The sequence below is a fragment of the Adelges cooleyi genome, unplaced genomic scaffold (genome assembly GCF_023614345.1).
Source record: "Adelges cooleyi isolate 19-005CV unplaced genomic scaffold, UGA_ACOO_1.1 ACOO_flye_CR_arks_rails_tigmint_CR_PRNA_38, whole genome shotgun sequence".
Classification (NCBI taxonomy): Eukaryota; Metazoa; Arthropoda; class Insecta; order Hemiptera; family Adelgidae; genus Adelges; species Adelges cooleyi.
Window position 1 is genome coordinate 883,650 of NW_026096056.1, and position 104,599 is coordinate 988,248.

The window sequence follows — 104,599 nt, forward strand, 5'->3', positions numbered from 1 at the left end:
ACACGTGTCAATTCTTACAGTCCCATATGCTCCGTTGTCCTGGCAACCGGTAAGTATACTGAATATGACCTATGTGCACATACTATCACAAATCGGACGTCAAGTCTAATGGTCTGTAAGTGAACATTTGTTTACTCAAATCGGTTTTTTCGTTGTAGAACCCGCAACCGTTTATGCCATTTATTGACACTCCGGTTCAACCGCCATCGGTGGCAGATGTTTCAAAGCCGCCACCAGCGGTGTTATCGAGTAAGTCAACGACGGCAACAACGGTTAGCGAATCGTCAAGCCAGGCGACGGCGCTGGCGGACAAGCGGACACAGGCCACAGCGACTGCAGAGGCGTGGACCCAGACTGCAGCGACTGCCCAGGCGTGGACCCAGGCCACAACGACTGCGGACGCGTGGAACCAGACTTGTCCGTCCATAACCACACAAACTGAAGGCAAGGCAACACAGCCTTCCATGCCGACCAAGGATGCATGTTTCACCGGTCAGCGACCTTCGGTGTTGACAACAACAGCAGGCGTAAGCGTTCTTAATTTTTTTATTGATATAAATTATTCCTAATCCGTTTAGGTTAGGTTAATTAATCCGTCCACCAATATAATCGGATTATATTTAATCCTAAATAAGAGACAATATTTTTGTACAGCTGTGTTAAATATACTTTATCAGGCACGTCTTCGTTCCAGCCTATTTTTTCTAAACAAAATTATTGCATTATTATTTTAGCCTACAACTATTGGTGCTGTAAAGCCTAACCACAGATATATATAACAAGCTGGATTGCTTACTGTATATGCCGCCAACAGAAAAAAATGAAGTTGCCACTTTCTGCCATTTTTTAGAAATTAGTCCCTTACCAATTACAACAATTAAATAAGCCGTCAATATACATATATATACTTAAGTTTTACTATGAAATTTTATATGGTAACCATTGATTACATTATCATATTATACGACGTTTTTTGTTATTTTTATACCACCTATGAAGTGGTTATATTCATCATCTGATGCTATTAAATGGCGTTCTTACTTCTAATTCGACTGGTGTTATAGTAAAGGATAGATTATATTTATTTTAACTTTATACTTGTGTTTTCGTTCAATTACCTGGACTAACTACACAGAACTTGAAAATTACTTTTTATGTCCGCAGGTGTCAAAAGTCGTGGAATATCGGAACGTCTGTCTGCATAAGTACTTTGAAAACTGCTCCTGTCCGGATAGGTGGACGGTCTATACGGTCGAACAAAAGGCGCCCATACTGCCGGACAGACCGATTAAAATACTTGAACGGCCAAAATCCACGCCCCCCGTAAGTATACTAGGAATTTGCTAAGGCAAAAGTTTTGATGGCTGCTAAGATAAAATATGCGAATAACTTTCTATTTTAAAACTGGCCAAAAAAGACAACACATTTAAACAATTTTTCTCTACAGCTGGCACCTATTGTCGAAGAAGACACACGCCTGTCCGGCCAATTACCATCCTTCGTCGAGTTGCACGACCTCCGTAAGTAGCCCTCGACGACTCCTACGTCTACTCCTATTGTCGTAGACGAGGTATAAATTTGAGGTGTGACCAAAAATGATGTAAGAAAGTGAGTATTAAACATTAAAAACTTGGAAACTTGTTTATCGAACGAAGGTTGCAACAAATTTCCACACAAGCTTCGTACAAATTGGTACTATATATTAGTTTGAATTTTCAGTATTAAAACCGTGAACCATTTGCGGTAATCGTCGGGTATAATCAATGATGTAAAAATACGGTGTTTTATTTTTTGGTTGTATAATGCATGTAGTATTATGACTACTTGTATACCTTTCTTTAATATTTATATATTTTTTTTAATTTGTGATGAATTGTAAATACTGGCTATATAATTTAAGGTTTTCCAATGATAAGCCGACTATGATAGCTTTGGGTACTTATTTGACAAATAAATCCTGGCAAGCGACGATAATAGGAGTTTGATATTTACTAAATTTTTGAAAAATTGTGGGTTAACTTCTTAAATTAATTATTGTATTTTTTATTAACACTATTTATAAGTTGTATTCCCAATCCCCATATATGAAAAAAGTGATTTGTAAAAATATAAATAGGTTTTAATAATATTAGTTAATACTCAATTGTCTAAAAAGGATCTTTTTCACTACTACCTCTTAGTAAATAATTTTAATAAGAAATAAACAAATAAGTAACACGTAAAAACATTTTATTTTGGTTATAAACTGGTAATAATCAGTAGGAAAACTTGTTTAACTTGTTTAATTTAAGTCGACCACAATCAGCGTACATCAGGCAGGTAGCAATTTACGGTACAGTAATATGGTAATATATGGTAATATGGTTTTTGTACTATACAATTTACATTACTGGGTATAATTGTGTGCTGTACCACAGCGGCGTTTGACCCCTTTTAGAATTTTTATGCAATACGCTTTACTCCTATAGCACAGAAATATAAAAAAAAACTCCCCGCCTAATTCTTCATTTATCCCTTAGAGTTGTTTTTTATTCACCAAAGGCATACTGTAAGGATTATCGGCCGGAAAATTGCTAGTGTCGAATCTATTAATGTTTTCTTTCATGTCAGCCTAATCGTCATCGCACTAAATTTGATAATAACGGGAATCTGTGTCAGTATAGAACCGTAATGGAAGTCGATATAAGCATTGAACAAGTTCCAGAACAATATTATACGTTTTATGGTTAAAATTAACTATTTGTGTACCCATCATACATAGTAAAATAACATTTTGCACTTTCGACAAGTTGTGTCGTAATTATGTTGAAATTTGAAGAAAAAAAACACATTCAATTTTTTTATAAGGGTTTTCCGATATGGAACAAATGAACTTTTTACCTCAGTTAAATACACACTAGTATTTACAATAATTATTGGTTTGTGGCTTTTTCAGAAACTCGTTTCGGGTAATTTACTTCGATTAAAAGAATTTATCAAGACAATTATAGTGTTATTAAAGTTATTGTTGTGTTTCTTTTTTTTATACTTGATCCGGTCCACGCTTTGACTAAGCACGTTTTAAAACCGCGTACCGACAGCATGTCTGTTAACATACTTAATCGAGGACAGATTTGCTCGGTTCGCTTTAAATCATAATTAAACAAAAATTGTGTATTAGCGCGTACTGGTTGGTATATCTTCCAATATATCTGGCCAAGAACTACGCGATTTTTTTATTTTTTAAATTTGAAAAACAATAAAAATGATATAGCACTATATGTGTCAATATTTATTTATGTACTATTATTTTTTTTATTTTTATATATTTTAATGTATAATATTTTGTCTAGTCTCAGAATTATTCAACATAAACATTCAAAGTTACTTTTAATCAAAATTGGCTGGACCGCAGCTCGCAAGTAGTCCTGCGTGAAAGTCAGCCAGTGCTTTTTACGAGTCTTCCGCGCTAATTTAAGCTAAAATATTATGAATGCCCGGTATTATAAATTTTATTTTTTATTTTGGGGGTAATACTTATGTCTGGGTAAGGACTTTTTTTTACCGCCGAACCCGCCGTCGTCGGCTCCCGATCGCACAATCATCGTTTGACTTTTCATCAGCCAAGTTTCGTTTTTTTTTTGTTTAATGCATCACACACTTATAAAAAAAAAATTAAAATGTTCTTTTTTTTATTTTAGCGCCTTTTTTTTTGGTAGTTTCGGATCGAAAAATTACCAAAAAAAAAAAACTAGCTATAAATAAAAATATTAAGTCAACCGTTTTTTTGGAGAGGCGTAATTTCACAGAATGACTAATAAAAATATTAGTCTTGTATTGGGACGCGGCAACGGATACGTGGCAATACAAGGTAAACAATTCAAATTATACGGCCCAATTACCCATAACCAAACGCGATATTGGCCGCTTATACTATACGCTGGGTTTGATAGGACACAGTTTAGGAGCACATGCAGCCGGTTTTGCTGGTAAAAAACTCCAAGGGCAAGTTGGTCGCATCACTGGGCTTGACCCGGCCGGACCTAAGTTCGAAGATGTGGCTCCCACAGGTAGGCTTAATCATACGGGTGCACAATTTGTAGACGCCATACACACAGGTGCAACCATGGGTTGTGTTTCTTCTACGAATAATGATATTATTGGCACTTGAGAGTCCAAGAACTATTCACTGAATCTATTAACTCAAATTCTATGTTTGTTGCAAACAAATGCGATTCATATGATGAATACCTACAATTGTTTTGACATTTTTATGTCTTTGCTATGGCACACACACGGAAAATCGACACCGACACCGGTTATCATAGCGAAAAATAACAGCTGATTTATCTGATAAGATAAGAGAGATAATAGATTAAGAGGTAGGGGGTGAGAGTTAGGGGTGAGAGTTAGGGGGTTAGAGTTAGAGATGAAGGATGGGGTGGAAATGGGGTAGGGTGTGGGGGTGGTTATAAGGATGAAGGTGGAAATGGGGATGAGGATGAGGATGAGGTCAAAGTCGAGGTCGAGGATGAGGTCGAGGATGAGGATGGGGAGGGGATGTTAAATTTTTTTATTATGTGTTGTTTTCACAACGAACAAACTTGAATAAATGGTTAACGAATTGATTTAAAATAACTAGTTAGGTGAACGTTTTGCCAATAAATCGATTAAGGCCAATTAATTAAAAAACTACTCAAAAACTTTTGGCCACAACATAAAATTAATCATCACCTACCATTCGAGTACCGTGGTTACCATTGTCATTAACCAAGTGTTTATTTTTGGTTAGCAACGAAAAATATTTCGAATGGTATCAGGGCTTCAGAATCGAGGCGGAAAAATAGGAGCGGACGAGACATAAAAATGTATCCCGTGGTGTTGCGGACTCGTACGCAAGCTGTTAAAGTATAATATGTAAATACCTTCCTTAGAAAGATAACTTTAAACCATGCCTTTTTTTTTTTTAATATTATGGAACGAATCACTGTAAATAAAAACACCTTGCTCTAAGACGTTTCAGAAATGTTAACGAATAAACAAACATAGGTCAGTTTAGAGCCCTGCAGGAAAGAAATGATAAGCGTTTTTAGGAGAGTTAGCAAGCATTGAAAACAATATTGCCATTTTCGCTAAACCTTAAGGTTTTACCCTAAACGACAACGATTCACTTAGCAATTCAGAGGAAACAAACCTCGTGATCAGACTACCTGTCAATCAAGGAGAAACGGAGAAGTCCTACAGGAGGGAGTGCATGCACGGCGTGGACAATATTAACAGCATTTTGTAAAAACGAAGCGACAGAAACTGAAGAATATGGTTCTATGGATATATAAAACATTTATTTAATACAAATTTTATTAATATAGTATTGTGTAACAAAGTAATTTATTCACAACAAAAAAAAATGTTAATTTATTTGTTTCATTAATAGTTTGTTGAAAATTATTTCAAGGCGGGCGGCATTTTGCGTTTTGTGTATTATTAGTGTATGAATATTATGATGGTATAATATACAATTGGTTATTTTATTTTTAAAAGTGTATATATGTTATATATATTAGCATGAGTCCATAACTTGGTGAACAGGGGAAAAAAACGGAAGTACGGTTTTTTTCTTTGTATAAAATAACTATAATGTATGAACAATATTATATTATAATACATTTTTATAAAATCTTTTTATTTCCACGTAAACAGAATTCAATCATTTCTAGAGAAATTTCTTTTGAATTTTTATTTACTGCCACTTTTCAAATGGATAACAGTGATCGAAAGGATTATATTTGTATAACTCACAAATAAAACTGAAAAAAAAATCACTTCCATAATGGCTTTAAACACAAATTTATGTCTTGTGAGTTAATTAAGTAGTTAGGCAGTTACTAAATTTACACCATTAGGGTGACACAATATCCCTTTTGACCTTTTTTTTCCTTCTAACATCGCACACCTGATGTCATTAATAGTGTTTACCTATTGAAAGAATCAAAAAAGCTAAAACAAATGCAGTCCGACTATGCCAAGAGGAAGGCTGACTACGATAAGTTGGACACTGAATACGATGAGTTGAAGACAGATTTAAGGCATCATGGAATCATGGAGGCCTCAAAAATCGACAAAAAATACAATAGAATAGAATACGGAACTATTTATAAACTAATGAAATAATTATTTATTTTATTATTTATTAGGGATATTATTTAGTAAGTATAAATAGAAACATATGACTGGCATACACAAAATGTGGACATAATTAACGAAGGAGTAAGTAAGTGCCTACCTAACAAATTAATTCGACTATCCTTATATATATATATATCGTTAGATCATTATATCCCTTTTGACATGTATTTACAATAGTATAACTAGCAATAATTTAAAAAAGTTGCTTTTACCGTTTTATTTAGGTGCAATAAGCCTACTGTTTTTTTGTAAATGACTAAAACATATCTAGAAAAAACTTAAGCACTTATGGTTATGTGTAATAAAATAATAATAAAAACCCTAACCATTCGTGTATTAAACTGTAAGTGTTAATCATTTCTTGTTGAAGCTTTATGTTAAAGAAAACTAGAATAAATTCTAGGCACTTCAGTGTTCTACATTTAAGACTATTCTATATTAAAAATTATTGAAAAATGTTTTTTATACTTTGGTGAATTATCATTACACTGCGTAAAAGTGCATTTTGCTTACAATAATGGGCTTAAAATAGTATTTTTAGAATTAGACCGGTGAAGATTATGGTCGGTGGTCTGTCTATTGCAGTTTGTCGCCGTGTTGGGTTTAACCCCTTCGAAAATCATCATTTAGCTGATCGGCCTTGATTTAATGTAGTTTTTCAAAAATATAAAAACATTACGTTGTTTTAAATGTGTATGGACTTAATAAACTTTGTATTTATTTCCAACCAAACCTCATAAAACGTTTGAATATAATATGTAGGTGTTTTACCGCAACATAATAAATAGTTTAAAGGTAAAAAGTGTTTTTAATTTTTTTAAGATTACTGTTAAAACTATTAATAATATTAAAAGAATATAAAAAAGTTGTATGTTGTTTGAATATTTTCTTAATTTATACTAAATTATAAATACTATTTGAGTAACATTCATTTAAACACATACCTGTATTGGATTGGTCGACAAATGCTTATCCAACAGTCGCCGGACGGTTTTCAAAAATTCTTCGTCTCAGTAAACACAATCGGGCACTCCTTTCGAGTTTCGATCATTGTTATCCATGTAAAAAGTCACTAAAAACAAACAATCAAAAAAAAATTACCATTGAAATAATTGAGTTCCATCGGGGAAAAAATTGCTCGAGTTGATGCAAAAGTAAAAATCATAGATAATGTTTATTGTTTATTTATCGGTATGGCGATTTGGCTTTTGTCCGTCGCTAAGCACATTATTAGTCGTGTATAATGACCAAATATTAATATATCAACTATAGTGATGGAAATCCACAAAAAAAAAAACACTATTTAAGCCACTTAAAAATCATACAAGTAATAAATATTATTACAATTTTTAGCTGTGTACGTTAAGACGTATAATGGATAAAATTACAAAAATAAAACACAACACTAAAAAGATAAATTGCTTTTGGGTTTCGGATTTTACTTAGGTAGGTACACAGATTTTTTTTTTTTTATTGAAATATCAACATAAACTATAGGTACACAGCTTTATACTGTAATGTTATTTAACAATTTATACGATTTTGTAAAGTGGCTGAAATAACGTTTTTTTGTGGAAATCCGGACTCCCGATTTCTCATCACCACTTCAAGCATATTTTAAACTAATTTGAGTGTATTTAAATAAAATGTTGATAATAACCGGTAAAGAATATTAGATAGTCGTATACATTTATGTTTAAATTATCCTGTTTGGTACTAAAAAAAATACTAGATATAAATGAAAATAATAATAATAATATAAACCACAAACATACGTTCAAATAATTGGTCGACAAATGGAATTTTTCGTCAGCAGCCGTTTGCGAAAATTCTGTCGTCTTAGTAAACATAATCCTATTTCGGTCGCTTTTATTCATTTGAAAAGTCACTAAAAAAACAAAATAAAAATACATTTCTAAAGAAATCATTAAACTTTATTAAGAAAAAAAAACGTTTGGGTCGACGTTAAAATAATGATTATACTTTGTTTATCGGCATGGCGATTTTGCATTTGTCAGTTGCTACGCACATTATATTAGTCGCGTATAACGATCGAATAATAATATATTTTTAGTAAGCTATAATTTGTCTTTAGCCAGTACAAACATTAAACGTAAAAACTATATTAAATAAAAATTGTAATTAAAAATTTAAATCAAAAAACCAACTGTAAAAAAACGCTAAAACTAAAAAAGTTGATCATCACCCTTAAATTTCTTTGAAATATTATATAAGAACGTTGCAATCCTTGGTTGTCTTCATTACTGCCAGTTATTTTTAAAATGTTCTCTCTTGTATACTTTTAAAATTGTTTAACAGAAAATACAAATCAAAATAGCCGACGACTGCAACATTCAATTTCGACAACATTCTATCTAATAATGGCAATCCGAAAATACGTATTTTCACAAATAAACGCTATTTAAGCCACTTAAAAATTATGTAAGTGTTCAATATTATCACAATATATATATATAGCTGTGTACTCAATTATTTTAGTGATAATTTTACTTTCTATTTAAACTAAATTGATCGAATGGTCTAAAATTTGATAATAACCGGTCGAAAAAAATATCTTATTCCTACTATGTATAAAACACGTTTAAATATTACATAAAATTTTAGATTTTAAATCAGTAGTTGTATTAATAAAAAATACAAATTTGTTATGTTAGTCAAACACTTTAGAACAGTTTGCATGCGGTTGGTTTTTAAGGAGTTTTGTATAGGCATTATTTAAGAAAAAAGTGGTTTTAATAAATTTCGATCATGGTATATGTATAAGCTTCATGGTATTATTTTTAATTTAAATTATTTTGTCTATGAGTAAAAACCATTTTAGTTAATAAAACATACATTTTTTGTTCCATCGCACAGGCTGAACCGGTGATTCGATAAGTAGTCTGAAAACAGATTTGAATTCGTCATGAAGTTTACTTATGATCGGTCAGAGTACTTTTTTGATATCTTATTCCTACTATGTATAAAACATGTATAAATATTATATAAAATTTCAGATTTTAAAATCAAATTTGGAAAGGGTTAAAATTAAAAATTGAAAAAAGTACCCTGACCGATCATAAGTAAACTTCATGGCGAATTCAAATCTGTTTTTAGATTGCTTATCGGATCACCGGTTCAGTCTGTGCAATGGAAAAAAAATGATGTGTTTTGACTGAAAAAACCGACCGCATGCAATCCCCTTAATACTAAAAAAAGAATATTAGATGGTCGTATAAAGTTATGTTTGAATTTTTCTGTTTAGTACTAAATAAATAATATAAACATACATTGAAATTGGTCGATAAATGGAATCTTGGTTAACATCATCCCTTCGATTTCTTTTATTCATTTGAAAAGTCGTAGTAAATACAAAATAAAAATACATTTTTATAAAAAAATGACTGAACTTTATTAAGAAAAAATAATCGCTTCGGTCGACGTTAAAGTAATGATTATAGTTTATTTATTGTCCAGGCGATTTTGATTTTTCCGTTGCTAAGCAAGTTCAATAAAAAAAATCAGAAAATAAATTCAAATATATCGTTACCATAAATTAAAAATCATACCGATTGTATCATTTATGTTACTATAGAAGGCTTAAAAATAAATTATTACATAAATAAACTATTCGTATGTATTATTTGTTTATTTCTCCGATATAAAAAATAACCGTTTTATTTACTTAAAATTGAATACAATCTTTCCAAAAAACAGATCACCGGTTTCCATTCCCTTTGGTAATTAAATCTTTCTATAGCATGCGATTTTGGGGTCGGTTTAATTTCATTCAAAATCATACTTGAACGCACAAAAACTTTAGACATATTTTAGACGTATTTGCAATGCCTTTATTGTGAGTGAAATGGCGATAGTGTTCTTTAGGATTGATCACAAAGAGATAAACACTAATTGTTAGTTCGCATGGAAAATTTTTATACAAAATACATTATATATACGAGTATTTATTTAATCTTTGCCTTTTGTTGTGAAAAGGGGGGGGGGTATAATAAGTGGTTTCTCAACTTTGTACTTAACGAATATTGTACAAATAATAATAACTTAAACGTATACTTACAGTTTGGTCGACAAATGCTCTTTCGACTTCTGAAAATTTCTTACGTTTCGGTAAGGGTAAACATAATCCTTTCGATCACTGTTATCCATTTGAAAAGTGGCAGTAAACAATAATATTCAAAAGAATATTCTCAAGAAATGATTGAATTATTTTATTAAGACAAAAATTGTTAATATAATGATTATTGTCTATTTCCGTTGCTTAACAAATTATTAGTCGTGTATGGCGAACAAAAATTGTTATTATAATCATTCGTACATTAAAGTTATTTTTAGCCAATACAAAGAAAAAAAAACTGTATTCCCGATTTTTTCCCTGTTCATCAAGTTATGTACCCACGCTCATTTATAATATACCTAATGTATTATACACGTTTAAAAATAAAGTAACCGTAGTAGATCGCAGTAGAATGAATATAACTTTTTTTGTCGACCATTAATAATAAGCGGTGATATAATACAAATACAATTGATAAGCCCCATTTATTATAAAAATATTGTGCAAATGAAATAATAATTAAAGAAAGTGAAGAAGCGCCATTGTAATTGGGGCTAATGTGATACACCCTGTAGATTCATACGGTCAGTGTCAGTTTAGATTCCGTAGAAGTAGAAAACAAAGGCGCTAAAATAGAAAAAAAGAACTTTTTAATTTTTTTTTATAAGCGTGTAATGCAATAAAAAAAAAAAAAAAACGAAACTCGGCTGATGAGCAGTCAACAAAATGATAGAAAACAATGATTGTGCGATCAGGGGGGCGATGGCGGCAGATTCGGCGGTAAAAAAAAAAAAACGATAGGTATGTCCATAGCGATTCGCGATGACCGCGACACGGCCATCGGCGTTGTCGGACGGCCGTGTGTTCTTGCGGCACAACCGGGGCCGCCATGACGGTTAACCGACGACGCCATTAATCGTCGACATACCTCTTCGGTTGGCCGTGCTATAAACAAAGCCACGCCGCCATTGGCCGAATCAAAGCTGTCTTGGCAGAAAAACGTGCGTACTCTTGACAATCCAAACCGTATATTATTACGGTTGTCGGTTTTTTTTTTCGTAACGTTATTATAGGTATTATTATTATTCTGCGCGTTGACTGTTATTGTTAATTAATTCGTATAGTACAATATATTCGTAATGTAATTTTTGTGTTGTACATTCATGTTTTACAGCCGTAGTGCGATTTGCACGCGAAAATGGAACCGTCCAACGATTCGATATGCGTGCGTTCGATGCGCCTAGATTCAATGCTAAACGGGCCCACCATTATGTCCAGTAGGGCTTTGGACAAGGAATTGCTTTTCGATTCTATTACACTGATGTTCGACGAGTGCAACAACGATGTGATGAAACGCGATCCGTCCATTGCCAGTTTCTTGGACAAATGTGAGATTTTTTTAAATTTATTTATTTAATTTTTAGCAGGTACCGTACTACCAAAATTGGTAGTAGGTACGTACCACCAATCAGCTATCTCCTATTGCAATGTGTTGTTATTGTTATGCATATTCAGTTAAAATGGTCGTTCCCGAATTGAAGTCGCTACGCGTCAATCGATTGGATTTCGAATCCAAGCAAGTCATCGGCAAGGGAAACTTTGGAGAAGTCGAACTCGTCGTTGAAAAACATACCAACGATATATTCGCCATGAAAGTGTTGAAAAAAGACAATTTCGACAATCACAATGTAATATAATATAACCTGTATTTTTCACTTAACGATCGTCTGATTATTATTTTTAACAACTGCCGTAAATGAGTATGTTTGTAATTTTTTTTTTTTTTTTAATTGCCCTTAGATCGCTTCCTTTGAACACGAGAGAGACATAATGGCATCGTCAAGTTCTCCGTTTTTAACACGGTTACATTATGCTTTCCACGACTTTCAAAATTTGTACCTTGTAATGGAATACCACCCAGGCGGCGATTTTGCTCATTTAATAGACAAATTTAACGGCACTCTACCAGAAGACACTGCTAAGTAATTTAGTTGGTAACAATTGTAGAAAAATAACGGCTAATTCATTGGCGAACATTTTTTTTTTTTTTTATATAGATTTTATATAGCCGAGTTATTATTGGCTGTAAAACACTTACATGCTATGGGTTATGCTCATCGTGATATTAAACCAGAAAACATGATGTTAGATCGTACTGGACATTTGAAGTTGGTAGATTTTGGTTCTTCGGCTAAACTTGATCGTGACAATATAGTCAAAACTAGAATGGCCATTGGTGCTTCGGAATATATAGCCCCTGAAGTCTTACAAGTAAATAGTAGAGATAAATTAAAAAAAAAAAAACTTTATTGTTTTAATTTTTACACAGTTTATGGAGTCGAGTTCAATAGACGGTTATAGTGCTCTATGTGACTTGTGGTCAGCTGGGATTGTGGCGTACAAAATGGCAACGGGAGACACTCCGTTTAACGCTGAACAACAAGCGGTGATTTATTCCAACATTTTAAGTTTTGATAATTCATTGAAGTACCCGTCTTTTTCCAATATATCTCCAGGTTAGTTAAATTTTAATACAGTTTGTAAGTAATTAATTTGTATTTACTAATGCAACGAACAAACATTTTCAGCCTACAAGCAGATGATAGAATGTTTGGTATGTCACGTAGAAAAAAGATTCACAGTGGACATGATGATTAACTTGGAAATATTTTCTAAAATAAATTTTGACTCTATACATGAACAAGTTCCTCCATGTGTGCCGTCGTTGTCTTCCGATAAAGACGTTACAAACTTCCCGATACATGAGCGAGCTCGTCCGACACTAAATATGCAAAATTTCAAAGTAAGCACAATATTAATATTTTTAATGGATCTAACTTATTGATTTTAATTTGTGTTTTTAGAAGCAAAAACAATTCTCCGGTCGAGATTTGCCATTCATAGGTTTTACGTATAGTTCGTCGATGTTGGAACGAAATCAACAACATTCCATAAGCATTCCAGAGTTAGAAACAACAATAAAAATTAAACAGAAAGAGCTAGAAGATGCACATGTTTTGATACATGCTTATGAAGAGAAAGTAACGGAATACGATCGAATGATGATTGTATACGAAGAAAAGATTAAAAAAATGGAAGAAGAAAATGTTTTATTACACAAAGAAGTGTTGTCTCTCGGCAGTGAATTAAGCCGGCTAACTAGAATAAGCGAAGAAACCACTTTAACTAGAAATGATGATAATGACATGGTGCAAAAAAAACAAGCTGAAATGGTCAAAGTAAGCATATTGCATTTTGTTTGTTCGATACACCATTTATTTATTGTGATTCATTTATATGTGTTGGCTAGAATGAAATTGATAAGTGGGAAAATAAAACAATTAAACAACTATGCAATTTGGAAGAATTAAAATCGCAGAATGAATATATTCGAGCAAATAATACCGAACTGCAAACACGGTATTTATATTTACATAGTTAATTTTAAAAAATTCAAATGCTGATAATAAATGTTACCTTATTTTTTAGATTAGTCAAGAATTTGTCGGACATAAAAGTGTATCAAGAGAACGAGGAACAGCTTAATAAAACAATTGCTAAACTTAAATCAAAATTAAAACATATAGTTCGCCGTTCAAAACAAATGACTGAAGAAAATATTGACAACCACGTGGCTTCATTGACGGCTGAAATGAAAACCAAAGAAGATGCGTTTGACTTGAAAATTAATAAGTTGAACGAAGAAAAACATGCACTCCAAAAGGAAATGGTAGTTATGCAAAAGGATTTAGATAGTTTAAATTCCAAAGTAAGATGTTATGTTTTTTAAATAATACCTATTTGGAATCGTCGACGTTATCTGTTTTATTTATTCTTAATATATATGTATAGTTATCACAAAACGTTGCAAAAGAAACGACAGTGCAAAATGAACATAAGGCAACTTGTTTAAAAATGGTTTCGGATTTTGAGGCTAAATTAAGTTCTGTGCGTAAAGAAAAAGATAATGAAATCGAACAGTTACATACTAAGATAACGCAGTTACAACAACAGTTTAGCGAATCGCTGATTTCGTTTGAAAAACATGAAAATACAATTTTCACAAAAGAAACTGAGAAAGAGGTAAATTTAAACATTTAGTGAGGTATATATTATTTTATAGAAAGCCCGTGCAATAATGTTCGCATTGTTTATAGACGTGAATGATGCAAACTTAAATTAATTAATTATTGAAACAAATTTATATATATATATATTAATTCTTTTATTTTTACATTTAAAGTTAAAGTTTACAAAGGTATTTTTTTTTTAGTAATAAAATAATATTTTACAGTTTGAATCTGAACTAAAAACACGCGAACAACAAATCAAAGAATTAGAATTGAATTTTAAAATTTTAGACCGCAAACACAAAACTTGTGATGAAACTATCAGTGGACTTAAAGTAAAACAATTGTTACTATTTTTTTATTTCTTTTAAATAAATCATCCAGCCTTGACATCTGTTGTTATGTATTTTATTGCTACAGGAATATCATAAAGACGCTAGAGCCAATTATAAACAGGAAATAACCAAAATAAAAGAAGAAACTAGTTTGCAAATAAAAATTAAAGAAGACCAAGTAGAAGATTTGAACAACAAAATCAAATGTCTCAACAATACTATCGATTCGTTACAATTGAAGCTCGAAAAAGAAGTAGCTGAATCGAATAGACTGAGCAATGAATTAGCCAAAATTGTCACAGATTCAAAAAGGTGGACGAGTGAAAAATCGTGTCTAGAAAGAAGTGTAAGATATAAAAATTTAAAACATACTTTTCAAGTAATTAATATTCTTCAAAATGTAATTTACAGATTTTGGAAATGAGAATAAAACTCAATAACAGTGAATCAAATGTCAAGACTTTACAAGTATTAGTTACCGTGCAAAGCGACCAAATGGAAGGTCTTGAAGTAGCTGTTCAGTCCATGATGGCAAAAGAAAAACAGTTACTTGAAAACATAAAAAGCAAAACTGTAATTATGGCTATTTTCAAATTAACATGTTCAAGTTATTAAATAATAATAAAAGTAATGACTATAAAACAAAAATATTTCTTGTAGGATGAGATTGAAAAACTGAAAAACGATGTGCGTGAAGTAAAAAAACTGTCTAATGAAGAAAAGTCATTGCGCATTTTAGCTGAGAATAAAGCAAAGATGATGAATAGTGTTAATGACAATATGAAAGAAGAATTAAATCTACTTACCGATCAAAATGTAAAAATAAATGTAGAAATTGATTCGTTAAAAAAACAGGTATTTATCGTATGATTTATAGTAGTTTTTTTTTTTTTATAATATTTAAACGTTAACTGTTTGTGTCTATAAAAAAAAAAAAAAAACAATTAATTTAATAATTTGATAATTTATAGTTGGAAGAGTCGGATTCCAGTGTTAGAGAAAAGAGTACGTTGGTTTTTACATTACAAGATGAATTTGAAAAGGTCGTTAACGAGTTGGACAGGGTAAAATCCGATCTGTCTGCGACCATTAGTCAAAAGCAGTTATTAAAAGAAGCCAATATTCGGTTGACACAACGACTAGAAGAAACAGTAGAAGACACAAAAGTAAGTGAGAAAAATCACGCTCACAACTTTTATCGATTTCAAATTTTTCAAAATATATTTTAGGTAATGCAAAACATTATCGAAAAGTATAAAAATTCCTTGTTTGAACAAAAAACGTATTACGACAAGCGTTTAATCAAAGCCGACGTCACTATTTCACAGCAGACAAAACTTATAGATTATTTGCAAACCAAATTTAAAGAATCTACAACGAAAAAAAGGACACTCGTTGACTTGTTGTTTAGCGGCAAAAATAAAGTGAACGTTGAACAAAAGGTAAAATATATATATTTACCGTAAACGCAAAGCCACCGATAAGTATACTTGTGATTAAAATAAATAAATTTTTTTTTTTTTTTAAGGAAATTGAATTGTTATTGAATTCGGAGAGGTCCAAATCCAAGCACTTGGCGACTATATTAAATCAAGCGCAAGCCGAATTAGAAGTAGCCAAAGCTCAATGTCCGCTCCAGTCGCATTTGGTTCCGACCCGCCTTGACTTTGATTTCGATTCGCCCGTTTCTTCCAAGTCGACTCCAATTGCAAACCCTGTGTCTACGTCTCTTCATAAGTAAAAAAAATTGGTGTAAAAAAAAAAATAAATAACAAAAACTCTGATTAAATATAATACGATTTTTGTTAGGTTCGATGTAAAAATATGCAAGCGTGGAGGACTGCTGTGTTCGCATTGTCAATTGGAAGTGACGGTAGGACAACAGTTGAGCGACTGTCAAGAATGTAGAGTGTCGACGCACGTTACTTGCTCTCATGAGCTGTTGGCCGATTGCACTGGCGCACGTAAAAAAGATAACGACGGAAATCAAGCCGAAATCGAGTCGTGGATCACAGTGTGGGAGTGAGTAACGCCGCTTGTGGATGACGATAAAAAATCAATACCTATTCTATGTGTTTTAACGTTATTATTTTTTTAGTAATACTATACACGTTTGGGACCGTAAGTATGCGAAAATCGAAAACGGCGGCGTTCTGTGTATTCTCAACGATAAGCACGATTGCGAACAAGAGCCATTCTTTACACTGTCGTTGTCGCAATCGTCGGACATGGTGAAAGTTGTAGATGTCGCCCAATCGAACGATAAGACGTTCGACAAAGACACCGACGAAGACTACGAACAATTATTCAAAGTAGAAGTGTACAACTCGTACACTGGCCACATGACGATATTTTTATACATAATAGCGCCGAGCGTACAAGAAAAACAACAGTGGCTGAGTGTTATTCGACAACATTCGGCCAACAACGACGACCGTACCAATCGACCGCAACACGATCAATGTTACAAAGATATTATATTCACGTTCCAGAAAGATAAAATGATAAACGTCAACTGTGTTCATCAGATAACGCAAAGTGTATGTTATGTATACCTCCTAATATATAATTTTTGTTAGTACAAACTGTGTATGGTTATTACACGGTTTTCACTTTTTTTTGTTGATTTATTTATCATAGGTGCATTTGTTGGGTGCCGATGAAGGATTGTTTTCGGTTCACTTGAAAACCCAAAACGGAGAGGTAAAACGTGACATCGTCTCCATAGTTGGACCAAAACAAGTGATAAATTTTGTCTTCTTGCCAAAGATTCAAATAGTCTTGATGGTTGCCGGTGAGTTTGTGTTCTACTCGTTTATTGCGCTGTCTCATTATTTTAATGTCTACGCACGGTTGGTTCGAAGGGCCCACAAGAGAACTATTGAAATGCGATATGAGAAATGTTGTTCTGAACTCTGAACTCAGTGTTATGTCGAGGCCGAATATTGAAAGCGCTCGAGTAATCGACGAGATAGGCAATAGTCGAGAATCCGATAACGAATTGATCAATGAACTAAACGAAATCAATTGTCTTGCTGTGTCGCACTGTAACGAATTGGTTGTCGTCGGGTCGGAGCACAACATTACGTGAGTAATAAACTGCTTACAAAATTATATATTTTCAATTGCTTTTGTTGACAAATAGTGTATTGAAATGGCAAGACATTGGATTTTTCGTGACGAAAATAATTAAAACTAACGTACCGACCAAATGTATTTGTTTTACGCCCACTGGCATAATTTTCACAACGAACAGCTTCTATAAAATAGACACTGAAGATTTTAGCTGTAAAAGTGAGTATATGTTTTAGATACATATTTTTTTTAAAACTCAATTCGGGTACTAAAGTAATAAATTTATTTTTAGGATTTTATACAGATGCGATTGCCAAGGCGTACGATTACTGCCCAATATATGTATGCGAACTATCGAAAAACAAAGAGTATCTTCTGTGTTACGGCATTTACGGTATATTTGTCGATAGCAACGGCAAGAAAACACGAGGCGGAGAAATGAAATGGCCGTACAGTCCCAAGAGTTTCGGTATACAATAATAAAAGCTCAGCATTAACAAGACGTGTTTCGTTAATTTATATTGGTTTTAAATTTCGATTTTAGCATTCCAAAAGCCTTATTTAGTAATTTTATCTGAATCGGAAATTACCATAATTAAGATAACCCAATCGTGTTGTGTCGAAGAAGATAGGTGGAGTATTACTTCTACGAAACAGCCTAACGATCAAATCGTCCTCAACATAAACTGTCCAAAACTCCTAGGTATAAACAATTAAGTTACATTATTGTTTATAATGTTTAAACTTGGTAATATAATTATTTAATTACTTGTTTTCAGAAGGAAATAATTTTTATTTAAAAGACACAAATAATTATCAAGGTACATGTAGTGTATTTCAATTGAATCCATCAAAAATCCTTAAAAGTTCGACGACCGACAGTAGTTCTACATTAGATACACACTATACTGCGTTAGTAAATTGTTCTTTTATTAACTATAATAATATTAACCATTTTTTAATAATCTGAGTAACGATAGTTTTTGTTTTTCGACAGTGGCAGTTTTTTCGAGTTTAGTTTGTTGGATAACTTGGACAAAGAAGAACAGACAGATGACCAATAATGTTTTAACACTTAAATGTTAAATTTATATTTCTGTTAATTTTTATGTATTTTTTTATATTTTTTTATAATGTCAAGAAAAATTTAGCAAGGTTATTCACAAAGAATTGTTTTTATATTATGACTAAGTATTGCATGTTTCTTATTACGTTTTGTCAGTTTATTAATTAAAAAAATAAAAAATTTAAGTAATGTTGTTAAAATTAATAATAAGTCTTTAACAGAAATATTTTTTATTTATTAATTAATAAACAACTATATATTTGTTTGTTTCTGCCACAAAGGCTTTTTCAAATAATCTTAGGCATAATGTTTCACGTTTTGTGCAATTATTTTGATGTCAGTCGACAATCGTCAATCGATTGTAAAATTTGTTTCGCACATACTTTGTGTACTTGTCAATATTATCACCCGAGTGGCAAACCACGTTAATATGAGCAAATTGCATTTGAATTGTAAAATACTCTGTGGTTTTCAGTATGCCGGACGGTTTTTTCAAAAAAGAAATACATGGGAGTTTGAGCTGTTTAGGGTTGTCTGAAGTCTTAAATAGTGCGATTTTAAATATTCTCCAAGTATTGTAATGTAATTTTAATTTAGATTGTCACACGAAAAAGAAAACTCGAGAACCGTAAGACTATTATTAAGAGTAAGTACAGCTGCCGTCTTAGATTGCTGATAACGGGTAACTGATAACAATATGTATGCGGTGAGATAGATAAGAATATTGTTATCTATTACGTCGTGGCGGAAAAAATTGCGTGTGTCGTCATGGCAGAAACAATAAAAGCGTTATCGCGCGGTGACTTCATAACGTTGTTATCAGCGTTACACTTCCTCGTTAGCTGTCGTCCCGACGGTGATGATACATTCGATTGCGTTCAGCCGCGTTATACATAATAATATTATTACATTGTGTAGTGTGTACTCGGCGTCGACGCCCGACCGGTCTAGTTTCCATTTGATTTGGATCTGTCGGTTTGTTAGTCATCAGAGGAGCGAAAAAGAAAAATAACAAAGTGTCCGGTCATAAATTCTACTTACTACAAAAATAAACATGGACAGCCACGGCAAAAAAGTTGTTGTATGCGATAACGGCACCGGAGTAAGTAATATTTGTTTATTTATTGTACGAATAATATACGGGCTCAGCCCTTTTGGTACGATATTAACGGGTAAACAACAGGTGTACACTTGAATTAAAATATTATCCAGAAACAAAGATATAAGCATATAAAGAAAGTATTATATTATAACAAGCAAACAATTTACAAACGAAAAGATCACTAAATGCTGGTTAAATAAAAAAGGTGGGGTCTGTATTGGCGTTAGACATCATTCGTCTTGTAGGCTCATTTAACCCTTTCGTTCCTGGGATTTTTTTTTTCGAGGAAAAAAAATCAACAATTTTCTTTATGTTGATTGATATTGATAATCAATATAGCTGGGTCAATTTTTCATCATCAATCTATATTAGAACTTGTGTTTAAAGACATTTTTAATAGTAACGATGATAGCACGTTGTTAATATTTTATTCGATTTTTATCGTACGAGGATGTCAGTAACGAAAGGGTTAACAAGTAATTGGATATGAAAATTCATAGCAGTTTGAAATTTTAAATGAGGAAGTAAGCTTAAAATCCTTCTGATGAGGCTATCAGAAGGGTATAATGCCCAAAACTCTTAGGGCTTTACGACAATCATCTCGATATGGAGACCAGAGTGAAGTTACTGGAAAGCTTGAAACCAAGATCCATCACGAATCCATGATAAGAGGAGAACAAAATATAATAAATATCATGACGTTATAATATTCTTGTAAGGCCCGTTTCCATTCAACACTGTGGTTAGCCAACTCAATTTCCATAAAATATTGAAAAATTACTGTAATCATTAAGTCATTTTTACTGATTAGAGTTAATTAACTTGGGACAAGGGACTTTGTAGTGTGATTTTGCCAGTTCGTACTACACCATTCTAAATATGGGTCGAAACGTCAAATACGAACAAACGTTTGGAGTAAGCTCTATCGGCGGGGTAGTGTAGTCTCGTAGCAGTAATTAAACGCCTTACCTTGGATGACTCATTAGTCAAGTCCAAGGAGGCCGAGTGGGTAAGACAGTAGGTTGGCACTCACTGTCATCTGATCAACTCTCGGCTACGGGTGGTCTCTCTCTTTGGGCAGACAATTCTCTAAGAGAGAGAGAGAGAGACACTACCGTTCTCCCCATAACTTAAAAGCTTATTGGTCAGACCTATTGTTAAGCAACCCAAACTCCTCCTCGTGTTATGTTGTCAACAAACAAACTAAATCCATCGAGTAGAAGCAGACAATAACAGTTGTCGAAGAAAATATTCTACTTGCATGTTAAATAGTGTGTACTATTTGTTTGCAGTTTGTTAAATGTGGCTACGCTGGATCAAACTTTCCCGCTCATATATTTCCATCGATGGTTGGCCGACCGATAATCCGTGCACACAATAAAATCGGCGACATAGAAGTGAAAGTAAGTAGTAACACGCGACATTATATACTGTTACGATAGTTTTGATTACTGTCATTGTTTTTTTTCTTTATTAGGATTTAATGATAGGCGACGAAGCTAGTCAGCTACGATCCATGCTAGACGTTACGTATCCCATGGAAAACGGTATTGTTAGGTAAGGCAGTAGTTACACTCGTGTTAGTGTTTGTTGGTTAAGCACATAGTGTAACGGGCTTGATTTTTATTATTGAAAATTAATGGACTTGTTAATTTTTTTTTCAGGAATTGGGACGATATGTGTCATGTATGGGATTATACATTTGGACCAAAGAAAATGAACATCGACCCTAAAGAATGTAAAATTATGTTGACCGAACCGCCCATGAATCCAATCAAAAACCGAGAAAAAATGATCGAAGTACTATTTTAGGGGTTTATCAATTTATCACGTTGACACGTGTGCATTAGACAATTTTATTATGCATTTTTTTTCTCTCTATATAATAGGTGATGTTTGAAAAATATGAATTTGACGCCGTTTACGTAGCTGTACAAGCTATCCTAACGTTGTACGCTCAAGGCTTACTCAGCGGTGTGGTCGTCGATTCCGGCGATGGCGTCACGCACATATGTCCAGTTTACGAAGAATACGTTCTACCTCACTTAACGCGACGATTAGACATTGCCGGTCGCGATGTCACTAGATATTTAATAAAGGTATCTATTTTTTTCAATTTTAAAAGTGTGCAAAACTTGAGCTAACTAATTATGTGTGTGTGTTTTTCAGTTGTTACTGTTAAGAGGATACGCTTTCAATCATTCGGCAGATTTCGAAACCGTCAGAATGATGAAGGAGAAACTGTGCTACGTCGCATACAACATTGAGACTGAACAAAAATTAGCGTTGGAAACTACTGTTCTCGTACAATCGTACACGGTAAGACCAATTCCAACAGTTTAATTATTATTGTACTTACCAAATGTACTTTCCACCAGTTGCCCGACGGCCGTGTGATCAAAGTGGGCGGTGAAAGATTCGAAGCCGCCGAAGTGTTATTCCAACCGCACTTAATCAATGTCGAAGGACAAGGTCGGTAGTTTTGTTTTGGCGAGATGAATTAGGTAAATAACAATACAATAAACGTTACAGGAATCGCCGAACTGGTTTTCAACACGATTCAGACGGCCGACATCGATATGAGAACAGAACTGTATAAACACATTGTACTTTCGGGGGGTTCGACAATGTATCCGGGTCTGCCGTCCAGACTGGAACGGGAAATCAAACAGCTGTACGTGGAGCGTGTGCTGAAAAACGATACGACAACGTTATCGGTTAGTAAAATGAACGGGTTCATTGTTGTTGATTCAACAAAAGCAGCGCTCTTGTTAAGATTATTGGTTGTAAATGGCTTCTGTCTGTTTCTTTAGAAACTCAAGATTCGTATCGAGGACCCGCCGTTACGCAAGGACATGGTGTTCATCGGCGGTGCCGTCTTGGGAGAAGTCACAAAAGACAGAGAATCGTTTTGGCTGTCTCGCGAAGAATACCTGGACCGAGGTATATCTATTTTGGACAAACTGGGACCGAGAGCCGGATAACCGTGAATCAGTAGAATTAACATTTTTTGTTTTTTTTTATGAGCAATAATTTATTGGAAAAACAAAAGTTTATTATGTATAAACGTCATGATAATTATTACCTAAAATAAAAAAGTAACATGACTGCGCCGAAGAATTGCGTAAGATTTATATATATTCGTCGTAAAAATTGTTAAAATTAAAACAAAATAATTATTACTCAAAACTATTGTATGAAAATGTTTGCTTCCAAATTTAATAAACACCCAAGTGTGAGTTTCATGCATTTATCGGAAGCGTAAAATTGTGGTAATTCTTTTATATTATTATTATTGTTTTCAACAAGATATCGTATTTATATAATATATTTTTGTTATATTATTTTTACTTTTAATATTAATTTAGTTAATGTGAAACCATATTATATAAATTATATAGTAAGTTAATATAAACGAGTATAACATTTTTATTACTTGCACTAATTATTATTAATAGCGAATTTAGTTCAATAAGGTAAACTAATAAAGATACATTTTTTCTACTACAAAAATTATGTATGTTTTTGTTTTTTTTAAAACATAAACTTTAAACACAAATTTAAAAAAAGAAAAAAGTAGAACGAAACATAAAATCTTTGTGTACATATATTGTAAATTTATTTGCCGACACGCTGAATACGGTGGTAATCGTCTAAATCCTCTTCAAGTGGTTCCACAGCAGTGCTCGAATTGGGGGGGGGGGCGCAGGCGGACGGAGTCCGCTTTCATTTTTTCATAGATTTCAGCGTTCCCCTTCATTTAATTAAGCGAGGAACGCTAGAAACGCGACCCCCCCCCCCGACGGATATCTACTTTTAAACGGTGTATTTGGATTTTACTTCTTTTATTTCTAGCATTGTAATGGTTATTATTTCCCAGAAAACGGTACCAATAATATTAAAGCTACATACATATTACACATAGGTGTACATAGTTATGGCTACAGCAATCTTTTTTTTTTATCTTTGACATTTTTTTGCCAGTATTAAGGGCGGCTCCACGCAGACCATTTTTTCAGTCAAAACACATCATTGTCATTCCATCGCACAGGCCTAACCAGTGATCCGATAAGCAATCTAAAAACGGATTTGAATTCGTCATGGAGTTTACTCAGGATCGGTCGAGGTACTTTTTTCAATTTTAACCCTTTCCAAATTTGATTTTAAAATGTTGAAATTTTATAAAATGTTCAAACGTGTTTTATACATAGTAGGAATAAGATATCAAAAAAGTACGTCGACCGATCTCAAGTAAATTTCATGACGAACTCAAATCTGTTTTCATATTACTTATCCGGATCACTGGTTGAGCCTGTGCGATGGAACAAAAAATGTATGTCATATTAACTAAAATGGCTTTTACTCATAGACAAAATTACTTAAATTAAAAATAATACCTCGAAGCTTACACAAATTAACCGGTAAATTTATTGACACGGTCGAAATTTATTTAAACCGATTTTTTCTTAAATATTGCCTATACAAAACTCCTTAAAAATGGTCTGTATGGAGCCCCCTTAAGTGTACCATCGATATTTAATTGTTTGTATTTATTGATATACTTAGCTTTACAATAGTAGTGTACACTGTATCGCTGGAGGATAAAGCAAAATATTATGACAATGATAACTCCTCTTCCGGCTTCCCGCCCTTTCAATAGACCTTACCCCAAGACGGCACTCAATTTTTAGTAATAATCGTGTCAGTTTTACCAACCTTTACTTGTTACAACTGTTTGCAGTAGGCAGTGGCGTACTTACGGGGGGGGGGGGGGTTCAAACCCCTCCAAGAGCAAAAAAAAAATTGTCAATAAGTAATATATTTATTGTATAATTTTTACAATGTTACTATCTGAAGTCATTTAGAACTTGAAGTAAATGAATGTAATAAATAATAGTTTAACAATTTAATTATTAAGTGTCATATGACTAGCTATTTTATGGTAAACTGTTTAAGGCTATTTGGTACCGGCCAATTTTCAAGGAGTTTTGTACAGGTAATATATAAGAAAAAATTGGTGGCTTTAATAAATTTCGACCATGACATTATATTTAACGGGTAATTTGTATAAGCTCCAAGGGATTATATTTAATTTAAATAATTTTGCCTACGAGTAAAAGCCATTTTAGTTAATTTTTCGGTCAAAAACTACCCATTTAACTTCAATCGGTCCGATTATTGTGTTAAAGCGATAAGATTTCTTCGAATTTTATTCAAATTTTCCTAAAAGGATAAAGTTAAATGAAGAAACTGCGTACAAGTCTTTGTGGAATTTAATTAAAGAATACTATTTTTTTTTTTTTAAATAATTTTATATCCGTAAAGTAAGTATCACTCTTAAATAATAAAATAAGTGTCTAACTATTGTAATATTGTTATCTGCTATGGAACGGTGTTCTCTGTACTAAAACCAGCGTCCGTCCTCAATTTTTGTTCCAATGTCCTATCGCGAAACAAGGCACAACGTTACGTTCTCAAAAAATTTGTGAAATACACAAAATGTAATAATAAAAGTTTTACCTAAGAATTTGGAAAATAAATTATAGAGAAATGTATATAATACGATATGTGAGAAACGAAATCAACTATGTGATGAGATTTACACGGACAGTTCGGGCAGAGCGTCTTCGGGGTCTTCGTTGGACGTTTTGTCGGGCGGCCGGGTCCATTTGATGAGGGTTTCCGGAGACCGATACAGGAACACCAGTTTGGCGAACAGATCCTCTTCCAGGTCCAGCTCGCAGCTCTCCCGCACCAGGTAGATGTCCAAGCACAGCTGTAAGATCCGGTCCACGTAAGGCATATCGTCGAACATGATCTTGGCCGATATGCCGGTGAAGAAGCCGCGAACGAACGTGTGCACCACGATGACAAACGTCGTGTACAATCCGATAATTCTGCGAACAAATAAAATGTAAACGGTCAGCATCGAAGTGTTCGAGTACAGGCCGCCCCCTGTTTGGCGTACCCTTTGCCGCTTAGTATGTTCAAAGTCTCCGGGAACGCCTTGTCGTTGAACGTGTAGATGGTGAAGAAATCTCTGTTGCCGCCGTGCGGATTACAAGAACTCTTGGGCAGATCGTACAGGTATTTGGCGGTGTTCTCGTTGGGGCATTCTTCGTACAAGTCCCACCATTTCTCGTCGCTGTGGTTGAGCAAGTTGTACAGCACGCTCACGTTCATGTACGGTTCGGCTGCAAAATGTTTTGTTTGTAATTAAATGTATAAAAAAAAAAAATAGCCAGTACAGTGGGGCATAGTGGGGACAGAGATCACATGTCTACAGACTATATTATAACCGAAAGTGATAAAATCGCTTTTAAATAAACGCTTCGATGCGAATCTGTGGATAGTATGTTCAAACCAGTTATAGCGGTTTAGAAGATATCACAATAATGTACTTAAAATTTAATATTTAGTCTTGTGCAGGGTGGATACGATAAGGGTTGATCGTCTGTCTATAAAAATGTTCTGTCATAGTTACCCATACATCGTAAATAACAATATAATGAAAATGTTTTCATTACCTATTGACTGTTGATTCATTCACACAAAGCAGCCTAGAAACTGACTGCGGCCAAAGTGTAAACTTACCATATTTTTGGAGTTTTTCATAGAAAAAAAAAAATTTGACTACAGATTTTTGAGAAAATTGTATATGTTATAGTTCCATTTTAGATCTACTTTCGGTCTAATTTTCAGAACTAAATCTCAAAAACTTTGCTTGAAAAAGTGAAATAAAGAAAACATTTTATCACTTCTAGGGGAAAGGGTTTATGATATTTTTTTCTCTCACTATGACCATTACAATGTATTTTCATATAGTAACAAGACGCACCTTTGTTAGATGTATAAAGGAGCGATTGTTTTAATAGTAAGGAACTATTGATTAAATGTAAATTTATAATCGTATCGCATGTTTAATTTGATATTTGGAACAAAAAAAATGTTTTAAATGACGTTATCTCTAGGTTTAACGTAAGGTACTTGATTTTATCGTAAAATAATGACAATATTATGTAGTTTTCCTTCTTGGAAACATTATAGTAAAGATATTTTACAGTAATAAACAATATTAAATGTTGTTTTTTTGTTTGGTAAATTCCAAAAAAACAAACTCTATACGCTTACTCTTAAAATTAAAGTAACCAAAAATATTTAAAAAAGTAAAACATTCAAGAGTAATACCAAACCATGGTGTTTATATCGCAAATGAGTATAAATTACAATATCCACTTGAACAAAAGTTACTTTATTTGCCCCGTCTTTGTGGGACACCCTGTATTTGATTAAACAATTTTCGGACGGTAAAGGTTGTTGTTCAGAAAAGTAATTTATAAAGAAAAATGCCACTGGCCGCATGTTTGAGAAAGAAGTTTTTTTAATATTGGTTTTTGAAATCAAGTGAGCGGCCGTACACGCATGTAGGAAATTTTGATTTATAATTCTATGAATTACATATTATATATTATATCATGTTTATCAAACTGCAAAAAAAATTAGTGTATTAAAAATGTATAATAGGTTTTTAATAATAAAAAAAAAAACAATACAATTTACAGGTACTGAAATTATTTTATTGTTTGTAATTTTTAATTAATAGAAATCAGATAATAATTTTGTTTTTTTTATTAGACACCGAGGGGCGTAATATTTCAATAATTATTGACGAATGCGTACAAATATTTAAATTATTATTATTATTATTATTATTATGGTTATTGAACAATTCCGATTAATATGGTTTAACGTTGTTAGTTAAAATTAAGTGGCTTAGGTACAGAAGATAGCCGCAGGGTTTCCGCCTGATAAGTATCTTCGTCGTCGGAATTTGTATCATTGTCCTGGCGTAGGCTTTAATACCAGATGGTCTGTGAGGCACATTGCGATGTGTATAAATTCCGCCAAGTTTAAAGATGTAACACCTAAAAAGGGAAAATATATTTTTTTTTTTCAAACGATTACCAACAAATGACTTTAGTCAAAATAATGGAATTGACTTTACCATCGAATTTGTTTAAAACTTCCTTTGCTTGTCTGGTTTTTTCTGCCCTCTCTGGATGATGAATTTCCTGGACAGCAACTAAGGTTTTAAGCGCCTTCACATAGTCGGCATACTCATCAGGGGTAATTAGACCAGTGCCGCCAGGGTCCATTGTTCCGAATACGTGTAAGGATTGTTCGACCTCGGCTCGATCAAACCGCATCCTTGATTCCTAGACGAATGTCAATGTAAAAATGTACAACAATTATTATTTAGTAGGCCAGATAATATTTTTGGAATACATAACAGCGAAGAAATTTGAATTTAACAAGAACAATTTGTTATTGGGCTGGATATAGGACATTTTTTTTTTAAATATTTTAAATTAAAGTGATAAGATATTAGATATTAGAAATAAGAGATAAAAGACAAAAGATAAGTACTAAGATCTAAGAGAGAAACACGGATATATGTATAAATTTATATGATAAACTAGAATGCTAACTAGTGATAAGAATGAAAGTCGACGTCAACCATTTTTGTGGGATTTGTGTGTGTATAGAATAATGTATATATATACACCTGTGATTCTGTGTTATCAGCTTAACTTATAATTTGTATAAGCAGTGGTAGCAGTTATAAATATGTGATAAGGTTCTAAGGGCCCACAAAGATGGTGGAAAATGCTAACTACAATTTATCTCTGTTGGCGTGTACGCTTAGATAGTTGTTATAGTGGAGATAACGATAAGTGTTAAGAGATAACATATTATCCATGATTTAATAAACTGGTATTTTATAAATTAAAATTATTAATGATATTACATTTTCCTCGAACTTCGTATCCTGTACCGCGACTAGTATTGAAGCCATCAGCAATTCTCGAGCGGGTTCTGTGCGAGTTTTAATAACTATCACTCATTATACCTAATACAATATGAAAATAATTGTTCATTCTTACTTTTATCTATGAATTTCGCTTTCAAACTATCTCTCATGGTATTTATACCAAGCTGTTGGAACAATTCTTCGCCCTCCTCAAGACTAAAGGTGTTGATATTTTCACGAAAATGTGCTTTGTAAAAAGTAACAAACGTTTCTATTTGCTCTAGGGTCAGACCTTCACCCTAAAATGTATGAAAAAAGTATTAATACCAGCTTTGTGTAAGACTATGTTTAAAAAAAATGTAAATGTTTATTTACTCCCCTCTCTACCCCTCCCACCCAAGAATGATAATGGTCTACTCAAACAATACATCCCCAAAATCCTACATCGCTAGACTGATCAACATTTTTACAATTAAAAAAAAAAATCTGAAAGCTGAAATATAACGCTTCAAATGTATTTGCATAATAGTTTGCGGTTAAAATTGTTGTAATTTTTTTTAGAATTTTCAAGTGTCATATTATAGCTGTATGAATCAGCTAAGCCAGTAAGCTTAAAAAGCTGCAATGCTCGCTTTTTGGTAATATTATCCAAATCAGATTCCAACAAAATATCATTAAACACTTCATTTTATATATTATACAAAATGATGAATGAGTTTTGGCTTTTTGTTCAATAAAAACTTCACAATATAATTTTTTTTTTTTTACTTTGCTTGTGATAGCCTGACAAAACAAAATAATAGGCAATAAAGGAACATCGTTACTGTATTAACAAGTATACACTATAGTTGAAGCTCTAAATTACAACATAACATATTACAAATAATTTCAAAAGAAATAAAAAAAATAATAGGATATCTTCTGTTTCGATTACTAAGTATGACGACGTAACAGTCGTACCGTAATTTCTTGTCATTTGTAAATGGGGCTATATTGTTTTTCTCGGTTGGCTACACTGTCAATTCAAACAAAGTCCGTTATGAAGACGTGTCATTATTGGTCAGCTCGAATTTAAGCATATTCGAAGCATATGTGAAATCGAAGCAAAAAAATTTAAAAGCTAGTATTATTTACACTACATTAAACTTTTATAAGAAAAATTGTTTAGAATTTTAGTGTACAAAACTTCTAACGACCAAACTGCTGTGGTTTTAATTTTTCGACATCGGTTTTCTTATGATTAACATTAACTTGTGTACTGTTATTAATAATTTACAGTTGAAATCGAAACAATACCCCTAACCTAAAACATTTTATTCCTATGAGGTTTTATCATTGAAAATACGTCCGAAAAAACATGTCTGTCCAAAGTCACGCGGATTTGCTGGTGATTTCCAGTAATAGTCGTTCATTGCCAAATTTGAATTGGCAGATTTATTTACACATTTATACTGTATCATATTCATAATGTTAATTCATATAAATAATAAATATATAGTATCCATACTCTTACCCAGGCCGACGATAGGAAGAACACCGCGCAGACAATAAGGGCGCTCTTGAGATGCATAATTTAAAATCGATAATCAAAATTCAATCGAATACTTGTTACAATATAGCTGTACTGTGACTAAATTGGCACGACAGTAGTAAAGACGAGTGAACAGTAAGTCTTGAGTATTTTCTCCACGGTGTTGCGTTGACTAGTGTTAATATTTGCCAAACCCCGTTGTGTTCTTGGATTTGTTATTCGATTTCACCGTATCGCAAATTCGACTCTGTAAGACGTGTAGGCTTTTTTGCTAAACAAATACAAAACCGTGGTTTTTTTAGCACTGATGTTTGCACAAATGTGTGTTTTCCTTTTTTTCGCCATGGACGAGTACGTTTTGTTTTAACAATAATATGTGTTTTTCTCATGTTTTTACCCGAGTTGACAAAAATTAACGGATGTGGAGAAAATCATTTCTTATTTTGCCGCCGGCCTATTGCCTGTAGTGCTTACATGAAATATAGTTTTTACCGTACTCAGTTACAAAACAATTCACGAAAACCCGCCACTTCCCCGATCGCCCGATATGGCCCACTCTTCTGATTTTTATATTTATTTGGAAAACAATAATAATATTAGAAAGTCTACAATAATTTAATATTATCAACCGGGTGGCTTCGCGATGGGGGAGCAGATATTTATATTATTATCAACTATTCAGTCCAGTGTTTACCGATAAAAGTACAAATATCGATTTAAGAATTGTACCTAATGGCACGATTATATTGTGCTTAAAAAATCATTTTTAGTAATAAGGCGGATACGATTAGGGTTGATCGTCCCATATATCGTAATCAACAGTATAATTAAAATAGGTTTTCATTAGGTACCTATTGACTACGGTCAAAGTATAAAAATCCCCTTTTTTTTTTAAATGTTGCTCGATAAAAAAAGAACAAATTTCTATCTGTTCCAAGGGAAAGGGTTTATCGGTAGTACTATGTCTCAAGAACAGTCTATACGAATTTGAAACTTATCGGACTATTTTTAAAAAAGTTATGGAGCTCCGCGCCGTATAAATATGTAGATTTTGTTTGTTGTATTTCTCGATTTTGATAATGTCCCTTACAAGTAAGACTTTTTATCTATATAGTTGCTACACAAAGAAATCGGTTCAGTGGCTTAAAAGATATAGTAGATAAATCCACACAAAAAAAAAAAAGAATGAATTAAAACACATCATTGTACAAACAATACCTTCTCAGCTACGCATCAAAGCTTAAATATGACTATGATAAATTTGATAATACTTGAAGTTTGTTTGATGAAGATTTATGACATGAGTTATAATAATTCTGAAAGACTTGTGATCTCCTCCCCACCCTAATATATTCCGCCCTTACTATGCTAGGTCATTTATAAAATGTATATCTATATTTTATAAATTTGATTTTGATAATAACTAAGTGCTGACATATATCGGTATTGCATTGAATCGACTTTTAAATTAAGCATGTTTGTTTTGAAAAAAAGTGGAATTAACTAAATCGTTTTTTCGAACATTTTAACTAGAATTATTATAAAAATATTAGTTGAATACATGTAAAAACTGATTAGGCTAAAGCTCCTTCTTGCCCCTCTCCCCCTTCCCCAAATAATTTTATTGTAGGTAAGAACGTGATAAATGTAGAATATTGGGATATACAAATTTTACTTGTATGTTACATTTCTATTTTGGTACAATTTAGTAAAATTTAGGTAATACTATATAATAGTAATAATAATAATAAAAATATTTCATTTATGATAAATTTGTGAAAATTTTAAACTATTGTCTATGAAATGTTATAAAATGTATTTATCGAATGTTCAGATAAATCAAGTTTTTTCATTATACTGTAACGTGTCTGTTTGGCTAGTTGGCTAGGCTAGGCCGAAACGACAGTCGATAGGGTTAAATTAGTGGACCCGAGAGACCCTCAGGCCTAAGTTATATAAATAAAAACGGGGTACTAAGAAAAATAAATAAGATATTAACAAATACCCTGAAAGTAAAGGTTCCTAGATTGGTTTAAAATAATTATGATTTAAAGGAGGGACCACTGTACTCTTATTTTGACCTTTGTTTATTTTCCACGACCATCCATCCCTTATCTTGTGGTTTTTATTGAAAAACTTCAAAGGGAAATCTCTCGACGAAAACATCCAACCTAGCTTCTCGTCTTTCTCGAAAAGACTCGTAGGTCAACCCTCTATAAAATGACTAGTGGTGTTCTCAAGGTCTTAATAAGTTATTAATGGTTGTCATATTCGTATTCCACATAAAAACGTAATATGGAAAAAGCATGGGCTACATTGTATTGCTATTGTTTAAAATATTTTGAATTAAGTTGGCTAAGCTACGCATACTAGAAAACTCAAAACAACTATAAAAGAAAAATTCATTGTCTGTTTTTCTCACAATATATATGTGTAATTACGTTAATCTTGCAATCATTAGTTATTAAAACATGTGCCGTAGAGCAATAACATATACATATAAATAAGGTATGTTTATGAAATATCAAAAAAAAATATTACTTTCCATTCTTAATATTAATTTTATTTTTAAAAGTATATCCCTTAGATTTTATTATTATACAATGAGTATTCATTATTAATATAAGTTCTATCGCAAATAAATTTCAATATTGCTTCATACGTTAATAATATATTAAATTACTATTCGCTAAAATTACCACGATGGATAATTATTATTTATTTTTTTATATATATAAAAAAATAAATTTTATATAATAGAATATAACATCAACCTACTTAAAACGGGTATACCGTACAGCTAATTTGTTGAATATCATATTCATTTAAATTCAACGCGGGATAAATGAAGTAAAACTATGTAGTAAATAAGTTAAAACGTGTCACTAAAATTGCATAATAAATGCGATAAAGTAAAAATACAAATTCCATATTGTATAAATAAATCAAACATGAAAAAACTTCTGTTATCAAATGATAAATATATTCACTTCATAGATGGTGTAAAATTAACTAAAATTTCGTATAATATGACAATGTAATCAATGGTTAATTATATAAAATATAGTTATCAAGTCTTAAAATTCATATAGGACAATTTAATGATCATAATTGTAAAAATATAATTATCAATTGGTAAAAATGTATGCGAGATAGTAAAATAAAATATGAAAATAGGCAAACAGGTGTAGCAGGAAATAATTCTGCATAATAGTAGTTAAATATTCAACAGTAAATATATTGAAAATAATAAATAATCGGTTTTAAATCACCACGGCATAAATAATAACGCCATAAAGATTGATAAATATATCTAAAAATATAATACTCAATCGATAACTAACCGTTTCAACTCTCAATCACTAATAATTGACAAATGCAAATTATCAATAAACAAAATGAATATAAAATACACGGTGTAACAACCTTTTAAAGTGCCACTTTATTAACCAAAATAAATATTGGTGATCATCCGAGAAAACAATAATGCCAAATAGATAAAGTAAAAGTGGACAGAGTTATTCCGAACTGGCCAAAAAAAGAAATAACACATAGCAGTTAGTAGCCTAACAGATGTAGTGCACTATTTCTTTTTTCGAGAATTGATCGGCTCTAATAGAAACAAAATTAGCTACTTTTGCTCTAGACAATCGTTATAATCAATTCCGAATTCTAACTTGTCTTGTATAAATGTGGCGTCAATTTGGCAAACATGTGGCAACTGGCAAATAAAATGTGGCGTCTTAATCCTCTTCAAGTGGTTTAAAAGCTGTTATAGTGTGAATGAAAAAAATTATAATAAAGGCCATCATTATGTCAAATCTTCTCAACAAAACTGCCAATAAAGATTTGTTATGTATTTTAAGTTTCAATTTCTGCTATGTTGGTTTCTAGGGCGCTTAGAAAAGATGATCGCAAGATGTTAACGAGACGCACAAACGCTGTAGTAGGTAAGAAAAAAAAAATAGTAATTAAAAAGCAAAAAAAACTTCAAGTATATTTGATTTAGTACTGTAGTCAGTTATATACAGTGAACAAATACCTGATTATGCCTGATAATTAATGATGAATATAATATGAGATTGTTGACTTAAAAATAATATGTTGGTGAACAATTTTAAAAAAAAGTGGAGTGACGAGTGAATGGCAAGTAAAAAACAATAATTGATACGTTTGTTTTTCTAACAAAATTATTAGAAAAAAAAAAATAAAACAATAATAATAATAACTTAGCACACATTGATAAAACTATTGAACAACAATAAAAATAAAAATATTAACAATAGTGATGAATAAAAAAAAAAACAAAAGTAATTAAACCTAACCGAAACGAATGAGAAATACGATCAACGAGTGAATAATAAATATGATGATGTCCTATCGCGAAACAAGGCACAACGTTACGTGCCTTTTTTTAAGTGCTCAAAAAATTTGTGAAATACACAAAATGTAATAATAAAAGTTTTACCTAAGAATTTGGAAAATAAATTATAGAGAAATGTATATAATACGATATGTGAGAAACGAAATCAACTATGTGATGAGATTTACACGGACAGTTCGGGCAGAGCGTCTTCGGGGTCTTCGTTGGACGTTTTGTCGGGCGGCCGGGTCCATTTGATGAGGGTTTCCGGAGACCGATACAGGAACACCAGTTTGGCGAACAGATCCTCTTCCAGGTCCAGCTCGCAGCTCTCCCGCACCAGGTAGATGTCCAAGCACAGCTGTAAGATCCGGTCCACGTAAGGCATATCGTCGAACATGATCTTGGCCGATATGCCGGTGAAGAAGCCGCGAACGAACGTGTGCACCACGATGACAAACGTCGTGTACAATCCGATAATTCTGCAAACAAATAAAATGTAAATGGTCAGCATTGAAGTGTTCGAGTACAGGCCGCCCCCTGTTTGGCGTACCCTTTGCCGCTTAGTATGTTCAAAGTCTCCGGGAACGCCTTGTCGTTGAACGTGTAGATGGTGAAGAAATCTCTGTTGCCGCCGTGCGGATTACAAGAACTCTTGGGCAGATCGTACAGGTATTTGGCGGTGTTCTCGTTGGGGCATTCTTCGTACAAATCCCACCATTTCTCGTCGCTGTGGTTGAGCAAGTTGTACAGCACGCTCACGTTCATGTACGGTTCGGCTGCAAAATGTTTTGTTTGTAATTAAATGTATAAGAAAAGAAAGTGCAGTACAGTGGGGCATAGTGGGGACGGAGAGGTCACAGGTGTACAGACTATGTTATAACCGAAAGTGATAAAATCGCTTTTAAATAGACGCTTCGATGCGAATCTGTGGATGATAGTATGGATAGTATGACCAGCAAATAATGTACTTAAAATTTAATATATTTTAGTCTTGTGCAGGGTGGATTGATCGTCTGTCTATACAAATTCACTGTCATGGTTACACCCGTACATCGTGATTAACAATATAATGAAAATATTTTCATTACCTGTTGATTCACACACACACATAGCAACCTAGAAACTGACTGCGGCCAAAGTGTAAATTTACCCTATTTTTGGGGGTTTTTCCTTAATAAAAAAAATTTTTTACTACAGATTTTTGAGAAAATTGTACATGTTATAGTTTTTCGGTTTGTTAATGTTTATCGATAGATATAATGTATATAATGTATTGTAATTATAAAAAGAAGGAACCAAAACCGGGGGCGGGGAGGGGGGGGAGGGTCTACGTACTTTCGTTGCTTATCATCAGCTGGGACACGGCCGACGCACCGCCGAAACCGGTGACTTTGATGAACTTGGGAATGAGCCCGAACAACATTACCGGAGTGGTGTCGTTGCCTTTGGTCAGTAGAAGATTGGCCAGCTCTGCACAGGTGGTGCCGTTGATGGTGATTTCGCGGCTGTCCGATACCGTTTTGGGTTGCTCACCGTAAGAGTTCTTGCGGTCGATCACCCAGTGGGTTTTCACGGTGTACGTGGCGTCTGTAAGTTCAGTTAAACGTGTGTTTACATGTGACTAGAGGGAATGTTTTGAAAACAACAAAAAATAAACTTTTCACTACTATATAACCATTAGGGCAGAGGACTTCAGAGCGTTTTCATATATGCACAAGCGCGGCCGTATAATAAAAGGGCCAACCATAAAGAAATTTGTTTTAGGTCATGACAAAGCCAAATCTGTAATTTTATGTTGCGTATTTAGTGTCTGTTTTGCTTTTTAAGTTGTATACGATTTCAAGGGGGATTTTTTTTTGAACATTTTCTTTAAAAATAATTTATCAAAACAATAATCAGTAAAAAAAAAAAATGATAAAATATTGGACATTTTTTTTAGAGAGAAGAATATCAATATCAAATTATTAAAATAAAAAAAATCAATTATTCAATATACCTATCTTTAATAAATTATACATTAACTACAGTACAATCAAGTCAATAAACAGTAAAAGTTTCATTAAGGCCCCTGGATACCGACCATTTTTAAGGAGTTTTGTATAGGCAATATTTAAGAAAAAAAGTGGTTTTATTAAATTTCGACCGTGTTAATTAATTTACCGGTTACTTTATATGAGCTTTATGGTATTATTTTTAATATAAATAATTTTGTGTAAAGCCATTTTAGTTAATATAATAGTACATTTTTTGTCCATCGCACAGGCTGAACCAGTAATCCGATAAGTAATCTAAAAACAGATTTGAATTCGTCATGAAGTTTACTTGAGATCGGTCAGCGTACTTTTTTGATATCTTATTCCTACTATGTATAAAACACGTTTGAACATTTGATAAAATTTCAACATTTTAAAATCAAATTTGGAAAGGGTTAAAATAAAAAATTGAAAATTAGTGCTCTGACCGATCTCAAGTAAACTTCATGACAAATTCGTATCCGTTTTTAGATTGCTTATCGGATCAATGGTTCACCCTGTGCGATGGACGAAAAATGATTTGTGTTTTGGCTGAAAAAAACAGTCGGTATCCGGGGGCCTTAAGCCAAAGTTTTTATTAATTTATTGGTCGTGAACTCATAGTGTAGCGTATAATGAAATATATATAGTTTAATTTCGGCAGTAATTGTTTTTTTAAATGTTTCAATTAAAGTAATTAATTTGTTTAATTAAATCGCCAAAAAATGTTTAAAGCATATAAACGGTGCGTATTATAGGGTTTTTAAGTGCTTGCATATTTAGTGTTTTTTTTTTTTAGAGCTACAAGTCCTCTGCCCTAATAATCATATTATAATCTCTCTTACTGGTCGCGTTCAGGTGTGCAGTCATGCTCTCCAACTCGGGCGGACTGATCGACCAAGTATCCGCCGAATGAGTGGTGATGCGAAAGACGCCGACGTCTTCGTAATCATAGTTTGACAAAAAAGTCTGAGCCGAACGCGATTTCTTGTACACGTTGATCATTGCGTACCAGTCGGATTCGTCGAACCTACAAAAAAAAAAAATCCCCATCGACATTGAGAGGGCTTTTTAAGGAGTAAAGTATAGGCAATTTTTCACAAAATCTTAACTTAAAGGTTAAACTGTGATGCGTAATTATTGGTTCAACAATTAGGAATCTATTTTGGCAGTTAATTTATTTTTCGGACTATCGCAGCATCCTTGAAAGCGATTTAAAAATGTTTTTTCATCTCAACTCGTTTCAGCAGACTGAAAATGACTCGCTTAATTTTGGTTTTAGAGTAAAAGCACCCGTTACAAAATTAAAAGAAAACAATAGGCCAAGACGGTGCGTTTTTTTCATTATTCCAAGTATTGCGCTCAATACATAGTTTAGAAATAACGACTTTTTTTAACATTTTTGAATGACTGTAACTTTCCAAAAAAAATTTTTTTTTTTTTAAACGCACCGTCTTGCCCTCCGGAATATTGTTCTCTTTTAATTTTATAATGGGCGCTTTTACTCTAAGACCAAAATTAAGCGAGTTGTTTTCAGTCTGCTTAAACATGTTTTTACCACTGAAAATCACCGGTGCGACGCCCTCTTAAATCGGCTTAACAGTGTCTCAGTCTGGCCCACCCGGATACCCATTTTTTTTTTTTAATAATGTTATTTTAATCGTAATCTTTAAATATTGTTGACGTGATATAAATTATAATAAAAATTACCCCTATGACCTATAGTTTATACATTTTCTTTCTCTTGATTGAAAATCAAACAATACAAATATAAATAATTGGAAAAATTCATAAAAACGTTGGTCACGATTACCAAGGCGCAAACACAATGATAATTCGATAATAATTGGCCTTAGAAAAACAAGTTGTTAATCGACATTGCTTGGTTGGATCTAGCTTTTCAGCCCCAAAAAGATCTGTACATCGTGAATATAATATAGAAGAAATAATAGCTACAGACAATTATGTACCTGTTATAGAAAAACCAAAATGTGATGACTGCTTACCTTAAGTCTTTCAGAAATTGTATGAAATAACTTCGAAATATGATTTATTTAATACGCTTTATTTAGCTATGAAATATGTATTAATTCTTAAGTGTATACAAGTTTCCTACGAACGTGCGTTTTCAAAACTAAAAGTTTTAAAACAAAACTTAGTCCTTATATATATAGAAGACGATTTAAAAAAAATGAAATAATTCATCAATTACAGAGGTTATAATTTTAACTTGTTGAAACTTGAGTATATCAATTTCTTCATTGCTCCATATTATTTGTATTCTGTTAACTATTATATTATTCTGTTTAGTTTATATAATTATTATTATAAAAAGTCTATTTTATACAGTTAATAAAGTTGAAAAACAATTTCACCTAATAGTTAACATATTGTTGCGATTTGACTCAGAAAAAAAAACCTATTCATGATATTTGTTCATTGGAAACTAAATTAACTTGATCTCTATATGACGTATATTATGAACATTGATGTGATGTATACACCTCGTTCAGCATTTTAACCGAATTTATTAAATCAACACGACATGTGCTTAATACACATATGTATGGGTTCACTACAGAATGTAAAACAATGTAATCCATGTATTAATTCTAATTAATATTATTAAAATTTCTAGCAAAGAAAGAACATTTCCTTTTAGTTGGTAGTTATTGAATCTGACTTCTATATTTTGTTGTTTAGGGGCCCAACCATGAGCCAGACCTACACTGCGGCTTAACAAATTTTCACATGACGGCACAACAACAACGTATGAGCTCTAAACGCCTTCTGCTCACTTTTCAATCGTTCCTTCGATGTTCATCGTGTAAATCGGTTGGTTCGATCCGAGCGTTACTCTCAGATTGATGCTGTTTGGTAGATTAGGTTCGCCGACAGTGTTGCCAAGAGCGAACAACACCAGTGGAAACGATATGGCCGCTACCAACCCGATGAGGCATCCTCCTCCGAACAGGTATTTCTTGAACGGTTGAACTTTAACGCCCCGGGGATTCGGATAGTCATTTTCTACACGTCTCGAGCACTGCACAAACAAAAACATTTAAATAAATACACAGATAGTACGGTTTTATTTATTTTTCAATAAATCACCTTCAACTGAAAGATGTGCGCAAAAATATCTTCCATTTTCAGCCAATCGGGCAACGTCATCGAAGTCTCCGTCCACACCCAGTCCATGATTGTTCGCAGTTCAAACACAAACGGACACAACATGAATCTGGCAAAATATATAACATCACATTAGAAATTCAAAACTCAAGAAACATGTGCGGTGTAGACTGGAGGAAATCTTCTTACAGTTTGAATAAAATCATATTTATGTAATTGTAATTTTTGCATAACACGTTGCCCAGGATTCTGGTCGGATATCCACTTCTTATTTGATACGCAGACAACAGTAGATAAAAACATTTTACCATGTACCAAACTTGAGGTGGAATGACAGCGTTGAATTGTCTACACAAAACACATCATATCATAATATATAGGTATGATAAGATAATAATAAAGTGCACGTGCAAAATTAGAGACTATCGTTGGCAAACCTTTCTGTAACGCCCGGAAGTATGAAAAACATCCAAATGTGTGATCCGATTATCAGGACAAATTGAAATAGAATTTTCCCCAATATATATTTCCTCAAGTAAAGCAAACGGTCAACGGTGATCAAAGCAAACTGAAGGGCCAACATGATTAAGAACGGCACGGGAACCTTGTTCTCTTCGAAATACTGCGAAACACCGCCGTCGCTTTGAGACTGGTAAAAAAAAAGAAAAACAAAAGCTTATTAAGTTCTTTAGTAAATGGTTTAATAATAAAAAAAATTATTTAATAAATTGAACCACATACTCCGAAGGCGGAAAATCCAAACACCACAACGAATATATTGATAAAGTCACATAAAAACATGTACGTGTAGACATCGGCATTGACACGAGAGCTTGAATCGACAAGCTGTTCGAAAAAGTATATCAGCGGACTGCAATGCTTCTTGAGACTAGAAATAAATTACATAAAATAAATATTTCAATAAAATATCTACAACCTAATATATAATATCTCACGATAAGGGCATCGTTTCCAGCAGGTTATCGGTTTCGGCAGAGTTTGATTTGTCGAACGAATGTTCGTTGGACTTGAGTAACAAACGGTCGTCTTTGTAGTTTGAGCTCAGCAATTCGGGATCCATCACGACGGTGGTCTGCTCGGTCTTGGGTTCGTGGTCCAGCGACCCTTGATTGCCTTCCGAACTGATGGAACAACGCGTGTCTATCGTGTCGAACAACGACACCTGGTTAATGGGCGTTCCTTTGAACGACAACGAGCTCTTCCATAGACCCAACGACTTAAGCATGGTCCTAAGAGCGACATTAAAGCGGTTAGTTATTAGGGCTTACTAACGTTAACTAATGTTACATTAAGATCGCACTAACCGATGAAAGAACAATACCAAAAGCAGGAACAAGTCGTAGGTGGCATAATTTGGTTTTTTCTCGATACCGATTATTCTGGGCAAGAAGAACGGCATGTTGTCGGTGACCACTTGTTGGTTCCAAGGGATCATGTCGAATTGGAACATGCATTTGATAACAACAATCACCTGATACGAGACAATCGATAAAATTATTCAATTTATATAAGACAGTTTCTTCTTCGTTGTCCAAGAAGAGAGAAACTCACTTCCGTGTACGCGATAAGCGTCACCCAAAAGTTTTTAGTCGGTCGTGGAACGGTCAGTGTTCCCCACAGGAAAACCATCAGCGGCAACGGAAGACTCAGTATCGTGGCGGATTTGATCTGATGCAAGAATATCATGAAGTAACACACCAGGTCGGAATGAGATATAATGGAAAACCATAACGCCAAAAGCAGACGCATCAGCTGCGGTTGATTGGACGCGTTCAATTCCTGTTGTTCTTCCAGTTCTTCTAATTTTTCAGCACTAAACAACAAAATATTTTGTTTTCATACAGGTGTAATATTATTATCAATAAATAATTTGTGTGTGTGTGTGTACCTTAACGTCACGCTTTTGCCGACAAAAGGCATCGGTTGCCATATCATCGACGAGCCCGTCCTCAGACCGATTCCGAATCCTCTGTTTTTCTGGAAAATTTGTTTTCAATTAGGCAAAAAACTGTTTGTAACACAATAAAATAATGAAATACCTTTAATGTTTTCTTCTCCACGGCCAAAGTACGAATAACGTATCTGTAGTCTCGGGATATTTTGTTTAAATTTCTGGTCAACGTTATGGTCGAGCTGTTTATGAACGACATGAACACGTTGATGTTGACTTTGATTTTTTGTCCAAACGTTAGTTTCACATCCTTGTCTTGAATAATGTCTAATTGATTTTCAATACGGGTACAGTCGATTAAGTCGGAACTGATATTAAGAGAAAAAAATTTGTCGTTTAGTGAAAAACTTACCTTCTCCGTCGACGTCGTCATCTCTAGACAACACATACGATACAAACAATATTAATAATAATTTTTAAGAACATAAAAAAAGAGAATAATGTTAAGATGGGCTCATTCGGTTATTACCTTGTCGATTTACTGGATTCTCCGACCGTTGACTTGTCAAATTCCTTCTTTTTCTAAAAGGAAAAATCAAAATATTAATTAACACAAATAATAATTACTATACAATAGTAATGCACAGACTTTGTAATCAGATTCGTTTTCGTTGGTACTTTTGTCTTCTGAACTCTCCTCCAAAGAATCGTCACTCAGTTCGTTGTCTTTCTCGACAATTGAATCCAGCTCGTCGTCAAATTCATCAAACATATAATAATCGCCTGAACGGACGGCTATAATATATAACAAACAAGTGTAATCAGAAAATAATAGATAATATATGATACTAGAATAAGTGCAAAATACAAAATATTATTTATAATGAATAGAAAAAAAATATTGAGTTAATATTTTTACATTAAAGTTTATAAAATAAAATAAAAAATGTAGTTTTACTTAAAATCAAAAACGCGGCATGCTTAACACTAAGGTAAATACTACTAATCAAGATGTGAACGTTTAAACTATAACTATGTGAGTACATTATTATTGTAAACATAAAATTACAACTATTTACATACTATATCAGTGTGATAATAATTAGTAGGTATTTCAAATTTGTTATCTACTATATTTAAACTTCACTTTTTTTTTGGTGCTACAACGTTCCAACAATACTAAATAAAAAAAAATTTGAGGTCTATAAGTTAATCTTCTAAAAAAAATATTAATATGTTAACCATTAAAAGTTATGTTTTATAATGAATTGATTGATTCACATATTAGGTAAACAATAAAAAATAAAAGACAATAAGTATAGTTGTTATGAATATATAATTTGTGATGAAAAAATAAAAATAAAAAAACTGTGCATACAAAGCAAAAAAGTGAAAATTAAATTAAGAAGTTGTGTTGAGTAAAAATAATAATATAGTGTTAAAAAAATTTGTTACAAAGGAAAATATTATTACTTAATAAACAAGTGCTTACACAAATAAAATACAAATTAGTGTATGTATATTAAAAATGATGAGAAAATATGCACATTGGTGTGTAAATCTCTAAAACTGTGTACTATAATATTATTTTATTAGTGAAAAGAAAAACAATAAATAATATGTACATGCTTAAAAAATACCATTTAAATAGAACAAAACAATAATATTAAGTTTTAATCATAAAAATATTGTATTATGGTAAGTCCATCAATTTTTTACTTATAGTTTTGCAATATAATAAAACTATTTCAATGAAATACAATCCAGTCTTACACCGAGTGTTGTTAAACCAACACAGAATTATTCAATATTTATTTTTAAATAGTTTAGTTTGTTCCATGAAGATAAAACAAATTTTAAATATTAGTTGAAAGTATATTTTTGGCACTACCCCAATTTTGTAGTAAATTACATGGTAATTGTCGCTAACGAAACCAAACAATTTTCTCTGTTTAATATAATTTTATTAAACAAATAGTTAGTTTAACCGTGTTAACTATGTGCCAAATCCAACAAGATTAGTGTTTATCTACAATAGACAGTATTATTAGACGCAACAGTTAATCGATAATATATTAATAAGAGATTAATGTAACGTGTAACGTAAGACACCGTTGACAAACCAAAACCGGATCAGGTACGGTCTAATAGATGTATAGAGGTGAACTAAAATGGTTAAACAAACACAAAACGTTTCAAATTTCATTAGTTTACAAATTTCTGCAATAATTAACAAAGTTCGTGACTCATTGTTGTTACGAAGAAAAATATATATAATATGTTTTTTATTTTTACTCGATTAAATGAAATGTAAACTAGTAGTTTCGATACTCTCAAACCAAACTTGCTAAAAACAACAAACTCTAATAAAGATGGTTTACATTCGACAATATGGTTAGTGCTAATATACTTGACAATAAAGCTCGACTGTTTTTTTTTTTTATTAAACTATAGTTACAAACCCTGCAACGCAGTTGTATATGACATCGGTTATCGCTTTGATTCTGCCGGCATCGATGTCGTTGCCACCAATTTAAGCGTTTTGGCTAAAACCAATTTAATTTATTTCTAAATAAATATTCTGCCAATACACAAACACACAGTAAGCTGAAACTTGATTAGCAAAACTTAAATCAATCATTTCAACACAAAAACATTTTCCTAGTCCTAAAACACGGATTACTTATAGAAGTTATAAAATATTTCAGTTACAGGCAAGCGAAGGCTTTGTGCTATAATAATATGATAAGTGTAGTTCAGATTAAAAAAAAAAAAACAAATCAAATTAAATTTAAAAAACAACGTAATAACAAGAAAATTGTCAAATTGAGAATACTTTTTTTTTAAGAAATTATCTTATTGGGTACTTTCCAAAATTCCAAAGATTTACCAAACGAAGACAATTTTTGTTCGTTAATGTCCAGTTTTAAATAATTATTCTCCGACAAGTTTGAATTGTTAACGCTTATAAATAAAAAAACAATATCGGTTAATTATTAGATGAGCGATTTTGAAAAAAAAAACTGAATTTCTGAAACGTTTACGTAAGTAAATTATTTGAATACTTCTTTGGAGATTTAATTTTTTTACATGCATGCTTTACACATCTGAAATGTACAAACAAATTATTTTTTAATTTGTTATTCAAGTTGGGTTCAAAGCCAGATACGGCTCTCTCTCTATACAATATACACATTGAACGTTATTATGTTAAATATCCGTACTTTGGATCTGGAAGGGCCGGTTTCAATTATTTGGCAAAATTGAGTGATCCAGATAAATTTTAATTTGAAAAATGTGCACTTCCAAGACAAGAATCGATAAAGACATCGACAGAGTTATCGTACAATTTCATACCGAGCTTTGTAGAAAACTAAAACATTTAATCTCATTTACAAACAGCGATTTCGATCGTTCGGGTCCCGCCAAGGTACGGATACGCTATTGTTCATATTTATATATATATATAAATAAATATATTACATAAAAAATATTGTTTGTAGGAAAAAACAATACGGCCATATCTGTACAGCGGTATATGCAAGCGGTAAGACAAGTATATAGTGTATAAGTTACAACACAAGACGATGGGGTACACACAAGTATGGTGGGAGTAGGTGGCCGAGGCGGATCGCTTGCGGGGGTACCAGGTGGACGGTACGCCCAGCGAAGACTGACGACGGTGTTGCAGCACTGTGGGCGGTGGCGAGAACACGTTGGAGTATATGGCGCTTTCGTCGAACGACAGTGGCCGCCTGTTGTTGGTGGAACTGCTAAACGACATCCGCTGCGGGTCCAGGTACGCTTCCAGCGATGCGGTCAGCACGGTCGACGTAGGCGTGGGCGGTTGCAGGTACGACAGGGTGGGGGGCTCGTCTTCCAGAGGCGTGTGGAAGCTCTGCAGGATGGAGCTGCCCGATAGGTTGCGGGCTAGCGGGGCATACGCCGGTGTTGCGGCTGTACATTGTCAACATAATATCACACATACAAGGTGTCTGTCTCACAATAGGTCTCTCCGACAAACACATCGATTACTTTTGTGAGTTTATCTTATTCGATTAGTCAAAAAGTGACACACACACACACACACACACACCTTTTCTCAACAAATACAACGATATGATACCTATTATAAATCGGTTAAGAGTACAAAATAAATTATTTTTAATTCCCAATGGAAGGACAATCTGTATTATGAACGATGCTAACGTCAACGACTTATCAAAACTGTACGAACAAAAAGACATCAATCGACGGACCACGGCTTAACAGTAACCATCAGAGTTGATTGTTTTGGAAATATTTCATAAAAATTAAATTGTATTATTTTCTCTAAAATGTTGGATATTGATTTAGCTAAACACAAGAAGCGTTAAGACATTAACGTAAATTAATTAACCGTCATTATAAAATATTACGGTTGGTTTTATACTTTTATTTCCGTATCGTGTAAGGAAATTATTGTGTTTAATGCATATGCATACAATTTTATATCAGAAGACAACACAATAAAATTTGTTTTTTCATCTAATAAACAATCAACGACTCACCTCTTTCGTGAGACTCGGGTTCCTTGGATCCACGTCCTTGGATTTTCTTCTGCGTAGCTTTGATCCGATCCATTTTGGATTTGATTTTTTCTAAGACTTTTCTTTCGGATTCGTGTTGTTCTTGAATTCGTTTTTGTGCGAGTTCTTGAATTAATTCAGCACCTCTAAAAAAAACCGTTGGGAAATGTTAGGTATTTGTTTTTTCAAATGAAAATTTGTCTTGCTTTAAAAACATAACGAAACCGTTTAGTGTAAACGATACCTAGATGCCAGTATGGCCATTGCTTTTGTTTCATCGACTATTCTGAAAAAATAGTGACTATTGAACAGGCGTCTTTGAAATATCAAAAATCCAAAACAAAGAATGTCCCACGCTAATCCGACGTGCTCGACTGGTATTTCACAATCATCGTTATCTAAAGAGAAAAAAAATTGAATCGATGAGTCCTATTATTTGTTATAATTAAAACAGGTGAACACAACAAATACCCGACGGTGCCATAATAGGTTGGTGTGTGGAAAATTTTTGAATGCATGATATTCCAAAAAGTTGGATCATCCAGCACGCATTCATTTTCATGGAATTCATATAGATACAACCGGGTATCTGTAATATCGCTTTCAACGAGATAACAGTGATGTTATACAAAATCAGCTTGTTCCACCTAAACAAACACAAAATTAAACACACGTGTTATGTATACGATGCTAACACAACATATACTTACCATTTAAGAATGACATTTACAGGTCTGAGATAATAATCGTTGCCTTGCCATAAAAATATGAACGAGCCAATGAGATATCCAAGTGAAAACAAGTTCACTCTGTTGGTGCCGGCCAAAAATACGATGGCCAACGTGAACCAAATGAATCCAATTAGAACGATGCGTTTTACTATATCAAGCCACGATCTGAAAATTGTAAGAGTAACATAATAGTGTTAGTATACACTGTTTGCTTACTGATTTTGGGAGCACAACATAGGTTTATGCAATATCTTAGTCTTACCTTATGTGCGAAACGAAATCCGGCACTGGATTCACAAAGCTTGGTTTTTCAGCTTCTTCGATTATCGAACGATTAGTGCCACCCGGATATTCACTACCTATGTTTCTTCTTTCAATTTTGAATACATTCGATTGACAGGAGACAAACAACAATACAAAGAAATCGCCTGAAAAAGTACATATTTACAGTTACAAATCATAACATACATCCTCCGTAGAAGTAAATTCGGTTTAATACTACTTATTATTTTCTAGTATAAATTACAAAAACGATTTGAAATTTGTCGGTCAAACAAATAAATTGCAATACAAACTTACAAAGTAATTTATATGAATCTGGTGGCGAATCGGGATCCGGCAAAAACATCCAATCCCTGAGATTTTTCAAAATATCCGTATCCCACGGCAAGCCTGAAATAAAGGTAACAAAAAAAAAATTAATTGAGAAAATAATTACCATCTAATCAAATACTAATAACTATAGACCTGATTTTTATGTTTATGCAGAATAATTTGACTGTGCATTTTACAAAAAATGTAATTATAAAAGTTTAGTTTGCATAAAAACGTAGAAATGATTTAATTAAATTTATACTGCATTAAAATATGTCGTTTAAAACGTTATTGGGACATAATAAAAGTTCTATCTCTACTAATAGTACTTCAAAGAGCAATTTTTTTTAGGTATTTTAACATTACAAACAATCCGGACTTAAAAAATAATTATAATTATCAAAAAATGAAAACATTAGTTAATATAATTAAACAACATATTATTATGCCTATGAACAAATAGGCAATTTTTCACTAAACTTGTAAGACTGTTTTCCAAAACTAATATTCACTTACTGATGCACAGATCTGGAGGTAATCCGATAACGATAGCGTACTGGAACGGTATAGTCACCACTATGAAGAACATGAATATTATCCACAATTTGGCCAGAGTTCCTCTAGAGAGCATAACGAAAATCAATAGCCAAAATGTATAAAGCACCGCGTACAAGTCCATTCTGGTGCCGACGAGTATAGCAACGGAAATCAATGTTATCTATACGTAAAAAATTTATATTTAGCAAAAATATATTAATTCAATTCACAATAAATACGCAATAATACTATTGTACGACTGAAAATACAAATTCTCACCTCGACTCCGAAACGATAAAATCCATAATTCAGTAGATACTTCAGACAATGAGGAATATCCAAGTCGACTTCTTTGTACGTGACACGTGGGAACATTATTTCCGGATCGGCCAGTGGTTTGCCTTTTAAGTGTCTCTTGTATTTCTGTCGAGTTATCACGACCCGATGCAGTGTGATGACAAAAACTATGCCTGCGCGACACATCAAACAATATACGGTTAATTAAAAAAAAAAAATTGTTATCAAAAGTACAATTATAGCGATAAATATACATACATATATAGCCTTTTAGTAGATTGAGCAACGAGATACTAGCAGTGGCTTTCTTAAATCCGACCCAGTTAGCAGTGTTGTACGATCTCGATTCTTTCGGATCGTTCGGGTCCTAAGAAATAATGATGATGTTTGGTTATTAACAAATTATTATTTTTTATCTTCTATAAGCTGTTTTATTTGTACATAATATATTTACACACCGGACATGTCACGTTCCATGTGTCTTCTCGTATGTATTCTATCTGGTATATCATTTTGGCCAATAACAACACCGATATGAACACGGATATGATGTAAACAATAATTAATTGTAAACGATTATTGAACACCAACGAGATGGTGACGAGAACAACCAAAGCAAAATGAACTACACACACCTAAATGAAAATATTAAAACAAATTACAAAAATCATACCGTGTGGTTCATATCAAAGTAGGTTTAACCTATAAATAAACAATACAAATATTATAGCTACAATGTATGATAAAAAAAAAATACCTCATAAACTGCCAAAAACATGACACAAAATAAAATAATTTTTATCATGTGCAATTCTGCATAGAGCCAAGTTAACTCAATGATTTGAGAGAGAAACTTCTTTAGTATTTTAAAGAATGAGCTGAAGTTGAACTTGGGTAAATCTGAAACAATAAATCGCGTTATTAATTTTACAAGCAAATGTTGATAAAAAAAAAAATAATCTAATATAGTATACTTTTAAACACTTTAAACGATTGTCTTTCAGAAATGAAGCTTTGTCGTGCCAGACGACGTTTTCTATACTCGTTGTCCAATGCCGATTCACTAGAATCGGATACTTCTTTTTCACTGTCCGAACCAAGGAAATCGTTGTCGGCGTTTCTAAAGCTTGTGCCCCTATGGAAAATAACCAATTTTAATTGGGTGTAATTAAAATTTAATTCTTTCCTACTTGTCCTAACTATAACCACTGCTTATAATACCTGCTTTTGATATCAGAAATGGCTAAAAAGTCTTTGTGGAAGTAGTACAGTTGAACTACAGTTATAATAACAAAAAACGTAGGCGTCAAGAGTCGTATAAACAACTCTCCAGTTTCAAATTTTTCCAAGCCAATGTCTAATTGACTAAAAAAAAAAACAATAACAATAATAATTATAAAAATACACAAAACAAAAGGGAACGTAATATATTTGATCTATAAACACCACGGCGACTTACAGGGTTGGTGGAATTTTCAAATATTTTTCCCAATAATATGGGAAATTATCAAACTGGTAAGTGTACGTCATGACTAGAATGAGCATCGAGTATATAATGACTGTGAACCAAAAGCCATACATGATTTTACGCCATAACACCCAAGACAGCTAAAGAAAAACACAGAACAGAGTTAACGCATTGTTACGATTAATAACAAAAACAACTTTTAATATTTGAATAATTGCCAACTAAACAATTTAAAACCATTACTTGAAATATCAGTAAAAACACCAATGCCAGTGCCATGTAGATAATTCTAAATATCGTCATTCGTTCTCCGGTTATGCCGATCCCAAACAACACAAACGCCACGACCCATATCCAAAACTTTGTCAAAATTATTTTCGCCTTTTCTCCGATTCGTTGCATTAGCTGACTTCCTTTTGTCGTCGAATCACCTCCCATGGCTTTGAAAATAAATAAAAACACTCATTCACAAATTCACATTATGCGTGGAATTTCGACAATTCAATATCTATCAAACGGGTACTGATTGTACAGTGGAACTGTTAAAATATGCTTTATCAATAATAACTACCAGTTGCAGTACCGACTGTGACTTGCAAGGGAGCGATCATGTTCGCTACGGCTGAATGACTTCTGGCTTCTCGTCGTTCCTGCATGTACTGTCGCATGGTTATCCAAAACATTGCAGTGTATAGAGTCTAACATAGAAAAAAAAGAAGGGAAATATTAGTTAAAAAAAACAACAATATAGACGTTTTCACAAAGACCCCGTCTTACTTTGATCAATAACGGTTTGATTGGAAAATGAAGAACCTTAGTGAAACCGATTTGTTCCAGATTCCAACCTTGAATAGTCTGAGGAAGTTCCGAGTCGTTTAAGTTCATACCGTACAAATATTGAGATAAGAGTAAAAATTCCGCATAAAAAACCAATAGCGGCGATGACCGCAACATTGTTTTCCTCTGTTCGGGAACCATCCATGAAATACTTGCCCACAAAAGCAGTACGAATGTCAACCAACTGTGATAAGTTATACTCCAAGCCTACAAAAAAAAAAAAAAAACATATCAATATTGGTCGGATTTAATTAAATATATGGTTTAATATGGTTTATGTATTTAATATGGTTTTCATAGTAGTAACGATACGACTTACCATCATAACAATATTAGTGCCGATATAAGATGTACGGGTAACAAACTGAGACACCGTACTCAGAACATCCATTAAATAATAGAAAATGTTTGACTTGTAATCATCTGAAACGTGAAAAAAAAAAATAATACTGTTAGATTAGATTTCAACAATAATATTCAAAACAATTATGATCATCAGCTATGTACCGTAATTACTACTATCGTCAACGTGATCATCCCTCTTGGCAGCGGGCTCTCGGTTCTCGTTTTCAATAACGCTACACGACGGAGTCTCACTTGGAGTCGGTCCTGTAGTGTACAGCGGAGCTTGACTGCGGATTAGCTAATTTGTAAACAAATAAAAATTAAAACGCTGGAAGAGTTGAAAATTTAAATCAATACCAATAATATTTACATATCAGGGCAAAATTGGATGTTAAAATGATGTACAGCTTTAGAACTACACGGACAATTATTATTAACCGATAAAATTATTTGTACGTTACATTCACTGATAGTGAAGCGTATATATATATCGTTATCGTGAAAACTAAAATGTAATTTAACTCTTAAACAATTTTGTCGAACCCTTTTTTAGTCGGTACTATGTCAATGGTACAATAGTTCACAGTAAAGAGAGAGAATAATTTTGCGGCTTCAAACCGATAAAAGTTGGGGAACCAACCAAAAGTCAGTACGATGAAAACATTTGAAATTCATTTGACTGCAAATTAGAAGTAAAATAAAAAGTATACGAAATTGAAATTGTTTCGGAGCTGAACTGCACCACGTTGTGATTAGTCGATTAATTTATTAAATGTACAAATTTATTGTAATTACACACTGAGCCGATGCATAACATAACTTTCCCTTTAACACCACAAACAATTTTTAGTTCTAATGAGATGATCACCAGGCGTATCTACAATAGTTTTAAAATAGGATCTATTATTAAATATTATAAGCACAAATTTAATCAAGCACCAATGCCACTATTGCTCAAAACAAAAAACCAAATAGTGGTCCCCGTGGTATTTGGTTGACGACAAATGTTAGAAAACCGTTTAAACTGAAATAAAAAAATTGCAGCCCAGCAAAAGTGAATTTTTGCCAACATTTTACAAGCCATTAAAGCTTTATCACAATGTACAACCTGGAGAGTTTCGAGCACGAGAGATAGAAAAGTTATAATGATTATTGATCACAGCCATCAGAGTAAACCGGAAAACTAAATAATTATACAGTAGAATTTGTACTTAGCAAATTTAAAAAAAAAAAACTGAGATATATAGGTGTACGGTAAACTTATACGTACTCATGTGTGTATCTGTGCACTATAATTGGAAATCATAAAAGTAGATTCACACAGTGAAAGCAGATAGAACAATGAAAGACATTTTTGGCATCGATCAACCGATTCTGTCAGTACATTGCGATAAATATAATAGTGTTAAACGGAAGAGAAATCGGTTCTGTATTAGAAAAAATGCATGCCAAGTATCATAAATCCAAAATCAAAACCCTTTACCATTTTTTATCTATTCCGTGGCCTTTATTGTGTGCAAACGTATCGTCGTTACTTCCTAAAATCTGCATCTCAGCGAACAGTCAGACAATTGTATTGTAAAGGAAATTTGAACGAAGCAAAAAATAATACAAATATTTTTGCATCGTAGTAAGAAATAAATAAATCATCAAGAATTGATTGAAAAAAAAAAAAATAATAATCGTTCGTCTTACATTTCAAGTTTCAAATGCATCATATTGTACTAAACGTGATGATGTAACCAATTTTTATTTTTCCTACACATTCTTACGGCCGGGTGATGTTATAATTTGTGTGTGTGTGTGTGTGTCTAAACAAGCAGAATAAATGAACAATAACGCAGTTAGACAAACCCATTGTATTAGTCATCTCTTACTTGTACTATATTACCAAATTTCTTTCCCAAACGCTACATATTTCTTTACCTCTTTTAGCTGTACATCCTGTCAATTGTATTCGCATTATAACACATAAATATCAAATATAAATATGAATATGATATATATATATATATACATACAGGTGTGTTTTCCGAAGGTTGGTTACTTAATTCGGCGTACACAGAAGAAGCGTGCATCTATAATACAAATGTAAGTGCAAAAAACACAAAGTAAATTGAAAAATTAAAAAAAAAATCCACAAACAAAATTTGTACAATAATACATTTTATAAAAAAAATAAAATAAACACAAAATAATGAAAAAGCAACATTCCTGATGTGTATAATATTCGATACCGTTGAATTCCTAAACATTCTCCTATATATTTTGTGAGAGTAACAGTCCTATTTGGTAGGTGACTAAAAAGCAAGTGTTGTCCTCTATCTATCGGTGAATGTACTTAATACTTTTAATTTATCTCAAAACGTCAACAGTTGGTATACAATATATATATACATAAGATTGATTCATAGAAATGAAGCTTGCAGAGTATATTATTGTTTAATTATAGCGGTCGCTAGTGAATTGGAAAACACACAAAACGGTGATTACAAAATATGTGTGTATATAATAATAATAATAATCAACAAAAGCTATAGAAATGGAAAATTTAAGTGCATTTTATCACAAAAAAAAAAAAACACACTCGGCATTGTGTTTAAAATTTTCAAAACATGATCAACATACGCAAACTTTGCGGGTAGCCGCACGCCATCGATTGGTTTTGTTTCGAAAGAAATATTTACTAGGACCTTTCTGGGACAAACGAACCGTTACTTGTCGAGTCATCCCTAACGACTCCTTCAGTTCAATATCCTGTAATGTTTTTTATTAACTGTTCATTATCTGACAAATTTTCCATTTTTCATTTCAGTTCAGTATTCAGGAAGAAAATACAGTTAATAAATTTGCTCTAATTTATTTGTTACCCGCACATACATATATATATATGTACGTAGAGAAGACAATATTCAGCAAATGCAATTCCATTAAAACACAATTCCAAACAAACTAACATAAATGTTCTAATAAAAATATACGAGGTACTATGCTACGCAGCAGTATATCAAGACTTGTTATCGAGGTAAAAAATAATAATCTTCAAATTAAGCAAAAAATACATTGTAAATACTATTACAACAGGGCATGTATGGTAATGATAGGGAGAAGGGATTTCAACACACAGCCAACAACCATAGCATACCTTTAAGAAATCCCAAACGGTTGCTAAGGGTCTCATCGAAACGCACTACAGACCCGAAGTTCTGGACTGTAAACTAATTAGATAATAACGCATAGTTGATATTTGTAGGATATTTTATAACAAATAGAGAGATATTAAATAAATATACATATATAAATATCAATATTAAACTTTGACTGTTGTTTACAAATACATGGTAATTATTTATAGGAGTAATATTATGATATATCAGAAAATTAAAAATTACAGAGTATATTTTATAATTGTAAGTAGTAAATTGGCGAAAACAAAAGATAAACACGCTGCTTGTAAAAGTATAAACACCCTCGAGAAAATCTAATCTAATTATTTTTATGAACCTAGAGCAACACCAATATTATATTAGTTCATCGTATAAAATTAAATTAGAACATATTATCGTACATAATGTTGTAAGTTATTTTTATGTTTGTACCGTGTGTTAGATGATAATGGTAAATTGGAAAATAACTTACCGGATTGTTCAAAATAAGAAGAGATTCAAACCAAAGTAGATAATGCATGATAACTAAAATTAATGGAAGTGCGTACAAAGGCCATTCGCAGACGACAAATTTCACGGTCACAATGTCGGTGCATATAGTTTGTCGAATTTGAATTAGACCATAATATCTATATGTGTGAAAAAAAAACGCAACAAATATTAAAATTTCTGGCTCGTGTTGACGCGCCTTGGTACACGTTTAGCAAATCATTAATATATTTGCGCGGCCAAGGCTCGACCAATTCACACGTACCTTGCATAAGCCGAGTCTGGAGGTAAAAGTATTTGTGCCCACTGCATTTGGTAGACAAAAAGAACGGCCACGTGAACGCAAGCAACCGAGCATATAAAACGAAATAAATATGCGAATCCACGACTTATGGGATGATAACACGACCACCAAGTCATTATGCCCAAAAATGTAATGTAATACACCGCGCTAGTTATTGACGGCACAGAGATTCCGGCTAAGCAAATCATGACTAGACATAAATATTTTCCTGCAACACCAAAAAAAATAGTTTCATTTCATCATTCGATTCTCGTTGACGTTTGTCTAAAGGCAACGGCATTTATTACGGGACTCGCCCGAGGTTCTACTGTAATTTACCAATGGAAATCGTAAGAGCTATGGAACTCTTTTGTTGGTGTGACACTCTGGAATCGGCGTTTGCGACTCCGGTGAATTCGTCCGACGTTTCATCTTGTGTGTCGTTGATTTTCAACAAAGCCCTTTGAATTATAGTGGAAGCACATATCATTGTTAATTCGGGTATGTAGAATTCGAATATTTGAAACAAATCCAATTTCGATAGCTCGATGAATCCAATGTATCGAAACAAACTTTCCACGCGACTGCCTGCGACACAGAAACAAGGTAGCATTGAAAAACAAAAAAAAACCAAAACGATTACAAAAAAGTACCACAGTGAAATTATGCACAACACTTACAAGCTGGCTGTAGTACTTGTCCGTAAGGTTGCATCGTAAGAAGGACAATTTGGAATACAAGCTGTACCAACGCCATTAGCCAGCTGATTGTAGTAACGAGTTTTAAAAAAAAACCAGGACTTCCTGTAACAATACCATATAATTTAATAATAATATTATACACTAACAGCTAATATAACCGTACATGCTGTACATCGCTGGTTACACTAGTGTAACCAGCGATTTGTGTAAAAAAAAAAAATTGTTTAAATAATATATTACCATTTATATTTTTTGGTGTAGGCGTTTTGACTATTGGAAGATATAATAGTAAAAAAAGATAGATTCCAGTCAATGCGTTTTGTTTCAGACAAACACCTATTTATAAAAATAACAAATAGCTGTATTAATTACAATTTAAAAAAAAAAAAGAGAGACATATAGTACATAAGTAGTTAAAGTATAATATATGTATACAAAAAAAACAATGTATTTTAAAATAATTTCCTATACATACTATTAGTAAAAAATACACAGGAATTTAGGGTTGGGCCTAAATTTGTGAAATTTCCATTTACAAATAAAACTATAAATGCTACTATTTTGAATCCATAAAAAGGCAATACTAATAAAAAATAAAGGCTAAATAATACTACTGTATAATAAAAAAATGTGATTTGAAATTATTATTTAATAAATTGTATTGCATATTTTTACTTAGTTATAGGTATACCTGCACAAATAGTGTCTTTTGTATTAAAAATATTTCATTATTTTGTTTCTTTACTATACACATAGTAGAGTTTTCCACAATTGTTTCTTAAATTTTTTCCATATATATAAACTTATTTTAAGTACAAATAGTCTAAACAAAGTAAGTCTTGTGCTTTAAAAGTAAGTCAAACTTATATCCGTATTCATCATTGTTTATGAACATACCAAGACACGTTTATCGAAAAAAGCGCCATTTATATGGTATGTCGAGTGTTTCAATAACAACAACAGAAAACTAATTGGCCATTATTAAGTCAATTTAAAGATAACGTGCTGATGTTTGAAAAATTATGTCCAGCCAAAACCCTCGATGAGAATATATATATATATATATATTTTATATTTTACTACATTTTTATACAGTTTATTACCTACAACTATTCAGTTAGTTTATCACAAATGCCTACACTCTAACGTTGTATAATTACATAATCCATTATTTAAATAATGGATTTAAATTAAAATAACTTAATAAAAAAAAACTCGTATAAATATTATTATTTTTTTTATCTTTTTTATGACCGTTTGAAGATATTTACTGTACCCTACATTTAACTACACGTCCACTGTTATCCAATACTATTTGCTAAATTAAATTATTATTTACTATGTACGATACAAAAGTTGATAAATCATTATGGATCCGAACGAAAATTCATCACAATGACAATATCAAATACATTAGCATTTATTCATTGGATTTTTTTGGTCCATGAAAGTTGAACAAAAATCGATTGTTTCCCAATTTTAAATAGAAATAAAATTGTTTTTATTACAATAGAAACAAATAAATAAAATAACATTTTTAAATGCTAAATAACTATATTTTTTTTTTATTTGTTGTTAAATATTGTATTAAATCAAAAAACTATAATTTTTAAGAGAAACTAAACAAATTTAATTTTTCCCAAAATAACAGTTAAAAAAAAAAAAGAGAGAATGTACGAATGCACAATTTTGGAACTAAGTAGTAGGTACTTTTCCAAACAGATTTTCCAAAAGAAACGTTTGAAACAAAAAAAAAAATTAGGCAAAATATTTTTTTTAAAATTATTTCTTGTTCTTCATTAATCCATCAGTTAAGTAGTATTCTACAATTGGTATGTTCCAACATAACATAGTTAAACATAAGACTGTATGTAAAACTTTCATGGATTAAAATTTTAAGCTGGGAAAATATTCGTATCTATCCGTGTTGCCATTAATCGGTTATGTCGCTACAATAGAACAATGTCTATGTGTAAATAGAACGTGCAATGGGTTTGAAACGTCAGCTAACAAATGTCAACGTGGATACATCCGAAAATGATATCAAGCCAATAGTTGTTAAACTTATCATCCAGTAAACAGTAATTGAAAAACACCTTTGTTGTATCGCCAACTCCAAAGCAGTATAATAATAAAAATACAACAATGAGACAATTATGGACAAACTTTAAGATTTTTGCCTTGAAAGTGACACTGTAGTAGTCTGATAAAAAAAAAAATTAACTACCAATAAATACACTACGGTCACTATAGTGTAATAATAAGAAAAGGGACACTCCAGCGTTAGCCATAGACTGGGAAAAAATGTATAAACCAAAAAGCGTACGGAATCCTCTTAAAAATAAAAATCACGTTCGAAGATGCTCAACATCCCATTATAAATTTTTATTACTGTTACTGTATGTTATTACCGATTATATTACTGTTCTGTAAACCTAATAAATATGTAACAATGAAAAATGGTAAGATTTAAATTTAATTCTTTATGCGAAACAAGACACTTTAATGATTTTTAGTAGTTTAGAAATATATGTTTTATAGATTCTAACCGACTAATACGGCAATATGATTTAAAAATAGAGTTACAGTTTTTAATTAGTTCATATAGACTAGGATTGTATTTCATTTTTTTTTTTATAAAGATCAAAAGTGAAAACGCAAAACTATTTTTTTTTTTCACATACATTATCTACAAAAAAATTATACTCACATATTAGTAAGCTCAACGGCAGTATTATGTGAAAGAGCAAAAGTGAGATGATGAATTTCTTCATGGTTCCTGCAAAAAGTCAAAGCTTATATTAAAAAAAAAAAAAAAAACAAAACGGAATGAGCAAGTTTCTAAAATATTTTTGTTGAAAAGATATTAATATATATTTATAATAATAAACGAGTCGCGTCGTCTTTCAACATTGTAGCAGGTATTCAATTTAAGTTTTGGATTGCGGCCAAGTGTCGAGCGTTATAAATCAAAAGCCACAGGGATTTTAAAAAAAAAAGGCCATTAGCCTACTAAAGAACACAAACATGCATACGTACACACACACACACACACACACAAACTCAAAGGTCATGTGTGATATGTACAGTAAACGGTGGGCTTTGCAAATTTTAAATACATTACACGAAATACAAATAGCATAAATATTAATTTGATAAATGTCAAAAAATTATACCCTACACATAACCGTATACATTGCTGACAGTGACCAATTGTGGTGTTGCGCGATAATTTTTTTTTTTTTTTTTACAACAAATTACATAAGAAAAATATAATACGCTTTTGCCTTTTTGAGAAGAAATCGTATTGGTTATTGCAATCGCCAACAACAACAACAACAACAACATACTATACTGGTGTACACATACCTGTTTTGTAATTTTTTTTTTTTTTCAGACTATGTGTGCTTGCACGTCTTCTTGTCCTTTGATATTGTAATTTAATTGTTTTATTCACATGATGACGATGTGTGGAAACGAATAATTTGTTTGATTAAGGCCCCCGAACAACCGTCATCGCGCGACGCTCGCCGGCCGTTCAATAAACCATCATCATAACAATGTTACTACACAAGGTAGGCAGGCAAGGTGGACAAGAGCATAGAACGACAAAAAGGAAAATATCGTTATTATATTTCGGCACAGTATGGATTTTTAATTATATAAAGTTCAAACCGCACTCGGTCGAGCCGCGTTGTTATCAATAATATTATTGATGTTTTTTTTTTTTTTCGGACAGGGGCTCTCAAAATAATAACCGTTCCACGCGACGGGTCCGGCAAAAGGAGCGGCCGCGTTATGGCATGTATACAGTGTATTGTTATGGCGTGTATCTATATATATTATATTGTGTGTGTGTGTGATATATATATATATATATTATCAAAACGAGATTAACTGGATTTCGAACTTTGTATCGGACGTCCGGAAGGCGGAAATGTAATATTTTTTTTTTTTCCAAACGGGACGGATTTCACAAGCGAATACCTACATTATTATTACATATATTATATTGTTATTCCAATAATTTATTGTTTGTATTATTCACTACACTATACCGGCGGCTGCTATACACTCACTGCTACACGTACACAACATTGCCACACGCTTGTTATGCGCGCCGATCGTGTTTACACTATTCGAACGAGGCGGCGGTGGCGATAAAAATATAAAATATTAAATAAATAAATTAATAAATACTATTACGGCGAACAGCCGCCGCACAGCTTTTATCGCGGTATTATTATTGTAATTAAAATCACCAAAGGGAAACCTAGACCACCGGGGGGGGGCTGATTTTTGTCGTTGCAATGCAATATTATTTTCACAATAATATTATTTTTTTATTATTATTATTAACAATATTTTTTTATTATTATTATTAACAATATTATTTTCCAATAGGAATAATTGTTATGTTGATATTGTCGTTTGGGCCGGAAAAAACCTCATAATATTATTTGTGCAAAATTGGCAAAAACGACATTAACTCGATAAAAACTCGAGTCGAAAAACATCTTACGTGGAATACCTACTAAATTATAACAAAAAATACATTCTATGTGTATCTATCACATGAGGCGTTTCAAAAAAAAAATTGTATGTTTAATGCAAATCATTTCGCTAAACACGTCCTCTTTTGTGGTTAAATGCAAAATGGCGTTAATAATATTAATTATTACGTAACACATTGGAGATTTTTATTATATAACTTAAAACAGCTACATGACGTGATAATGATAAACTGATAACCGTTTTAAAGCAAACTATTAGCGTGACGTCTTAACAGTGTCATGTTATCAATTATTTTATTCCATTTATTTATTTAGTTGTTCATATATATTTACATAAGTATAATAATTTTACTGTTTGTTGAAATAATCGATTTGTTTTCGTTTAAAATGTAATGTATCATTTTGTCGTGGCAATTATTTTTTTTTTCAAACAATACACTGCCAATTAAAAAAATAAACGGTGACAATCGTACCTTGTAGTTTTTTTATATTACATTTAGCAGTTACACTTACAATCGGTTTTTTTTTTAAGTTTTAAAAATATACTTACTTACTTTACTTTACCAATAAACTGTGAAAAAAATTTGATATTTAAATTAAATTAAAATAAAAGTCAATACTATATGGTTGTGCAGTTTGACCGTAGGAAATTAGTGAAATATGTAATGTGTTTTCAATGTGAGACCGATAAAGTTTTACCTAGTAAAAGTAAATAGCACGACTTCAAATATATATACCTCTTGTGTAATAAAAAAATCTGAATAACTAAAAAAGTGGTAAACCCAATTTCGGAATTGCCACCGTACAATGGCTGCGTACAGACTATTTATCGTTTTAACAACGGTTACGTCCGGTAAAATCATCCGTATTTACATCAAGTATCGGCTACATTCATTGCTAGCGCATAAGTCTGTGGAACAAAATACAATAAACCTATTGTATAATTAATTAGTTAGTATTTGTTTGTAATAAAAATTTGCCGATCGTGGCGCCGTATCGTGACAACGCATCGTCTGGCCCAGCACCAACCGTAGTTTGTACGAATCCTTTACCGTTATACTGTGTTTTGTATGAAATGTAGTAACTCAACCCATTTAATAAACCCAAGGTGTTAATTTTTATTGATACACTTCATTCTGTTACTATAATGCTAATATGATTGGACCTATAAATGTGTAAAAAAAAAAAAAGGAATAGTTACAGTCTGCTTAAAGCCTACGGGGCTAAAATAATATAAAACATGGAACATGCTTTAGCCGGCTGGCTCCTGAATCGGTCTGATCAATTCTGATCTATAATCATCATCTCCTTGCGATTTACGACGACAGCATAGTCTTAATTATAATATTATGTTCCGGCCAAAATAGTTTATATACAAAAGTATAAATACTAATAATTTGATGTTTTTTTTTTTCACGTCTTAAAAATTATATAATTGTTAATTACTATACCGGTTTCTATTTGTGTACCGAAAAATTAGCATTTTGCACTTGTAAGGTTTTTTCCGGGCCGACGACGATTAATAATATTCTGTGTCCGGCTCGCGGCCGCCAAAACAATATGGCGACCGATCGCGAGAACCGGTGTAATTTTTTTTGCCAAGTTTCCCTTCTGGTTTTATTCGCTCGCTGTGTGATAAGTGAATTTCTCGACCGGCGCACTCGGGTGTTTTGACCGTATATACAATATTATAACACTTAATGGCAATCACAATAATAAATAACAATACTAATATTATTATATTTATTAGGCGTACAAACGATAATATAGCCCGTCCAGTTTGCCGTGGTTTGACCCGAAGTTGACCTAGTAGTAAATAGACCATATATTATTATATTATTCTCTCTAGATACCACCGCCTACTGTATCTCTTACAACAGCAATTTATAGCATCAGCTACAGCTGCTCTTCCCGACCAACCTAACCTTCGCTCTGTTCGCACCACCAACATTATAAAACATTACAATTGTAATAATTGTGCTGAAATCAAGACTATATACCTACACCCACGACGTCACTACTTATGGTGTTCTAGTTTTGCACGTACACGCACAAGAATTTATTGATAAAAAAAAAAATAATAAACGCTGATGTTTATTTTTTATCGGTGGTCTCGCGTCATAATTGATTTAAAATTTTAAAAAGTCACACAGAGAGTCCAACAAATAAACAACAGTACAATAGTTACACACGACTATTCACTTTTTGGTGAACATACTTTTGAAATTGAAACGTAACAGATTCCTCATATTATGCAGACTTTGTATATTATATAACGTAAAATATTGTGTGTGTGTGTGTGTGTGGATATTTAAATCACCAGAAAATTATGTATTGTACTTAACCACTCTCTCCCCGATTTTGACCGAATCCAGTCTAATATTTCAAAAAAAAAAAAACGTCAATAGTTTTTAACAAGTTGACCAATTTGAACCTTAACGCGAGCATTTTTTTAAGGCGCATTGTATAGGCAATTTTTGAATAAAACAACATTAAAAAAAACTGGTACCCATCAACGTAGCAAAAGTCCAAAAAAATATCTATTTTTATTTTATTAAATGCATACGGTTATTATGTTTAAACCAAAACATATTATAAAAAATACTGCCAATTCTTAGTTTTGAATTCTTCACATAACATTTTCCATAAGGCATCTGGTCGTGGCACCGATTTCTAGTTGTTACTCAATCATTTCTATTTGAAAAATTGCTATTCTTAAACATTTTTGTTTCCCTACCATTTTTACCATTAGATTAAACACAAAAATTAACAATCAACTTTGACCGATGCACCATGATAACAAGTACCAAAAAATCTGTAGCTTGTTATATAATATTGTATAGGCTATTTTTTCGAGACATTTAAAATTGTTATTTTACAACTAGCATCTTTTTATTCAAATTTCTACAGCTCCGGGTAAAAATAAATGTCTCGGTTACCAAACTTTTGATGTTCTATACAATGTACATTTATAACATTGAGTGGTGTGGACATTTTTAGAATTTTCCGTTAAGTCCTAAAAAAAGTTGCATAGGCTCTTTATAAGTATAGGCTGTATAGCACTTGTTCTGTAAAATGCCAAACTTTGAAGTTACTTATACGTATCACAAAAAACCAAAAATTGTCTTCAAAAAAAAAAAAAACGGATTATAGTTTGATGTGTCGAAATAAAAAAATTAGCTACTTGAAAATGTTGAAAATTGGGCGGTAATAAAAAAAAAATTACCTAGACAGTAATAATACGTTATATGTATGTGTTTTAAATCAAACACTCGCTACTTGTGTTTGTAATCGGTGCGCTTACTATACATTATAGTATCAAATATGATATAGTGTTTTTTTTTTTTTTTTTTTAATAGCAGAAATGGTCGTCTCGTTGATGGTGCATTGATACAATTAGACATTTAAGCAATCGTCTCTCTCACACGAGTCATCACGGTGGCATCGCGCGTTAGGCCCCTTCAAGGTCTGTTGCGAGCTGTACACGATGATATTATGTTAATAACTATGGCCGAAAATGATCCGTCCAAGATAACCCGACAATTGTCATTACATAACAGCCATAACAGTTGTTGTTATATAATACCGCTGTTTACATAAAAAATATACGAAAAATCGACGCGTTATATTAATATAATATAGTGTTGTACGCAGGCGAAATACTGGCGCGTCCTTTTTATTCTTTTACATTGGTGATTCTCGTTGGAATAGAAAAAAACAATATTATGACTATAACGCACAATACCCCTATGGGGTGTACTCACCCGACAACGGCAACGGTCTACGAGGAGCATTCGAATCCGGTGGTATATCGTGTAAGAGTATGTACATCGTACAGATAAACGGCGACGCTGCTATCTTCTCAACTGGCGACCGTTTGAATCACATAGGCCGAGCAGTTCAAACGACTCGACCCTCGGCGGCGGTCTCGGATTAATTTGTTTTTTTTTTAATCCAGTGGTCAGTAAAAAAAAAAAAAAAATATATATATATTACTACTATAATGCTGCACACACTGTATAGCTGTATAATAATATGCGCTATTGTCCCGCGAACCGACTTGTCAGTTAAACGCAATCACTTCACAGTACCTGCGTTAGGTACCTCTAAAATTCAATCCGAGTCAACTGAACGTTTCTGGATGGATATGGCTCGTGGAAAAATTGTATAATGTAAAAAATATATATGAAATCGAATCGAGCGGATACTGATGGCAAATGTTCTCTCGTTTACACACGCAGAGTTGGGCACAGGTCCAAATTAATAATTTGTTTTCTATGTAATCATCGTTTGATCGGGATGATATTTAATACGTTTGTATTGTATTACAAATACAGGGGCCACAGAATAAAAAAAAAACCCTCAAGATAAAAATGTCTTAATTTTAAATCTGTTATCTCTGAAATTTTTTTTTTTTTTCAAACAAACTGTTACGCTACAAACAATTAATATTGTACACGGTTGTTTTTTTTCCAAACACATATTGTACGTGTTACTCGAGTTTAAAAATACCCAGTATAGACAATAAATATCAAACAATGGTCAGAATTTAAATAATTAACTTTAACCGCGAAGCTCCTATGAGCTCAAAAGTTTATGGAGCTCTGGAAAAAAAAATAAATAAAAAAAAAGATAAATATTTTAGTATATTGTCTAATTTGGTAAAATATATGTATAAACTAAAGTGTGTCTACGAAGAGAAAATGAAAATTGAAATTGTTTTAAGAAAAATCCAGTGTCACCCTGTAATTAGTAAAAAATTACCTACCTACCTTCTTTTTTAGAACGTTACACCATTTCTTTGTTGCCGTGTTGGTATAGGGGTTCGGTATATTGGCAAATTTGTTCAGTTTAAATTCAAAGTTATACAACTATAGAATGTATATATAATTATAATCATATATAGATTTAAGACCATCTAAATTGTGATGTAAGCCATTTTGATTTTTGACAAATTTGCTCGTCAGTCGACAGAGAATTTGTCTTTTACTTGCTCGATGGGCTCATTATTGTTAGACCCTACAGTGAATGATGTGATTGAAGAATTTATTGAATACTGTCAGTTACACGGGTATTGGGTGCTATTATATTTTACAAACAAAGCCCTATACTATTTTTATTTTAAAAAAGCTCCTGCTCTGAAATTCAACATAATATTTTCTATAATCCGAATCAGCAATCTGAACAATACAATCGGCAACATTACCTACAGAATATTATTATTCTGATCTATCAATTTTTTAAACATTTTAATATGTGTTTGTTCTCTGAAACCACTCTAGACAAGTATTAAAAAACACATATTATTTAGTTCTATATATAGTTTGTCGGAGACATCGTTTCTACTGAGACAATGTTGTTTAAACGACCTTCGTCGTCAGAGCACCATTGTACGAGTAAACGATGATCAAACTTCTAAGCAAAACCAAGTAACGAGAGTAGAGGTGACAATTATTACTATAAAGTATAAACTATAAAATATATTTTATTATTTAAGTGATACACGGTAAGATAAACTGTAAAGCCATTTAGGCGGCGCAACTGCCAATAGAATTTTAGGACCCAATGAAATATTCTTATCATTTATCCTGTGGCGGAACTAGTGATAAGAATGCAGATTATGTCTGATAAGAGCACAGATTATATCCGATAAGAGCATTTCTAATCTGTGATAAGAGCATGGTTCATTTTTCCCCGCATAGGTATTATTGTTTTGGTTCTTCTACTAGTATTTTCTTCAATTTAATACTTTAATATCTGTGATTCTTAGTTCGAATTTGTTTCGTCCACAGTGAAAACCACAAATGAATCCGTTCGACAACTTGAACATATCAAACGGGTGGCTAGAATTGTTCAACGTCGACGAACGACAGCCGTGTCGCAAGTGTTTCAAGTCTAGAAAGTATTTTTGCTACACTTGTTACACGGTCAACTCGGACTTGGAAAATAAAATTCCACGACTCAAGGTGGGTGCCGATCAGCTATCGCTGAGTAGGTTATGACGTGATGTATAGATAATATTATTATGCTGCGTTGGGCGGTACGGAGGAAGGTGGTGACCTGAATATATTATTATTATTATCGTTGTATTTGGTTCAGGCTGTTTTGTGGTCGGTTCGAAATGTTAAATTCGAAAGTCAAATGATTAAACATATGACAAAGTTTTGCGTGTCTGCAAGAGTCGAGTGTTCATCAAACGACCATTTACTAACTGTTTGTGCCTTTGTGTCTGTATCAATTTTTTAGTTGCCGCTGAAAATCGACGTCATCAAACACAGCCGCGAAATAGCCGGCAAAAGCACGGCCATTCACGCAGCGTTAATAGCACCGGACGACGTGACCATTTACATATACCCCGACATGCCTACCTATACAAAAGACGACAAGGTAATTGCGCTAAATTGTACATATACCTAGTTTACTGTTGTTACTTAAACATAACAAGTCGTACAATGTGTTACTACTACTACTACTACTACTTGTAGATCACTACTGCGAGAATGATCGAAATCAACTGTTTTACTTATATTCCGGGGATTAAGTACCGTTGTATTTTGTTGTTTTCACAGGTAATTCTAGTTTACCCTGGAAAATCTTCCGTCAGCCTTAAGGAATTCTACAATAAGGCGAAAAAGTAATTAATAATATAATAATATTAAATATTCACTTGCTCTGCCTACTGTTACTGTATACGAGTAGAGATGATGTATTGTGTAGACAGAACTTTGTTTCATTTATAGTTATAAGGTGTATATATATAAAAAAAAAAAAACATTGTCATTTGGAATGACATTTTCAACTTTTTCATTCATGATTTTGTAAAAATTTTGCGGACGTTTCTTTTTGAATTGTTGTGTAATCATCCTGCATTTACATTGACTATTTTTTGAACGCAACTCCAATATTTCCATTGTTTCTATTTTCATCACGAGTGTAGCTGTTAAAAATTGCATTTTTTTTTCTTCAATTTTATTAGTTTTTAAATTGTAACTTTTACCATTTCGGACGGCTCACCATTTGCACTATGTTTCTACCGTGTCTAACTTGATTATAAAAACAACACAGCTAAAGTAAACGTTAAGTAACTAAACTGGAGGAGGAGAGTGAGGGTAGGGGTGATATACACCCTGATCACTCTCCTGTACACACCGACGTGATGTTGTATCTTTCGTTACGACAAGTATTTGGTATGCCCGTAAAATTATTATCATAGTATAGTGTAGTTTTACTTTTTTGTTTTAGCCAAGCAATTGACGAGAGCATTGGCGCAAAGAATTGTTACGGAGAAGTCATTACGCACGCCCTGTTCATCGATAGTACGTGGAGTCAAAGTAAAGGAATACTTAAAGATTCTCGGATAGCGGGTAAAACAAAATCGCTCAGATGAATACACAATTATATCATATAATGTTACTATACGACGTGCAATGTGAGCGAATTGTGAATAAAAGCTTTTTTTTTTTCTATTCTGTTGTTACACAGGGCTACCTTGCGTAAAATTACAAATAAGATTATCTCAGTTTTGGAGGCACCAAAAAGGCAGTCCGAGGTGGTTTCTCGCCACCATCGAAGCTATCCATCAGTTGCTCGTAGAATACACGTACGTCGCCAAGGATACGCAACTATGCGACGAATACGACAATTTATTGTTTTTCTTCCGATTTATGTACGAAAAAATCCATCAGTTGTACGAACACGATAAACTAATGTCGTACAGGAGACCGGTAAACATATAAAGAAGAAATGAAAAAAATGTTAAAAGTGCAAATCAATCAATGTAATTTTTGTATTTCAAAAAAAAAAATATATATATATGTTTCATAATAATTAACATTGCTTTTGTGTATAATTATAGTTTTTTTTTTTTTTTTTTTTTAATGAAAAGCTAGTTTTTGCACGAGATTAGCTACAAGTACGGCGAATAAATTAATTTTTTTTAAGTATTAACAATTTTAATAATATTATTATTATGCTAATCGCTGTAGTATAAACACAACAAATATTAATAATTTTTTTTTAATTCTAAGAAATAAAACATTTAATTCTATATACCTGTATAGTGTATAAGTATATATATATATATATATATATATGATATATATATATATATATATATAGTTATAGATAAAAAAAAAACATTAGAATGTATTAACACTTATGGTAAATTTAAAACAGCAATAATAAAAAAAAATAAAAAATCATAATAAATAAATAAATAATAATAATATTAATAATAATAACAATATCTATTAGATACTGAAAAAAAAAACATAATATGTTTAGTGTAGAAATATTTAAAATAATCTTCTTTATACACAGTCTTAAAAAAAAAAAAATTACAAAAAATTAAACGGAACATAACGTTAAGTTAAAAAAAAAAAATAAAACGATAATTATATTTTGTTAGTTACTTTTCAGAAAAAAAAAAAACTATCGTTTAAATTAAACAACTACTAGACTACGACGTTTACACATTTAATTTAAAGATATTAATTAAGAAAAATTATAATAATAATAATAGCAGCTGAGAGAGAGAGAGGTCTTGATTTGAACGGACGACGACGACAAAGGCATATAAAGCAGAAGTACATTGTGTGTATTGTAAAAAAAAAAAAACAAACAAACAAACAAGAACACTTACACCTGCGAACATTTGAAATCATAATTGATTATTTAGTATGTGGTTAACAACAAATAATAATTATGATGAAAAAGAAAATGGAAATATTAAAAAAAAAAAAAAAATTATAATACATAAGGTTTATATAATGTATGTATGTATGTATGTGTTAAGCATAAGAGTTAAAAAAAAAAATACTCAAATGATATTGGAAAAGAAATATTTGCTTACCTCCAATGAAGAACTGTTATTTTTATTTTCAGTACTGTTAATGGAAGTGTTTTTTGCGGTAGTTTCAGGCACTGGAAAAAAAAATCAATAAACAATCAATGATATTTTATACAATATACTTGACTTTTAAATTGAATAGTATTTTTATAGTCCGCTGTAAACTGATGTTCGACGCAAGCGTTTAAAAGATAACATAAAAAGACTCGAGGATTACTAGTGTATATTTTTTATTTTAAATTTCAAAAAAAAAACCACCCCTAATGAAGCAGTTTTGAAAAAAATGTTAATAAAAAGATACAGCACAGTGAAGTTGGAGAGTTCAGGAATTATTAACATTTGAATTGACTAAGCCCCACCCAAAACGAGCGAAATGAAGAAAAGTTTCTATTCCCATCCGCGATAGGGTTTATACTGTAAAGAATTAAACGATATTTTGTACATGAGTTGATCACAAACCATGCCTTCATTTTAAGATGAAACATTCGAGGGGGTTTTTTTCAATTTCAAAACTAAAGGGAAATTTTTTTATTTTTTACATTTTTGGCCCAATACAGTAGTATCTCTTTTGGGTACGATCTCTGATTTTTACATTTAATCAAACAAACATATCGTAGGTGGTCACAATAATAATAACGTCAACTCGGATTCCTACTTGGACGACAATAACTTGACAGCACATAATATTATACACACACTGGTAGAACGTTTCAACTATTTTCAATCTGCATTCACAATTTACCTTTGGTTTCGGTATTTGGTGTTGTCAATGATTTTTCTTGAAAAGCATGCAGCCTTTCGCGATATGTTTGAAGCTCTTTGCGCAGTTCTTCTTCTAGTTTACCGTGTTTTGTGGTCGATATCTGTGGAATAACCAAGCACATTATAAGTCTGACGATTGTACATACACAGTTTACAGTAAAAATTGTTTTTTTTTTTAAAGTTGTATTTTATAAGGTAGCATCATCGGTATAGCGTATTAGACACAACCTAAACGTCTACCTGGTACGTAATATATTATATTGAATCGTTTAAATATAAGCTGCTGTTTATCGTACAGAATTATTTAGTTTTTTGATTGACAAGAACTTTTACAATAATCACACACGGTCGTACGATGACTATTGTGCCACAATGAACCAAACAAATTTTTTAAGGTCAAACACCACCACCACAATTACAAGTCATTAACAACAACAGCCGTTTTCCGTACCAAAAGTTCGGTGATTTGAGAGTTCAACGAGTTGACGATCGGTTTGACTTTGGTAATGCGAGACAATTGCAAGGCGTACGCTTTGTAAAGGCTACAGTTTGACGTCAGGTTCGAAGTGCCCAAACTGGCGGCGATCGTGTCCACGTCGGTCATGTTCATGGATTCGTTCAGTACGGTGATGATTTCATTGCCTAGATAACATAACAGAAAAAAACCGAGTAATCATCACAGTCATTGCACACTGTGTTGGTTTTAAATTTCAATAAAGCAAATACCCTGAGACACGGCCGAGAGTAGTATTTTGTTAGGTTCGTCCGAGCTGTTTTGATCCGGATTGTCGTCACTATTCGAGTTGTTCACCAAAGGCACTTTGAGTATGTCGGCGACCAATTGTAAACGTTCGTGTAAAGCTTCTTCGATCACTTTATTGTTGCGTCGCAATTTTTCTAAACAAACGATAGTAGTATTATTATTATTATTGTTATGATTGGATCCTACTATTGAGAGCGGTATTATATTATGTGTTGAAACCCCACATTAACGCTACAGACCACAGTGACGGTGATTGTGACCTATTATACTTGACTAACTGTTGTACATACGTACCTAGGTGTGTAATGACTGGTTCGGCTTTGAGAACAGAGCTTTGTGATACCAACACTTCGGATGGTTCGATCAAAGGAGATTTTTGAGTTTTACTCAATACCGCCGGAGAACTGTTGTTGACAACAGCTACAGTGGGATTGCTACTATTGGTAGCTTCGGGTTTTGTTGTAAAGCCGTCTTCGTTGCCTAAAATGATAGTGATATTTGTTTGTTTTATATATTTTAAAAATACGTGTGCGATAAGATAAGGTAAAACATAGGTAGGTAGGTAGGTAGGGTGGTATTCTGTGTGTAGTAATATAGATAACTGCAATACCACAGATAATCTGTGGTAATACTACTCACCACCACCGCGTATGGAAGTGTTATTACAGCTGTTGTTACTCGTGTCCAATAATGATGTAGTAGATAACTGCGAGGTGTTTAAACTAGTGTTGTTGTTGTTGTTGTTGTTAGGAGGTTCTGCACAGTTTTCAGCGGTTAACCTGCACAAGTTCAATAGTCAATATTTACGGATATGGAATCGCTAAGGAATTATCGAAAAATACAGCCCGTTCCCGGTGTTACTTACGACTTTTTTTTGGCACTACTACTACCGCCCTGCTGCATAATGTCTTCGTAGTCACAAATGACATGATGAGGGCTTTGCTGTTGCGGTTCCGTTTTCCTCATTTTCCCTTCTCGCGCTTTGTACGCGTCGGTCGCTTCGGAAATATGACGAAACCAACTAAACAACAACAACAACAACACCAACACAACATTAGTACATTATATTATATTATATTTGTGTACTCCGATTGAGAATACACACACACAATTACAAAAAAATAATACAGTATGTGTACACTAACGTTTTTCGCTCGTTCGACGATGTAGTGACCAAATCATAAATCTGCGCACCGGCCTGTGAAGTGTTCACTAAGAACATGGCTTTTTTGTCTGCAAAATATACAAACGAAACGTTATTGTGTGTTTTATTTTATACGAAATATTCGTCTTGCACTTTTTTGTACTCAACTCACCACACACACACATAATATCTGAGAAACATTTATTTTTACACATTTTAATCTCTACACACGAGCAGTATATATATATATATATAATCTGTACCAAATTTGAATTAACAGTTCTTACAAAAATTTGTCTTATACAAAATTACAGCGGGTACATCGTTCGCGAACGGCGTTCAAAAATCGATCAATATCGAGTGTTTTGGCGCAGATTCAATGGTAGTCTTACCGGGTTGTTTTTTTTTTTTTTTGAGGTTACCACTGTTGTGGTATAGGTATGTGTGTGGTTACCTCCGCTCGGTATCGTCGCCACCACTCGTGTGATGGCGGCGCAAAATTTAAATACACCCGTGTTATCGTCTCGAGCAGAGAGCTCTTTTTTTCTAATAATCATCATAACGGGCCGCAAATGAATGAACGGATATCTCTATGAATAGACCCACATTGAACATATGGCAGTAGTCGTTTCAGCGGTCTCACGCGTGTGTGGCTGCACTGGTGCTCTTGGGGGGGGTGCGCACACGACGATAACGGTGCGGAGAAGATCAATGATACAGCATCTATATTGAGGCCACCGCGCATTCGCATTACAGGTGTTGGCGTACAGCTGTCGAGTGGACATACCGTTGAAAATAATTATTTGGCATCACTGTAATCAACGCTGCCGTCGCCGCACCAAACTCTTTTCTCCAACTGGATGTGTTCAGTCTAGCGCTTTACATCATAATATTATCTCGAAAAAACCAAATTGACCAAATGAATGAATTCAACAATAGTAGGTACCAATTGTTTGTATTGGTTTGCCCAACTTGTATGCCCCGGACGTTTAATCCTAATGTAGTGACCGCAGAGTGGTAACCATATAGGTTACCGGGGTTACCACAACAACCAGTAAAATCAATACGATTTCGCGCCAAAACATCACGCGATATGGTCGTTTTTTGAAGTTATTCCAAGTCGTACAACAATAATGATGTACCTAAATCATCGGTGGCAGTATCGGTTCTCGACCAGACTACGCGATCTACCTATTATTATGACAGTTTAGATGGAATATATGTTTTTTAAAAAAAAGACTCCAAGCTACTACCAGTGTGTAGGCGAAGACAAACGAGTTTTATTTTTTAGCCGCAGAAGAGCGGCGCGACAGAGCCCCGCCGTTTGTGAGCAAGTCTGTGGGCAGATTAAACTCAATCTTCATCGAGTACTACTACTACTACTGGTACGCGTACGCATAGGCAATGAATTGAAATAAAAAGAAACGAGTAATGCGTGTTTTTTTTTTAAAAGAGAGATTAAAATGTGTCGTTTAGTATAGTGTATTAGTAAGCGTTAATAATTAAACTTTATCCTAAGTTAGTAGCGTGTGTTAGCGTAGTGTGAGAGAGCAGTATAAAGAGTGTGTATAGACCAGTGTGTTTCACAAAGTTTTTGACGTACCGACAGCGTTGTGTCTAACTAAGGCGGTGGACAATTTTATGATCGGACTCAAAGTGGGCGTACGGTCTTGAAATCCGTAGTATTTCAACACGTACTTGTCGTCAACTTTGTTTAGCAAAATAATTAAATCCTCCAGCAGCAGTACGTGGAGCTCGATCATTTTCTGACGAGTCCCGCCGATTCGCAGCCAAAGGCCACCCTCGTGTATTAATTTATGTTTGGTAACATCCAAATTCTAAATTACAAACAAATATTAAATACACACGAGTACACGTACACGCACGTACATATACACGTATAATATATTATACCGTACTACAAGAATAGCTAAAAACACAACAAATATTTCATCGTAACAACAGAAGAACCCCACCCGAACACAAACCCATGTCGTTTTAGAAAAATTAATAATTGAATATTCGAGTAAACGTAATTCGCAATTCGGTTACCACAGGTTAAAACCAGTTGCCATCAGTTACCATCAGTTTGGTCGATCGACAAAAAAAGTTGAACACGACTACTGGAATCCGGTTTTGTTCACACATTTCACACTGATTCAATTAAAAAGAAAAAAAAATAGTTTCAATTTAATTCAGTTAAAATGACATTAAAAGTGCAGTTGTGCGTCAAGTTGTTGTAAATACAATTATCACTGTTTTGCAAAAGAAAAAAAAGAGAATTAAAAACAACGGACATTGAGAGTATATCTATCTATTGGGAGAGCTCAAGGCACCTAGCCAAAGAGGAACTAACTAGCATTACAGGATAAAGAAATACATAGAAACCGTTTGAGAATGTCTCAAGTGTGACGCTATAAGTTCCAAGAGTTCTTTAGCGCGTTCACACACGCGTTCACAGACCACTTAACTTTTTTAATTCAACACTTACAATACAGGGCGATTCAAAAAAAAAAAATGAACCGCGATTCCATTATGAAATATTATTTTGTAAATGTACGAATCAGAGAATGAGGGAGAGTGGCTGTTTGAAAGATTCGGTTTCTAGGCAAACTGATTAGGCAACCATCCGAGACTTAGAAACCTAATTTGTGTTAAATTAAAAAAATTAGAGCCCCAAGTGGTGTGAACGCTGTGTGACGATGCTAAAGAACTCTTAGAAAATCATAGCATCATCACACTTTAGACATTCTTAAACGGTTTCCATATCCTTTTTTGTTTATCCTCTAACGATAGTTGCTTACGGTAATAATTGTACGTACAACTGACTGTACGCACAACTGCTGCTGCTTTCGATGCCATTTTAATTGAATTAAACTGTTTTTGTTTTTTTTTTCAATTGAATCCGTGTGTCTACTGGAAATGTGTGAACAAAACCGGATTCGAGTCATCGTATTCTCTACTTTCTAGTCGATCCGACCGAGTCCCCCCGAATCCCCAGTTGCGGTTATCGGGTAACCACCGAATTGCTGCCGCGCCGAAATACGTTTACTTGAATATTCAATTATTATTATTTTTTTTTTTTATAATATACAACAAGATTTGCATAGGGATTCTCTGCGCTATGACACCTTGCACACCTTGTATTCATAACTCAGAAGATGGTCGACTTTTTCAAACGGCGAGGCGTCCAATTTTTTCTGTATGCCGGACAAACGTAGTTCGTCTTCGGCTTCGCGCACCGCTTGATTGACGTGGTTCAAAATGATTTTACTTCTCTCGAACGCCCGCTTGATGTTTGCCAATTCCTCTTGGTCGTCGTTGGTGCACTTCACCAAGCTCTCGAACAGCAAAGGATATTTCGTTAACCTACAAGTAAGTAGCACACAGAATTAACAATTATGCACAATTATTGTTTTGTCTTAAACATATGTACAATTTGTACACAACATATTAGGCGGCGCTCAGAAGCCAAACTGATTAACTGGATAAAATGACAACATTTTCACAACAGACGGCCAGTTTAAGTTATTTGAAACAACAACAATGTATATGTGTAAGTACAATTGCCAATGTACTTGGCGCACTCTAGTGGTGAAAAATTCAAAAAATTCAAACATTTATTTATCTTGGCCACTGTTGATCGGTTTGGTATCTGAGCGCCGCCACACTTGTATAAAACAACATATTTTGTATAGACACAATTATTTTGGTATTATTCGTTGTATACCTGATCATGCCCGTGGGCAAAATGTCCTTGAGTTGTAAACGTTTGCACACGGGATTGCCTTCGGCTTCGGTTAGAAATTTATTGAGTTTCGGGTCCTTCTTGCGGCTCTCCTTGAGAAACTCCAGCGCGATTTGCTGCCGTGCACAAAACGTGGCCGCAGCTTTTTGAAAAGTTTCACCGGCCAGTCCATCAAACTGTGTGTGCAAGCGCAATTGTTTTGGAATAATATTATACAGCATTGTGAATGTCTTGATAAAATATACCACACACACACACACACAACTAATAATAATCGATTGACTCTTACCGTGTTCAACAGGACGTGTCCAATGTTTTGTACGACTTGGTTGTCTTTTCGCACGGCTTTCATCATGGTACTGAATTGCGAATGGAGCTCGTACATTTGTTCGAGGTTGGCAAACAACAGTTGAAGTTGTTCGTGCGGTAACACTTGCGATTCTCTCATGGGCCGATGGAAAACATGCTCCAAGACTTTCAGTCCTGGTACAAGAGGAGAACATGATGGAATATTCGTTTTTAAACTATAAAATACATATGTGTACCGAAACGATACTTAAAACGACTAAAAATTCTATATCAATATTGATTTTATCTACGGTCACACCGAATCAACGTTACAGTAGCGACACACTAATGTCGGACCAAGTAAACATAACCCGTACACTCACCTCGAATGTGAGATCTTTCGGTGTGGTAAAGCTCGTTAATGACTTCTTGGCGTTTCTTCTCTTTGGGCGACAACTTCTCCAATATTTCCGGCGTTACGTTGCTGGCCCAGTCGGGCAGGTCCAATTCGTGGTCCGAATCGCTGTACAAACACGACGTAATCTCTCCGCCGGGACCGATACCCTCCAGGGATGTACTGCGGCTATCCAAACTTCTGAAATCAATAAAATAATTATATATTTGTTAAAAAACCTAACTAGTAGTGAATAGCGGTTTTGTGTTTCATGTCGAGATGCACACAGCAGCAGCAGCACTTACTTTGTGGATAAATTTGAATTTGAAGAACTCTCCGAACGGGCAAATGAAAATTGCAATTCCGATTCAACGTCGCTAAATATGGAAAAAATAACATAATAATATGTAAGTTACGGGCACCACTTCACATCAAGTCGGTAATGTTATAATATAGTTTCTAATGTTGAACAATAATAAAAGTAAATAATATTATATTACAATTTGTTTTCCAAGCTAACCTTTTGTACTTGGAAGGCAGATTAGGATCACTCGTTTTTCTTCTTTCTCGAATTTGTCGCTGTGTGAAAATAAATGTATTATCGTTAACGCTACTAGGTACTACTGCTCTGACTACACAAGACAATGTTATTATTGAAAACTTGCAATTTTGTTTTCACAATAAATGGGTCGTTATTAATAATAATAACCTACTATTAATAAGTAGGTGGGTGTTGTTCTCATACTATAAACTTAGACACATTTTTACGACCAATATATTGTAGAATAACGAGTTTTTGCGTTAAAACATATATTCGACATACCTTCTGATGAATACGTTCTTTGTAACTTTCCGACCGATTAATCGAAATGGTAGAAGGTTTTGTTTTCGGACAATGCGATCTGTGTGTGTGTGTGTGTGAAATCATAAAAATAAACATTATTATCTCAGATGTCTTTACACAAAAACAGCTATCGAGCACACATATAAATTTAACGACTACTCACATGTCGTCGACAACACTCGTATCTCCTTTGTCAGACTTGAAACTATCGTCGGTTTTAATCAAGAAGCTACTTCCACTTAAACTTGTTCTATCTGTAACAATATAAAGCATAATCGTTCAAATTAAGCCGTTTTATCCATTACAAGCACTGTATTGGAAAAATAATTTCTAACTAGTAGTGTTGCGATACAACAATTTGTTTAGCGTAAAATATTAAATTGCATCGTAATACAACCATTGTCAATGTAAATATTGTCTCGAGACATTCAACAAAGGATCGATTCAATTTTCCTATCAAACAAAAGCCTTTGTTTAAATCCATCAGTTTAACGATAAAACACATAACTCGATTCAGTCGTCTACTTTCAAGTATCACAATGTTACTTTTGACCCCATAAACATTCAATCACTCCCTTAAATATTTTACTCTTTCTCCATTTAAAGTTTAGGAATATGTTGTGTCCTATAGAGGTTAATTGATTATTCTATCGATTAGAGGTTATTGATTATTCTTAACAACAATTTCAAGTCAATGCCCTTAACAGCTGTGTTTACTTATGATATTCATGTTTCACGAAAACCTTACCAGAGTCTTTTTCGGGAAGAGCGCCGACTACGTCTCCAGCATCTTCCGTTTGCCGTTTAGATTTCTCGACTGGAAAAAAATTATAACCACACACAATTTATATGTGATCCTAAATGATAATGAAATTTATAATGTGTATATACTTACTTTGGACGAAATTTGTTAGAGTCGGTTTTCGTCTGGCTTCGCGTTCGGGTCTTATTTTGTCCATAAGCTTACTTATGCGATCGTTGGCCTTTTCTTTCTTCATTATAGGGCCGGGGCAGTTTTCGTCCAATTGTTTTACACAATTTCGATGAAGATTTAAAATGCAATCTGTAAAATATGTATGAAAAAAAAAAAACAAATACAATCAAAACCATATAATATATATTATTAAAGCCGGATATTATTATATACTTGTGCACTGATAGCCTTGCGGTCCGATTCCCCAAATGATCAACTGACAATGGTTGCAATAAGTCACCGTGAAGTACTGATGGGCCACGAAATGATGTCCCTTGGAAGTGAACTATAGGAAAAAATCATTTTTTTAGAATTACAAAAAAATATGTATACATGTAGAAAATCATAAGAAACAACGCCGTGAAACACCACGCTGTACCTTTCTACATTTTCCGATCAATTTGGCTTTTAAGGATTTTTCTTTGGAAACAAAAGTGGGGCATCGTTCCAAAAACGAGCTGAATTGCGCTCCACGAAGGCCAAACATTTTCGACATGACGGTAGCGAGTGCAGCGGCCATTGTAAATCTTCTATCGTCGACACTGTCTTTTTCCATGTCTTCGCTGTTGAATAGTGAAAAAAAAAAAACAAAAAATAATAAACCGTCTATAACACACCACAATTAAACACAGTAATTTCTGTAAAAAAAAAAAAAAACAATTACATAAACGGCTCCATGTTGGGAACGAGAATCATTTCGATTATTTTCAGTTCTTTCACTTTATCGTTGTCGCTATCGTCTAGCTGAGAATCGGGCGGTCCGAACAATGTACCGAGTCCGGCCGTTCTCCTGTGGCGAAAATCACACAGTTGTTCGTTCAGTTCTTCTTTGGCTTTTGTACGTGCTTTCCAAAATACCTTTGTGTAAGAGAGTTTATCGTGAAAAAGGAAAAACAATAATAAAATAAAAATTAACGTTGGACTTTTTTTTAACGCTTTCAAGATTATAATAATAACGGAGTGTTACTTTTCTTAGGATTTCTTCACGGTCTGATTGTTTTTGTAGTATATCGTCAATTTCACGCACCATGTACTCTTCGATATTTGTCAGTCTCAACGGCTATAAAATATTTAAAAACATTATTACACTTGTTAGATGTGAATATAGATGGGGTGGTAGAGGAAGTTGTATTGTAACCACAGATATATATATTACAACTGGATAACCGACTTCTAATATCAAACAGTAATCATTCGGGTAAATGGCTCACTTTTCTTATCAAAGGCCCCCACCACTTGTTTACATATTTCTAGTCGATAAAATTGAAAATAATGTATCGGCAAACTTGGAAATCAGAAAGTGACAATTTATTGTTAAAATTAATTTAATTAAAACTAATACAAAACAGTGACAGCGAGCGGCGTTGTTCAACTCTTTTCGTAAGTAATAATTTAAACGTTACTACAACTACAAATTAGATTACACACCTAACGTTTAGTTGACGTCTTATTTAAAATAGCTAATCCTAAGCTAAAGGATTAAATTGGGAGATAAACCTCTAAAAATGATCATTTCACCCAAAATGATTTTAAAACCATCGATGGAAGTAGAAATCATATTTTATTGAAAAAAGGATGCCGTTCCTACATTTTTATTGAAAAAAAAAACTGAAAATATTAATGTCAGCATTATGACACAGAAATTACATTAAATGAAAATCCTACAACACATCCACATGTGCTGCGGATAATAATTTACAGGTAGACGATTCAGAGATGTTAGAAAATCATATAGATATTGCTTGAAGACTGACATAAAAACGTCTAAAGATTTTGTGGTAGAACTTAAAAATAAAGGATTGATCGAAAATGATCCATGCGATGTTCTTGTGAAAATTAATTTCAAGGCATTCAACTTGAAATTTAAAAAAACAAACTGGCTGATCAAAAAAGAAAACTTATTATATATATAAATATATCTTTATATTATATACAGTTCTTCTGTCCGTGTGTAAGTATTCAAACTCCTCCTTAACCGGTCGATTATGGAAAACATTAAATATTGCTTGACTAATAGTGAAATATTACATGAGAAATTTGCAAAAATATTTTTATCAAAAAAAAAAACTTTTTGTTACAAAAATATATTTGTCTACATTTTTTGAACATTTAAAATTTTCAAATTTTCATTATAAATTAAAAAAATCTGCTTTGTTTATAATTTAGACCTCCGTTATTTATTACATTTATTCAATCAATACACATATAGGTACATTAGAATCATGTACATTCTAATAATTTTACTTTTTTTTACAACCACATTTATAGTACAAAATATTTTCTTTACCATCTTTACAACTAGAATTAACATTATTCAAGCAGTTTTCATTGGTTTACACAATTTTAAAGTTGATAAGTAATTTTTTATTGAGATGATTTTACTTTGTAAAATGTCTGTATCTGATGTAAAAATACATGAAATTATGAAGCATAGACACAAATTGTACACACAAAATCCCCCCCCCCCCAAAAAAAAAATGTCTACTTATTCTTATGATAAGCAATAGTTACTTTTTTTTAAAACCGATTTTGCATGAAAACAAAAATAAATAATGTTGTATAGTTTTAGAGTTTAAATTACTAGTAACTGGAAAATAACACCGTAGTTTCTGAAGAACAACGAGCTAAATTCAAAATGACTTTTTTTTTTTTACTAAAAAATTGCACGTAAAAAAGTGTTTTAATGTAATATTTGTAACAACAAACAATAATTTTCAATAACGTTTAAATTTGTGTATTGTTTCTATGTTTTTTAATTAACAAATTTTTTCTATTTTAACGTTAGTGGTTTTTAATTTTTTTACACTTATACATAACTTGTATTAATTTTTCTATATTTTAATTACCAATTTTTTTATGTTAGTTGTTTCAATTTGTATTATTAATCGTTAAATAATAAATTTAAATGTTTCTCGTTGGAATTGATATTCAAGTCGAAAACTTTGGTCCGTAACGTACACGAGCAAAACTTTTATGAGTTTTGTGCATGAAAAACCGAAAATATTATTACAGTAGGTCATAAATTACTGAACTAATAGAAAAGAGAATGACTTGACTGAATTTAAGAATTCTTAAAGTTAATTTCTACTATGATCTTTCATTATCGTTAATCATAATGTAAACAATATGGGCTCTTTGATAAGAAAAGTCGGCCATTCAGCCGGCTTCAACATAAATTCTTCTCAGTAGTCGGCTATATCGTCTAGTTGTAATATTATATTATGTATTTGTGATTGTGAAACTCACCGCATATGGCACGAGAAAACTGGAATGGATTTCATAAGCCCATTTTTTCATTTCTTTGGCATTGCCCTCTTTGTACAGGTTTGTAACTAAATAGAATAGCTGTAAATGTAGAAAAAAAACCGCAGCAAATTTAGGCGAAAAGTTCATTTTTTTTTTTTTTTTTACTACAACTAATGAATTTGTGAACGTTAAAAACGTTGTCAACACTAACCAAAGACGACGGATCGCTATTCGATATGACATAGTTTAAAAATACTGCTAGGTGTGCGTTATGTTCGACCAGTCTTGTGAAACTTTTGAAGGGCCCGTGTTCTTCCAAATGACTCTGGACAAAAGATTAGGCAGCGCAATAAGTAAAAAAAAAAACAGATTTCATCAAAAAAAGTGTAGACCGTTTATGAAAATATCAAGTGTTGATGTGATTTGTACACACACAACGACTTACAGACTCTTGATCAGAAACATCATCGTCCTCCATCGATATTATCGGCGTCTGTGCTGGTTTCGTATCGTTAGAATCGACCGCATCGGCCAAGCATTGATCACCTTGTTTGTTCTACGCGAACAAAAACCAAACAATACACATTAGAGTTTATTACATAATTTAATAATTGTTTATTGATGCAGTAGTTGTACACTACCGTGTCTACCAATTTATCAGACGGCGACGCGACGTCAACGGTTCGATTGGGCGAATTTCGACGTGGCGGCGAAACCACATCCCAGGCCAGTCCACCTTTCGAATGTTTTACCAAATGTAAATCATTGAAGGACTCGGACAAGGTTAATTTTTTGCTGCCTACAAAAAAAAAAAAAAAAAACAATTAACACCACCGAAATTATAATATATTATGTTGTACAATATATAAATTTTTTTTTTTTTTTTGTTACGATATCAACAATGCGATTCTACGATACTGACCGGTAGGTTTCCCTTCGCCGAGTTGATCCGGATTAGACTTTGTGCGTTGATGACACAAAGACAAATTAGGCGAGTCCTGAAAACAACAACATTACCAACGTAAAAAACTTAACTCGAGATGTCAATGTAAAAGACATCAATAATTGAAAAACAAATCAGAATTGAACAAGAATATTGCAAATAACAAGAAAAATGCGACTACTAGACTACGCATAAAAGCTTCATATTGTACAACAATATTAGGTAATAGTAATATAGAATGTTTCATTAATATATCTACATAGAAAATTACTTTTTTTTTTTTTTACAGACTAAACAGATTATCAAAGGCTTGGTAAATAAATTTTAATATTATAGTAGACTAAGTAGTAGACAAATTTACAATGTTCATGCAATATAAATTATCTAATTTTTTTCTCGCAACTAGTAATAATCAAACTAAATAATATGGTACAATGCTAATAATATACAATTTGTGTTACTACCAAACAGGGAATGGATTTTTTTTTTAAAAATAATGTTTTGGATTATCATACAGTATAACGCAACAGGGGTTTTTTTTTTGTATGTTTCAAAAATACAGTAAAACACATACGTATTGTTTTTTAACTATCATAAATTATAATTATTTAACGGATCAACAACAATACGGGTAGGTAGGTAGGTAGGTTTACTTCTTAATTTAGGTAATTCTTAATTTTCTTGTTCAATAGCAATAATAATATATAGTTAACTTTTTTTTTTATCGTATTGGCGTTTTCAATTTGTTTCGACAATTTAAACCACTATAGGATCGGCTTAAATTGTTATCGACAAATGGTAACGCGTACTTACAGTTTCGTTATTGTTAACACCGGTGCTATTTGAAATATTCGACTGCTTGTCGCTACTAATCGGAGGGGCCGTTGGATTTCTGGGAGGTAGTGGTGGTGGGTTTCTCGGTGGTAGTGGAGGAGGCTGTATTGCAGCAGACGGTTGTGCAACAATATTACAAAGCTGTCAACATAATAAATAAAGATGCATACGAACGTGTTACATAAAAAAATGATGAAAAAAAATACAAAAAAGGAATTGTTTGGTGGCGTGGAAAAAAAAAGGAAAAGGACCAACAGTCGCCAAACTCTTTTGACAGAGTTTGGATACGAGCAATGAAAAGTAGTAATAGGAATAATCTGTGGTAAATTAGTAGTGTAGAAAAACTGTAAAAATAATAATTAATTGCAATTTGAATAGTAATAATAAACAAACAGGTGGTACCATTATAAAATATCATACATTCAACATGCTAGTGTAATGTTTGAAATGTTTTAAAATTTATTAAATCGACGTCGTGCTTGAATTTCAGAAAAAGCGTAACATAACTGTTGAAATATTTACATATATGTCTTAAAACGAAGACGATTTTTTAAAAAAGACAAAAACAGTATATTGTCATTATCAATATAATAACAACTGACAGCGACGATAAAATTTTAAGTGGAAAAAACTGAATCTTTTAAGTTTTCAATTATTTCATTACAACGAGGTTTCGTTAGAAAGGTTTTCATTTGTTTAGTTGTGTACAATAGCAATAATAACAATTATAGAAAAGAAAATGCTTTTGGCCGTACATAAATTGATAAAATGCTCGTCGAGCCAATATAATAAATCAATACATATAATAATTTAGAAAACAAAAAGCAGTAATTCAATACTCTTGGACGGTAAAGCGTTCCCCTCAAATAGACACCACAACAAAGATGAATAATGTTTTAAACATAATATACAGAAGAAAAAAAAAATGTTAAATAATGATTAACTCAATAATAAGACACATAACAACACACACACAACAGAACCATAACAAAATATACACCAGCACTGTTTTATGAAACTCTACACTAAATTACTGTACTAATTGAATCTAAACTGGAATTCTACTTGTATAGTAAAAAAAAAAAGAAGTGAAATATTAAAAAAAAAAAAAAAGACCAAGAAAGTAACATCATCAATGCCCCGTTTAATATATACATATAAACAAAACTATACCCATTTCTCATCATGCATGTATTTTTATATAATTTTTGACATATTGTAGTTTTTTTTTTTTTTTTAATTTTTGTCATAATATAAAAAAGTGAGTTAAAATTTTTCAACAAATTTACACTACCGGTATTTCGTTAAACGAATGCAATTGATCTTGCAACGTTTTTACACGACGTTCGGCGCCCGACAATTCCCGTATCAGTTTGTAGTTATCCCCACCGGCTACGTCTGGCGTTCTCTGCAGTTCTTTTTTCAATGCTTCCACGTACCTCTGTTCTTTTTCTAACATAAGCCGGAATGTCTGCCAACGTTCTAGCTCGACATGTCTCATTTGTTCGACCTTGAAAATTCAAGTTTACACTGTAATGCCTGTACGGGCTTTTTGTTTGTTATGCGTATCATATTATATAATTTTCTACTTTTTTAAAAATTTTATTTCCTGACCAGAGGGGCGGCAATGGTAAACGGCAAAACCACTGAAATACGCGGTGGTCTACTCTGCGGGCAAGTGTGGTTTTAAAAAACTACTCGGCAAGTGCGTATAGCTCCTCGTCAATGACTAAGGTAATACTAATATTTATCGCCATTACGATTTACGAACTACTACAACTAACCATATTATGTTTAATTCATGCATTAATATAGTTTTTGTTTTAAAAAAATATTTTAACAATTGTTATAACAAAATATATTTTAATTTATTATCGAGATCCCTCAAAATAATATGCCTTTAAAAAAAATATTTTAAAGAAATGAATCTTTAAAAAAAAAAAAAAAATTTAATTCCCAATAATGGTGTGTGGTGGGGTTGTAGGATAATACCGATATTAGTAATTAGTTAGGTTACAATCACAGGCGACCTAAAATGTTACGCGAGACAAATATAATATAGTTTTTATTTGAAAAATCTTTTGGTAACATGCGCGATACACAATCGTGTCTATGCAATAACATATAATGGGTACAAAAAAAAAAAAACAAAAAAACAAATAGGTAAATATTCAATGTTAGTAGTGTAATGATTCACATTTTTAATTTTATCGACAAGCGCAAGTTATAATTTGAAATTTAGGCCTGCGACGACATTAATAATTATTATACTTGTAAAGAAATATAAAAAAAAAACGTGTCGTCAAACTCATAAATAACATATAAAATAAAAAATAAAAAACGCAGATACCATAACACAAGTTTTTTCTATACATACATGTGTGTATATAAATATTAAATATATATACATGAAGAGTATTTTTTTTTTTAAATAAAAATGTATACATACATCAACGGGCTGGGGTCCTGTTATTCTATCACGAGCGGGAGCTGAATGATGATGATGCAAGGGCCTAGACGGTGTTACGGTGGGACTTGGCGTTACTGAGGAGGCGACCGTGCCGGAATTCATCGCTTGCAAAGGTAACGGGGGAAGTGTTAGGTTAGGATTTGGCGGAGGATTTATTATGAACAAAGGTTTCTTTTGAACCGTTAATTCCACTTGGGTAGAAGCTGTAAAAAGCGGAGAACATAAATATAGGTATCGTCAATCAATTGGTGTGCGGTGTACACAGCAGCAGACATTTTTTTTTAGGAATGGTCAAACTCACATTTTATAAGCTCAACGACTTCGGTGTGCGTCGAGTGCGTAACGTTAATACCGTTGACTTTGATGATTTTATCGCCGCTATGTAAACCCGCTTTTTCCGCGGCACCGCTCAGTTTTACCGACTGCACAAACACTGGATTGTCACCGGACACTTTCATGCCATACCCCCTTTCATCTTTGACCACTAACACCGTTAACGTAATCGTGGACGACAAAGTCGCAGAGGCGGTGTCCAGACACTCGGCAACGGAAGGTTGTGATAAGTGTTCAGCTGATCTAGATATGGGAAAAATAAGATTGCGCACTGTACTTTTGCGTTCACAAATATTATTACCGTAAATTTAATTTCACATTAAAAATGTATTACGCCCTTTGAAACAAAAAAAAAAAAAACTACCTATAGTTTGCGTATGAGCAAAATAATAATACAACTATATTGTAACTTACTTAATTAACCTACACCTATTTAATAAAGTTTTTATGTTTAACCATAATGATGTCACAGGTCGAGTGAATAAATAAATTAAAACAAAACTATCGAGATCTTTTTGAGAAAACACGAACCTTCTAAATATTGTGTCGTTCACACACGGGGGAGGGGGATAGGGTTTATACCTACGATTTGCGATCGAGAATATTTTTGGACCAATCTGTTTAGGATTCAATTTAATATTAAAAATTTGTATCGCATTGTTTTTTTGTTTACCGTTAATGTTATTATATTTTGTGTTAGTCTCGAGTTGATTTTTTTTCTTATTAGTATTTATATGTAGTAAAATGCACAAAAAAAAACAATCAAAAAACAAAAACAATAATACAATTTAAATACAAAATAACTAGATTTCAGAGGTGGTAAAATCTGTGGTGTGGAAAATTTGCGGATACAAATCGTGTGCAATTTCAAAAAATCAAACAACGCACATGCAACAAAAAAAAAAAATCGGTAATCGACAAACAATATTATATGTACCTACTGAAATAACGAGAAAAAAAAAATATGGTTATAAAATAAGATAAGTCGGTGGTGAGGGGCAGCTCTACACAACAACAACAAAATTAGTCAACAGCGTATTTTGTCGAGAGAAGAAAAAATATAGAGTTTTAATAATAATCAGTCAATTAAATGGAAAAAATATATATATTATGGACCACTGACTAATTATTATTGTAGATACGATTTAAAATTGTATATATCAATTTTATATTAATTATATAAATATTTTGTTTATATATTGCAATAACTATCTAAAAAAAAAACCAACAAAAAACATTTCTTTGGTTATTTCAACATAACTGATAGTTTTGGGGGTTTTTTTTTTTTGAGAAAGAAAACCTAGTAATTTTCAAGTGAAATACATTAAAACCGTATTACACGTGGTGTTAATAACTGTTTAAAAATCGTACAAATGGCGATCATGTCCATACTGTGTGCATTTAAAAATGACCTGTGTTGACAAAAAAACAAGTTAGACATTCATTGTGTAAATTATCGTTCGGCTACAGTATACAATTAATTATTTGTTTAGTCACGACCGAGTTAATGTAGCACAAGTTTAAATGGTAAATATTATAAATGTTAAATTTTTCGGTAATACCCGCTAAAAGTATATTATATTAATATTGTATATCGTTAAAATAATAATATTTCCTATACCTATAATAATAATAATAATGTTTAACAAAATAATAATATCAATAAGTGACACGATATTTAAGTAAACTCTTAACTGTATTTTTGAAATGATTATTGTCAAAACGTTAGTATTTAATAATAATTAATAATATTTTGTTTGTATAAAATGTAAAAAACAATGTTCGACATTAGGTTATGGACTGAACCACAAAGTCTATAAAGACCGTAATCAACATTTTTCAATCCAAAAACCAAAATGTTATATAATATGGTGTAATCGTAAAATATTGTAAATAAAATCAAATATAAGCGTAGGTATTTAACTAATAATAATCATAATCAGGCATAAATTCTACAAAAATAATTATTTCACAAACAAACAGTAATATGAAATGTGCAGATTCGAGTGTACACATGCATTTCGTACATACAACGACGGTAATCGTACACAGTTCCCGGCAGAGGATGATGTTAATGTCAAATAATTAACGTTTCAAAATCGTACAAAACCATTCGGATGGATTTGGAATTGGATGCACATACATTAATTGCATTAACGGAAAAAGTCAAAAGGAACGAGAAGAACATTGCGGCACTTTTACACATGAAACGCCATATGATCGATGAATCAACGCAAACCGACTATGAATTCATAAAATTTGTGTAGTCATATTCGTGTTATAGGCGCAAATGAAATTCAAGGCCAGTTTAAATCTACGTTCGACTCAATTTGAATAATGAAATTCCTAGGATTAGCACTTAAAGCATAGTACCTATAATAATACAATATACACTGTACCAACCTATTAGAATTTTTTTATGGCCAATAAAAATGGGTGTTTTAAAAATATTTAAAAACGATTGAAACCTTCTAAAAAAAAAAAAAAAAACCACAAATCGTGTAGCGTTCAAATTGATAACAATTTATTTTTTTATGCTTATCACAATATTAAAACGTATTGGAAAGGTGTACAGCTATACTCATCTGTAGGATTTTTCACAAAATAAGTCATTGTTTCCCCCACACAACATTGAAAGTGTGTCAAACGTGTGTTCATGTTGTAAAAATTAAAATAATAGTGAAAACACGACGTTGACGTGTTGTACGAATACATTTTAAAATGTCAATGTATTGTATTTTTGTACAACATTTGTGAATACAGTTTTTTTTTTTTTTACAAATTTTTCATGATATGAATCTGATCTTGAAACCGTTTTGTGTGCACAGCAGCTGGCAATGAACAATAATGGTGTGTAGGCAGATCGCAATCATTATGAAAGTCATCACACAGTGCCTACTACTGCTGCCTACGCTAGTGCCGTTACGCTTTAGAGGTATCGACTGTGGGTCGGTCAGGACGATTTATCGTCGGTAATATCCTATCGTTGGATATTGAAAAACGAGCGGAGTGATCGGATTTCTACAAACTGGCCACATTTATGGAAAAAAACGAATCAAATTGGCCAATCAACGATGACCTTGAACAAGGGAACCGGGCACGACGTTGCCGGACCAACATTGGACCGACGAGGAAGCACGGGAAGTGGGCAACGTGTACGTATACGGTCGCAACAAACACACACACATACACTGCCTAGGACCTAGGCAACGTTAACAATATCAAATACTATCGTGTCGTACGACTGGGTCGGGCAAAAGGTACCTTTCTTTATGCGTATCTGCAGCCGTACTTTCCATGGCGCCGGCAGTTTACGATGCACTCTTGACACCAAGAGCTACGACTGATGACACCCGGTGCATGTTGTCTACATGTCGGTTGTCTTCTCATTAGTGTGTTCGCAGAGCGGACGTCTGGCGAACGGCTCTATTTACACACACACACACACACTTTTTTATTATTATTTATCCCGTCATTCGGCGGCGGCCAGCCCGGACACACCACTGTTGCTGCGTCTCGTGTTGTTGTTGTTGTTGTTGTGTCGCTGTCGTTTCTCACCGCACGAGTGTTATCGCGTTCGGGGCACGACGGTGGTTTTATAATGTTATTTCAGTTTCGTTACGCGCCGAACGGTGGTCAACAATGTTTCGCACGCGAATGCGGCGGTGTACGCAACTGTGTGTGTGTGTGAATGCGTATGTAGTGCGCGCGACGCATAAAACGCACTGGGCATGAAAAAAAAAAAACGACGAACGAGGACCGGAACGGCGGCGGCGGCGGCGGCGGCCGTGGCGGCAGCACCGATGATAGTATAATATATATATGAAAAAAAAATCAAGTAACGGAGCAGCAGAGGATAAAGAACCGTAGAAATATATCGAAAAAAACAAGAAACGTAAACAACGATAATAAAACTAAAAAAAACCTCACACGCACACACACACACACACGGTACACTTGTAAATATTCGCGTTAACAAAAATAATAATAATGTAATCAACAAGTAAACTCCACCACCATTGGCGGCCGCGGTGGTGGTGGTGGTGGTGGACGGTGGTGGTTGTGGTGCTCCGTGTGAGAATATCAAAAAAAAAAAAAATCACTTTATTATCACTGACAATGTAATCATATTATATTTATATATATTATTATTATTATTATTGTATATAGCTGCTGGGCTTCTGCGGCTGTTTTGGACCCGGACGGCGCGCATACGCTGGGGATGGAACGTGCCCAAACGCGGCGGACGACGGTGAGGCCAAACCGTTACCCCCACCACGGCGGTTCGTCATCGGCCGCCGCCGCCGCCGTATGGCCGTGTGTACTCACCGCCTCCCCCCCCTCTTCCTCAATCGGCTACGGCGGGGCGCGGTGGAATCGACGAAGAGCGGGGGAGGGGGGGGGTCGTGTACGCCGCCGCCGTCGGTCACCAAACCAACGGCTCTCCGCCAAAACCTAGATAATAATAAAAATATAATATATACATCCGATTTCACCGACGTTTGTTAAGAATATATTTTAACTTATTGTCGATTATATATATTTTAACAATAAATTAATGAAAATTGGGTTTCATCGAGAAGTGCTGGCACGTTGTTTAAAACGTTTGTCGAGTTAAACCAGCCGAAATCGGCTTGTTAAATTGCCATATGTCAGAATATTCTACATTACTAATGTTGAGATTTTTTTTAATTGTAATAATATTATCACTTATCAGTTATCACATTTCCAAGTGATAACCAACGAAATCGAGGTAACCGCTTTGGTATCCCAACTGACCGTTTGTTAACAGCTAAACAAATAGAATTTAATAATAATAGGTAATAAGTAATAACGTAGTATTGAAACTTAACGAATTTGACCAGATGTTAGATTTGAATGAATCGTTAACTAACATTATGTTAAGAGTGTGTTTAATAATAGTTGATGGAACCGGCCGATTGTGTTATATTATAATATATAATAATATGGCCAATGACAGTGTACAACGGAATTATGCTAGAAGAACTCAAGAAAAAAAACAGCGTGCAAGTATTTGGCTATTTATATATATATATATATATATTTTGTATTTTGACAATGAAAAACATGACGTCTTAAACGCATAGGTGCAATTTTAATGGAAAAAAAAAATCGAGGGTGCTTAAGCTGTGTCTTTTCCACGTATTTAAATTTAACTAATTTGAAATTTGTATCTTTAAAGAGACCTCTATTAAGATAAAAAACAATAAAACAATTTTAAATAGTATATTAGTATGATTTACGTAGAACAGACATTATTCTTTAACATTTTTATAAGCAGAGGTATACATTTATACGGCATATTCTAAGCATGAAAAACAAGTGGCATAATCGAAGGATTTATTTTTTTTATCAAATTAAGCAAAATGGCGGCTTCTGTAAGTTTATGTATGCATTTTAAGGGGGGTTTCCCGCTCGTTTATTGCTTATAAAAAAAAATATTTGATCCATAAAAAATAATAAAACCTTCGATTAAACACTAGTTTTTCACGCCTAGAATATTATGTTGTATGAATTTAATTGGAATCCGTCGAGTGGGTATTTCAAAATACAGCGGTCGTACCATTTTGATAACAGATTTTAAATGCATTCAATGGTTCTAAAAATTAAAATTAATTTGCATTTTTTGCAAAGTTTGAGTACCCCTGACTCCTTAAACAAAGGGTTATCGGCTATTGGAAATTTCGAACACGAGAAAACCAGATAGGTATTGATAAAGATTGCCAGAGATTTTCAAAAAAGTGCACACTGGTTTGGGAGTGATTTGAACTTTGGTATTTTGAACTGTAAAAGTAGGAGGCCAAACGCGCAATGCATAAAAAAACATGTAAATCATAAAAAAATAGATCTTTGAATATTGCGATTATTTGGAAACAGAAATCGCACAATGGCGTTTTCAAGGTTTTTTTGTAAAGAACGTGTCGGTTATCAGTTTGATCTACGGTCTTGGTGTTGAACGCTATATATTTTTTTATTAACTGGTTTCCACTTTCCACCGTGTTTCAGTACTAATACAATCGGTAACTGAACCTATTTTTCTAAAAAAAAAAAAAAAAATATATCCAAGAAATTATTACTATTTTCCTTTATTAGGTTATTACGATTGCTGTAAAACAGATTATGTATGAGTTAATTAAAAAAAAAAATAAGTCTACAGGAATTATTACAACTGAAACCGATGAAATCACTTTCAAAGGGAATTTTAGATAGATTAGCATTGTAACGACAATAATAATGTGTTTAAAATTATATTTTTAATCTAAGAGTGGCTAACAAATATAAAGGAAATATTATTTTCAAATAATATGTTGCCCGTCGATTCACTCTGAAATTTACCACAGCCAAAGTGTCGTTTTCCTTGTTAAAAACAAAGTTCGCGGGTTACAGATTTTTGAGAAAATCGTATATCATGTTATAGTTCCATTCCAGATGTACTTGCAGTCTAATTTTTAAAAAAAATAAGACAGCTTATTAAATTAAAATAAAATATAATTATTAAAAATAAAAAAATCAAGCAGACCGACACAGAGTTGTTGTCGATTTGGACATATAAAATCTTTTCATCCCTTGACGAATTTTCCCACTAAATTTTATTTTTTAATCTGTAATTGTATTTTTCGTTATACTAGTTAGCTACATATTTTGTACTCGGCTAATTCCACGATTGTGTGAACGGTCTAAATGGTTAACTCTGTCAACAGCTGTCTATCTAGGAAGTATATTTGGTCACATTCGAATTGACCTTTAGAGTTTTGTGTAGGATGAGCGGCCATATAAAGCCGCTGTGTCATACACTTGCCCACCGAAGTTGTAAATACCGTGTCTACTGATAGTTTGATCATTGTCCACGTTAAAGGATGCCGTGTCTAATTTATTTTATCGAATTCTCGGCAAGCGGATGTAGTTGTAAAAAGATACGCAGGAAATTTATTAGGAAATTGTCGTCAAATTAACCACCCAGTTTCCCCAATTTAATACTCGTTCTTCTGCAAAACAAACAGCTTGACAAAATATACAAGTGACATTGAAAACTAGGCAAATAGGTAGAGCATAATATTAATGCTACTCAAAGTTGAAGATAACTTAAAAAAAAAAAAAAGGAAAGGGAAGTTCTTTAGAGAGCACTACGATTAGGTTAGGTTATATTTTAATTAATCAAGTCCTGCCGTTGACTGTCACTTTTAAGATGTCAGAAGCAGTCTGTGGAACCTTACTCTAGTTGTTACTGTATTGTTGTAGGTATTGCGGTGGCAAAAATAGCAATAATTGACCATTGTAATGTCGTTATAATTGGAAAATCAGCTAATAAGTTTTTCCTATCGTATATTGTTTCCTCGGAAATTCCTTTGAAGTTCTGTGGGCGATTTTCGCCATAGGTTAAATAGGTGTTGTCGAATTGGGCATTTTTAAGATGTCGCCTTGCCTTTACCGGTGTCTGGGATCGATAGCCGTCATTCGAAACCGTGTTGTACCACACACACACACATACACGGTTTTGTCAAAATCCTTAAGAGCCGTTTCCAAGGTCAAACGCATGTACATGTCGAACCGTGACAGTGCTGCACACTAGCGGCCGTGACCGTTGTTACTCTGGATCAATACACTTCGGCAAAACTCGGTCAAAGGGTCACGAAAAGTAAAATTTCACGAAGTAAGCGAACAGATGAGCCGCAGTGTAACCAGCATGACGAAATCACATTTCTCTGGTACATATATTTTTTTTAATTTGTCACTACTGCAACCATCATATGTGATACAAAACGTATCATATCGGTTGTAATGTTATCATATTATGCAATTTGAATTTATCTATTAAGCAACACTGCACAGTTTTTAAAAACACTGGTAATATATCTGATAATCTATGAAAGAATTATTTATATTTAATTATATATATATATTATTTTGTATAAATATATTTTTTATTTACATGTACGAATGGGTTATTAGTATTATTATTTCTTTTTTGTGTGTGTGTGTCTGAATAAGGTACTTTTTTGGGACTAAAATTTAAAAAATCACTCTTCAAAATTGAGGAAAACAAGCCTTTCCTACTAGAAGAGATGGACAATGTTTCTTTTTTTTTATCGTAGTTTTTATACAACTGTTTTACATTATACTAATAATTAATATTACTATATACATTTTAGCATTAATCGTAGGTATACTATTAATAGAAATATAATTTTTATCATTATTAAACATTGTGATTTTTCATTATATTGAAAACATATTAGGTATAGCTTGAAAGAGGAACTGAATAGGTATTGGTTTTACAATATCTAGTCAATTTTTACTTGGACGCGCAAATCTGTGAGGGATTTTCACTGATAATAAATGAAATACATTTACTTAACACTTCGACAACTTCGATTAACACAATATACATATATTATATTATAATTCCATGTCTTTTCAATTTTTATTCCATGGGTTTCCCAGTCATTCTATCTATCTCTTTTTAACAATATTGATCCCACGGCAGTATAGACGTGTGGGAGGCGCAGTTCATTTCTGGACAAAGGGTGATATCACTGAGCTCAATATAATATGAAATTACAATTTCATGGAAAGTAAAAATACTACGTTACTTCTGCATTATAAATATTAAAACGTTAGGTTAGGTGATGATAACACCACAGGATACACAGAAGGGTAGCTTGGGGTTTATCGAAAAACGATCAGACCTATTGAGGAATAGGCAGTGATGCCAGAACGCGGATTTTCCCTTTAATTTTCTGTGATTCGTGGCTACACTGTTCGTTTAATAAATGTCGTACGCCGACAACAGTGTCGTCGCAATTTTCAGCGTTTGTCGAGTGAACCGTTTAGCCGGCATGGACGAAAATTAGAATTTCCCTACACCTACCAGCACTGTCCATCAAGATGTCGGACATGATTTTATCTATTCCCAATTCCCATATCAGCCCGTGTAAAAATTTTAGATTTGTTTTCCGTTCGTTTTGTGACACCGTCATATATTTGATAAATTACGGAGAAGACCATAACTATTCACAATTTGGTGGCCTCCCACTAGTGGTCAATGAGCGTTCCATATTATATTGAGTTCAGTGGGTGGTATAGTGTGCGTGGTGGGCATTGATTAAAAAAAAACCCCTTTTTTTCAATAATATAAACATTTTAACATGGATATTATGTTATTGGGCTGGATACGAGTAATTTCATGTCGCCATTTTCGCGTTACACTTTCAGTGATAGGAGATAAGGATGTTAGAGATAAGAGATAGTTGATAAGAGAATAGTGATAAGAGATATGAGATAACATATCCACGATCCAATGTTTTTTTCAGAAATAATAAAAAACTGTTTGTTTTTGAAATGGGAACAATATTGTATATTACTACCCACCTAAAAAAAAATATCGTTTCCTTACCCTTTCTTTTTTTGTTTAACACTGTGCGGTAAACAAAAGCTGTACGTAAGGATTTGTACAATCGTCAATTTTCATAGTGATTCTAACTGTTATAAAAATTAAAAGATATAAGTAGACATTTAATTACCGCTTATAAAAAAAAACTTACTTTAACGACCGACATTGTCAATTCAATCAAATTATCTGTACTTGCCATTTTTAATTAAATTGTTTTTTTTTTCCAAACTGTAAATTGTACTCTATACAAGTGTCGAAATTATGTTTAATGTTTTTTTTTTTTTTGCGACATTGCGTGACGTTGAAAAAAGAAAAGTAAAAGGTTAATACGCCCTTCGTTTTACGCGTTTTTTTTTTTTTTTATATCGACGTTTATAAGACTTTGGCTGTTTATAGGCGTTCCTGTGTGTGTGTGTGTGTATGTTTTTAGGGTTTAATTTTAACGAGTTATTAAATTTGTATTTGCCCGCCTTAGGCCAAACAAATATTTGCTAGGTCTTCGGAATTATCCGGTTTTTGTGTGTCGTAAAAATATTCAATTTACACGATATACTAATATATCCTCCTCTCGTGCGCTATCCGCTTTGGCGTTGTTGTAAAATATTTGTTTGGCTTTAGTTTTACGTCTTGTTAAGACTTACAAACAATATATTATTATGTATGGCGGAGGCCTATATACTGGGCTACGGAGATTTTGTTTATGCTTGCCTGCGACAACAGCTTCGGTATAGAAAGAAGTTTTTCTAAATTAACTCTGGTAAAATATCGAAAAAATACACTACTAATTTGGTCCAGTTCAGCTATATTTTATATTGCTTGTACATTTTAAGGTCAAAAACAAATTTTAAGAACCACTATGACTCAACAAAGACTTTAAGATCTGGTATCGGTTGAAAAAGGAATTCTTGAGAATATGAGTTTGCTGGAAAAAATAGACTTCCAGATTTCATTAATTAGCTTACTATAATACTTAATTATATGTAGCTACTTTATTAATTGCTCTCCTCCGTTATATGAACAATTTTTTCATATTGCCCACACCAAATTTCCTAGCTAAGCCACTGTTGAATAGGGACACAGCAAACGGTTTTGTTTTAACACAATATGAATTTACAAGCAGCTACACAGTGAATAATTACAGCCACACTTTTGTGTCATCTGTGATACACTTTGACATTACAATGTATACATTAGGTCCGTATCGGGTTACAAATTATTATTTTAAGCCTCGCCGGTGGGTCGATGGTTACCTAAGCAAAGTGATTTGCCAAAGGTCCGAGAATAGGGTTCCTACTAATAATAACATTGTGTTTACTAAACAGTGGTGAAGTCACGGTTATTTATTTTTTTTTTTTTAGAGAAACACTCATCAATGATTTGTATATTACTTCATAATGTGAGTAATTCATAGATATTTTTAACATCCGAGTTAAATATATATTTTGTTTACACACTGTTACATGATTTTATATTAGTTAAGCGCTGGCCGGTTGTATTGTATTAACGGTAAACGTTTGGCAAGTAGGTACACCTACCTACCTTAATGATAATTGTTTTTAATCGAAGCAAAAAAAAAAACCGAAATTTGTGTTGTATAAGTGGCAACACTGTATTTGCTAGATAACCTATAATAATCACTACTACTACAGTGCAATACACGTGTTCTTTAAAATAATGTTAATTAATAATTATTGTTAAATAAACTTAAAAGATGAACAAAACAAATTGTTTAAAAAAGGGGGATGTTGTATATTAAGGGGCAACACTGTATTTGCTAGATAACCTGTGATAATCACTAATACTACAATGCAATACAAGTGTTCTTTATAATAATGTTATAATATCTATTCTTATAAATAAACTCAAAAGACGATTACACTATAATATAGTGTAATTAGTAAACTATTAAAATTGTAACGTACAACAATTGTAACAAATTTGGGAAACTCATTGCGCGTTATTTTTTTTTTTATTATTATTATATTTATATAACGCGAATGTATATTTATTTTTAACGCGCACAAAAATAGGGCCTGAAATAAAATACACTCTTAAAATTTGTTTTTTAAATTTTTTTCAAAAGGAATATGGCCAACGACCCTGTTGCCCTCCGCCCCCTCGGTCCTTGGCGGATTTAAACGCGGACGTCCGAACGTCGCACGTCGTGTAGTCTCGATGAAGTATTCGGTTTGTTAAGATTACACAAAAAAAAAAAAAAATTTAAAAATAAAAAACAAAAACGCGCAATACATCAGGTCCGTGCCAAATCCAAGCCCAGTGCGAATTAATTAGTCTTAAAATCTAATTTTCGACCGGCGGCTACAAATCACATTTTCTTCGGATACTGTTATTTTTTCATCGTCTTGTCCCACACACACACACACAAGTGGAATCCAGTCAAAAATCTAAACTTATTATTAATATATATATATATATATATATATATTCAGTATTCTCTTAGCTATCGTCGTCTCGAGGATGTTTTTCATCATCATCATCATCATCTCAGAGTTATGATACGGTTTTTAACAGTAATTATTAAGAGTGACCGCGTCGTCGTCGTCGTGGGAATGCGTTTAATTAATATTTATGTGTCGGACAAATTTTTTTTTCCTTGTCTTGTCTCTTCACAAAGGCATTTTTCAAGCTCAATGGCAAAAGCGTGGGCAGTACGTCTCTTGTGCGTACGGCCACGCTCTACTCGCGCTGGACACGGTCCACGGTTGCTTTTTTTCTTTCATTAAAAATCATTAAGCGCGTTAAAAATGTATATAGTAAAACTTTTTTTTCGAAAACACACAAACACCACGTCAACAGCGACGGATCAAAGGTTAAAAAACTATAAGAAGCTTTGGTGCGTCTTGTCCGGTTAACACACCGAATATACCGCCTAGTGTCGAAAGCAAACAAAAAATATATTATGCAATATTGTTTTCGACACAAGACAGAATACTGCAGAAAAATAACAAGAAAAACTTGCGTGTAACTTATTAATATATATTGTGTTGTCCTTTCACACACACAAAAAAAAAAAAAAAACATTAGCCAAAGTAACGTTCTTGTAAGGTTTTTTTTTGCAATTTACACATAATATATCTGGTTATAAATTTAGTTTTAACGGTCGTCTAATAATATAATTTCGATTGCTGAAATGTTTGCAAAAAAAAAAAAAAAAACCAAGAAAATCGTTAAATTACCCTATTTAATAATATATTATATATCTTGTTAACGTCAGTTGGATGTTTTTATTACGGCAGTATAAGAGGTACACTCACTATTCGTTTGTGGCTTAATTTTACAGTGTATTCCGGACGGATAGCACATAATAGTAATAATAATATATAACAGTTTATATAGTAAAAACCGCCGTTTGGCCGTATACCAAACGCAGCCAGGGTCTGTTGTGTACAGCCCAGTTTGTGTTACATCCCATACCAGTGATAAACAAAGTTTAACCTGTGTATGTCTTACACCGATCATGATCGGTTGGTTGCCGCCAAATCCCAATAAAAATCTAATGGGTATGGTTTTTTTCCTGTTGTATTGAGATTGGTTTTTTTTTTTTGGCAAATAATAGGCACAAAAGTTTACTGAAATTTATATAACAGCCTTTTTTTTCTACAGAATAATAGTTGTATTGAAGGTGAAAAAAGTTTCGAATAAAATATCCTTATTGTGTTAATCAAAATCAAACGTATATTTTATCATTCAAATTAAAACTATTATGTTTCAAAAAGGGTATAATATTAAGGGGTGACTTTTAAAAGAATGATTTTTGGTCGGACGGGAGGAGAGGGGCAATATGATAAAGTTGCACGTACTTAAGATCTATAATTGTATATACTAAAAAAATATAAGCACATGCAAATTTAGTCTGTGCACTTTTTTGTCTTAATTATTATACTCAAAGAAAGTAACGGTTTAAAAAATATTATGTAAACTTTATAAAATCATTCCAAGACAAGTCCATATTTTATCTATTGTTTTCAACTTGGATGTTGATTCAAGAATTTCTTTTCCAAACGATACCAAAACGAGTCCAGATTGTAAGCTCTTAGTTTCTTGCAGAAATAAATAACAGAATACCCCATTTCAATCAGAGTCAAACTCTTTACAAATACATCTTTTGCTCATTTTAATCTTTCCACATAATATATTAGGTACTACTCACTAGAACTTTCGAGACACTTATGTTTAACTTTTAACGATTACCCTTTAAAACCGCTCTTTAAGACAGTGTGTTTTTACTAAGTATTGGACGCAAAATTTAGATACCTAACGGCCCTGTGTATTTGTTATGTGTTATAATAAAACAGTTTGGTCGACGACTGGAATCACACAATAACAACAGCACTGTTTAATAATATTATGCTCCATATGGCGTACAGCGCTTACACTTGCAACAGTAGCTGTCCGTTTTCATCACAATGAAAATAAACAGTCGATTGGAAGCAATTGAAAGAATTCTATTGTATAAGTCGAATTTTTTAATTTTTTAGATATTCGTTTGAAAATATTTCAACTTGTCCTTTGTTTAGCTGTGTGTATGTGTATCAGATGTGTACCCACACACTAATAATAATAATAATACACTTTAATGACATTTTCAAATAATTATTAAAGGTTATTTTTTTTTTTGGACTGGTAAACAATTTTGCAATCATAATATTTCGATATAGGAATACATGGAAATGTATTAACAGTACGGATGTTTTAATAACTTTGGTTAATGGTCAATGGTTTTATAATAATAACGTGTAAAAGAATACATTATATGGTTTGTACTAACAGTAGGATTGCCTTCGATGGATATTCGGCAAGGTCGACCGAAGCCTTAATAAAAAAGCATCACACACGTGTCAACGTAGGATTTGACGGTATCGAATTTGAATGGAAATAAAACAACACAAATATTATAATATTACAATTTACAAAACGACCCATTTCCAACCACTGAGAATTGTGTTAGGTTTTTTTTTTGAAAAAAAATGCAAAAAACTTGTTTGTGAAAATAATACAATATGATTTCAAGCGATTGCAATAGCCAATACAATATATTATAATAAGTGTACTGTTCTAATAGTAATAATTGTGATATAATAAAAAAAATTGTAACACCAACAGCTATGCAGCACTATATTAGTAGTAGTATATATATTATAATAAAATAATAATAATAAACAACAACAGCTTTCGTGATGATGAATTGCCAGCACAGTTGTTGTAATTCTGAATAATGGATAAGCGATCAATCCTACACTAATATTGTATACATATAATTATTATTGTAGGATGTTGTGACGTTTTTTTTTTCTTTTTTTTTTTTTTTTACTCAATATTATTAAGTAATAAAAAAGGAGAGCCGCCGGCACGCCCTTTGATTCTCCGTCGCTTTACACGTCTTATCGCATCGATTATTATTAACTAACTATATATATATATATATATATATACACACACCGGTGTATAATACACACATATAAACATACAGCCCATGGTCGGTTGTCCTTTACCCAAGTTTGTTTGCCAATCTTACAGCGTTCGCGATATTAAAAGTACACTGTCTACAAAGGGCGGCGTGACAATAGACCTTTTTCGAAATAACCCACCGTCAGTGTTACCAACCCGGCCGTGACCGAAGTCTACCAAAGGCACGATGATATTATTAATTATTATTATACAATGGCAAGCCCTGTGTATTGTCACCGCGCAAAGAGATGAGCCGACATCTTATACCTACAAGCTTGTTCGGCATAGGGAAGTAAACAAGTTAGGACTCTAAACCCAGTGTGGCCATACAAAAGAAAAAAAATTGTCTTCATTGTCGAGCTGTTGGTACTCTCTATAATATGAAATAAAAACCGCTTTTTACCGCTTTTCTAAAGAATATTATTGTTAAAGATACTGTTATCATTGATATCTTATCACAACGGTATTTGTTTTACTTTTAACGAGGCCTACTGACTTTGGTCCTTTTGTGTTTGCTGATAAATGTGACAAATAAACAGGTGGACATGTGTGGAGGGAATAAAGCAATATTATGATGGATAGCGATTTGTGGAGGAAGCGAATCACGCTGGCTGACCCGATTTGTTAGGGATAGGAAGAAGAAGAAAATTGTGGACCATATACTGGAGGCATTCATGTCTACATATACCAAGGATTTCGTTGACAGGCAAGTAGTTTTAACTGTTATCTAACACTCTAGGGGTATAATTAAACAAATTTAACATAATACACACATTTGCGCTGTTTAACTAAACACACATGCCCTCGACTACACACCGGCCATTACAGGTCGAGACAACAATAAAGCAAACAGCAACCGTGTATAGTGTACAATTAATATGACAACCGAGGAGCTGTTACACGCAGCAAGTGGACACAGTCAAAGCTCAGATGTGATCTAAACTACCGTTTAGTTGAGAATGTACTTTTGCACTACCTGTGTGGGTCAAAGGTAGGCTATCATGACTAACAACGTTTATTATTATAATACATATGGGTGGCGGCTGGCAGCACATCAAAATTCGGTCGAACCATACTGTAATTTACTAATATGCCAGTTTTTTTTTTTGGTAAACAAAAAAGTAAAAACAGAAATTAGGTTACCATCACTATGAAAGTATTTTTTCTCTGGCCCCAAACGTTTTCTGGTTAATTAGCATTAGCTGCGCTGAACGGCCAAACTCTACAAGCTTCTAAATGAGTCCACGAAAAGGCATAGAGATCATCGATTGGACACTAAGACAAACGGTCGATATCAACAAGATCTTCTGCAGGTTTTCATCTGGGATATGTATTAAGACTCGGGCTAGGTCGAGCCAAGGCCTGAGAGCTTAGGGTGGTACAAAAACATTACTGTTGTAACGAACCTACTCGGCTAGCTGGCCGAGATTGGCAATGATCGATTAGAATAATCGCATGACAAACAAAATCCCTTTAAATCAGACTGCGAAGTTGGCATAGTTGGCTAAGTGTATGCTTGTAAATGGACTCGAATTGGTTTGTAATTTGTTCAAAGATGAAAAATTAAACACATTCAAACCTATTGTCGCCGGACACCTTGGATAAATGGCCAATTAAGTGATCATATTTTTTTGTTACAATTAACAGAATCGTTCGCATGCAGTTTTTCTCACACGCAGGCTCTTTATAGTGTTAAGCTGAACATGCCGGACGATCCTGGCCATCGCGTTCAAGGTTTTCGGATGTACACCGAAAATATTTCAACGTGTTTCCCTCGAAATGTATATAAATAATTTTACGAGTGTCCGTCTCGCGTGTGCCAAGTGTCGAAAATAAATCAACTCTCGTTGCGTTTTCCACACAATTTTTGGTCGTAAAAAAACCCCCCAAAAAAAAAAAAAAATATAATAACGCAATATTAAAAACAAAAAAAAAAAACATATGTAACGACAAACGCATCAAACGCGTACCCGCCACATTTGACGAACGCGGTAATTCGTTGTGTTTTGTTGTACGTACCCATTTTTCTGTTTTTACCTGAAACCGTTAAAAATAACTTTGGCCAGTGCCACGATGTTGTATAAATAGAGTGCACAAAACATGGACATTTCGAGTCCACGGTGAATTTGGCGTAGGTAACACATCTTTGCTCACTTTGAAATTAGCTTTGTTCCACGACGGACCACAACATCGGTTGAATTGAAGCCTGAAGGGTCCACGTTTTATCCGAAAATGGTTTAGCCCATAGTGGTAAATGGGAGCACAATGGATTTGTCAAAAATCGGCCTTGCCGACATTACTTTGAATAATTAACCCTCACCTCTGTCTGCGACCTGATAGATCTAATAATAATAATAATAATCATCTTTGATCCCATCCTCGAATCTTTGGTCTAGCTCGTGTGGGTTATTTACACTGTGTACGGTGGTCAACCTCTGTTTTTGGGTCGCATGTCGGGAAACGTCGTTCACTAGAGAGGTCCGTATCGAATGTTAAGCCATTTCTTCCACTCGTTTAGCCTGAACTACCGGTAAGGTAATTAGCCAAAAAGGAACAACATTGTATAAAGCCGAAAATTTCAACTGCCACAAAATGTACTTTTTTCTCTCAACATTACACTATAAGTTTATTTTTTAAACAGCCCAATTTTCATAGAATACTCTTTAAACGTACGTTGTGCTATCAGTCGACAGACCAATTAATTACTAAAAAACCCCTTTTCTCCAAAACGAAGGGCAAGTTGTTGTTTTTTGTTCAGCTTTTTTAGGTGCGTTCTGACAACTCGAGATCCTGACCTAGTTGTGAATTATTATCGCCTGACGATGATGATTATAAATCGCGCATTGAGTTGGTATTTGAAACCGACGAGGGTCCGAAAATTAATAACGGACGGCTTTTCTTTGCCCCGGTGTGGTTAAGTTGACCTATAGGTGTACCTACCCCGACTAGGAGGCGGCCAAGGGCGGCAAAAAAAAAACACCCCCTCCCCCGTCACTCCGTTGCTCGAAAAGGGTGTGTATATCATTAGGACAGGACGGGGCGTTATTGTATAATATAATATACTGTCTTGGCCTATATTTTTTTTTTTTGACGGGTTCTTGTCGCAGTAACAATGAAAAATACTTTACACACACACACACACATAAGGAATAGAGGGCATCATCGTTTTTAAACCGGCCACTCTTTCCGCATCGATCCACCGATCGAGTCGACACACTCGAATGTACAGGGTGTTTGCAAAACGTGCCTAAACGTCAACTTGCTGCTAAAGAGGTAGTTTTTTTTTAGGCGATCCGTGGTTCAGACGGGGTTTAAATAATAATATTTTGTTGGCGCCAGACGTTTATTTCACCGGTGGGCCAAAGCCAACAGCAATATGTTTTATACCAACATGGCATCGTCTGTACATTAATACAGGTAGGTATAGTATAATAATAATGTATTTGGCTTCCTCGACAACAATATTATTGTTTTATGGGAATTTTTACGTTTCTTAAATTACAGGCAAGGAAACCTCAAAGTATATTATACTGTTTGTGAATTGCTTCTTGTTCAAAAAATCGAGAATTGTCCCAGTGAAATTAATAAGAAAGTTAAAAGTATCCACACTGCATGCAGATACATCAGTCGTGTCCTGCAATCTACTATCTCTAATCCACTATCTCTATTAATTCGCCTCCATAATCCTCCTCTGTGGCACTTAACATGTCGCTCAAAACGTGGAGTATGGAGAAGAGTATTAAGAAATTATGGAGGTGAATTAATAGAGATAGTGGATTAATGATAGTAGATTGGAGAAAAGATATTAGAAATACTAGATTGCACGACAATATATCCATGTATTGATGGTTCTACATGAAGTGTGGATACTCTTAACTTTCTTATTTTAAACTGTTGGCCATATTTTTGGAATTGAAGTTTCTCAACTTTTGTCTCGTTTAAACGTA

The 104,599-nt window shown here is 33.1% G+C and overlaps 6 protein-coding genes across 27 annotated transcripts; 3 read left to right on the forward strand and 3 right to left on the reverse strand.

Annotated features, from left to right (window-relative positions):
* Positions 1–11,234: 11,234 nt before the first annotated feature.
* Positions 11,235–18,913, forward strand: LOC126841218 (citron Rho-interacting kinase-like). Of its 4 annotated transcripts, XM_050577547.1 has the most exons (27): positions 11,235–11,313; positions 11,415–11,628; positions 11,756–11,928; positions 12,041–12,222; positions 12,298–12,511; positions 12,570–12,756; positions 12,829–13,043; positions 13,105–13,479; positions 13,551–13,660; positions 13,730–14,009; positions 14,093–14,323; positions 14,535–14,645; positions 14,731–14,991; positions 15,057–15,218; positions 15,306–15,500; positions 15,617–15,811; positions 15,875–16,087; positions 16,174–16,382; positions 16,455–16,667; positions 16,744–17,185; positions 17,286–17,439; positions 17,510–17,732; positions 17,791–17,939; positions 18,013–18,189; positions 18,265–18,423; positions 18,500–18,632; positions 18,718–18,912. In XM_050577547.1, exons 2-27 carry the CDS (start codon positions 11,439–11,441, stop codon positions 18,782–18,784), a joined length of 5,220 nt encoding a protein of 1,739 aa, XP_050433504.1. In that variant the 5' UTR covers positions 11,235–11,313; positions 11,415–11,438; the 3' UTR covers positions 18,785–18,912. The 4 variants fall into 4 exon arrangements, with proteins under 4 accessions (XP_050433504.1, XP_050433505.1, XP_050433503.1 ...); XM_050577548.1 differs by lacking the exon at positions 11,235–11,313 and having other exon boundaries at positions 11,326–11,628; positions 18,503–18,632; positions 18,718–18,913; XM_050577546.1 differs by lacking the exon at positions 11,235–11,313 and having other exon boundaries at positions 11,326–11,628.
* A 722-nt stretch (positions 18,914–19,635) lies between these two features.
* LOC126841216 (actin-related protein 2) lies at positions 19,636–23,343 on the forward strand. Its single transcript, XM_050577544.1, has 9 exons — positions 19,636–19,888; positions 21,181–21,291; positions 21,366–21,445; positions 21,553–21,688; positions 21,778–21,987; positions 22,058–22,207; positions 22,267–22,360; positions 22,421–22,605; positions 22,702–23,343. Exons 1-9 carry the CDS (start codon positions 19,841–19,843, stop codon positions 22,870–22,872), a joined length of 1,185 nt encoding a protein of 394 aa, XP_050433501.1. The 5' UTR covers positions 19,636–19,840; the 3' UTR covers positions 22,873–23,343.
* A 2,000-nt stretch (positions 23,344–25,343) lies between these two features.
* LOC126841273 (piezo-type mechanosensitive ion channel component) lies at positions 25,344–64,027 on the reverse strand. Of its 15 annotated transcripts, XM_050577632.1 has the most exons (46): positions 63,946–64,027; positions 58,378–58,446; positions 55,908–56,003; positions 55,647–55,769; positions 55,306–55,554; positions 54,949–55,195; positions 54,667–54,823; positions 53,049–53,105; positions 52,954–52,971; positions 51,190–51,325; positions 51,002–51,105; positions 50,623–50,889; positions 50,417–50,543; positions 50,089–50,285; positions 49,837–49,985; positions 49,599–49,742; positions 49,352–49,512; positions 49,135–49,277; positions 48,836–49,012; positions 48,636–48,744; positions 48,360–48,550; positions 48,060–48,261; positions 47,529–47,621; positions 47,212–47,377; positions 46,929–47,114; positions 46,690–46,865; positions 46,463–46,616; positions 46,201–46,364; positions 45,251–45,607; positions 42,300–42,445; positions 42,180–42,232; positions 42,063–42,085; positions 41,799–41,977; positions 41,648–41,736; positions 41,311–41,572; positions 41,064–41,230; positions 40,695–40,988; positions 40,480–40,627; positions 40,176–40,387; positions 39,928–40,086; positions 39,721–39,847; positions 39,408–39,652; positions 37,455–37,639; positions 35,933–36,184; positions 35,148–35,373; positions 34,203–35,076 (listed from the first exon to the last, which is right to left on the reverse strand). In XM_050577632.1, exons 1-46 carry the CDS (start codon positions 64,010–64,012, stop codon positions 34,779–34,781), a joined length of 7,551 nt encoding a protein of 2,516 aa, XP_050433589.1. In that variant the 5' UTR covers positions 64,013–64,027; the 3' UTR covers positions 34,203–34,778. The 15 variants fall into 15 exon arrangements, with proteins under 15 accessions (XP_050433587.1, XP_050433585.1, XP_050433589.1 ...); XM_050577630.1 differs by lacking the exons at positions 34,203–35,076; positions 35,148–35,373; positions 52,954–52,971; positions 53,049–53,105 and adding exons at positions 25,344–25,785; positions 25,857–26,082; positions 53,656–53,784; XM_050577628.1 differs by lacking the exons at positions 34,203–35,076; positions 52,954–52,971; positions 53,049–53,105 and adding exons at positions 25,344–25,785; positions 53,656–53,784.
* LOC126841274 (uncharacterized) lies at positions 27,454–30,449 on the reverse strand. Its single transcript, XM_050577644.1, has 5 exons — positions 30,214–30,449; positions 28,834–28,999; positions 28,698–28,765; positions 27,894–28,104; positions 27,454–27,813 (listed from the first exon to the last, which is right to left on the reverse strand). Exons 1-5 carry the CDS (start codon positions 30,268–30,270, stop codon positions 27,725–27,727), a joined length of 591 nt encoding a protein of 196 aa, XP_050433601.1. The 5' UTR covers positions 30,271–30,449; the 3' UTR covers positions 27,454–27,724.
* A 1,847-nt stretch (positions 64,028–65,874) lies between the features above and the next one.
* On the forward strand, positions 65,875–67,976 carry LOC126841232 (tRNA-uridine aminocarboxypropyltransferase 1). Its single transcript, XM_050577568.1, has 5 exons — positions 65,875–66,147; positions 66,428–66,568; positions 66,751–66,815; positions 67,424–67,545; positions 67,664–67,976. Exons 1-5 carry the CDS (start codon positions 65,986–65,988, stop codon positions 67,915–67,917), a joined length of 744 nt encoding a protein of 247 aa, XP_050433525.1. The 5' UTR covers positions 65,875–65,985; the 3' UTR covers positions 67,918–67,976.
* Positions 67,977–68,551: 575 nt separating this feature from the next.
* LOC126841269 (rho guanine nucleotide exchange factor 12-like) lies at positions 68,552–89,896 on the reverse strand. Of its 5 annotated transcripts, none has more exons than XM_050577619.1 (34): positions 89,036–89,896; positions 85,740–86,014; positions 85,418–85,641; positions 84,263–84,478; positions 82,948–83,109; positions 82,114–82,189; positions 81,842–81,990; positions 81,637–81,747; positions 81,403–81,516; positions 81,192–81,290; positions 78,913–79,005; positions 78,610–78,803; positions 78,325–78,508; positions 78,120–78,231; positions 77,868–78,035; positions 77,721–77,789; positions 77,136–77,226; positions 76,952–77,030; positions 76,649–76,707; positions 76,434–76,505; positions 76,118–76,329; positions 75,736–75,929; positions 75,429–75,622; positions 74,839–75,067; positions 73,302–73,536; positions 71,700–71,787; positions 71,420–71,575; positions 71,194–71,333; positions 70,849–71,034; positions 70,518–70,688; positions 70,243–70,433; positions 69,772–69,892; positions 69,033–69,103; positions 68,552–68,824 (listed from the first exon to the last, which is right to left on the reverse strand). In XM_050577619.1, exons 1-34 carry the CDS (start codon positions 89,068–89,070, stop codon positions 68,819–68,821), a joined length of 4,776 nt encoding a protein of 1,591 aa, XP_050433576.1. In that variant the 5' UTR covers positions 89,071–89,896; the 3' UTR covers positions 68,552–68,818. The 5 variants fall into 5 exon arrangements, with proteins under 5 accessions (XP_050433576.1, XP_050433575.1, XP_050433578.1 ...); XM_050577618.1 differs by having other exon boundaries at positions 81,833–81,990; XM_050577621.1 differs by lacking the exon at positions 82,948–83,109 and having other exon boundaries at positions 81,833–81,990.
* Positions 89,897–104,599: the final 14,703 nt, after the last annotated feature.

Excerpts from the sequence above, each read along its gene's own strand:
- LOC126841216 (XM_050577544.1), top strand. The coding sequence starts at position 19,841 with ATGGACAGCCACGGCAAAAAAGTTGTTGTATGCGATAACGGCACCGGA. Across the intron at positions 21,446-21,552 it reads ATGGAAAACGGTATTGTTAG|GAATTGGGACGATATGTGTC; the intron begins GTAAGGCAGTAG and ends TTTTTTTTTCAG. Across the intron at positions 21,988-22,057 it reads TCACTAGATATTTAATAAAG|TTGTTACTGTTAAGAGGATA; the intron begins GTATCTATTTTT and ends TGTGTTTTTCAG.
- LOC126841274 (XM_050577644.1), bottom strand. The coding sequence starts at position 30,270 with ATGCATCTCAAGAGCGCCCTTATTGTCTGCGCGGTGTTCTTCCTATCG. Across the intron at positions 28,766-28,833 it reads AGCGAAATTCATAGATAAAA|AACCCGCTCGAGAATTGCTG; the intron begins GTAAGAATGAAC and ends AAACTCGCACAG. Across the intron at positions 27,814-27,893 it reads AGTTTTAAACAAATTCGATG|GTGTTACATCTTTAAACTTG; the intron begins GTAAAGTCAATT and ends TTCCCTTTTTAG.
- LOC126841232 (XM_050577568.1), top strand. The coding sequence starts at position 65,986 with ATGAATCCGTTCGACAACTTGAACATATCAAACGGGTGGCTAGAATTG. Across the intron at positions 66,148-66,427 it reads ATAAAATTCCACGACTCAAG|TTGCCGCTGAAAATCGACGT; the intron begins GTGGGTGCCGAT and ends TCAATTTTTTAG. Across the intron at positions 66,569-66,750 it reads CCTATACAAAAGACGACAAG|GTAATTCTAGTTTACCCTGG; the intron begins GTAATTGCGCTA and ends TTGTTTTCACAG.
- LOC126841218 (XM_050577547.1), top strand. The coding sequence starts at position 11,439 with ATGGAACCGTCCAACGATTCGATATGCGTGCGTTCGATGCGCCTAGAT. Across the intron at positions 11,629-11,755 it reads TGCCAGTTTCTTGGACAAAT|TTAAAATGGTCGTTCCCGAA; the intron begins GTGAGATTTTTT and ends ATGCATATTCAG. Across the intron at positions 14,992-15,056 it reads AATCGTGTCTAGAAAGAAGT|ATTTTGGAAATGAGAATAAA; the intron begins GTAAGATATAAA and ends TGTAATTTACAG.
- LOC126841269 (XM_050577618.1), bottom strand. The coding sequence starts at position 89,070 with ATGGAAAGTACGGCTGCAGATACGCATAAAGAAAG. Across the intron at positions 81,748-81,832 it reads CTGATAAATTGGTAGACACG|AACAAACAAGGTGATCAATG; the intron begins GTAGTGTACAAC and ends TTGTTCGCGTAG. Across the intron at positions 71,035-71,193 it reads CACTTCCATACGCGGTGGTG|GCAACGAAGACGGCTTTACA; the intron begins GTGAGTAGTATT and ends CTATCATTTTAG.
- LOC126841273 (XM_050577630.1), bottom strand. The coding sequence starts at position 64,012 with ATGTACATACTCTTACACGATATACCACCGGATTCGAATGCTCCTCGT. Across the intron at positions 41,573-41,647 it reads GGCAAAAGCGTGACGTTAAG|TGCTGAAAAATTAGAAGAAC; the intron begins GTACACACACAC and ends TTTGTTGTTTAG. Across the intron at positions 40,989-41,063 it reads TTGGTATTGTTCTTTCATCG|GACCATGCTTAAGTCGTTGG; the intron begins GTTAGTGCGATC and ends TGTCGCTCTTAG.